Source organism: Xenopus laevis, chromosome 7S (genome assembly GCF_017654675.1).
Source record: "Xenopus laevis strain J_2021 chromosome 7S, Xenopus_laevis_v10.1, whole genome shotgun sequence".
Taxonomy (NCBI): Eukaryota; Metazoa; Chordata; class Amphibia; order Anura; family Pipidae; genus Xenopus; species Xenopus laevis.
The window spans coordinates 53,917,681-54,061,859 of NC_054384.1; the positions used below are offsets into that span (position 1 = coordinate 53,917,681).

General features: G+C 38.4%; 3 protein-coding genes and 1 long non-coding RNA gene across 17 annotated transcripts; 2 read left to right on the plus strand and 2 right to left on the minus strand.

The window, feature by feature from the left end:
- Nucleotides 1-22,476: 22,476 nt before the first annotated feature.
- On the minus strand, nt 22,477-36,166 carry kiaa2013.S (KIAA2013 S homeolog). Of its 3 annotated transcripts, none has more exons than XM_018227696.2 (4): nt 36,149-36,166; nt 31,845-32,822; nt 27,692-28,545; nt 22,477-22,685 (listed from the first exon to the last, which is right to left on the minus strand). In XM_018227696.2, the coding sequence occupies exons 2-4, from the start codon at nt 32,815-32,817 to the stop codon at nt 22,668-22,670; spliced, it is 1,845 nt and encodes a 614-aa protein (XP_018083185.1). In that variant the 5' UTR covers nt 32,818-32,822; nt 36,149-36,166; the 3' UTR covers nt 22,477-22,667.
- Nucleotides 36,167-36,731: 565 nt separating this feature from the next.
- plod1.S (procollagen-lysine, 2-oxoglutarate 5-dioxygenase 1 S homeolog) lies at nt 36,732-84,596 on the plus strand. 4 transcript variants are annotated; one of them, XM_041571263.1, is made up of 19 exons: nt 36,732-37,214; nt 46,616-46,710; nt 48,208-48,320; nt 51,195-51,358; nt 52,247-52,359; nt 52,701-52,764; nt 53,104-53,201; nt 54,537-54,638; nt 56,417-56,548; nt 69,654-69,775; nt 72,887-72,991; nt 73,427-73,552; nt 74,379-74,520; nt 75,967-76,080; nt 77,973-78,038; nt 78,484-78,588; nt 80,843-80,989; nt 82,884-83,009; nt 83,932-84,596. In XM_041571263.1, exons 1-19 carry the CDS (start codon nt 36,935-36,937, stop codon nt 84,085-84,087), a joined length of 2,370 nt encoding a protein of 789 aa, XP_041427197.1. In that variant the 5' UTR covers nt 36,732-36,934; the 3' UTR covers nt 84,088-84,596. The 4 variants fall into 4 exon arrangements, with proteins under 4 accessions (XP_041427197.1, XP_018083181.1, XP_041427198.1 ...); XM_018227692.2 differs by lacking the exon at nt 36,732-37,214 and adding an exon at nt 44,968-45,380; XM_018227693.2 differs by lacking the exon at nt 36,732-37,214 and adding an exon at nt 49,803-49,973 and having other exon boundaries at nt 46,623-46,710.
- Nucleotides 84,597-89,911: 5,315 nt separating this feature from the next.
- LOC108697553 lies at nt 89,912-96,722 on the minus strand. Of its 4 annotated transcripts, XR_005963025.1 has the most exons (5): nt 95,917-96,722; nt 94,468-94,546; nt 94,057-94,123; nt 93,323-93,446; nt 89,912-91,384 (listed from the first exon to the last, which is right to left on the minus strand). It is a non-coding gene; the product is annotated as an uncharacterized LOC108697553 (long non-coding RNA). The 4 variants fall into 4 exon arrangements; XR_005963026.1 differs by lacking the exon at nt 94,057-94,123 and having other exon boundaries at nt 95,917-96,721; XR_001932448.2 differs by having other exon boundaries at nt 94,468-96,721.
- A 325-nt stretch (nt 96,723-97,047) lies between these two features.
- On the plus strand, nt 97,048-114,819 carry mfn2.S (mitofusin 2 S homeolog). Of its 6 annotated transcripts, XM_018227688.2 has the most exons (20): nt 97,649-97,678; nt 97,785-97,841; nt 100,048-100,170; nt 100,369-100,547; nt 101,250-101,385; nt 102,167-102,329; nt 103,505-103,629; nt 103,749-103,857; nt 103,938-104,045; nt 105,714-105,867; nt 108,178-108,245; nt 108,342-108,463; nt 109,707-109,833; nt 110,260-110,364; nt 110,449-110,551; nt 111,490-111,710; nt 112,359-112,514; nt 112,616-112,812; nt 113,008-113,142; nt 114,402-114,819. In XM_018227688.2, the coding sequence occupies exons 3-20, from the start codon at nt 100,127-100,129 to the stop codon at nt 114,466-114,468; spliced, it is 2,319 nt and encodes a 772-aa protein (XP_018083177.1). In that variant the 5' UTR covers nt 97,649-97,678; nt 97,785-97,841; nt 100,048-100,126; the 3' UTR covers nt 114,469-114,819. The 6 variants fall into 6 exon arrangements, with proteins under 6 accessions (XP_018083175.1, XP_018083176.1, XP_018083178.1 ...); XM_018227687.2 differs by having other exon boundaries at nt 97,596-97,841; XM_018227690.2 differs by lacking the exon at nt 100,048-100,170 and having other exon boundaries at nt 97,617-97,678.
- Nucleotides 114,820-144,179: the final 29,360 nt, after the last annotated feature.

A 144,179-nucleotide genomic window follows, 5' to 3' on the forward strand; every position in this document is an offset into this window, starting at 1 on the left:
CAAGTTCTTCTCTTCCTCCCGTGTACCAAGCCTTTTCCGATGTCTTTGATAAAAATTCCGCTGAGACTCTCCCACCTCATCGTCCCTATGATTGTCCCATCGAACTGTTACCCGGCTCAATGCCTCCCCGAGGTCGCACTTATCCACTTTCCCCCTCCGAAACTTCGGCTATGAAGTCTTACATCCAAGAAAATCTTCAAAGAGGTTTTATTCGTCCTTCTACTTCCCCTTCTGGAGCAGGGTTCTTCTTTGTTGAGAAGAAAGACGGTAGTTTGCGGCCATGCATCGATTACAGGGGGTTAAATAAGATCACCGTAAAGAACAGATACCCTCTTCCTCTCATCTCTGAACTTTTTGATCAAATCAAGGGGGCTAGTGTCTTTTCTAAGCTGGATTTACGTGGGGCCTACAACCTTATTCGGATCCATGAGGGAGATGAATGGAAGACCGCTTTCAATACTCGTGATGGCCATTACGAGTATCTCGTCATGCCTTTTGGTCTTTGCAATGCTCCTGCGGTCTTCCAGGAATTAGTCAACGACGTTTTTCGTGACCTTTTGGGACTGTGTGTGGTCGTGTACTTAGACGACATTCTTATTTTTTCCAAAAACCTTTCTGATCATCGTTGCCATGTGCGGGAGGTTCTTTCCAGGTTGAGGAAAAACAATCTCTTTGCCAAGATGGAAAAATGTACCTTCGAAGTTTCTTCCATTCCTTTTCTTGGCTACATCATTTCTCCTCAAGGTTTCAAGATGGATCCCGCCAAAGTTTCTGCAATTTTGGATTGGCCTCTTCCTACCAGCATCAAGGCAGTTCAGAGGTTTATTGGCTTCGCCAATTATTATAGACAATTTATCAAAAACTTTTCTTCCAAGATTCATCCAATTCTCGCCCTGATCCGTAAAGGGAATAAACCTCAACTCTGGCCCCCTCTAGCTCTCGAAGCCTTCAAGATCCTCAAGGAAGCCTTTTCTTCTGCTCCAATTCTCAGACACCCTGAACCCCTACAACCCTTCTTCATTGAAGTCGATGTAGGAGCTGGAGCAGTTCTGTCTCAAAGATCTTCTTCTGACGGTAAACTCCACCCTTGTGCCTTTTTCTCCAAAAAAAATTCTTCTCCTGAGCAGAACTACGACGTTGGCAATCGGGAGCTACTTGCCGTTAAGCTGGCCTTGGAGGAATGGAGACATTTGCTTGAAGGTTCATCTATTCCGGTGACAATCTTTACCGACCACAAGAACCTTGAATTTATTCAATCCCTCAAGCGCCTCAATCCCCGACAAGCCAGGTGGGCACTTTTCTTTTCTCGTTTTAATTTTATTATCACCTTTCGTCCTGGCTCCAGAAACAAGAAGGCTGATGCTCTGTCCAGAAGCTTTGCTCCTGAAGATTCCTGCCCCGAAGACCCTGTACCCATTGTGCCTTCTACCAAGATTATTGCTGCCCTGTTTCCCTCCTGTGCCTCCCAGTTACTTTCTGCTCAATCTTCAGCTCCTGTGGAGACTCCTCTGGGCGTTGCCTTTGTGCCTCCAGAATTTCGTCATGCCATCCTTTCCCAGTCTCACAGTTCCAAACAGGCCGGTCATCCTGGGATTGAGAAGACAACAGAGCTCTTGTCTCGTTTGGTCTGGTGGCCGACCCTAAGGAAAGATGTCAAAGACTTTGTTTCTTCCTGCTCCATTTGTGCTGTTTCCAAGTCCGGTCATTCCCCCCCCAAGGGGTTACTCTTGCCACTTCCCATTCCATCTCGACCTTGGACTCACTTGGCGATGGATTTTATTGTCGATCTTCCTGTTTCATCTGGTCACACTGTCATCTGGGTGGTGATCGACAGATTCAGCAAGATGGCTCATTTCACGCCTCTGCGAAAACTGCCTTCTGCTCCTGAACTTTCTGAACTTTTCGTCAAACATATTTTTCGTCTCCATGGCTTTCCTGCTGAGATTGTGTCTGACCGGGGTTCCCAGTTTGTTTCCAAGTTCTGGAGATCCCTTTGCAAAGCTCTTAACATTTCCCTTCAATTATCTTCTGCCTACCACCCACAGTCTAATGGAGCCGCAGAACGAGTCAATCAGGCCTTGGAACAGTTTCTTTGTTGTCATGTGTCCCTGTGCCAGGATGACTGGTCGGATCTTCTTCCCTGGGCTGAATTTGCTCACAACAACGCTCTGCATTCTTCTTCTCTGAAGTCTCCCTTCTTCTGTGTTTATGGTCTCAATCCTTTGGCGTTCTCCCAGGATCTTCTTCTTACCAATGTCCCTGCAGCCAATGACCAAGCGGCTCACATGTTGGCTATTTGGCATGCTACCGCGGCTAACTTAGAGAAGAGTTCCCTGGTGCAGAAAAGGTTTGCTGATAAAAGAAGGATTTCTTCCCCTCCATATACCCCTGGTGATAAAGTTTTCTTTCCACTCGCAACATTCGTCTCAAGATTCCTACACCCAAGCTTGGTCCTAAATTCATCGGTCCCTTCCCTATCATCGAAATCATCAACCCTGTAGCTGTTCGTCTTCAACTTCCTCCTGAGCTACGGATACCCAATGTTTTTCATGTTTCCCTGCTTAAACCTGCTATGTCTTGTCCCTCTTCTTCTTCCTCTCCAGCTCCTATTTTGGTTGACGATCATCAAGAATTCGAAGTCAAGAGAATCTTGGACTCTCGTATTTCTAGGGGCATCCTTCAATATCTTATTGAGTGGAAGGGGTTCGGTCCAGAGGAGTGTTCTTGGGTGAGGAGTTCAGACGTACACGCACCTGTCCTGATTCGTAAGTTCCACAGACTCTTTCCTTCTTCCCCTAGCCTCGGTGGTCCTGAGGCCCCCCCTAAGGAGGGGGGTACTGTAACGGAAAGCAAGGAACTTACCCCACGGGACGTCCAAGATGGCGACCTCCTGCTCCACCATGCGGTTCTTCCTGGTCGCAATATGGCCGCGTCAGAAACGTGTCGCCCCAGGATTGGTCGCCGGCGACGGAATGGACGCCGGCGTCAGAATGTGCGTCAGCGTCAGGACGTCAACGTGAGGACGCCGGCGTCAGCGTCATGACGTCACGGCGTCAAGTTTTGGCGCCAACTTTGGACTATTTAGTCTCATTTTCCCTTTGTGTCCTTGCCCAATTATAGGTCTATTTCGTATAGTTCCTGGGTGTGATTCTGCTATTACTGATTATCTGTGTACCGATTTCTTGCCTGTTTAAACGATTCTGATCCTTGCCGCCTGTATTGACCATTTGCCTGCTTACGACTATTCTTCTGATAAATCCTTTTGTACCGCGAACTTGGTGTTGTGTCTCCTCCTTGGTCCTCACTACCACTGAGCCTTCGGGCCGTGACAGTTTATCATTGTTTATCCTGTGTACCGACCTTGCCTGAACTCTCGTCTTTGAACCTCGTCTGCCTGAACTGATTCTACTGCCTGATTACGACTATTCTACTGCCTACTCCTTCTGTACTGCGAACTCGGACTTTGTTACCTCCTCCTTGGTCCTTACTACCTCGGGGCCCTCGGGCCTTACATGAGCACATTTTTGCTTGCAAATCTTTTAAACACTCATCTGGAAGAGTGCCTAGGTACACGTTGCACGTTGTTATAAAATAGCTTTCCACATTCTGAATTTCATCTTCCATTTGTTTTTGCCAGCAGACAAACCTGTGTGAATTCCAGCTCTCAGTTGCAGCCTTTCATTTGGTAAATGAGGAATAATCACTTGGCGAACTGCTGCCACCAAGTCAAGGGACATTTTTGCTATTTCATCGGCATGTTTGTTGTCATTTCTCTCTGGTAAGCCGCTAACTACCATATAGGCATCTCCAATAGTTTCCACCTGTATTAAAATACAGTAGAAACAATGTTTGATTATCCATATTAAGTCCATGTGCAGTAAAGTGAATAAGCCAGATTTTATCTTAAAGTTCTACTACTACTGTCTACTGTGCATATGCATTAGCCAAGAAGGAAGAAGCAAAGAAGATTTGATTGCAATGTGGTGCTCATATTGATGTACCCTGGGCTAGTATGGTTCCTGCTAACAGGAGCACTGGCCCGGGGTAGCAGGTAAGCTATTAAAACTAGATAAAAGCTAGTATTATACTAATGTATATGTGAGAAAGTTAAATGTTTCCTCATCAATAGGGTTGCCTCCATTAAAAGATCTGTTATAGAGTAAATCAGAGTTTGGAGGCACATAATTAAGTGAATACACCATACACCAATCAATAATCACACAGCTTTTTCAGAAGATGTATGGCAAGCTTAAAAGTAAAATATTATTTATTTTTACTCCAATGCTATTGAAGCTGGCCAGTTTCAGTCCATGAAGTAGTCAAGGAAGTTGTCAGGAGAAAGAAAGAAGGCTGATGTTCTTCTAGTTAGGAGAAAAGTTATCTGAGGTTTTTTATGCTTTTCCTAATCAGAAGAACATCAGACCAGCCTTCTTTGATTCTCATGACAACTTCCTTGACTACTTCATGGTAAGAAACTGAGCAGTAGGTTGTGCTGTTGTAACAAAATTCATTCATATTAAAAGTACAGATATCCTTAATAATGTAAAATGTGAAAATATTTTTAGAATAGCACTCTCATCAATTTTACATTCACTGGTACTTCACAACATTGTAACTTCAGAATTAACTGTAATACATCGCTCATCTTGCAAGGTCTTTGTGAAAATGAAAATAAAATACAGCTAATGTTTCAGGTGAATATTCTAACATACCTTGTAGACATTGTAAGACTCTATTCTACTATCAAAGCAGACATATAGACTATTGAGCATTTCCACCACCTGTAGAGGAGTACACGATGCAGAAATCAAAGTGAAGCCCACAATATCTGAGAAGAATATGGTAACCTTTTGGCAGAAAGAGAACAGAAGTGTCATAATTTTTAGTGTTTGTAGAAATATACTTATGTAGCAAATTTACTAAATATGATGAAAAACTACTTTTAATACTGTATTCAAGAGAATTTATTTTCTCCCCATGTCACCTTATGATTTTGCAGGCTCCAAAAAATCAAATGAAAGATGTTAGGAAGAGTCTCACACAGTAAGATGAAGTAAATGATTAATACATAATGAAATATATTAAGAGTATAAAGAGAAGGAACATTTTAAAAAATGGTTTTATAACCAGTAGAAGCAAGATTTTTTGACCACACCTACTTTGAGGCCACACTCCTAAATACCATGACCATTTTACCAAAAAATGACCCTGACATGACGGTATAATTACTACAGAAAATGCTAATTATAAAACCAGCACATAATCCCCAGCTTTGCCAGTAACCTCTGTATAAATGGCCAAGGAGCACTCCGTTAATCCCAGACAAGCCAGTAAGATCACTGAAAAAGGCCTATGAGCACTCCATTAACACTAGACATTTCAGTAAATTTACTGAAAAATGGACAATAAGCTCTACAGTAACTCCACACATGCCAGCAAGAGCGCAGAGTACAAGGCTTGAAATTAATTTACTTCCTTGGCAAATGTAATAGCAGTCAAGAAAAGAGATTTGAATGACAGATGCTTAGGGGCATATTTATCAAAGTTCGAGTTATAGATTTTTTTTAACCTCAAATGAACTCGAAACTCGAATTGTATCTTATTTAAGAAAAAACTCTAACGTCCAAAACGCAAACGAATATTACCGACCTGAAAACTCAAATCGAATTAGATTAAACTCAGATTGTTTTTTATCCCCAAAAAAACTCAGGAAGGCTATTCACATATTTAAATTTGTCACTGAACCTCTGCATTGACTTCTTCATGAACTCAGCAGGTTTTAGGTGGCATACTATCAAATTTGAGTTGTTCCCAGTGTCAAGGTATGATAAATCTCGAATTCAAATTTGAGTTTGGATTATTTCCAACTCGAATTTATGAGTTTTGACCAAAAATCTAACTCGAAAATTCGAATTTACAATTCCAACCTTAATAAATCTGCCTCTCGAAGGGCTCAAATAGAAAAGCAAACAATGTTTCTCTAAAACAATATTCAAAACTCTGTGGACAAGGTTCCTAAACTGTAGACCTTAAAGAGATACTGAAACCAGAAATTAAATAATTTTTACATCTATCATAGTATTGGCTGTGTTTGCTACTTATAATTTTGCCATAAAGTACTTGATCAAAGCTTTTACATTACCCATCTGACTCCCCGTGCTCGTCTATGAGGGGGCTGCCATATTTGTGCGGCAGGAGTCCGTTAGCATTAGAAACTTTAAAGGGATCCTGTCATCGGAAAACATGTTTCTTTCAAAACGCATCAGTTAATAGTGCTACTCCAGCAGATTTCTGCACTGAAATCCATTTCTCAAAAGAGCAAACAGATTTTTTTATATTCAATTTTGAAATCTGACATGGGGCTAGACATTTTGTCAATTTCCCAGCTGCCCCTGGTCATGTGACTTGTGCCTTCACTTTAGGAGAGAAATGCTTTCTGGCAGGCTGCTATTTTTCCTTCTCAATGTAACTGAATGTGTCTCAGTGAGACATGGGTTTTTACTATTGAGTGTTGTTCTCAGATCTACCAGGCAGCTGTTATCTTGTGTTAGGGAGCTGCTATCTGGTTACCTTCCCATTGTTCTTTTGTTTGGCTGCTGGGGGGGGGAAAGAGAGGGGGTGACATCACTCCAACTTGCAGTACAGCAGTAAAGAGTGATTGAAGTGTATCAGAGCACAAGTCACATGACTTGGGGCAGCTGGGAAATTGACAATATGTCTAGCCCCATGTCAGATTTCAAAATTGAATTTAAAAAAATCTGTTTGTTCTTTTGAGAAATGGATTTCTGTGCAGAATTCTGCTGGAGCAGCCCTATTAACTGATTCAGTTTGAAAAAAATGTTTTTTCCCATGACAGTATCGCTTTAACTGACAGGGTGAGATGGGAAGGATGGGACAGTCAGGTTGGCAAAGCAGTAAGGTTTAAGAACATCAACAAAAATCATTTACAAAAACAGACCTATCCGCAAAAAACGATCAACATGACCTATAGGTAACTTTTAATGTACATTCATATTTTAAAAAGTCATTTTTAGCGTCTGTATCACTTTAACGTTAGCGCAGTTCTGATAGATTTTTTTCTTTCTTTCTTACTGTAATGCTTTGACAAGTGCAGATGAAAATGGAATACCCTCCAATAGGCACCAATCCTTAACGATATCTGGTGGACTAACTTCTCTTGATATAAACGGTATATGATGTGGGGAAGAACCAATAATCTCCCCATCTCATCTGAATTAGCAGAAAGAACCAACTCCTTTTTGGCCAGCCCATATTAAGAAATTTGCACCAAAATCACAGTTCACAGTAAAGAGGACAGTATCTTAGAATGGAAATCTGTCTTGGATGAAATGGAGACTAAATGTATAGCCATGGACACCCACAGAAAATTCTGAAGAGATGTTAGAGGAAGTAATCTCATACTGTAAGTAAAAAATGTTTCTAATCAGATAAAAGACTGTCATGTGGTTTTAATAGTCTGTCTAGACACATCACAAAGATGGTTTGTAAACATTGGCATTTTTTGCATGTTGGATTCCCTGGGGTGGCAGCGCTTCAGAAACCACCAATGAGCACTACGCAAAATCACTAAGAGATAGACTAGGTAAAGCTAGGTACATTATGTGCATAAAAAATGTCCCTGTCTGGCATACAGATATTGTAATAGTTGCTTAAAAGGGGATATAGTGTACCATCCTCACAAGGGTACTGCTATTAAAATATTAACTCATGTTCTATATTCCACCTATGGGAGACAGCCTTTCTGATTCCCAAGCAGTATATGAGTGTCACACACAAACCTGACAGCAGTATTCTAATTCCAGTTTCTGTTGATCTTAGAAGAACAGTTTTCTCCCTGCTAAACGCATTCTTTTTTAACGTGGATTCGTATTGGACAACATACACAGTTTCCACTTTCACCACTGTGAAAATGCTTAATCAAACTTCTTTGGGTGCCAAAATTATTGACACCCCAGACTTACTAATAGTAGCACACCCTTCAGAAAAAATAACTGAAATCAAGTGCTGTTTATAGTCTACGTATATGAATGAGCTTTTAACACCTCTGTAATGACAATTTGAACCATTGCCACAGTTTTCCCAGATTTCATAGAAGCCTTCCCACAATGGCTGTTTTCTTTTTTACAAACGCTTTATGGGATTTAGATTGTGACTTATTGCTGGCCACTTCAGAACAGGTCAATATTTTCTTTTAACCATTTCTGAGGGCATTTGAAGTATGGTTTGGACTATTTTCCTGTTATCTGTGATGGAGACCCAGCTATTTGACATTGTGTACAATAATTTGTTCTACAATGTCTTGGAAATCTCTTAATTTCATGATGACATCCATTGACTCTAAGCACCCAGATCCAGGAACTTCAAAGCCTCAGAAAACATGAAAACAGAAAACTTCTTTCATGTTTTCCTGTATAGTTACACCACTTACTCTGGATTATTTCTTCTTCTCCCCTGTGGGTGTTTCTGCTGTCATTTGCAAGTGTTTCACCCTGACACATTTAACCATATTGGGAACACCATAGTCAGAGCATAGGGAGACAGTTCATCTGTTATATTCAGCCATCATGGTAATTGGTGCTAGTGCATCTAGCTGCCCTAGCTGTATTAAAAGGGGCATTGATTCACGGCAGGAAGGGGTCATTCTTCCACTTTATAGAACACTGGTAAGGCCCCATCTAGAATATGCTGTACAGTTGTGGTCTCCATCTCTCAAAAAGGACATTATTGTATTAGAGATGGTCAAGAGAAGGGCAACTGAGCTGGTAAAAGGTATGGAAAATCTATCTATGAAGAAAGACTGGCCAAATTGGGGATGTTCACACTGGAGAAGAGGCGTTTAAGGGGTGATATAATAACTATGTATAAATATATAAGGGGATCATATAATAATCTCTCTAATGCTTTATTTACCAGTAGGTCTTTCCAGTTGACACAAGGTCACCCATAAGAAAAAAAGAGTTTCCGCCTAAATTTTCGGAAGGGTTTTTTTGTACTCATGTGCTTTGAAGATGTGCAATTCTCTCCCTGAATCAGTTGTACAGGCCGATACATTAGATAGCTTTAAGAAGTGGTTGAATGGATCTTTAGCAAGTGACGGAATACAGGGTTATGAAATATAGCTCATAGTACAAGTTGATCCAGGGACTAGTCCGATTTTTGGAGTCAGGAAGGAATTTTTCCCCCTCTGAGGCAAATTGGAGAGGCTTCCTCTGGATCAACTGGCTGTTAGGTAGGTTAAAAAAAAATAGTTAAAAGGTTGAACTTGAAGGACGAGTGTCTTTTTTCAACCTAACTTACTATGTTACTATTCCCTGCTGGAGCAAGAAATACAGCCTGATTTATGAAAAATCGCCTTTTTCCATAATTCCCAAATAATAAGATCTGATACTACTCTTTTCCATAGCCATTGCACAAAAAAGAAAATAAACTGAAAAGACCTCCATGAAGATATTTAGGGGCAAATTCCCTAACCAGCGAAAATTCGCCAGTGACGGCTTCGCAACCATCGCAACACTTTGCCAGGCGCATATTCACTAGGACAACGCCAATTCCCCGAAGTGCGAAGTTGCGTCCAGGGAGCAGAACTCTGGCGAATTTTCACTAGCGGTACTTCGGCAATCAAAGCGAAGATGTGCTAGCGTTGCCCAAAAGAAAATCGGCAAAGTTTTGAAATGTTGTTCGCTAGCGTTAGTCAATTCGCCATTTAGGGAATCTGCCCCTTAGTGTTTAACTGTCTGTGCAAGAGAAGCTTGAATAAGCAAGTCCCCCGCCTAGCCAGGTACTGAGATACTGACACCAGAAATTGAACCCTTTTATGCATCTACCATAAAATTTACTTTGCATGCTTTTTTATAATTTTGCCATAAAGTATTTGCCCAATGCTTTTATATTACCTGTCTGACTCCCTGTTATCATCTATGAGGGGGCTGACATATTTGTGCAGCAGGAGTCCGTTAGCATTAGAAACTTTAACCGACAGGCTGAGATGGGAGAGTCAGGTTGGCAAAACTGTCAGGTTTTTGAACTTCAACTAACAATTACTTACAAAAACAAACCTCTCAGCAAAAATCAAAATGACCTATAGGTAACTTTTAATGTACATTCATATTTTAAAAAGCAGTTTTTTAGTGTCAGTATCACTTTAACAGCTTTCTGTAAACAGTTGGTATTCCCCAAACTGTACTGTTCCGTATCAGATTTATATTAAAGACAGTCAGTCTAACTGCAGTCTGACCAAAGTCTGTCATGTAAACAAACAATTTAAGGAACTGGTTTTAAAGGGCTCACATAAATAATATAATATAAAATCAGTCAGTAACCTACTCAATCACTTATATGTGGCGAGGGTGGAGTTGGTTCAGACAGTTTTGTGATCTATGAACACAATGGCTATTGATAGGGTTTGGTAGTTGTAGTTCAGCATAGAATGGAAGCCATTGATGCTCATGTTTGAATAAGAAGACCTCATATCAACTGTAATCCTTGTGAAAAATCTATGCAGTATAAAACTAATCTAAAATAATCTGTGCAGCCTTTAAGAGAACGGTTCTCATTAAAGGTGTTGACAAGACTAGTTCTTTACTGGTACCATTTAATAAAAAAATGCCACTGCTGATTTGTAGTACAAAATACTTTATAAAGTAGAAGAGTGTATTGCTCTCACAGAATAAAATACTATTAAATATTTTTTCACTTTCACAAAAATACCTTCTTTTTCTATTTGCCTTTAATATCCAAGTATAACTAAGGTAAAATATTGTATCTTTTGGAGCTTTCAGACAAACACAATGTTTTTTGCATTATGATCACTAGCCTTAACAAACTCTAAGCTTTCACATACCGTTCTGGGTACATCTGGTCCCAAAGGCAATCAGCAGGCATATAAAATATCGTTCCTGCCTGGCTAATTCTACCTTTTTTAATCAATGGATGTCTTTCATTTAGAAGAGCAGCAATTATATTAGAATGAATTCTTTATATTCACAGTGGGTTTTTAGATGCAATTGCTTAATTACTGGCAATTACACAACAACAGATTCCATAAATAAACTGTAGTGCTATACAAATAACTTTAAGTGTGGCAGTGTATCAAAGGTATCCAGTGAGAGAAAAGTGTGCAATTATCTAAAGATCTGAACGAATTCATTAACTGGACTTTATTGTTTTTTAAATGGATTTTTTTCGATTCAGATGTTTGCGTTTCTTCTTTCATTGTTCCATCTGTGAAGATAATAAACAGTTTTTTTCATAGAAGTTACTACTTAATATTTAAATTCAGGGTTAGGCTGGCATGAGATCGGATCTGTAAATGTGAATGTAATACTTTCTGTTGCCAGTTAAAACTACATGAAAAGTACCAGCTGCAATTTTTTGCAACTGTGGCCAGTTTTAAGAGAAGTTTCCTTTCCCAGTTATGAAAAAAACAGGATACAATATTTAGTTATTAAGATTATATGGCGAATATGTTAAATTAACTAAAAAGCCATTTATGTGATGCATAGGAGCATTGGGAGCGCTGTAGAATGTGTATATTTCATACATTTTAAGGGTGCTAGAGACTGCATTGGGGACTATGTGAATTACAACAGTGGGAACTGGGAACTATTATAATGATTTAGTTTTATAGCTCTAAAATATTCCGCTAACCTTTACAAAAATGATGCATCATTCTACATCATTCACATCATGCTACTTGCAATATAAGGTTCCTTTTTTTGCATACGCACACACTTGGGTCAATTTTATCAGGAGTCAATGAACCTGTCTGTATATTTGTGAAAGAAAAAATCTGTAACTGTATGATTTTAAGGAAAGGGGCCGTTAGATTAATTGACATGACCTTTGTGTGTGGGGCAATGGTGATGCAGAGGTTACTGAGCAAGTAAAACATTGGTATACATATATGCAACATATACAGTATGTTATATCTTTGAATAATGGTGACTATGACAATCAATACCAAGCACTTAACTAATTTACAGTAGAAAGATCACGGAATTTCGACAGTGAAGCCTTCGGCAATGACATTGGTTGCATTAGTTGTTTCAGCATAATGTCTAAACCCCCCATCAAAAACCATACAAACTTCACAGACAAATTTACTTACTTGGTCATAACTTTCAGCCTCAACATGCTTGTGTTTCCTTAATTGTTTTGCCACTAACTTAGGTAACATCTGGTGGAGAAGATCTTCAGCCAGTCTTCTCTCTTTTTTAAGGTCTTCTGTCCTTTCTTTAAGGTTAATGGCATAATTCTGTATCCACTCCGTCATCTGTTTAAATGACACTAGGACAAGTGGATACATAAAGCAAGCTACGGTAAAGAGAGAGATTTTAAGGCTGATTGTGGATAGAATTTCTTTTGATTTATCCCTGAGCCTTTCATTGGCATTTCTATGCAGACACTCCTGTACATAATTCAAGTCAGTAGTCAGAGCTGGATTACAAAGCATAGACGTCTGGCCAGCAAATAAGGGGAGAAGAGAAATGTTCTCATATTTTGTCAGGTAGACTGATAGGTTATTATTATCTTTCCAACATCTGTACAATGTATCAGAAGTAAAAAGAGCAATATTTAGATTGGTAATAATTTGATGCAAAATAATCTGAAGATCTGCAGAAGGCAAACGTACAAAATTCCTCCTTTTGTTTATAGCCTCTTTTGCCCTTACCAGAAGATGTAGAGACAACACATCATCCCAAACAGGATTTTCCTTAGATACTTGTAAATCTTTATCCAGGTTGCTGAATTCATCTAAAATTTCAGCTATTACTGGGGAAAAGATGTCGTTATATTCTGTTATGTTGTCTAACCTCCGTATCACTTTGTCTGCAAATAATCTGCATGAATAACTGACAGTGGTTTCCTCACACCTGATGTCATAATTATATATTTCCTGTGTTCCATTACAGAACAACACTACCTTTTCCATTATTACATTTACTTTGGCGGTGGAATTTAGGCTGTCAAGACAACAGTGCTTTCGCTGTTCTTGAAGGAAATCTACGAATCTCATAGCTAAAACATTAGTACAGGATGAAAGTCTTTGTATCGCTGCCTCTGTGTTCCACCATTCTTTCATACAGTTGCTCAGTCCAATGGAGAAGGATCCAAGGAGGGTGACCAGGGATACCAAACAGGCTGCCAATATTCTTCTTACAGTACGGTTGCTTCCAAGCTTGGAGGGTGGGCAGCAGCTACAACACAAAATAAAGCATGCAAAAGTAAGATCTCTAATAAGCCATAACATTAGTTAAACAAACAGTCATATTAGTCTTGTTAAAGAGGTGTGCAGCTCATCAACCTTCCATATCAGTGAGTATCTACCCAAATGTTGTTGGCCTAAAATTCCCAGCATAATCCAACATAATATTAAGGGTTAAAGGATTTTGAGGACCAAAGTTCACCAAACATAAAGAATGGATTCTTAGAAACACCTTTTTTTCCAACTGCTACTGGGTCACTTAAAGGGGACCTGCCACAGAAACATAAAAAGCTGTAATAAAAGTAATTTTCAAATTATACTGTACATGAAATCCAAATTATTATTTTTTTTTATTAAAATACCCATACCTGTTATAAACTCTATGCCTTAGGCATAGAGGTGGGACAGGCAATAACTGTCACTTGCCATTCTGCATACATTCACTGCATTCTCTATATTCCCCCTCCCTCCTCCCCATCTAATTGCATAGCTTGTGCATGTGTATGAGCATCAGGTGCCCCATTCTGGTGCATAAACAAGATTTTGGCATTATTCAAAGCTTGCCTTAATAAGTGTCCACAAAATGGTGGCTGCCCACTTGATTTGATTGTATATTCCAAGACTAAAAGAAACAAGATTTAAATAATGTATATAGTGTTAGTGAAGTTTATTTTGCTTAACTAACATCAACATAATGGACTTTGGAATGATTTCTTAGGGTGGCAGGTCCCCTTTAATGCAAGAGACTCCTCCAATATTGCCTGTATATAGCTATCTCTTTTGTCTTTATTCTGTGTGATTGGAATGCATTTAACATTTGTTCTCTGTCCCAGACACCTAAATAGCACTATTTCTGTCCTCCTGATATTTCAATTAATGTAACATTGGCAAAAATAGTACAGAAGTTATATTTGAAAGATAACAGCAAAAAGACTGATTTGGTAACAAGGATTGTCTTCTTACATGTTACTTATTTTCTGCAGTTAATGGGCACAACGAGAGAGTCCCATGGAAAGACATCTATAAAATCAGTTGTGAAATTTCACTGAAAGCTGCAATGTTCCTGAAGTATATACAAACTTGTGGGTGCTTTGCTGTCTATACTACCAAATAGTTTTCTTTAGTACTTGCAATGCATTTTACATGCATTAATAGAAACCAGCATAGTCTATAATATCTACTTAGACTGTTAATTAGTCAAAGAGAAATTGCATAGCCTGGTTTTAAAATGTATTTCCTGGACATAGTTCTAATTTTGAGAAATATTTTTTTTTACTAAAGAATTTGGCAACCTTGATCTCGCCAAGTTTTGTGGGTTACCCCTATGTTTTTGGTAAATTGTGCAAAAACTTCAGTGCAAGCTATTTTACTGTATTTGTGTTGGAAATGTGTCACATTAGCTGGCACAAGTCCATATGCATCCTTGGACTTACCACCATGCCCAGGCTTGCTGTAATTCTAGGGGTTTCTAGTTTTGATGTGAGCATGCTATTCATGAAAGAAAGCTGGATGTATTTGGTAGCTGCCAATAGTATACACAAGTTGCAAGGAGTATTTATAGATTCAAGTACATATTGTAAATAGTACCAAAATGCAAATTGCAAGCCCTCTTGTGTCTTTAATAAAGAATCTATTTAGTGCGGACCAGAAAGCATGTAAACAACAACAGCAACTGTACTAGAGCAAGTTTCTAAAAATAAGAATACAGTTCACAAGAAGTACATGCCATTGCTGCCAGCACCACTAGCAAGCTGCACTCTGCTGACTCTACTGACTTGTCTGCCACTGGGCAACACAGACAAATGATGCTAAAAGGGTCATATACGTACTACATGTTTTGCCTATATAAAGTGTTAAGTCTTATAATTTTGCACTTGTTCAAATATCAATGAAACAACACTTTGCCCTTATAACGCTACTTAGTTTCCTTAAGAAATGTAGTATAATGGCAGCGTTTGACCTAGTTTCATGGTACGTGCTGGATTTGTTTCAATTCCAACAAGATATCAGATAATCAATCATCATAAAATTAAAAATGCTAGATCATAAAAAGTAAAATTAGTTAAGATTCTTTTTTTCCAACTAATAATGATTTGGGGTGTCTTGAGTGCCAACCAATATAATTATATTAGTTTAGGCTAGGGCAGAGTACACACATTAACAAATCAGCTGGTGTGCACAATAGAATCATGCTGCATATTTATGATTTAATAAAACTAGAGATCGATCTTCCAAAATGTGTACCAGATTCTATTTATCTTTACTGAGTGAGTTCTCTAGTAGCATTGGGACACCCTGCTTCAAATATACATGTACAGTGCCAGTTTCTGTGACATAATCACTGTAGATAAGGATAATAAAAAAGGATGCTCAACTTTAACTTCTGCAGTTGTTACTGGGCTATGTTTCCAAATACCCTCTCACAAATAAAAGCTATTGGGGCACGGCTTGTTGCTGTCGCAATACACCTAGAGGCCTGCTGGATGACTAAACCTGACTGATACTGTTTTCTTATACTCAGCTTACTTTTATAAAAGCATGAGACAGTGCCTAATTTCAGACATACGGACAATTCTAGAAACTTTTCTATAAAATTCTACAAAACAATACCACATTCTATTTTCTATCATTGTGCTCTGCATATTCTCTGAAGATTAGCCTGGCAATGTCATGACCATTTTATATATTATATTATAATAGAGGCCCAAAATTATATCAAAATAGGTGAACATTTTCACCAGTATAGTAACTCACAAAAAACAAACAACCTACTGACAAGTAGAATTATGAAAGTGGATATCTGATTGGGTTATTGTACTGGTGTCATTGTACAACCATGTTAACAAAAAGACTTTTAAAATAATAGGGTAATACTAACATGTTCATTTAATACAAAAATGTGCTGACTGTTTCAGTTTCTAACACAAAAGCCGTGCAATAAACTGGCATGTAATAAATACAGGGTGGATTTGTAGTGTTGTAATACACAGTAACATCCACAACACATTATGATTAATTAGCCTTCTCCCCATCTGTACTGTGTGTATGTGTGTGTCACAAAATGTGACTTTTTTTAGTGCTCCCAAATATTCTGAAATATATGGTGCTCAATGCTCATAAAATCACTGCATTCACTGTGGGACAAGTTAGAATTGCTACTGAATTATTTATATTAAAAATATGTTGACCGTCTGTACATTAGTGGAATTGCTTATTCCTTAGAAATATAGGTATGGGATACATTATCTGAAAACCCGTTATCCAGAGAGCTCTGAACTAAGGGATGGCCATCATAGAATCTACTTTAATCAAATAATTGACATTTTTAAAATGATTCCTACACTGTACACAATTATACTTCATTCTATACTTAGTTTCTGTTTAAAAGGTATATGTTCTGTATATTAACTTTGAAGACTATAGATATGATTTTACTTAGTACTGTTACTTTGGAAAATTATTTCTAGAGAATATGAATTATTTCCACAATATAATATTGACTTCTGGTACAAGTCTTGATAACATGTATCATTTTAAAGAGTAAATGCATTTTCAGACAAATGACTAGGGGATAGACACTGTACTCTGTACCCACCTGCGATTATCATAGATGCTCCCATGGCCTTCCTGCTCAACTTTCTTCTCTTTTCTGACCATTTTGCTGCGGATGATGGTAATCTTGCTCTTCAGAGAAGAAGAAGATAGGGCTGTGGGGGTGAATAATTCACTTTTTCCTATTCCCTGATTCTCAATCATGGTAAAGCAGTGTCCAGATCTGCCAACTGCCTGCCTCATTTAATAGGACAGATCAAGAGGAAGGGAGCCAGAGTCTCCACCCAGAATATATGGGACCCTAGCAGGGAACAGAATCCGTGTCTGTTTTTAATGAATTGTGCAAGGGACAGAATAGGGGAGGAGAAGCATAAAGTGTCACCATGCATGGGAGAGAAGAGGGAGGAATTAAAGGCTCAGAATGTAGAGGGTTGTCCCTTTTTATTATGGACTGAAGCTTTCAGTACAAATCCCAAATTGGAGGCACGGAGAAGAGCAGCTGAACAACAGGCTGAGGTCATGGCACCCATGTACAAAATATTGATTTGAATCTTAAATTATTTTATCATGTAACAAAGATGTCATAAAACTAAGCAAACTTTTCCTGAAACTATAATTATTCATTAACAAAGTTATTACAAAAAAAAATAAACGCAATACAAGCTAAAATGCACTGAAATGCATGTATAATACAATGCATGATTTGTCCTGCTTTAGGGTTGAACTACACAAATGTTTTTGGCGCGCTACGACGTGCTGCGATAAAAGGCCAGCATCAAATCAGATGCGACAGAAATAAGTTAAGAGATAGAAATGTCGGATGAAGTCGCAGAGTTTATCCGACGCGACACGACTCTCGGATGCAGATGCTGCACGCTGCATCTGTATCCGACAGTCGTGTCGCATCAGATAAACTCTGCGACACTTTTGCATTTAACTGCAGAGATGAACAACAAATAAGAAGTGTTGTGCCTGCATTGAATACAAAGAGTTAAAACAAATCTGCAGTTAGCATACTCAAATATAGCATTTCGTTCATTTAGAATTTCATGAAAAATATTGATGGCTAATAAATATGTACGCACCTATAACCACAAAGCAGGAGAGATAATTGTGCACTAGACTATCCTTTGAAGTTAATAATGATTGTCATTTGCCTCCCAAGCTTTAAAAGTACACCTGAGTCCAATTAAGCCAGAGCTCTGTATTGTAATACAGATGTATTTTATTGGCATTAAAATATACACATATTTAATATCCTTTGTCCACATGTTGCCTTGGCTGTATGCTGCTCTGCCGTTTACAATGATAATCTATTAAATAAACCACAAGTTAATCATTTAAGTCTATATTTCTTACAGTATATAATGATTGCTAAAGAGGATATCAGTTATTGTAACTCATATTGATGTAATATGAGGCACAGAGGTGTTTATTCACCTTAAACAAGTCATACTATGGATGCTCATGTCTATATCTGAGGTCACGACTAAGCTGACATTTTATATAAATGTGGTATGTCACCCTAATAGAAATGTCACTAGAATCATAGGGGTTGGGTTCAGGGCCACTATTAACATTAGGCCCCCTACAACAACATTTTCTGGCCCTCATCCACCCCATACCATATTAAAAAGGCCACACAGACATCAGAGCTAAAACAGTAAAAGCAATCCCAACACAAGTTATAAAAAGCCATGGGTGGTCAGGGCTTCCCTACAAGTTAAATTAATTGGTGGCCCCCCCCCACACAAACACAATTTTAAAAGAAAATTGGTGGCCAGGGTCCACCATCCACAAGTTAAAAAAAGCCATTGCTGGCCAGGGCACCCTTATAAATTAAAAAGATCATCATTGGTAATCTGCCCCCCCCCACAAGTTAAAAAAATCATTGGTGGTCAGGCCCCCCCCACACAAGTTATAAAAAGCCATTGGTGATGAGGGCCCCCCCTATAAGTTAAAAAAAAACATTGGTGTTCAGTGAAACTTACCTTGAAAGTTCTTCTTAATTCACCTCTTCTTCAACTCCATTTGTCATCTTTTAGCTACTTTCATAGGCTTTTGACGCTGCTTTGCAACTCATGGGGGCCCAGCTAATCCAGGAAGTGAAGCAAGGCCAAGCCCTCCTTAAAGTTTAAAAACTTTCAGGCCTACCTACAGCTGTACCCTCTGTGCTCCCCTGATGGCAGCCCTGGTTAGATATATAATGTTTCTAGCTGAATTTCTGGCACTTTTCCTATTTAAAGCAGTGTTGTATAGTGTATTGGTGTTTGTTCCTGAAAGTTGGACACCATAAATAATAATACCCTCTATTCAACCTGTTGAATATCTGTTTTTTTTATAGAAGCCTTATATAATTTCCTACTCTCCCAAACCCTCTCCCTTCTGCTTTGTTATCCTGTTATATAATCCATTTCCTTTCTCTTATCTTTTCAATTCTGTTGTCTGCACTTTTTATTTTTTTATTATCCTACTTACATACTTACCCAATAAATAAGATTGTAAAAATGCTTGCCAATTTTAAGTTTTGTTGCCTCACTTTTAGCGATCAAGTGAAAAACTAAAAAACACCAATTTAAGCTGGCCCAGAGGAAGAAATTATTTCCTGACTCCAAAATGCCAACTGATTCTGTTTCTATCTAATGTATTTGTCCGAGGTTATATAAGTTCAAAATCATTTTCATACCTTAAAGGAGAAGGAATACAATGGTGATGACAAAAGTTAAGCACCCCCAATGACTAATTTAACTTACCTGACACCCCAGGCCAGTGCCCCAATCAGCAGAAAACTGCACCAGCTGGGGGTTCTTCTAACGAGCACCACGGAGCGATAATCTTCCTGCTTCTTTGGTTTTTAAATTTCCCGGGGCAGACGCATGCGCAGTAGAGTGAAATAGCCGGCTTTTTCGGTAAAGTTTGGCTTTTCGCTCTGCTGCGCATATGCAGCCGCGAGATAACCTTGAAAAAGCAGGAAGAGGATCACTCACTGGTTGCTCTCTAGAAGAACCCTGGGCCGGTTTTCTGCTAATAGGAGCACCGGCCAGGGTGTCAGGTAGGTAAAAGTAATCACTTGGGGTGCCTGAATCTTGGCACCCCCAAGTAGAAAATGGTATTCCTTCTCCTTTAAGGTGGAACTTTTTTTCTGCTAATCTTAGGGGATGCTGTTCTGTCCTGTGAAATGTGTCCTCTGAATCTATTCAGAGGACAATAAAGCGTATTGAGCTTTCCTTAAAGAGGTTGTTGACCTTTGACTTAACTGTTAGTATGATATATGGAGTTAAGACGGCAACATGCAGTTGGTGTACATTATTAAATTATTCATGTTTTTTGTGTTATTTAGCTTTTTAGTCAGCAGCTCTCCAGTCTGCAATTTCAGCAATCTGGTTGCTAGAGTCCAAATAACCACAATAAATGTGTAGCATTGCAAAGTATTTGTTTTTAGATGGGGTTGGTGGCCCTAATTTGAAAGCTGGTCAGAAGAAAAAGGCAAATAATTATAAAAACTTACTATAACTCACACCATAATATTCCCAAGTTGGAGTACTGTAACTCACACCAATTTTGCTCTACATAATTGTTGTTGCAAGAATGGGGAAATCATTCAATACAACCTAGGAGATTTGTAAAATTGCTATTACTGTGATTTTAAGTGACCACCAGAATCATTTAAAAAAATTATATGTATTTATATTGTTATATGTTGGGTTCCTGGCTGGCCAGGTTTTAAATAGAAAATTATTAAAGCAAAATAAAATTCTTATACATTCAGCTTAATTTGGTCTCAAAATACACCATTAATCAAGGACCTTGGGGATTTAAGGTGTGTTCCAGACCAATTAGAGATTTTTCCTTAATGCCACATTACCTTAATTAATACCAACAGATAACTTATAGGTGAACGCCACTTTTAGAAGAAAAACTTGCTTTGACTAGAAGGAAATACATTTTAAATTATTTATATTGTGTAAGTTAAGAATAGTTGATGTTTTGCAGCATCGGGATCTCGATTACAACCTGGGCACTACCCTCAAGGAGGTTGTATGTTCCCTCTCTGTCTTCCTGGGTTTTCATCCACACTCCCAAAACATACTGGGACCGGTTATCCAGAATCTTTGGGACATAGGGATTTTTTGGATAAGGGGTCTCCATACTAAACAAACAAACATAAATTTAAGCCAATGGTCTTGTTTTGCCTCTTAATTACAATCAAGTAAAAAGTACTGTTTTATTATTATATAAAAAAGGAAATCATAACAAAAACAGAATTATTTGCTTAAAATTGAGTCTATGGGAGATTACCTTCCTATAATTCTGATCTTTCCTGATAATGGGTTTCCGGATAACGGATTCCATACCTGTATATATAAATTGATGATAGCTGTGGTGATAATTTCCCCACTCCCCTGCATTAGTCCAAAATATTTTGCCTGTGTTTAAATCTGTGCTACAATGAGAGACTTTATTAGGAAACACTCATGTATTATATAAGCCATGACCACCAACACTCAAATATAGGGTATGCATATGCAGTGATTACAAGGACACCCACAGGCTGATATACTGAGCATACAGTGATGCTGTAATACAGCTGCCTTAAAGGAATTGTTCAGTGTAAAAATAAAAACTGGGTAAATAGACTGTGCAAAATAAAAAAGTTTTCGATATAGTTAGTTAGCCAAAAGTGTAATCTATATAGGCTGGAGTGAGCGGATTTCTAACATAATAGCCAGAACGAAAATTCGCCTGGCGTTAGAGTGCGAAGCAAAGCTAGCGTCTATCTCAGGGGTGTCCACACTTTTAGCAATGAGGGCCAGATTTGGTGAAGCACCGCTCTCGCATACTTCTTTTGTTTACTGTACTGGCACATCAATACGTCTATTGACACCTTTAGCCCTAAAGAAGTATGCGAGAGCTTGGGGGGGGGGGCATATGGGTCATAACTGCTTTTGAATCTGAGCTGCATGCTGAGGATAAACTGCAAACTCATTGAACAGTTATGTCCCATGTGAACCCCCTTATAGTCCCTGACTAACTCAGAGTTAGAGAGTTGAAAAGCAGGAAGTTGTGTTATGTTCTGTTATCAGACATCCGCTCACTCCAGCCTTTATAGATTCACCCCAAAAAAATATTCCAAATCCTATTTATCACATTAGTCAAGCAAAATTAACTTTAATTACACTGTATAAATTATTTGAATTGTGTTTCCTTCGGTCTGGGATGTCCTAATTATAGCAAGTAGCCATTTTGTGGACACTGTTATTAAGGCAAGCCTTGCATCATCTCAGAATCTTGTTTGTGCACCAGAATGGGGGACCTGATGTCCGTTCCCATGCCCTGGTTACACAATTAAACGGTGAATGGGGGGGGGGGAATGTGGGGAGAGCAGTGACATCTAGGAAGTGCTGAATGGAAAGTGAAAGTAATTGCCAATATCTGATTGACAGTTGAGATTTTTAAATGTGTTTACAACAGCTATGAATGCTTGAATAAAAAATAGTATTTGGATTTCATGTGTAATTTGAAAAGGACTTATATTATACAGATTTTTATGTCTAGATGACAGGTCCACTTTAAAGAGATATTTAATTGAGCACACCTCAATAAGTAACAATAATATAAGGAATAACAGACAATTTCAAAACAAAACAGTCATGGCAGAAACAGATAAACTATAAACAAATAAATACCATTCGAGCCTATTTGAACAAAAAATATTTTATTCTTCAAAATATATTTTAATTGTTGTTTTCTATTCCTCCAACAGTACTACTTCTAAAACGAATGGTGAATTGCTAGTTTTTGTCCCAAGTACTAGAATACATTTGTTGCTGCAGTAGTTTTCTCACTCCAGGTTGCTTAATGATGAATCTTATCAGGGTCTCATGCTTTCTCAGACACTGGTATCTTCCTGTTTAATCAATAAAATATGTTGTTAATAAGAAACTTCTTTGCTAGGTTGTGTGCAAGTCTATATTGCTAGCATCATCACTCTACAAAAGGGAGCTGGATTTATATCTATTCATATGACGTCACAGTAGCTATAACTAAAATTGCAAAAAAAAAGATAGGAGATCCATCACAGAGAACAGATGCTGTAATTTGTATATACCCGAGAACTTGGGTAGAGTAGATAAGTATTTTTGGTTTTTACCTGCCAAATATAGTACAGGTATGGGACCCGTCATCTAGAATGCTCAGGACCAGGGGTTTCTGGATAATGGATCTTTCCATAATTTGGATCTTCGTACTTTAAGGGGCAGATTTATAAAAGGTTGAGGTGAATTTTTGATTTTAAAAAAAAAATATCTAATTTTGAGTTATTTTGTGTACCTCAACTAGGGAATAGTCCAAATTCGATTCGAATTTGAAAAAAACATGAAAATTCGAATATCGAATACTGTCTCTTTAAAAATTACACTTCGACCAATCGCCATCTATAATTTGCCGAATTGCTGTTTTAGCCTATGGGGGACTTCCTATTTGGAGTCATTTCCCCCCCCAAAAAAATCTAATTTTTTGGGGGGGGAAAAACTTTGATTAGAATTCGGCCAAATACGGACCTATTCACACGAAAATGGGCCTATTTGGCCCAAAAAAAACCTTCAATTTAATTTTGGTTGGTCTTTTTGAATTTGAATTAGAACTCAAAATTCGATCCTTGATAAATATGCCCCTAAATCTACTAGAAAATAATTTAAACGTTAAATAAACCTGATTGGCTGTTTTTGCTTCCAATAAAGATTTATTACATCTTAGTTTGGATCAAGTACAAGGTACTCTTTTATTATTACAGAGAAAGAGAAATCACTTTTAAAAATTTGGATTATTTGGATAACATGGAGTCTATGGGAGACGTCCATCCCGTAACAGGTTTCCGGATAACGTATCTCATACCTGTATATGAATTGACTTTAAACTGAATGTTATAGTCACCAAGGTTACCCTCCTTTACAGTTAGTTCATACAGGAACCCTTCCCATGTTTTGTGTATAGAAATAAGAGATAAATCGGGTAATGTAATAAAACACACTAAGTTTGCCCAGGCAGTAACGTAACTAGAGGGGGGCGGAACCTGGTGCGTGACTGCATTTTAGTGGCTCGCACCCCCTGCTCCCCCGGTAGTTCCTCCACTGAGCCCAGGAGCAGTAACCTATAGCAACCAATCAGCAGGTAGGACTTACTAGTCACCTGTTCAAAAGCAAACATCTTATTGGTTGCTATGGGTTACTGCTCCTTTGCAAACTTAGTGCCTTTTATTAGATATGGGGGAAAGAATTTTTATCAGAAATCACAGCAGTTGGGGGGATATGATTATACTGAAGTGTTTACCCTCAACAATTTCACAAAAAAATAATTCTTGGCCTAATATCCTTTAGCAACCTGATCTGGTAGCTTTCAAGACACTTCTGCTGAGGCATGTTCACTATTCTCACAATGCCCAAGGAAAACTAAACATTTGCCTCTATCCATTACCTATGTAATGTAGTTGCCCAATTCAGCAAGCCTTATGAGATACAGCTCCCCAAACACATTCACTTAGCTTTCAGTTTCCAGCAGCATGGCCTGTTTGCTTTACCAAAGCGTAAAGTACAGATACATATGTACATCAAGGGGCCCATTTGCCATACTGTGTGAAACAACCCCAGAAAGCTGATGTAAAAAACACAATGTTAAATGAATCAAGACTTTATGAAGGTGTATTTTTTATTTTACGCCAGATATGACGCTGTAATTTTACCTCACTTCAGACCTCGCATAATCCATTACAAATAATGAGGAAAAATTTAAGAAGCAAGCAAGTTACAGAGGGGGAAATGCAGAAAAAAACAGCTGTATGAATACCATTTTCCCATGTCTTTTTCAAACGGCTGCTTCATTTACACTGGATTTTTATGCAAGTGCTGAAAAACAATATACAGCTTGATAACTACACTGTTTTGTACACAGTGATGCTTGGTGATGTGCCCTGTCTTGTGTTGGTTTTTTTTTCTCAGCATGATAACTAGGCCCCCAATTGCATTGCATGTCATAAGGAAGCACATGGATCATGCAGATAGAACCTATTCGGTTGTTGTCTTATGTAATTTCAAAAACTTAATTTCTGCTGGGGGTGAAACATGCAGTTGCTTTTAACCATTAAATAAACATTAAATAAACCCAATATGATGGGTTTGGCACCAATATTGATTCATGTAGATTAGTTAGAATCAAGTCCAAGGCCCTGTTTTATTATCACAGAAACAAAAGGAAATCTTTTTTCTATGGGAGATGACCTTCCTGTAATTCATAACTTTCTGGATAACAGCTTTTTGGATAAGGGATCCTTTTTCTATAAAATCTTAACCCCCCCCAAAAAAATTCTGTTGTTATCAAACACTTATACATAATGCTAGATTTCACAGAGTCTTTAATATTCAAAGTTACATAACATAATTAATACACCTTGCTTTAGGAAATATTGATCAGAGTATAATAAATATTTCATACAGATCAGTATAATTTTTAGAATAAATAGATGATTGTGTGTTTACATCTCTCCAGATTAAATGGATAGACTGAATTGTGTTGATTTTATATTTTGTTGTGCTACTGGGATAAATGCAATATAGGGTGAATACTGTGAAGGGTTGTGGTTAATTTTTAGGATACATCAAATTTCTGATTACCTTTTTGGGACTCGTTCATCTCCGGGACGCTAGATGAAATGGAGATTAGCGATAATCATGACAACCCAGTAAACCGACTTTGGGAACATGAAAAGATGTAGCTATGTGTGAAAAATGCCAGGTGTGATGCCATGAGTGCTCTCTGGGAGAACCCACTGGATCACCTTTGTATACGGACTTGAACTTGTTATTTGATTACTTGGGTAATTTAGATGTTTAAATTATGGTATGTAACTTTGCACAGTAATCACACATAACATCAACAGCATAACACTGAAGTTGTAGCCATGGCTGCTGAAAAAAAAAATTTATGGAGCAAGGCTGCTTGACACTGAGCACTTAATCTGTATTGGAATTATATTTTATATTTATGTGAGTTGTATGTCTAATAATGCACTTATTGTTACTTATTATTGCAGTGACCCCTTGTTTGTTACTACTAATTTATTGTTTTGCTGTAAAGTGCTTTGCCCTCAAGGAGCGCTATACAAATAAAAATATACACACATACAAATAAAGACATAGGGAGGTAAATTAGAAGGTGAAGCGCATAGCTGGGGAATGAAAAGTTCAGATTTATGTATTTACAATAATTTTATTACAAAAGAAAAAATTGATAATTGAAAACGTGTTTAAAGGATACATTCTTTGCCTTTGAAAAAATTCAAAAAATGTATAGCAAGTTGCTGCTAAATTGTTGCAAAATCACATTAGCTGACAAAGCAAAAAGTCATTTATCACTACAAAAACATTTCCACAGAAATGCAAACTCAATTAAAAAAGAACCTTAAAGGGATACTGTCATGGGGGAAAAAAAAATTCAAAATGAATCAGTTAATAGTGCTGCTCCAGCAGAATTCTGCACTGAATCCATTTCTCAAAAGAGCAAACAGATTTTTTTATATTCAATTTTGAAATCAGACATGGGGCTAGACATATTGTCAATTTCCCAGCTGCCCCAAGTCATGTGACTTCAATCACTCTTTACTGCTGTACTGCAAGTTGGAGTGATATCACCCTCCCTCCCTTTTCCCCCCAGCAGCCAAACAAAAGAACAATGGGAAGGTAACCAGATAACAGCTCCCTAACACAAGATAACAGCTGCCTGGTAGATCTAAGAACAACACTCAATAGTAAAAACCCATGTCCCACTGAGACTCCTTCAGTTACATTGAGAAGGAAAAACAGCAGCCTGCCAGAAAGCATTTTTCTCCTAAAGTGCAGGCACAAGTCACATGACCAGGGGCAGCTGGGAAATTGACAAAATGTCTAGCCCCATGTCAGATTTCAAAATTGAATATAAAAAAATCTGTTGCTCTTTTGAGAAATGGATTTCAGTGCAGAATTCTGCTGGAGTAGCACTATTAACTGATGCGTTTTGAAAAAAACATGTTTTCCAATGACAGGATCCCTTTAAAAGTTGGTTTAGAACTTTACACTAGAATCAAATAAATAGAGGAGGGGAAAACAGTAGTAGTACTTCATTAAAGTATGATTCAAAAGCATAAACTTGCAGTAAGAACTGCCACTGTAATGGAGTATGTGACATTTCGTATTATATAAGAAGATGTAATTAATTTCCATACACTCATAAAAGGGCCACACCCTGAAATTACAAAACTCCTGTGCAAAGAGCCAAAATAAGACTTATCATTATTAACGTGGAAAAAAGCACAGCAAATTTTGTTTTTAGACCTGCTTTTCATAACATATTTAATATGTCTATCTAACACAAGTTGCCTAAAATTTCCTGAATTAATATGATAACAAGGGATTTTACGAATCCATTGATTTGATTGTTTACTAAACTGGTTTGTCTGCCATACACGTTAAATGATTAACAGCCTATTAATATGCAAAATATTGAGGCTGTCTATATAATTTAAAGTCTATAAATGCACTGAACATCAAAATTGTAACCTACTTTAAAAAGGTAATGAAAGAAATGACTAATTTGTGCTGAATACACTGACAGCTAAAAATACTCTTCAATACATTTAACAGCAGTTTTACAAACAAGTTTTGTGCTTTTCAATTAACAGTGCAGCTCTTTTTACATTTGAAAATCTTCCTAAAATGTTCACTTGTATTGCATGACACATTCTGTGGAAACTGAAAACCCATCACCACATGCACACACCAAGCAAAATTCCCAAGCAAACATTATATTTCCAAACCAGGCACAGCCATGATGAAGTACAGCTCTGTATTAGGCAACAGGAAGCTTGAGCTAGGATTAGAATTATACCTTACTCCTGAAGAGTGGCTTGGCACCTGGACCACAATACTCATTGTAGATAAGTTTAAACAAGAACAAATGGAACAGTGTGATAAGTGACGCCACGCTAAACCAAAACAAGAAAGGCAGCCCTCGATATTGCTTTGCCATATGTTCTTCATGTGCCAAAATTTCCTTCAGATGAAGGGTGTGTCTTAAGTCCTGAAGGTGTGTCAGATCTGTAGAAATATACAGCAGCGGGGTTAATGGCTGAGTTATGAGCACTGGAAATATGTGCCCCCGAACTTCAGAAGTCAATTCTACTGGTTCATTTAGACATCCTGCTTCACAGGCATAAAGTTTTACCAGTTTATCCTGAAATTTCACAGACACATGGAGAAAAGGCTTCTCATCTTGATCTAGCAGGACAGCAAGATTAATGAGGTCTTTGTTATAATGTATTCCACGAAGTGAGTAACTATTGTGGAGGACATGTGGGTCAGACTGAAACTGAAGGTGGTTCTCTGTAAACTGCAAGCCTCCAAAGCTCAGAAGCATACCCTGCATTAGTCCATGGGCACCAGCTGACACAAGACTTTTGCATCCTCTCTTTTGTAAAGTCAATTTCCATAAATCCCAGAGTTGCAAAAGTTGTGTAATACCACTAAGGCTACCAGGCCACAAATTCTCAGCATGCATGCTGGAATGACCAGTGAAACAGTGATCAGCATAATTCAGAAAGGATTCCATTTTCTCTCTCTCTTCATTACTTAAAGCGGGGTCCACCAAGGGTGCCAGAGAGCAGGAAAGCATGTAGTAAAGAGTAATGTTGATTGTATCTCTGGATGGGGTATGCAAGTCGGTAATCTTTTTCATCTCTATGCCTAGAATAAAAGAAGAATGTTATAAAGAAGTTAGTCCAATATCCCAAAACGTACTTAATAAATATGCAGTCTATAAAACAATAAAGACTTAAATGGAAAGTAGCTGTGTTTGTCAATGTTGTCAGTTATTATATTAAAAAAGTGACCAATGTTTACCTTATGTTCTATTCTGTCTAAATGCCACTACTGAATGCATTCTCTAGTCTGTCTACTCGGAGGCAAAAGGCTAAACGGAGACGAAACACTGAATGTGTGTGTGGGGGGGGGGGGGTTGCCTAACAACTTGTCACCTCCCAGTAATTTTACTCTTCCTTGTGCATTAATATGTCACTGCAAGTAACTTTTGTGGCCTCTAGCCTGCACTAATTATATAGCCCCCAGCATGTCCAAGGAGTCTAAAGACCTCTTTATATAATACAGTTTAAGCTATTCAACAGACACATGGTTATATTAAACTGATTGGCTCATTTAGCTAAAAGATTCCGAAAAATGTAATGATACCTGTGACTGCGGAATAAAAGAACTGGCACTCAGAGCTCGATGCATGCGGGCAAAGCCCTGCGTGTTTAATTACAATGTAACGTTTCTGACGAAGGGGCCCGCCCCCGAAACGTTACATTGTAATTAAACACGCAGGGCTTTGCCCGCATGCATCGAGCTCTGAGTGCCAGTTCTTCTTTTATTACACTTACTACAATTGGGGTTACCGATCCCTTCTGACTGTGCACCGGGCCAACTTATGCTGGAGAGGCCAGGGTGTGCTGGTGGGTTCTGGAATTTGGACCTGTGACTGCGGCACATCATTGTGTGAATCACTTAAGAAGTGAGATTTGCTTGGAATACACTTCAAATTACCTCAAACTGAGTTTTTTCAGAGAAAGAGCGGCTCATGAGCAACACGTTACTCACCAACCCCTTGGATGTTGCTCCTAGTGGCCTTAAAGCATGCGTTTATTTTTTGATTAAAGGGGTTGTTCACCTTTGAATTAAATAAGTATGATGTAGAGAGTGATGTTCTTAGACAAATTGAAGTTGGTTTTCATTTTTAATTATTTGTGTTTTTTCTAAATGATATAGCTTTTTATTCAGCAGCTCTCCAGTTTGCAATTTCAGCAATCTGGTTGCTATGGTCTACATTACCTGAGCAACCATGCACTGATCCGAATAAAACACTGAAATATGAATAGGAGAGGTCCTAAATAGAAAGAAGAGTAATAGAAAATAGCAAAAACATTTGTAGGCATTTGTGTTTAGATGGGGTCAGTGGCCCTCATTTGAAAGCTGGAATGAATCAGAATAAGAAGGAAATAATTAAAAACTATAAAAAAAAGAAATAGTGAAGATCAATTGAAAAATTGCTTAGAAATGGCCATTCCATAAACATACTAAAATGAAACCACCCCTTTCATGGCTACCAAATTGTCAATCACAGCACAGCACGAGCCAGGAAATGTTTCATGCTTGCATTGCCCAACTCTTTTTACATCTGAATGTTGCTCATGGGTAAAAAGGTATGGGGACCCCAGTAGTAGATACCTGCCTATTAAAATCAGGCAAGTGTCAATGTTGGATGAATCCCAGGCCAACCACTGCTGACAGGAGCACCTAACCTTTTGAGAGAGATAGCTCGATCTTGATTTCTGACCTTGGCTTCTGATTTTTTATTAAATCCTGCCTGCCGGCACAGAGGCCTTGCAGGCATTTTGAAGTAACAGTTATATCCAGTTTAGACCTGTCATGGCAACACACCAACAATGATGTGTTTTGTGTACATATGTTTATTCAACTGACATCACCCCCACATTCTCTACGCTAAAGTGGAATTGCCGTGTAAAGGTGACTTTTGAAAAACTACAAAGGACATTCTGTATAAAAGAGCTCAGTTTACAGTCTGTCAGAAGCATCTATGTATCTTTATATTTTTTACAGAAATACACATGCAAAAATGAAAACTTCAAATTTAAATAATCTTACTATATTGTATTGTTATGAATGTCTAAGTTGTCGAAGGTGTAAAACTGGGCAGCAAACTGGAAAATGAGGTTCAGTGTTGATAAATGCAAGGTTATGCACTTTGGCAAAAATAATATAAATGCAAGTTATACACTAAATGGCAGTGTGTTGGGAGTTTCCTTAAATGAGAAGGATCTAGGGGTTTTTGTAGATAACAAGTAGTCTAATTCTGGGCAGTGTCATTCTGTGGCTACTAAAGCAAATAAAGTTCTGTCTTGCATAAAAAAGGGTATTAACTCAAGGGATGAAAACACAATTATGCCTCTTTATAGGTCCCTGTGAGGCCTCAACTCCAGTCCTTAAGAGGGATATAAATAAGCTGGAGAGAGTGCAGAGACGTGCAACTAAATTGGTCAGAGGGATGAAAGACAAATTATGGGGGTAGACTGTCAAGGTTGGGAAAAAGGCGCTTGCGAGGGGACATGATTACACTTTACAAGTACATTAGAGGACAATATAGACAAATAGTAGGGGACCTTTTTACCCAATAAAGAGGATCACCGTACCAGAGGCCACCCCTTTAGACTAGAAGAAAAGAACTTTCATTTGAAGCATGTAGAGGGTTCTTCACAGTCAGGACAGTGAGGTTGTGGAAGCACTGCCGGGTGATGTTGTGATAGCTGATTCAGTTAAAATGGCTTGGATGATTTTTTGGACAGACATAATATCAAAGTCTATTGTGATACTAAGCGTAATGATTTCATTAAAAGTAGAGAGGGCTGTGTGTATGGAAGCTGGGTTTTCATTTGGAGGGGTTGAACTTGGACTTTATCTTCAACCCAATTTAACTATGTAACTATGTATAGATACATTTCAGTTAATTAATTTAGTATGCATAACAAAAGGGACCATAAAAGTAGTAAAAAGTAATACTAAATAGAAATGTAAAGGGAGTGATTTTATAACAGTCCAATATGCTATAAGGCCAATGGCACACCAGGCTATTTATCCACCTGCATATAAATAAATATATACAGTATTTTATAAATAAATGAAATATATAAATATTTTCTGAAAAAGAAATAGTTTTTATAGTACAATAACCCATGCCAATAATTTTTCTGAACATTTACAGAAATATAAAGTGGATATGAACTGTACTTATAAATAAGTTTGATTTTTTTTCTTTAATGCAGACAAAACAGTGACCTAGTATTAAAGGATGCCAAGATAGCTAAAACATGCTTTTGAAGAATGCTTTATTATTAAACGTATCTTTTATTAAGAAATCAGTAGAGGCATTGATCAATATAAAGCAAGAATATTTGCATAAAAATTCTTCTTACCTGATACAATCAAGTCTGACCAAATTTGTTGATGTTCGTGAAACAAGTCTTCCGTTTTCATGTGCATCAATTCAAACATTTCCTTCTTTGCATTTTCTCGTAATTCACTAAAGGTATCAGACAGCTTTGCAGGGTCTATTGGTTCAGAAGCATAAACAACAGAAAGTACAGTTTCGTCATGCTCTGATTTTGGACTTACTTGCAGTCTACTGGCTAACTTTTTGGTGGCAACCACAACTAAAATAATTTTGCCATCTTCAACAGATACCCTTCCAGAAGAAAGCAGGAATTGCTTTTCTTGAACCTTCTCCAGGCTGGTGGAAAATGTCTCCCCTGTAAGGGGTTTCTGGGATGAGATATCAAAAGTCACCACTCTGTCACTTGGATTTGTAATGTGAATATTTTGTACATACACATGTGGCCTGCTTCTATGTGCAAAATGATCTTCTCTCACTGTAACACAATCACGAGGTGAGTCAGAAGCTTCAACTTGCAGGCAACGAATGGTTCTTATCAAACCTTCTTTGAGGAAAATTGCAGTTGCATGAGTCTCTGCCAATGCGCCTACATTCTTAAATAAGGTCAAAGGAGAATAATTGGTCAGATGAAATAGTACTGACAATGAAGAGACCCAAAGGTTATTTTTACCAACATCCACAATGATCTGTCCATTGCCAACCATGGCTGGGCCTTGCAGTTTTATTTCTTCACCTGGAAAACTGACCATAACCACATCCCCCTTCTCTGCCAATGTTTTCCACTGCACGATCTGAGCCTGCAGACAAGCTCCAGAAACACCCCATTGCTTGCCTGAATACCAAAATGATCTGTAATGGGACCCTGAGAAAATATACCAGTAGATAATTACCAGGAATCCAGAAACTGCAAGGACTCTACGTGCCCAGCTGCTGGACAGTAGCCCTGGGAAAACTTTAATCCTCTGCTGAAGCCACATCTGGAAATTGGGCTTCATTGGTTCTGAAGGAATTAAAAATGAAAAAAGGTCAATTATAAAGAGCAATTTAATCAAATGCTCTTCTGTCCAGGGCCGGATTACCCACCAGGCAACCTAGACAACAGCCCATACCGCCCCGCCTTTTCCGAGAGTCACGATTTTCTTAACAAAGCCCGTTGTTCTGGATCACTGTTTAAAAGTCCAGCAGCACCGTTAAATTCTAGCTCCTAGGTTCCTTCCGGACAGCATATTCAGACATCACAAGTCTCATCTCGTGAGACTGTGACGTCGAATTACGTAAATTCGTGACGCTACACGTAGCTGCCTTGTGGAAGTGGCGAGTTAAAATTGAATACCTGTAGTCGCGGTCGTCTGATTAAAATTCTTTTTTCTCTGTTCGCCGATCCCAATATGTGACCAAACAATTATAAATTGGTTATCTGTCATCTTGTAGCCTCAACGTGTCAGAAGCTACTTGTCGCACAAATCGCTAGGGAAACGAGCCATAAGTTCCGATAACACAAACAAATATTGTTTGCAGCGACAATACAGAATGCCACAATACTAAGGCTTTATCTCGGTATTGCCTCTTTGGAATTGTAGCCTCTACACTATGTGACAAGTAACTCTTACATCGTTATTCTGCAAGATGTCAGATAACCCAGCGACAATACCAAGATAGCATAGCGTGTCATTTCCCTAATAAGTTGGTTTTCTCTACTCACTAAAACTAATATGCAATACCACACCAGCCATAAACACATAATAATTGTCGTTTACAATGAAGTGTTGCATGCACAATCGTAATTTGCTTCAGAAACTGTAGTATATGTTCTATAAACAAGCTGCTGTTTAGCCATGGGGGCAGCCATTCAAAGATGAAAAAGGAGAAAAGGCACAGGATACACAGCAGATAACAGATAAGCCATATAATAGTACAATGGGATTCTTCAGAACTTATCTGTTATCTACTGAGTATCCTTTGCTTGAATGGCTGTCCCCATGGCTACACAGCAGCTTGTTTATATAAACTATAGCAGTCTTTTTGAATCAAACACACCAGCTGTACCAGTGCAGTGTAAATACATTATATTGTCATGCTTTAATTTGTTGGCGTTACTGTTAAAACTAAATTAAAAATAATAATAAATAATTTTAAAATAAATCTAAACTTTAAATACCTAGTAGTAAACAGGTCTCACTTCTGCTGACATCACATCAGCAGTTGTAACCACTGGTTGGCTAAGAGTACTGTCAGTCAAGCTCCCAGAAAAAAAATATGTATTTAACCATTTGCTACACACAGCCAGCCTTCAAATTATTTGATTGCTATACTCAAAATGTAAAGGGGTCGTAAACCTTTAAATTAACTTTTAGTATGATGTTGATATTCACATTCTAAAATTATTTGCAATTGTTTTTTATTTTTTTGCAGTTCTCCAGTGTGGAATTTAATCTGGTGGCTAGGGTGCAGTTTATCATAGCAACCAAGCAGTAGTTTGAATGAACATACCATGTTTGGAGGAGAAATTACACTGCACATCATCCCAACAGTAATGTTTGGAGGTGGGAACATCATGGTCTGGGGCTGTTTTTCACCATATGGTACTGGCAGACTTCTTATAATTGAAGGGAGGATGAATTATTAACATTATTATTAACATTTATTTTAGGGATGCACTGAATCCAGGATTCATTCGGGAATCGGCGAGGATTCAGCCTTTTTCAGCAGGATTCAGCCGAATCCTCCTGTCCTGCCGAACCGAATCCTAATTTGCATATGCAAATTAGGGGCAGAAAAGGGAAATTACTTTTTGTCACAAAACAAGAAAGTAAAGAATGTTTTCCCCTTCCCACCTCTAATTTGCATATGCAAATTAGGATCCGGATTTGGTTCGATATTCGGCCGAATCCTTCGTGAAAGATTCTGGGGTTCGGCTGAATCCAAAATAGTGGATTCGGTGCATCCCTAATTTATTTATATAGCGCCAGCATATTTAGCAGCGGTGTAAAGTAAATGTGGTTATACAACTAAATAGCATTAATTACGTACATAGAACATATGGAGTTACATACATAACAAACAATACCGGTACAAAAGGTGAGTAAGGTCCTGTGCAAAATCTAAAGGGAAAGGAATAAGACACAAGGTGTGGGAGTGGGCAAGATCAGAATTATGTGAGTGAGAGATGTGGTACTGTATGTGGTATTGCATTGGTAGTTAAGCAGAGTGAAGGTAGGTTTCTCTAAAGAAGTGCTTTTAAGAGATCTTTAAAAAAGCAGAAAGGTTGGGAGAAAATCGTACAGAACGTGGGAGAGAATTCTAGAGGACAGGTGCAGCCCTTGCAAAGTCTTGAACGCGAGCATGTGAGGAGGTAATAAGCAGCAGGTCAGTAGAGGAGCGTAGTAAGCGGTTGGGTGAGTATCTAGAGATGAGTTCAGAGATGTAGGGTGGGGCAGAGTTATGAAGTGCTTTGAATGTCAGGGTCATTAATTTGAATTTTATTCTGAAAGGTAGTGAAAGCCAGTGCAGGGATTGGCAGAGTGGCATGGCAGAGAATATGCGTTGCTAAGGTTTATTAACCTAGCAGCAGTGTTAATTATGGACTGAAGAGGTGACAGTCTCTGGAGGGGAAGGCCAATTAAAAGAGAGTTACAGTAGTCTAGACATGATATGACAAGATAGTGAATAAATGGCAGCATCTTGGGTAATAAATTATCATATTTTGGATATTTTCCTGAGGTGGAAGCGACATGATTTAATAAGTGACTGGATATGAGGAGTGAAGGACAGGGCAGAATCTAGGATAACCCCAAGGGGGTTGATGGGGAGATGGGGTGATAGTGGAATTGTTAGCTATGATGGATACTTCCGGGATGTTACTGTGAAAAGAGTTGAGTAGCAGGTCAGTAGAGGAGCGTAGTAAGCGGTTGGGTGAGTTTATAGAGATGAGTTCAGAGATGTAGGGTGGGGCAGAGTTATGAGGTGCTTTGAAAGTCAGTGTCATTAATTTGAATTTGATTCTGAAAGGTAACGGAAGCCAGTGCAGGGATTGACAGCAGTGGCGTAACTACCGAGGAAGCAGGCCCCGTAGTTGCGTGGGGGCCCGGGGGTACAGGGGGCCCGGTGGGGGCCTGCTTCCTCAGTAGTAGTATGCACAATCAGCACGTACAATGTCGGGGTATGGTGCCGAGTGCTGACAATCCGGAACTCTGACGGGCTCCACAGAAAATGACTTTCTGCATATCCATACTCACACGGCACCCACAATGCTACCAGGCCCAGACTGACAATTGTCTATTTGGGCAAATGCCCGAAGGGCCGCTGTAGAAGTGAGCCGCTCCTCACCTGAAAAACAGCGCTGACTGCAGCAGAAGCTGTTTCGTGAATCCAGCGGTCTCTAGGACCGCTCCGCCGTCCTGTCTTCTATCGTGGCTCTGCCCCTCCCACTCCTCTCCTCCCGCTGCTGCTGTCTCCTGTGTGAGTGTCCCAGCTCAGTATGTAGTATGCAGTAGCGTTATTAAGGCCCTAGCAGTGGGGGGAAGTCCTGGTCCTGTCCTGTTCTGAAGGGGGGGGGGAGTCCTGTCCTGTCCTGTTCTGAAGGGGGGAGTCCTGTTCTGAAGGGGGGGGAGTCCTGTCCTGTTCTGAAGGTGGGTGGGGTAGTCCTGTCTTGTCCTGAAGGGGGGGGGGGGGGGGTATTCCTGTCCTGTCCTGTCCTGAAGGGGGTGGGGGGGAGTCCTGTCCTGTTCTGAAGGGGGGGAAGTCCTGTCCTGTTCTGAAGGGGGGTGGGGTAGTCCTGTCCTGTTCTGAAGGCGGGGTTCCTGTCCTGTCCTGAAGGGGGGGGAGTCCTGTCCTGTTCTGAAGGGGGGGAAGTCCTGTCCTGTTCTGAAGGGGGGTGGGGTAGTCCTGTCCTGTTCTGAAGGGGGGGAGTCATGTCCTGTTCTGAAGGGGGGGAAGTCCTGAATGGCCCAAGTCCACCTCCGCATTGCAGAGTCACCAGGTGGCTTCTTTACACCACTGCTCAGTGCCCTGCTAGTGACTCACAAACACCTATAATCTTCTAGCTCAGCCCAGGATACAAACATTGCGCGGGAAAAACAGGGCTTCACTCCTCATTATATATAATGTACCCCGATGTGTGCTGCCTGGCCCCACTCCTGCTGGGGACTTGTGCCTTTTGCCTCCTGCCTACCCCGTCACATGCCGCTTGGAGGTAGGGGTAACAGATGCTGCTTAGCTCAGGCTTTTACCAACTGCACAGCAAGGCCCCCGTTCCGGCAGATCCTACCGGGGACTGTCCCCCTTCACCCCGGACACAAGCCAAGTAACTCCCTAAAGCAAGAGCAACGGCCAGGATGGAGGGTGAGCAATAAGCGCTACGGGAACAAGCTATGTGGGTACTACAGGTGCCGAGGTGAGGGATTAATAGCAAGCTACTGGCATGATGATTTTTGTGTTTTGTGAGGCGGGGTCATTTGAGACATTGCATTTAATCCCATTAATTAAAAATTACACTATAGTGCTAATGTTGCGTTACTGTAATATAGGGATATTAGAAGTCACTGAGGGGTTGTTCTGTAACCATATACTGTAAAGGCACAAGGCTGAGTTATACAGGGAACTCTGAGTATCACTCATGTATTATAAGGGATAATGTACCCCCTACTGTAAATGATAAGGATATTAGAAGTCACTGAGGGGTTGTTCTGTGACCATATAAAGGCACAAGGCTGCAGGCTGAGTTATACAGGGAACTCTGAGTATCACTCATGTATTATAAGGGATAATGTACCCCCTACTGTAAATAATAAGGATATTAGAATCACTGAGGGGCACAAGATGGCAGAATCTTTAACATATTTTACATGAATTACACTTAAGTGAGAAAGGCAGCTTTTTATGCGCATAATTAACACTATCAGCATAGAAAGAATGAGGGCGGTAAGGATACAAATCACATTTATTGCACTGCCTTGTGGTTGTTTAACTCTTTCCTTGCCTTAATGTGCAAAGTTGTAATTGTATATGTAATTGCCACTTTGCCACCCTTCTATAGTTCTGGGCTATTTATATCTGAAATTGTGAGTGTGCCATCCTTCTATTAGTTCTGGGGATATTATACATTAAATTCTCCCAATATTTTGTGCAGAGGGGGCCCTGAAATTGTTTTTTGCAGGGGGGCCCTGGCATCCGAAGTTACGCCACTGATTGACAGAATGGCGAGGAGCGGTTGCTGAGGTGTATGAGCCTCGCAGCAGTGTTCATTATGGACTGGAGAGGTGACAGTCTCTGGAGGGAAAGGCCAGTTAAAAGAGAGTTACAATAGTCTAGACATAATATGACGAGAGAGTGAATAAGAATTTTGGCAGCATCGTATTTTGGATAGGGATGCACCGAATCCAGGATTCGGTTCGGGATTCGGCCAGGATTCGGCCTTTTTCAGCAGGATTCGGATTCGGCCGAATCCTTCTGCCTAGCCGAACCGAATCCTAATTTGCATATGCAAATTAGGGGCGGGAGGGAAATTGCATGACTTTTTGTCAGAAAACAAGGAAGTAAAAAATGTTTCCCCCTTACCACCCCTAATTTGCATATGCAAATTAGGGTTCGGATTCGGTTCGGTATTCGGCCGAATCTTTCACGAAGGATTCGGGGGTTCGGCCTAATCCAAAAAAGTGGATTCGGTGCATCCCTAATTTTGGATATGTTCCTTAGGTGGAAGTGACATGATTTAATAAGTGACTGGATATGAGGAGGGAATGACAGGGCAGAATCTAGGATAACCCCAAGGCACCGGGCCTGGGGAGAGGGGGTGATAGTGGAATTGTTAACTATGATGGATACTTCCGGGATGTTACTGGTGTTAGTTGGAGGAAAGAGAACCATTTCAGTTTTAGAGAGGTTTAATTGAAGGTAGCGTTGTGACATCCAAGTAGAGATAGCGGACAGCCAGGAGGAGACCCGAGTTAGGAGTTCGGGTTTGAGATCATGAGAAAAGAGATAGATCTGAGTGTCATCAGCATAGAGGAGGTAGTGGAAACCATGCGAGTTGATGAATGAAGAAATATTAATAAGAATCTGCAGCCATCTACTAGGATGCTGAAGATGAAACGAAAAAGAAAATAAAGCTACAAGACTGGCCCAGTCAATCACCTGACTTGAATTCAATTGAAAATCTATAGAAAAAAACTGAAGATAAAAGTTCATAGAAGAGGCCCCCCCAGAGTTCTTTGTATGTGTGGATTACTTGGGTTTTTACGGACATCTAGTGTAAATTTCATGCCAATGCTGAAATAGAAATATATTTACTGAGAAAAACGTTGACGTCTTCAATACTCATTTTCCCTGCTGTACTTATATATTTATTGTATACATGGTGAGATGTATAGATCCTGGCATATTTTTTTAAACATATCTGTATTACATGTATAAAAATAAATTGGAGAAATGAATTGTGCAAAATAATTTGGATAGACGCTTTTATTACTGCTATTTAAAGTGGTTGTTTACCTTTACACTAACTTTAAGTATGTTATAAAATGCCCTATTCTTAACAACTTTTCAGTTGGTCTTCATCTTTAATAGCTTCTGATGAAGTGGCAGGACGCCACGGACGCCACGAAATGCGTTAAGCGGGCAGCCAGGGTTCACTGCTGCTTTAATCTCTTTTATATGTTTGTTAAATAAAATTCTTATTTTTTAATACTTTTACTGGACTCTCACGGTGCTCCGCTGTTTTTTCTTCTTCATCTTTAATAGGGATGCACCGAATCCACTATTTTGGATGCGGCTGAACCCCCGAATCCATCTCAAAAGATTCGGCCGAATACCGAACCGAATTTGCATATGTAAATTAGGGGTGGGAAAGGGAAAACACTCTTTACTTCCTTGTTTTGTGACAAAAATATGCATATGCAAATTAGGATTCGGTTTGGCCGGGCAGAAGGATTCGGCCGAATCCTGCTGAAAAAGGCCGAATCCTGGATTCGGTGCATCCCTAATTTTTAATGTTATTTTATAAAATTTTTTTGTCTTATGCCTCTTTCCAGTCAGATGGGGGTCACTAACCCTGACAGCCAAAACACTATTGGTCTGGGAGGCTACAATTTTATTTATAATGTTTACTACTTTCTATTCAAACCCTTTCCTATTCATATTCCAGACTCTCATTCAAATTATTTGGAGCCTAGCAACCAGATTATGTAGTTGTACATCATACTAAAAGCAAATTTTAAGGTGAACAACCCCCTTTCAGGAACGCATATGATAGCAAGCAAATGTTTAAACAAAATAGTGGGCATCTCTGTGCTTTGCAAAATTTGCCCCAACATATGCCAACCTGTACATGGGTTGGTGGGAAGAAACCCGCATTTTTGGAGGCACAATGAACAACTTAAATTATATAAAATTCTATAAGAGATATGTGGATGACCTGCTCTTTATTTGGGGAGATACACAGATTGAGTTTAATAATTTTGTTGACAAAATAAATCAGAATGATTGTAATTTACGTTTCACAAGTGAATTTAGTCAGAACAAAATTAGTTTTCTCGATCTGGAGTTAACCCATAAAAGTAAGCATATAGTAAGTACAGTGTTTCGGAAAGAGACTGCAGGTAATACACTACTTAGAGCTGATTCATGCCACCCAAAACATGTTTTCAAAGCTATACCATTCGGACAATTTCAACGACTCCGACGAAATTGTAGTACGGATGAAGAGTTCGTTAGGAAATCGGTTGATTTGAAAAACCGTCTCCTTCAGAGAAACTATTCTTTTAATATTCTGGAATCGTCTTTTCTAAAAGCGTTTAGGATTGATCGAACGACCCTTTTGAATGATCATAAAAAAGTAAGAAATAAGGATAGTGATAACAACAAAATAAATGACAAACCTATGTTTATTACTTCCTTTAGCAGGCAATACCAGAAGATTAAAACAATCGTTAAGAAAAATTTACCCATTTTGTTCAATGATGTAAGTTTACACAATATTCTTAAGGATGGTTGTAAATTCGTCACACGACGAGCACCTACACTAGGTAACCTATTGGCACCTAGTGTTGTACCAGGTAAAGTAAAGGGAGAAACCTGGTTACAAACGAAAGGCACCTATAAATGTGGTGCCAATAGGTGCGTTACATGTGAAAGGATTTTTGTATCTAAGGAGTTTAAAAGTAACAGCACAGGCAAATCCTTTAAAATGAATCACTTCATAAACTGTAACACTAAGTTTGTTATTTATTTACTAAGTTGTTCAAAATGTGGCATACAATATGTCGGGTGTACTTCCAGAAATTTAAAAAATAGAATGAGGGAGCACATTAATCATATAACATCTCAGAGAAATTCCTCAGTAGTGTCGAGACATTTCCTCGAATGCGGCAATGGAGACATTAAATATCTGGATATTCAGGGTATAGAAAAAATTGAGCCTGCATATAGAGGAAAGAATTTAATGGAGAAACTTCTCCATAGAGAAGCTTTTTGGATTTTCACACTAGGGACTCGACAACCTACAGGTCTCAATTTTAGATTTGACATAGCCGGCCACGTTTAGGTTCCTGGGTACCCTGGTGCGAGTCCTTTTTCTGAATACTTTATCACTATTTTTTGAACATCTTATTTTTATATGTCTATTTGGTTAAAATTTCTAATTATTCCTTAAGTTCGTCTCATTCTTTATAACCACAAGTTTTTCAAACTGATTCTCTGAAAAGTTATTCTTAGCTGTATATATATATATTATGTTAGCAACTAAGATCGTTGCGTTTTTTAGCTTCAACTTTAACTTTGATCTACATTTTTTCCTTAGTTTTTCCTTAGTTTTTCCTTAGTTATCCTCGTTAAGTTGTTTTCCATCTGAGTAAAATTCAATAACCATATAGAACCGTACAGAGTTTTGGCTTAAAATGTTTGCCGAAAAATAAATAAGAGTTAACAAAAAGAATTTTAATTGATTAAATATGCTCTGAAATCCTATGGATCTATTATATATATTTAAGAAGAAAAGATTTAAGCGTGAAGCAATTCAATTTACTGGTTTTCAACAGAGCTGATTATTATACTATATCATTATATTATTATATATGTATTTCTCTTAGGTTCTATTTTATTTTTCTGATGAGCTTATTTTCAATAACATTTTTTCCTTATAATATAAAGATTTTAAGATTATTTGTTTAAAAACGGCATTTTAAGTTGCACTACAGCTTCGAAATAGTTAATATCAGGAGTTTTCAATGAATGTTAAACACCGGCTTTGATCGGATTACCAACGTATGATGATGTCATTTCCTTAAAACTCCTTTAAAAAGCCGTTAGAAGTTTCTGTGAAGTTATGCCTATGACTACGTATCGCTTAGATACGAAACGCGTCAGGATGCAATGGTTTTAATGTATTTGAAATAAAGCGATAATTTTTACTTACCACAAGAGGCTTCCGGAGTGCTTGCTGACCTTTTCCTAAACTCCACAAGTGCATACACCCTTAGCTACGGGTTCGGGGCGATGCACCCGGACCACTTGAGACGTCGGGTGAGTGCTTTTCCCTTATTTACTAGAGACTCTACACCGTAATCTTCATTTATGTGATTGACCTGGGGTTTTTACACCCAGGTCACTGCTGTTACCGGGTGAGATATTTCCCATTACTCATCCAGCGAATATATCTATTAGCAATTTGCAATTTGCATTAGGACTGTGCAGCTGTTATCTTTCCACTTGTTTGTAGTGCTTTGCAATGAGCCTTTTGGAGTGATGTTAAATTTAGGGATGCACCGAATCCAGGATTCGGCCAGGATTTGGTCTTTTTCAGCAGGATTTGGATTCGGCAGAATCCTACTGCCAGGCCAAACCGAATCCGAATCCTAATTTGCATATGCAAATTAGGGAGCGGGGAGGGAAATCGTATCACTTTTTGTCACAAAACAATGGAGTAAAGAATGTTTTCCCCTTCCCACCCCTAATTTGCATACGCAAATTAGAATTTGGATTCGGTTCGGTATTCGGCCGAATCTTTCGCGAAGGATTCGGGGGTTCGGCCGAATCCAAAATAGTGGATTCAGTGCATACCTAGTTAAATTTTCTGCATATTTCATTTTGTATATTTTTGATTTGTGTTATACTGTATATTTTTACTTTTCATTTTTACTGTTTTAGTATTTTTGCTTTTTGTGGGTGTTAATAAAAACATGATAAAAAAAAACAGCTTAGTGAACAGTGGGGATATTGAAAGAACTTTCTGGTTGCAACAAGTGCGTTTCGTTTTTTGTTTTCTATTAGTACTTTATCTCCCAAAGAATAAAAGAAAACACAAGCAGAATTTTCATCTATAATAAATCAAGTTGAGTATGGCACTATGATAACCGTTGAATACTTTAATTAATTAATTATTTGTCTCAGATGTGTCAGGCATATGCTATTATACTATCAATCAAATTCCACAAATACATCTGCTTGTTTTCTGTATATTAAGCAAATACTACTCATCCTACATAATGTACATACAGGGGTTTTCCTGTACATATACAGCAGCTGTACATATATATATGTCACTGCAGGGGTTGCTATTGACATGAACTGTCCTCTTTGTTATCTGTCAACTTGTATGCACTCTGCAAATATAGTAATTGTACTGTAATTACTATGTTATATACAAGGGGTGAGGTTTATCAGCATTCTAACCTTTAAAAAAAGTGGATTCTCCCAAACTGTGGGCTGTGATATGGGGCAGATTTACATAGGGTCGAATATCGAGGGTTAATTAACCCTTGATATTCGACTGCCAAATGTAAATCCTTCGACTCTGAATATCGAAGTCGAAGGATTTACCGCAAATAGTTCGATCAACGGATTTTAATCCATCGATCTAACGATTTTTCTTCGACCAAACAATTGATAGAAAGCCTATGGGGACCTTCCCCATAGGCTAAGATGGCACCTCGGTAGGTTTTAGGTGGCGAAGTAGGGGGTTGAAGTTTTTTTTTAAAGAGACAATACTTCGACTATCGAATGGTCGAATAGTCGAACGATTTTTAGTTCGAATCGTTCGATTTGAAGTCGAAGTCGTAGTCGAAGGTCGAAGTAGCCAATTCGATGGTCAAAGTAGCCAAAAAAATCATTCGAAATTCAAAGTTTTTTTTTTATTCTATTCCTTCACTTATGGGCCCCCAAGTGTTTCAGGCCTTGACCCAAGCGTTTTCCTGTTGCCTGTACTACATGGAGAAGATCAGAAGACTGTTCTGCTCACCCTTTTTATTAGATTTAGTATCCATTTCTGAATAGAAACAGGACAGAAGTGTGAGCAAAGAGAAAAAGGTAGCAAAGGGTGAAAAAGAAGGAAAAGTAGAGAAAACAGAACAGGAATATGAAGGGGAAAAGGAGAGTATCATTTTTAGATTGTAAGCTGTTTTTGGGCAGAATGTAAATCTGTATGTTTAATGTATACACCCATTTATTGTACAGAGCTATGAAATATGTATGTTGCATATGTAGTAAGTATGAAGTTTGTGTAGTCATTGTGCTTTTTCATATTGTATACTGTATTATCAAAGCGCACAAACACAAGTATAATTCTTCATCCTATGTTGGCTTCATTAAAATCCTCCAGTGTGTACAGTCTACTTCACTTGTATATAGGGTTGCCACCTGGCTGGTATTTTACCGGTAAAAATGATGCTTGATGCCAATGTTATTAATAGGAAAAAATATAAGACGGCCAGTATTTTTTTCCCGAATGTAGGGTTGCCACCTTTTCTGGAAAAAAAATACCAGCCTTCCTATATTTTCATGGTTTTTTCCTATAAATATCATTGACATCAAGCAACATTTTTACTGGCCAAGCCAGTAAAATACCAACCATGTGGCATGTAGGCAAGATGTGCCTAAGTGGCAAAATATAATTCATTCAAGGTTGTCTACGTTTAGCCTTTAGAAAAAGTATCAAATAGTATAAAAAAATGTTAACTTCGAGGTTAGCTCACTTTAGGGTTACGCATTTGTGCATTTATTTGAAGTTTTCCTGAAATGTGCTGGAAGCTGGCAATGTGTGAAGAAGCAGACCCCCCCCTCCATAGGGGCTTTATGCGCGCACCACACGTGTTGCACGTACTCACTGCACATCTGGCCCAGTGCGTAAAGCAGAGAGTGGCACAGACCTGTCCTGAGTGACGAATAACATAACGGGGCTGTAAGGGGAGAAATGGCTTCCACATCCAGGAAATATCAAATGGCACGCGTTGGACCTAGATTCTTCCAGATGACAAGCCTACTGGCAAACTTGTTTTGGGATGTTTAATTAACTATTCTCTAGTACATAACCAGTTAAAGAAAGACGCAGGAAGTTTATAGAGGGGGCACAAGCGCCGACCTATAAGAGGCGAACATTCACGCTGTGGGCGTTATCTCTCAGTGCCGGGGGTGTGGTCACAGCGTGGCAAAAATTTAGGGAGCTCGGGATTGCCTGGTATTGTAGAGAGAGATACTGAGGGAACTTGCGTAATGGGAGTGATGCTATTGCCTCTTCTCCTGTGGGTCCTGGTCATCCTGCCCCGCTGGGGGAACTGCGCTAACCCAGATGGTAAGGGACACAATTTGACAGAAGTCTGTAACTTGTTACCCAGCTATTGTAGTATCTCTGAATTCAGTTCCTATGATCATGTAGCAAATAGCGAAGTGATGTTTGGAGTGTTTACACTTGCAGCTTGCATGTTTGTCAGGAAGCAGGGAGAAAGCAGCCTGTGCCACACACACTCATCTTGAGCTGCACTGGGCAGTTTGCTTACCAGGTAATTTTGCTAGAAAACCACTGACTGACCGCATATGAGTCAACGAGGGTGATTTTTTGCAGTGTTCAAAGGACCCAAAATACATTTACACTTTTCTTTTAATTAAATCTCATATTTATTGATTCTTTTTATTTTCAAGTAGTAATGGAGCATTAATTTGCTTTAACAGTCCACTGGTATTCTTCTTGCAAGAAACAAACATGAATTAGCTTCCATTGACAACTTTTCTGTGTTAAGGTCAAGGAATAAATAAAAAACAAACAAACATGCTCAAAACAATAGGTACAAAGTATGTGAAGCACAAGTGTTATTTATTGCACTTCTGTTCAGACAGGTGGTATACTGCCCCTTTTTAACACCTTATATTATGTTGGAGCCAGTATGTGGCATACCGCAGACCACTGCTCTGTTATAAGGCCCTCATGGGACAGGTGTGATTGACTGTGGTGTGTGTATGCATTGATTATCCCATTTGATGTTGCCTCATATTGGTGTTTGCGGGAGGTTATTAGATGACCCAAAAGTGTCAGACAGAAGGTTCCCTCTCACATACACTAACATCTAGTTAATGAACCCTGCAGGTGATCGAATGTGTCTTTCTTTGTTTGTACCTAAAATACAGGTTTGGAAACACACATGGCCCTTGTGTTCTATCGTAGCTTAAACATGTATTCATGAGTACAATTTTCTCTATTGACTTTAAAGTAATACAAACATGTATCATGTATCATGATTAAAGGCAACTTTGGAGTTTTGACAGGAAAATGTCTTATCTCAGCTCATTTCAAAAGTGACTGGTAGGAAGATCCTCCTAATTGTCAAATTTGGCATTCTGTGAAGTAGAGGAAGCCCTAGTTCTCTGTATGGACAAGTGTTGCATGTAAAATTACATCTCAGGGCTACTTTCATGTGAAAAATCAGGTGCTGTGTTAATTCTGTAGTTAAATTGAACTTATCTGTTTTTGTAGCAACAGTACAAATAGTTTGAAATTAATGTATTAAAATGACTTTTTAAAAAATTTGATAGATGATAATCTTTTGGTCCTAACCGTTGCCACTGAGGAGACAGAAGGCTTAAGGCGTTTCCAAAGATCTGCGCACTCCTTTAACTACAAAGTGAAGGTATGTGGAATCCAAACATAAAAAATTTTTAGAAGCAGAGACAGAATGAGACTGGATTAGTTGATTAGTGGCAAAAATAACAGGCCTGGTTACACAATTTGTGATTTTTTTTTAGATTACCAAATAATTTTTGATATTAAACAAAATAGTTAATACCAACAATACAAAATAATAATCAGAACATCACAGTGCTATATGGAAGTGTTGGAAACTGTCATGTAATCATCAGTTTGTTGATCTGTGTATTAGAAGAATTAGTTGACAATAATGCATGATAATAACAAAGAAAAATATCCACTTAGGACAACACAGGTGGAACAGGCACTCTATCCAGACCCCACCAAGCTTCTTTGATTGTCTCCCATCTGCAGTTTCCATAAGCTTCCCACCTAAAGGAAAGTGTACATAAGTAGTTTTGGTAATCTGCAATAAACACTGGTTCATTAATCTGTTGATATAGACTTTTTTAGCAGTCTGGGAGCCATGAACATCTCTTAATTTACATTATATACCTGCTTTTGTGTACTAAATTGTTGTAATTCCTTACCTCTACAGATTTCCTTCAACGCTCTAGTGGAAGTTTTAAAACTTTTACCAATTTACATACTTTTACTTAATTACTAGTTACTTCCTTCTATTGCTGACTTAAAGAATAATAGGCCTTTATTTTTTTTCGTCTCTTTAAAATTACTCTAAACAGCCCCCCAGAATAACATAGCTTTCTCCCTTCATTTAGTTTTATTGTGTTTCTCTGTTGCAAGTAGCTGAACCAAAGCTTTTGTAACCACTTCCTTGTCTCGTGTGATGCTCCTCCCCCAAAATTCTTCCTCTCTCCAACAGTGAAGATCTCAAAAAAGGTGGGCATGCTCACTGCCTCTGCCCCAATGAAAATCATTCAGGTATGCACAGTAGACACCTCTTTGAGATCTTCACAGTCAGAGAGAGAAATAGAGCTTAGTGGGCGAAGCTACGCACTAGACTACTATGAAACGTTTAATACAGATTTCTGTTTCTGGAACCCAACTACTTTTTTTTGTTTGCCTTCCATTATAATTAGTAGAAATCTCAGTGTCCTTAAATAATATCTGCATTTTCTATAAACTATTGTGCTTTGTTGCATACTTGAGTAACTTCCTGTTGTCTTTAATGAAAATCCGCAAAATGTTTTGGTCTCATAAAATTCCGTTCTTGGAATTTATTGTATTGGAATTATTTGCATTAAATAGTTAGCCTGGACTCTTTTTCTTTCTTATAATATATTTTAATAACAAAAACCTTAAATGTAATATAATATCTTATATCCAAAAAAAAAAAACAATATACAGATACATTTTCATGAAGTATGATTCCCCTCTATCAGTTAGCATGTGTTTGATTGTCTAATTATTTTAAATGCTTTTTTTTTTTTTTTTTTAAAGCGTATCTCTAAAAAAAATAATTTTTTTATTTGAAAACATATTGTAATCGGCCACTACAGTCTGATTTATCTAATTGTAGGTTCTGGGACTAGGAGAAGAATGGCTTGGAGATGGACAAAAGATCCAGCTCATGAAGTTGGCTCTGGAGCCATATTCAGACAAAGAGGATCTAATTATCTTATTCACTGAAAGGTAATCTGTCCCTAGTGAAACAACAGGCTCCAGTTATTAGCTATCATTGTTGTAGCTTCAGTGTATTCATTACCTGTATTACATTTCCAAAAAAAAGAATTGCCATTTTTATCGTGCTCTAGTAAAACACAAAGGACATTGAACTCCACGGTTCAGTAAGATTTTTTGGTTTTGGAATTTTTATCTGGGATTTGTGGGCACCATTCAGAAACACACATTTTGTTTTTGAGATGTGTCCGTTGTCATCACCACTCATGGTAATGGTGATTAAAGGAATAGTTCAGTGTGAAAATAAAAACTGTGTAAATAGATAGGCTGTGCAAAATAAAAAATGTTTATAATATATAGTTAGTTAGCCAAAAATGTAATATATAAAGGCTGGAGTGAACAGATGTCTAATAAAACAGCCGGAATGCAACTTCCTGCTTTTCAGCTCTATAACTCTGAGTTAGTCAGCGACTTGAAGGGGAGCGACATGGTACATTTCTGTTCAGTGAGTTTGCAATTGATCCTCAGCATTCAGCTGAGATTAAAAAGCAACAGATATGACCCATGTGGCCCCCCTCAAGTCTCTGATTGGTTACTGCCTGGTAGCCAGGGTAACCAGTCAGTGTAAACCAAGAGAGCTGAAAAGCAGGAAGTAGTGATCTGACTGACTGACATTACATTTTTGGCTAACTAACTATATTAGAAACATTTTTTTATTTTGCACAGCCTATCTATTTACCCAGTTTTTATTTTTACACTGAACAATTTCTTTAAGGCATTTTTCCTGCAACCGTTCTATCTCAGTATAGAACTTTGCCTTGCCATAAAACATTGAAGCCATATATCCTTTAGAAGCCATATAATATATATAGTGAATAATGTACCCCCCTACTGTAATTTATAAAGATATTATAAGTCACCGAGGAGTTATGTGACCATATAAAAGCACGAGGCCGCAGGCCGAGTGCTTTTATACAGGTCACATAACTCCGAGGTGCTTATAATATGTTTATAAATTACAGTAGGGGGTACATTATTTATTATAATCTACAGTTTCTAAGTTCAATTTTTACATCTGTCTTCTTTGCTTTTTACAAAATGCATTACTTTTTTTGCTGTTGATTTTTTTCTTTCCCTGCATCCCTTTTGGTACCTGTATTACTTTTGCTTTCTGTAGTTTTGGAAGAGCCTGCTCTGTGTGATGACATTCTGCTACATCAGAGATGGGGGTGGCGGCAAGGGAAGGAGAGGGAGTGAGACTTGATATAGTGATGGGAGGGGGGAGCGAGACTTGTGATAGTGGATGGGAGAGGGAGCGAGTTTTGAGATGATTGATGTGAGGGGGAGCGAGACTTTTTCTATCTTTTTCTGTCTGCAATATGGTTAGAAATCGTAACTCCTGATTCCTTTCTGTGTTTGCTGTCTTTTTTTCTGCTGTTTTACTCTGTTCAAAATTACCTCACAACAGTTAAGTCAGTTATTCTCCTCACACAGGAAGTCACACCCCCTTCCCAGACATGTGATAGTTGGTGCGATGGGGAGCGAGATTTGAGATGATGGATGGCAGGGGGGAGCAAGACCTGCCATAGTGGACGGGAGGGTGAGCGAGAGTGGAGAGGAATCGTGTGAGGAAGGAAGCGAGACCATGCAGGGAGGCAGCTGCAGGTGACCTGGGAGGAAGGAAAGTGCAGCCGATAGATGGGAGGCAGTGAAACAGGTGGAGCGTGTTAAGTGCGGGCGAAGCAAGGAAGTGTGGCGCATGAAAGCCAAACTGCGGGAAACAGGGTAGAAGATAGAGCAGCAGCTACAAGTGCTGTCTCTTTAAGTTTATAAACGGCGCGTTCTGACACCAGAACGCACCGTTTATAAGGATATAATTTACAGTCTGGTCCCATAGGGAAATGACCAGACTGTAGATTATAAAGATATTATAAGTCACCGAGGAGTTATGAGACCATATAAAAGGTATATATGCAGGTCACATAACGCCGAGGTGACTTCTGATATCTTTATAAATTTCTAGTAGGGGGTATATTATGCCTTATAATCTACATTTTGTGCAGGGGTCGGCATCAAAATTTTGGGCACACCCACATCCGTTTTGGTGGAGCCGGCGTCCGTTTCGGATGTGCGGCGTCAAATTCCGACGCCTGTTATAAACTACGCGTTCTGACGTCAGAACACGCCGTTTATAAGGATATAATTTACAGTCTAGTCCCATAGGGAAATGACCAGATTGTAGATTATATTGTTGTACTGTACTTTCTTAACTAGATATTTAGAAATAATGAAAATAATTATTTGCACAATCCACACCAAGAACATATTGTATGTCTGCAATCAAACACTCATGCCTGCTCATACACAACTCTGTCATATAATTCCTGTAAAGATCAGAGCAACCTATTGTTGAAGACTGTGGTTACAAATTCAGTAGAGGTTTATAATTGCAGAAGACCATTGTAAGTTAGAGGAATTATTAATACTGCTATCACATTAAAAAATCACTGTATAGAATAAGTGAACAGCAGGGGAACGTTTCATAGTTCCATTACTTTAGGGCCACCACAGGTTAATCCAGTTGTCCAATATAAATACCTGCCTACCTAAGCTTTCAGTTACATGCAATCAGTTCTCCAAACCTCAGCAATGTTGTTCTTGCAAATACTTTTCAATTAATTGCTCAGAAAGTTCACTACAAAACCTACTGCTATATGAAACTTGTGACCTTTTTTTGTCTGGTAGCCACAAAAAGTCAGAAGGAATAAGCAGTCTGTTATATAAAGATTTCATACTTACTAAAAATGAATTGCTACTGTTAGCTGTATATATCAACTTTGTGTCTTTCGTAGGGGTTAATTTTTACATTTTTTTTTTTTTTTTAAGTTATGATGTGATTTTTGCATCTGGACACGGAGAACTCTTGAAAAAATTCAGACAAGCCAAGAGTAAGGTTGTTTTCTCAGCAGAATCTGTAGCTTACCCTGACCGACATTTAGAGTCAAAGTATCCTGTGGTTCGAGAGGGTAAACGGTACCTTGGATCTGGAGGTATGTTCCTAGTAAATTACAGCATCCTATGGTGGGTCCTTGATAACATGGGGTCAGAGTTCTCTACCTGTAGAAATATGCCTGATCCCATGCAGTTTCCGCTAATGTCAATGACAGGTGACATGGTGGAATAAAACCTGATACCCCACTGTGCCTTTAATTTTAGCCTCTTATGCATGTTAATGCTTGAAAATGCACTGTAAGATTCTGACAATGATTATAAGGCTTTCTTACTAATGGGAAGGCAGTGTTTAAAAATGGCAAAAGTCAGCAACAATCTGATATTTTTTTGCATTTTCAACACTACCGTCCTTGCTTCTTGAATTGCTGCAGGACCTTCTGTTTTATTTTGGAGCACAGAAACCTGCTGCCTGTGTTCAGCAGTGCTGGAGTAGCGGGGACAGTACATAGGCGTTCTCTGCAACCATCCTTAACTTGTGTAGTTTAGATGTACAAGTTAGTGAGTGGACGCACAATTGTATTTACTGCATGTCCTATATATAGCAAGTGTTAAGAACATGTATGGCATGTACTCAATAAAGCTGTGCTCTGCACTTCTTGCTGGAGCCAAAGTACTACCAGTCCCTGGACAGAAGTGTTCTGTGCATGAGCACTATGGTTCATGCTTTCATGTAAATCTGTTCTATCAATTTAGGGCACCCCTCCTGGTGCCACAATCTTTAATTTTTTAAGTTAATGCATAAAATGTACTGGAAGCTTTTGATAATAAAGCTTCTTCTTTTTTTTTTGTGGCACATTTGGATGCACATGTAGTTTATGTAAAATTATATTTTATTTTTTGTTTTTAAAAGTAAGGATTTGATAACATATATATAGATTCCTCCAGTATCTGGAAACAGTTGCTTATATTACATTTCCTGTCTACAGCATTTATAGGTTATGCTGCACATCTGTATAAGATGGTAGCGGACTGGGATGGAACAGATAAGAGCAGTGACCAGCTCTTTTATACAAAGCTCTTCCTAGATCCTGTTAAAAGGGTATGTAGGCATTCCTAACAATTTTGATTTCACTTTATATTTTCTTAAACAATATATGGAAACAGATATTTGGGGGGGAAGTACATTCTTTGTAATGATATATCACACCTCTTGCAAAATTGTGTTTTATAAGGAATAGCAGTTCTCTCTCATCCAAATGCTTGCAGTAAAATAGCATTCCACCTATGCAAGTGACACATTCACACCAAGGTTGCAGAAAGCAATGGTTACATCTGATATATACCCCATTACTACTTATTTTAAAAAATGCATTTTCTGTAGAAATTAAGCAAATCCATCCAAAAACTTTATTATTTTCCTTATTTTTTTTTTTTACAAAGGGAAAGATTAATATAACCCTAGATCACAGATGTCGGATTTTCCAGAATCTCTATGGATCTGCAGGTGAGAGAATTGTGTCTCATTATTAACGGTACATACATAAACTAGACAGTAAAAAGGTAATTTATGAACTCAGTGCAATTATTTTCCAGCTCTGCCTGTCACTCTTGTATCCGCCTGCTACTAAAACATCTCTCTAGGCAAGGACTTCATTAAAATATGGATGCATTCTGCTATTGACAGGACCGACATCCCTGAGAACCAGTTATTGCCCTGGGGCAAAAAATTAGTTAGGCCCAATATGGCCTTCAGTTTGGTTGGCCAAATTGTTTATTTGATGAAGTTGAGCAGGAATAGTTTTTTTACTGCCCTTTCATTTCAGTCTTGTCTTTATGGTTGCAGAGGATGTTGTCCTGAAGTTTGAGTATGGTCGTGTAAGAGCTAGAAACCTTGTATATGATACTCTTCCTGTCTTAATTCATGGAAATGGCCCAACAAAGGTAAGAAAAACTTAGGGAACGCCATTAATCTTTGCCTGTGAGATCTTTTTACTTGTACCATATTTATTGTTACATATTAGTAAGAATAATACTTTCCCCCAGGTTGTAGTTTTGTTTTCGGTTCATTTAATTTTTGAACCTGTACAATCAAATCACCCATCTATTGAGTGTGTGTTAGAGGCACTGAGTTAGGAATCATAGTTTTGATTCTGTTCATGGCAAACTTGTAATCATTTCTAAATTACATTTTGCAATTCTCAGGAGTTTATCATTTTTGAGAGAGGTTAGAGCAACAGTAACAACCTGAATAGCTGCAAGGATCATAATTTAGTGTTTGTTTAACCATGGAACTATCTTTAAAGTTAATAATGAGCATAAATGCATAAGCATATGTTTAGACCACTAAAAAATAAATGATTTTTATCTGCAAGATTATAAAAACGTGTGACTGTCTATTTTTGCAGATATCAACGCAGACTGTAATTAAATGGAGCATGATCAATTTTTATAACATTCAGCATTGATCTCTTTTTCCATGCGTAATTGAGTTGGTTTTAAAGGGGCCTGTACCCTTAACATTTCTCTACTTTTTTCCCTCTACTTAGTACAGGGAAATAACAGTCCTTGCATAGTTTTCTGTAGGGATGCACCGAATCCAGGATTCGGTTCGGGATTCGGCCAGGATTCTGCCTTTTTCAGCAGGATTCGGCCGAATCCTTCTGCCCAGCGAACTGAATCCGTATCCTAATTTGCATATGCAAATTAGGGACGGGGAGGGAAATTGCATGACTTTTTGTCACAAAACAAGGAAGTAAAAAAAGTTTTCTGCTTCCCACCCCTAATTTGCATATGCAAATTCGGATTTGGTTCGGTATTCGGCTGAATCTTTCGTGAAGGATTCGGGGTTAGGCCGAATCCAAAATGGTGGATTCGGTGCATCCCTAGTTTTCTGATATCTTGTCTGGACAGGCTTTGAAAAAAACCAAAAAACTTGTTCTTGTGATGGAATTATATTTATTGCCGTTCAGCTGGCTCATTTTAGCAGTGTCAGACCACACCTAAACTGCATGCTCATCTTACTTCTTTTTTTAGTGGCACAAGGGCTATAGAGAATATTGCAGTTTAGGCAAATTTAAACTAAATCTTAGTCAGTAACACAGACCTTAAAGTTATAAGCAACAAGTCCCCAAATTATAAAATCCAAGGACTGCTTTTTTCATTTTTATTTTACAAATCCACTCCTGTTGCTAAACCTTAAAACTACACATACAAAATGATTTGTACATATCTATTTCCTTGAGATGATAATTGTTCATGATTTTTTGTTTTGTGCAGCTTCATCTGAACTATCTCAGTAATTACATTCCCCGAGTATGGACTTTTGAGTCGGGTTGCAATGTCTGTGATGAGGGTCTGAGGAATTTGGATGGTCTAACGGTATGAAATGTTTAAACAACACAGCTTTTATTAACAAATGTTTGCACTGCAGATTTAAGAAACTTGAGATTTGAGTCATATCAGAATATACTGTAGTTAAGGTTATAAGGCTAATTTACAACTGCATAAAAGTAGGAAAATTTGCAAAAAAATTTCTTCCCCACAAAGTAACTGACGTTCTCCAAGTTTTAGAATTTTTAATTTTAGGACCATAGTAATAAACCCACTGGGGCAAATTTACTAAAGGGCGAAGTGACTAACGCGGGCGAAAATTCGTCAAAATAACAACTCTATTTTATTTTATTAAGGTTTCCCGGGCTTGTGTAGTGTAATGTATTTGCTGCAACATATACGTCCATTGAACTTTAACTTCCAGCCGTATGCAAATTAGGCAACGCTAGTGCAACTTCGCTTGGTGCAGTAGCGCTAGCGCAACTTCGCCAGCGTTCGTCGCTCTTGACGCAACTTCGGATTTTAGTGAATTAGCGTTGTCCTGGCAAATCTACGCCTGGCGAAGTGTTGCGCTGTGAGCGAACCCGTTGCTGGCGAATTTTCGGAGGTTAGTGAATTTGCCCCACTGTCTCCTCCAGTGCTCACACATTAAGCCCCATTTAGCAAAGGTTGAATTTCAAATTTATGTGAATTTTTTTAAATCTAATATACTCACAATTCGTCTGGGAGGTTATATAAGAAAAAAATGTCAATGTCTAATATTCGATCTAATGGTTCAGACCCGGAAATTCTATAGTACCTGTATAAGGAAATTAACATGTCCAAATGGCTCAGCCGTCCTTTGCCATTGACTTGTACATGAACTCGGCAGGTTTTAGCTGGCGAATATTTGAAATAGGACTGTTTCCATGATTGAGGTTTGATAAATCTCACATTCAAATTCACATTTGAATAGGGGGATTCACATTTGAAGGAGCTCCTCTGCTACATGGGTGTATGTTATCTACTCCCACACTGCTTTGCTTCTGTTTGATTTACATAATTTTGCTCCACAATCTTTCTTCCCCCCCTTTTCTCTTCTGGCTTCTGGCTGGTTTCACCTGCTACAACTTTGTAGGTCTGTGCTCTCCCCAATTTTTCCACAGGCTTCTTCTCATTTTGTTTGCTAGCCCCTGTCTTCTGCAGGTGATTTATTCTTCTATACATTGTGAAAACGTCAGTTTAACAGGTTGACATATTCTCTGTTCCTCAATACAGAACCTCTTTTGGCTTATTGACCCAATGTTCTGACCATCTTTTTTTCTATGTTCAAGAATGAATTGGTGTTTCTAAGACCCACATTGCAGAGTTCTTTCCATTATAAGTGAAAAAGGACAATATAGTCTTGCAGTTGCTCCCTCCATAGTTGAAACACCCTCAGTCCCAACTCCCAATGAATGGCAAACATCTATGAATTTACATGCAGTTTCTGTACCATTACAAGCAGATCATTGGCTCAAAGAAACTGTTTCTGATACAAGCCCAGAGGATGACATATTTCGTAAATCCATGTGCCACTGCACAGTGTCTAATTCAAGCATGTGTATTACCATTAATGATATTTGTTTGTGCATATCAACCAGCATGCACTGTTACTTTGCTGTAATCCTTATAAAGTTCAAATGATGCTTTGTATAAATCCTTCTATTCAGGCTGTAAGCTATACCAAGTCCTCAAGACTGAAATATATGAATTGATTTGGTTTTGTAGCAATTCTCACAGACTACCTTTTTTTGTTGGTGTAACCATTAATTTTACATTTTCCTTCTTGTTTGTTTTTCCTCAAGGTTGATACTCTTCCATTGGTAGTAATTGGCATTTACATTGAACAACCAACACCATTTGTCTCTGAGTTTTTTAAGCGTCTGAATAATTTAAATTATCCCAAAAACCGAATCCAGCTTTATATCAGCAATCATGTAAGTAAATTCCAACCTCTCATGACTCTAAATCAAGGTAATCAGGTTAGCATTATAATAGAAGAGGTGAAGTAGAGCACAAGTTAAATCATTATTAAATGTATTTATACGGTGTATTATACCTGCATTCAAATATGAAAAAATCGGTTGGTTTTTTGTACATATGTGTCAGCTACAATATTGATGTAAACCAATTTAAAGGAGAAATCAACCTGTTCTGAAAAAAACCCTTACCCCCCACCCCAGGTAGACCCCCCTCCCTCCTCCCCCCAGGCTAACTACCCCCCCCCCTTCCCGGGGAGATGCCCCATACTCCATACTTACCGCTCGCCGCAGATTCTTCCAGCGAAGTTCCACCCATCCTTCTTCGGCATCCTCTGTAAGCTGACTGCAAGATCGGTATTTCTGCGCATGCGCAGTTGGAGCAGTTTGCCGGTCTGCGCAAACTGCGCATGCGCAGAATTACACGGAAATTGCCGATCTCGGCAGTCATCTTAGTTGTTGCTTAGAAATGCCTCCTAAAAACCAGCTGTTCCCATATTCTGTATTTTTTTTTTTTTTTTTTTATAATTTTTTTATTTCTTTTTTGATATTTTTTTTTACTTTTAGTTTTTTTTATTTTCAACAGTTAATTACATACATTCCAGTACAGCAGCATGAAAAAATAGAATCTTAAAAGGAGCATCCCATTATACAATTGAACCCCAATCGGTTAAAATTCCCTTAAAGTGATATTGTTAATAAGTGTCTCTGTATACAGCCAGTATTGTTACAATTCACCATACCTATACATGATACCTGTGCATTATCAATTTAAAATACCTGTGTTGTTTTAAATTACTGTTGTGAATTTAACATATATTATTAATAAACTTATATCCTTCCATTTATTGGTTCTTCTTCCCCTTTAAAACCAGTGGCAATGCTAATAGTACTAAATAAGAAGGAAAATAATTGTTAATGCCAGTGAACAATAGTGCCAGTGCCAGTGCTAAAGTACCCACCAATTACTTGTAGTACTGCGGCGCATTACCCTTTTTGCTTGACCCATATTGGCGCCTTGTTGTTTAGTGCTCGTGAATTTACTCATGATTAACAAGTGAGAGTGTTCTTTAGGGATGTTGGTTCCCTATAAAAAAAAAAAAAAAAAAAAAAAAAACCCCCCCAACCCTAATTGTTCCTTCCAGAGCTCAGCTGTACCCAGTTAAAACTCACCCTCACTACATACAAAGATAAAAAGACAAACCCAGCGACCACACAGAAACATTTACAAAAGAAAAAAAAAAAAAAAAAACCCCCACAAAAATCCCCCAAAAAAGGGGGGAGGGAGGGAATTCACTTATCTCACTTTCATGTTTAGTATTCTATCGCATATCTTCTTATCACAATTATAAACAAATAAGATTCTCCCACCAATACAGGCCCAATCCGCATATTATTAGGAGTAGAACAATAGTAGAACAATAGTACCTTCTTTCGCCCTCACATAAAAAGCAATTGTTACCACCATAAATACACTATATTATGCCACCCCCTACCTTCTACCCATGTTATATGCTATCTCTTATATAGGTGCCTCCTCAACTGACATATTGTTTCCACTTCCTAAAAATTCCCCATCGGATTAATATCCAGCCACGATTCCCATATTCTCTCAAACTTCCCCATACACCCTCTAGCCAGATAAGTAAGTTTAATAGACGGAAGTATTTTATTAATTAAATTAACCCATTGAATGACAGTGGGACTATTTTTACCCATCCAGTTCATTATCACCAACTTTTTAGCATAGAACAGTATAACCCTCATAAGTGTTCTAGTTTTGCTTAAGGGTACAAGATCATCCACCAGTCCCAATAAACAAATTTCCGGGGAGTGCACCTGGGGAAACGCTAAATTATCAGCCAAATACTGTGACACATCCTTCCAAAACTGCTGCACTGGAGGACAATGCCACACCAGGTGCAGAAAAGATGCATCCAACTCCTGGCACCTTGGGCATCTGGCTTCCAATTCTCTACCCATTAACTGAAGCTTTTTAGGGGTTATATATAATTGATGGATAAATTTGTATTGGACCAGCCTGTCACGCAAAGAAATTAAATCACAATAAAGTGAGTCAATAGCCTCCTCCCACTGTTCCCCACTAAGAGCAGGAAGTACCTTTTCCCAACGCCTCTGGGCCCTACTAAATGGTGGAGGAATAGTACCTATGAGTATCTGATAAAGCCTAGAAATCAATTTATCCCTCTTTGGATCTCGAAGTATTACCTCTACTGGAGGAATATTGAACTTCACCTCCAGAGTATCAAACTGAGCTTTAAAGGCATGGCGTAGTTGGAGATATCTAAAAAACTGTAATTTTGGTTCTTTAAGTTTTATCTGCAATTGTTGAAAATTAGGGAATATTTGATTTGTCAAAATATCTCCCAAACATTTAAGACCCTTTGAATGCCAATAAACGACATCCTGAAGGGTCCCAAAGTGAGGCAGATTAGAATTCCTCCATAGTGGCAAAAAAGGAGAGATCAAAGGAGGCTTATGGCCAGTATATGCGCAAACAATCCGCCATGCTTTAAATGGAACAGATATTGTGGATGGATAATTATCATAATCACTTAACCGTCGATATGGTATATTTTTAAGTGCCTCCAAAGAGCCAACTGTGGAGGCCAGCAATAACAAACCAGGATCCTCCTCATCACTATGGAACCAACTATGAATATGGTAGAGTTGACTGGCCAAAAAGTAAAAACGTAAATGAGGTAAAGCCAAACCTCCGTTTTCGAGCGTAGCTGTTAGTGAGGTCCACGCAATACGTGGAGACTTATTAGCCCATATAAAAGGGAGTAAGATAGAGTTGATTTTACGAAAGTACCGCTCAGGGATCCATATAGGGGAATTATGCAATTTATATAATAATTTAGGCAAGTAAATCATTTTATACAGGTTGATTCTACCCCAAAGAGAAATAGGTAAACGAGACCAGACTCTAACTGCATTCCTAAATTGCTCTATGATTGGATTAATATTGTTTAAAATATACAAACTAGGGTCAACAGAAATGGTAATGCCCAAATATTTAAAACTATTAACCCATCTGAGGCCCTGGGGATTAATAGATTGAGTAGATATCTGATCCATAGGAAAAATAACAGACTTGGATTTATTTATAGTTAGCCCAGAATAGATGCCGAACCTCTCAATAATACTAATGGCCTCTTGCAAGGAAGGTCCCGAGTCTTCCAAGAATAGAAGCAAGTCGTCTGCATATAGGGCAACTTTATCCTCTAATGGACCATATTTAAATCCCACAACCTTTGGAGCCTGGCGAAGACAGGCAGCCAAAGGTTCAATTGCTATTGCAAATAAGAGTGGGGACAGTGGGCATCCTTGCCTAGTTCCCCTAGCCAGGGGAAAAAAGGAGGACACCATGCCATTGATTTTAATACATGCTGTAGGCTTAAGATACAGCATTTGAACCCATCTTAAAAAGCCCGGGCCGAATCCAAATTTCTTCATAACTGCCCACAAGTACTGCCATTCCACTGAATCAAATGCCTTATTAGCATCTAAAGACACAATAATCCTAGACCCAGCGTTTGTATGTTTAGTCTGAAGATGTGTAAACACCCTCCTCAAGTTAATAGCAGTAGATTTAGTAGGCATAAAGCCAGATTGATCCCTATGTATAATAGAAGGGACTATTTTAGCTAGTCTAGTGGCCAAAATTTTAGCAAGCACCTTAGCATCCATATTTATAAGTGATATTGGCCTATATGAGTCACACAACCCAGGGTCTTTACCCTCCTTTGCTATCAACACAATAACTGCCTCATAGAATGAAGGCGGGAGAGTCCCTCTTTCATAGGCATATATAAAGGTTTCGTGGAGATGTCTAACCAAGGGTTTCCCCTGTAATGTGTACCAAGCAGCCGGGAAACCATCCGGGCCCGGAGTCTTATTAGAAGGGAGAACCGATATAGCTTCCGCCACCTCATTTTCCAAGATAGGAGCATCCAAGTACTCCCTCTCTACCTGTGTAAGGCTAGGAAGGGTAATTGAATCCAGATAACAAGTTAGTTGGTCTTGTGAGTAATCAGCTTTTGTCCGATATAAGATCTCATAAAAATTTATAAAGACATTAAGTATATCCTCTGGGGCACTAACCATACTCCCTCCAGGATCCTGTATTTGTGCTATTAAAGTTTGTGAATCTCTGACTGAAGCCAGCCTTGCCAGTAGTTTACCCGCTTTATCACCTTGTTCAAATATTCCTTGATTAGCATATAATAAACGTTTACTAGTCAAATTAGTTTGTGCCAACTCTAAATCTCTTTGTGTCTGAACCAACACCTGATGAGTAGTCTCTGTAGGGGACTGACTATAAAACACATCTGCCTCTGTGAAGGCCATTTCCGCCTCAACAACCTCTGCTTTAGCCATTTTCTTAGCATTCGCTATACCACTAACCAATACCCCCCGTGCCACCACCTTGGATGCTTCCCACAGGATATCTGGGGAGGCCGTGCCCTGATTAATTCCCCAATAAGATATATATTCCTCTTGGGAGCGATCCCTAATCTGGGTATTTGAGAGCCATACTGGACACAGTCTCCAGTTGGCTCTAGGGCCCCGGTCCCCCACACGAAGCAAGATAACAAGAGGTGAGTGATCCGAAAATGCTCTAGGAAGATATTCAGCCGAAATAACTTGTTGTGCAAAATCAGCAGAGGCCAGGGCTAAGTCTATACGGGATAAAGAAGTGTGACTAGTAGAATGACAGGAATACTGCCTCTCACTCGGGTGCTTCCAACGCCAAAGTTCCATAAAACCAATATTATCTATCCATTGCTTCAGCCCCCGGCTATAACTGCTAGTTTGGCCCAACCTATCCAGCTGGGGATCAAGTGTAGCGTTAAAGTCTCCCAACAGACAAGTTGGAGCATTCGGAAAGGAGGCAATTACTGAATACACCCGTTCTAGTAGGGGTAAGGAAAATGGTGGCGGGCAATAAATATTAGCCAGCGTAAGGAGTTGATTAGCCAGCTTACAATGGAGTACTATATATCTACCATAAAAATCAACTCTGACCCCCATACATTCAAAAGCAACACCTTTCTTAATGAGTATAGAAACTCCTCTAGCATGGGTAGAAAAGGGAGCATGGTAGGCATGAGCCACCCACTGCTTCCTAAGCGAGAGAAGTTTCTGCCCCACCAAGTGTGTCTCTTGTAAAAAAAGAACCACCGGTTTATGCCTTTTGATGTAATCAAAGAGTCGGGCTCGTTTGTATTTACAGTTAAGTCCCCTGACGTTCCAGGAGACAATACTCAAGGAGGACTGCATACTGGTAAAAGTTGGACTGCATTATCAGGGTATAAATTGTTAAAAATTACCTTAATTGAGATAAGCGTATGTGAGGCACAGCATAACAAATACATACGAGATTCCTTCCCACATATACCCCTTACCCACCCTGCCCATCCCCAAACCCTGGGTGGACCTAAACCCATAACACAAAAAGCAATTTTCCCTACGGGGAGGAGCTCTATTTGCTCCTAGCAATGACCTATCGAGTTAACCAAGCCTTCTGTTAATAAAAATCAACCTTCCTATGTAACCCGTGCTCATAATTATTGAATTCCGAACCAGTCAATAAGTCCACCCATTCACTTATTCTATCCGCTCCCTCAGGATCTAATTAAGTGGAGATCTCCGGGGCCTACTCTCCAGCCACGCATTAGTCTCTTCTGGTGTTGAAAAGAAGTGCACTCTGTCACCATCCTGGACTCTCAGTCTGGCTGGGAACATCATTGCATATATCAGATTAACCTGTCGTAGACGTTTTTTAACATCTATAAATTTAAGCCTCTGCTTGCGTATTTCCATAGATAAATCCGGGTATATAGAGACTTTAGCGTTCTCATGGATAATTTCCTGTTTTTTACGGGCTTCCAGGAGAATTCTATCACGATCTCTATAGTTCAGTAGCCTGGCTATAAATGTCCGAGGTGTACCACCAGGAGGAGGAGGTCGGGCTGGGACTCTGTGGGCACGCTCCACTGTGAATGTTGGTGAAAAAATATTACTGCCAAATTTATCCTTGAGCCAAGTTTCCAAAAATATTTCAGGTGCACTACCCTCCACCCTTTCAGGCAAGCCCACAAGTCTTATATTGTTCCTGCGGAACCTGTTTTCAAGGTCATCTGCTTTCGCTTCCAAGATCCGAACTTTCTGTGCCATCTCCGAAAGATTATTTGGAATAGGAGTGATAATATCCTCCAATGTGCCAATCCGCTTCTCTGCCTCTGTTGTACGTTCCCTTATCTTTTGCACATCGTTCTTTAACAAGGCAAAGTCTGATTTAAGATCATCCATCTTTGCTATAGTCACAACATGGTTACTGTTCATAAGTGACATAAGCTCAGCAAGTGTTGGTTGGGCATGTTCTGTTATCTGCATGTCTGGGTTACTAACAGGAGAAGACATCCCAGAACTACAAGAGGGAGCCTCAGGGGATATAGGACACTGGCTTCCCTGGATGTTATCACTATGGGAAGGGTCCCTGGCATACTTGCCTAATTTCAATGCAGCCGAAGCACGGAAGCTCTTCCCCTTCTCCACTTGATCCGTGCTGCACCTGACACCCTGCTGCACGCTGCTAGGGGATCCTGTGTGAGATCCGGCGCCATCTTGGGCGTCCCCAGCCCTGACCACCGCACCAGTGCGCGAACCCGCTCCACGGTTTCTCCCCATGCAGGCAGCCGAGCCGAGTCCTGGCTCAAAGAAGTGTAGTTGCGCCGCTTCTCCTCCGCTGTTTGCCTAGCGGTTCTTCCAGGGTCACGGCAGGATTCTTGAGCACGGGCACGGAGCTACTACCTTACGCTTCCGTCCCGATCAACTTCCGGTCACGCCCCCCCCCATATTCTGTATTTTAAAATAGAATAGTAGTTTTAATAAAGAATTTATAATCCATTCAAACAAACCCTTTCACCTTAGAATAAAACAATGCATTTTGGAAGTCAAAAAGTAACACATCTTCATGTTTCAAAGGTGTATCTGCATACATTTAAAGGAAAACTATACCCCCCCAAACAATGTAGGTATTTCATAAAACAGCTCATATGTTAAACCCTGCTTCATGTAAATAAACCATTTTCATAATAATACACTTTTTTTTTTTTTAAAGGTTAATTTTTATTGAATTTTAACAACAGAAAATTAGAAGGAAGAAAAGCAAGTTAGAAAGGAAAGAAAGAAGGGGAAAGTGGGGAGAAGGGGATACGGCTGAAAAGGTATCTATCAATAGTTGTTCGAGGTGGCTGGCGACTCGAGCCAAGGGTTCCAAATATTCTCAAACTTCTTTGGGCATCCACGTGCTAAGTACGTGAGCTTGTACAGTTCCAGTTGCGAATTAACCAGTCCAATCCATCTACTCAGAGATGGTGGCGATGGGCCCATCCAGTGCAGGGCAACGACCTTCTTTGCGTAAAAGAGGAGCAACCTCATCAGGCATCTAGTGTTTACTCTAGGTATCACGGAGTCAAGGAGACCCAGAAGACAAGTAGCAGGGTTAAGTATCTGGGGGAGTTCCAGTTCGGTAGCCATGAAGTTCAAAATTGCCTTCCAAAATCTGAATATCACTGGGCAATCCCACATTAAATGTATGAAAGTAGCTACAGGAGCACCACATCTCAGACAGCTGGGTGAGGCTACTTTTCCCATAGTAAATAGTTTCTGAGGGGTGAGGTATGTTTGATGTACTATCTTAAACTGTATGAGCTTGTCTCTTACACTTACTAATGGGATATAGAGGTTGTCTATAATTTCTTCCCAATCATCTGGGTCGACATGAACCCACTACTCTCCCACTTATACTTCACCCTGGGTCGAGGATCATATCTATTGGAAATTAAGTGCCTATATGTAGTGGATAGGAGCTTGATCTTGGCGGGTTGAGAAATCAAAGTTTCCATCCCTGTGTATTGCAGGTGCTGAGGAGGGGTTGGGAATTGCGCGGAGCAGAGGTGGCGAATCTGGTTATAACGGAATTCGGACAGATCAGGCAGAGAGAGGGTCTGGCGAAAGCCAGGCAGCGTGCGAAGAGTTCCATCAGCGTATACTTGTGACAGCCGCTTTAGACCAAATTTAGTCCAGGTTCCCACCTCTGAGAATGTGGCTAAGTGTGGATAATTACTATTACCCCATAAAGGTGAATCTGGAGAAAGACTGGTATCTGCTTTAGTGATTTGCACAATTGCATCCCAGGCTCTCTTAGTGGCATCCATTACAGGTAACAAAGGGCCAAGATCCTTTCGAGTTCTATATAAAGCGTTGTGCAGGCTTTCCACAGAAGTAAGATAGAGTGCCTCTATTATGGATGCCGGGTTGTCAGCGTCAAACACTTTCCAACCGGCCGCGTGTGAGGCCTGGGAGGCAAGATAATAGAGTTCATAATTGGGAGAAGTCAGTCCCAGCTGACCGTGGGGAGCATTGAGAGTGGCTCTGGACAGAGTGGGTGTTTTGTTCCCCCAAATAAATTCAGATTGTGTTCGGTCTAAATCTTGCAAGGCTTTCTTGGGTATGTGGCAGGGGGTATTACTCAGTACATAAAGAAATTTAGGAAGAAAAATCATTTTGCATATATTTATTCTGCCTATTAGCGTGAGAGGGAGTTTGGTCCAGTGTGCAAGTGGTTCTTTAAATTTACGGAGTAAGGTGTGCAAATTATGCTGCAAAAATAATGTCGGATCTTTGTGCACCGTTATCCCTAGATACTTAAAATTGTCCGCCACCTTTAGGTTACAGTTTGCGGCCACCCCAGTTGGAAGCTGTCCATCAAGGGGAAATAGTATGGACTTGTCCCAATTAATTTGAAGGCCGGAGAATGTACCAAATTGTTTGACAATCCCAAGTACAGAGGTGAGCGATTCATGTGGGTCCGCTAAGTATAGGAGCGTATCATCTGCATACAATGAGACCTTCTCCTCAATTGTCTTGTAGAGGAATCCCCGTACCCCCCGAGATTGCCGAATTGCTATGGCCATAGGTTCAATTGCCAACGCAAATAGGAGCGGAGAGAGAGGGCACCCTTGGCGAGTACCTCTTGACAGGCGAAATGGTACGGAAGTAATGCCATTAACCCGGATGGATGCCTTGGGTTCACTGTACATCAGCCGAAGCCACTTTGTGAAGGAAGGGCCGAAACCCATTCTAGTTACTACCTCCCATAAGTAAGGCCACTCCACCGAGTCAAATGCCTTAGCCGTGTCCAATGAAACCACCAGCCTGGAACCCATATTTTCGTGTTTCAGTTGTAAATTAAGGAACAGTCTTCTCAGATTAAAGCTGGTTGATTTAGAAGGCATAAAGCCAGACTGATCAGGTTCCACCACTGTAGACACAACTTTGACAAGACGCTTAGCTAAAATTTTTGCAAGAATTTTAATTTCCATATTGAGTAATGAAATCGGCCTATAGGAGGAGCACAGTGTGAGGTCCTTCCCTAGTTTGGGGATGACCACAATCGTCGCATCTGAGAACGTTTTAGGGAGAGAGAAATTTTCAAAGGCATACATCAGGGTTTCATGCAATTTGGGGACTATCTCGCGTAAGTGAATACGGTACCATTCTATAACAAAGCCATCCGGGCCCGGGGATTTGCCGGAAGGGAAGGAAAGTATGGCTTCGGCAATCTCAAGAGGGGAAATCGGGGAATCCATGTACTTTGCTTGCTGAGGTGAGATATTCGGGATGGGAATCGCATTAAGATACTCGTGAAGGTCAGCATTAGAGTAGTGCGCAGTAGAAGTGTAAAGAGAGGAGTAAAATTTACTGAATTCTAAGGCTATCTCAGACGGGGAGGTCAGCATATCCCCCGTTGAGGAGAGTATCCTGGGGACAGCAGAAGTACCATTAGGAGGATTGGCTAGGAAAGCTAAAGGCTTACCATTTTTATCACCATATGCAAACGTAGTGCTGGTGGCGTGTAAAAGTTGCTTTTTAGTCAGCTCTAACCTATGCAAACTGAGGCGCCTAAGAGCAGCAGTGAATTCCCCATGCGTCTGTGGCGTGGGATTACCAATATATTCCGTTTCAAATTGGGTAGCTGCCATTTCAAGGTGGTGTAGGGTTTCCTTAGAAGTGTTCCTAGCTCTGGCCACTGCAGCCATTAGGGAACCTCGGGAGACTGCCTTAAAAGCCTCCCAGGTAGTTGAGGGATCCGCAGAGCCATAATTCACACTCCAATATTGTGTGACAGAATCAGCGGATTCCCCGACCACACTAGGGACCTTCAACCAGTATGGACTTAGCCTCCAAGTTCTATGTGAGGGGTCAGAGAGAAGGTCTAACGAAAGAAGCAAAGGGGCATGATCTGAGATTCCCCGTGGCAGATATCCAACCTCTCGAACTTTAGGGAGGAGGTCCGAAGAAAGCAGTGCAAGATCTATTCGAGAGAATGACTGATAGGTAGTAGAATAACAGGAGAATTGCCTGCGCTCGGGGTACTTCCAGCGCCATACATCCACCAAATTGTATGCCCGGGCCCAATCAGCAAGTTTAGAGGTAGTTACTGTAGGAGCGGACAGTCTATCCAACAGAGGGTTACAACAGTTGTTAAAGTCCCCCATGATACATACCGGGGCAGGGGGCAATTGCATCAATGTTTGATATAGGTCATGAAGTATTGTGTCTGCGAAGGGGGGAGGAATGTAAATGTTAGCTATGAGGATGGGAAACCCAGCTATAGCACACGCCAAAATTTGATATCTGCCCGATCTGTCCGAACGCACCTCCATAAGATCAAATGGGAAACCTTTCCTAACCAGGACCGAGGTGCCCCTAGCATAAGTGGAATATGTAGTATGATGAATATACGCAACCCACGGTTTCCGGAGAGCCAAGACCCGACTCCCAACTAAGTGGGTCTCCTGAAGTAAGAGAATGTGGGGGGTATAAGATTTAAGATAATTGAAAACTAATGCCCGCTTTACCTTATCGTTAAGACCCCGAACATTCCAAGATATTAACTTAACAGCAGCCATTTGGTGTTGTGTAAATGGGATGGGTACTCACACTAAGATGAATACATTTCAGGCTTCCGGACACCCTGCGACTCATCAGCCCGCCATATACATACATTGTTATCCAGCCGGGGAGGGAAAGAGAAGAAGGAAAGAAAGACTGAAATGAGGCAGAAAAGACATAGTTAAAACAACATTCACAAAAATAAAACCCCCACCCAACTGCCCCCCACCCTGCCCAACCCTCACAGTCTGGTGGGCTTAGGATCCCAAACATAAGATCAACTGGGGAGTTTGGTTGCCCTCGACAAGCTTGTTCCAAATCTTGTTGTGGCCAAAGAGCTTCCGTGGTGATAGGTCAACGGTTCATAGGATATTGAAATAAGCGGTGTTTTAGAACTGAAAGCTAACATGCAGTCCCAAGGAAAATATAGCACTGTGTGTATATGGAGCATGAGACGTCCAGTGCACAATAAGGTCCAAGGTTGGCGGAAGCGTCTAAGGAGAATTAATGGCAACACCTGCATGTGTCCAGGAAGTCCAGAGAAGGCACTGTGTCCGCCACTGAAATGGACACAGGACTGTAATCCACCTGTCCACATAGCACTGCCAAGACATATAGAGGTATTAACTTCCGAACAACATGAGATGAATACTTGAATAATACACTTTTTAGTAGTATGTGCCATTGGGTAATTATAAATAGAAAATTGGCATTTTAAAAATAAGGGCCGCCCTCTGGGATTGTAGGATTCACGGTGCCCACAAACATACCAAACAAACCGTACATGTTAGGTCACATGACCCGATTAACAGACAGAGTTGTGTCTTTTGCTTCTAAGCTTCTTCCTGTTAGAGCTGCAGTATTTCTGGTCAGGTGATCTCTGAGGCAGCACACATAGCACTAGTGCACACAGAGCACATAAACACTAGTGGAACTATAAAGCAATGTTCACTCTAAATTGGAACAAAGAATTTTGTGTGAAAACACAAAATTTTGTATTCTGACCAGAGCACAAAATATTTTTTTTGCGCATATAGTCAAGAAGGAATTAGAGGGGACATTGCTATAAAGGCATAAATAGGTTGATTGTGTACAGTAAATTAACGTTGTCTGCAGTTCCTCTTCACCTCCTCATCTGCCTTTGCAAAATTCACTGGAAGATATAGTGCATACTTAGATGACATTTTGAAAGCCCAGTCAACTAACCAACCAGTTTCCATAATACAGGTATGGGATCTTTTATCCGGAATGCTCAGGACGTGGGGCCTTTCCTTAATTTGGATCACCATACCATTTCAAGTCTACTAAAAAAACATTTTTTAAAACCTATAGAATTTTTTTTGCCTTCAGTAAGGATTCATTATCAAAATGACCAGATATCTGTGAAGCTTGTCAGAATGAGTGTGGCCATCTCACTTCCATATATGTATCTGTAGTTTTATGTATTAGTTTTATCTTAGAAACCTGCACAGTGGGTATTCCTTGATAACTGATATTGTGAATCAGTACTAGCAAGGCATTGTGAATAATTATCTCTACATACTTTATTATTTTCTTATTAGTTTACTCATACATATTTTTAATAGTTATGTTAAAAAGTATTATTTCTTTTGATCACTTATAATAGACCAAACCAATACTGATTTATACAATGTTGCTTGATTAAAAAAGTTTTGTACCAATACTCTGAATTGTTGTTTTTTTTACATAAATAGCTAGAATATTATTTTGGTATCATGCCATAATCCCAACTATATTCCCTTACTGATAAATCTGAAATTTGGTCTCTGTGCTGCTACAAGGGTCTGACGTTAAAACCAAACTTTTTTTGTATTCCCTGTTCTGGGAAAAAGTTTATTTCAAACCAGCATAAATATTTGTGGCAGCTGTGTTAAGAAAAATGCACATGTTGTATTGAAGTTGTTTGCATATTGTAGTCTGTAGAGGTTTTAGGGACTGAAATATTTCAGTCTAATCCAGTTCTACGTGCATGTTTGGAAGTAATTTCCTGTTCTTCACCATTGATGGAGACCATTAAAGTTGTATGAATGAGCTTTGTGTACTTTATGCACAGGAACCTCATCACCAGAAACGGGTAGAACATTTTCTGCAGGACCATGGTACACAATACAACTTTGTTAAAACTGTGGGGCCAGAGGAAAACTCAGACTTTGCTGATGCCCGTAATAAAGGAATGTAAGTACAAATACACATCTAATTTCTATAAAAAAACATTTCACCTGTTGTACAACATTGTAAAGCCTTATTAAATATGTATAATAATATGCATTGAATATAGACATCATGTAGTAGTTTGATATAAGTACTAATTCATATGTACTATTTAATATAATTATTATTGTCAATATCGGTCATTTCTCTCTTTGCTAGTATTTTCTACTAATTTTGATATTTAATTCAGTATTTCTTAATCAAAATGCTGTGATCATACAGAGAACCAAAGCAGAAAGGAACAAGTCTAAAAATGTTGTATCATATATCAATAGACAATCATAAATGAACATCAAAGTCACAAAAGCTGCTGCTTTTATGAATTTGGAGCATGGTTTAAAAACTACACAAATACAACTACTTAAAGGAGAAGGAAACCCTGTAGAGAAAAACCCGCAGTTAGCCTGGGGGGAGGAGGGTATGGGGTTTTTTTCTACAGGGTTTCCTTCTCCTTTAAAGGGGGCCTGTCATACAGACACAAAAAAGCTGTATAATTAATGCCATTTTCAAGTTAGACATGAAACCCAAATTCTTTTCTTTATTAAAACTCCCATACCTGTTATAAAAGGTTTTTCAAAATATTAATTGTCAATCATGTATTGCCTGCCCTGCCTCAATGCCTCACTTTCCATTCTGCACTTCCTATATATCACTGCACTTCTCTCATTCACCCTCCCACCTCGCCTATAATTGTGTAGTCTGTGCTTGGTCAGAGGCATTAGGTACCCCATTCTGGTGAATAGAGAGGATTTTTGGATGATACAAAATTTGCCTTATTAACAGTGTCCACAAAATTGTACCTGCCAGCTTACTGTGATTGTGTAATTCCAAAACTGAAGGAAACAAGATTTAAAGCGGACCTGTCACCTACACATAAAAAGCTGCATAATGAAAGTCCTTTGCAAAAACATGAAACACAAATTATTTATATCATTAAAACTTCCATACCTGTTATAAAGGTGTTTAAATATCTGAGCTGTCCATAAAAAATTAACTGCCCCTCCTCTATGCCTGAGGCATAGATGTGGGGCAGTCAATTACTTTCACTTTCCATTCAGCCCTTCCTACATGTCACTGCACTTCTAACATTGCCCCTTCCCTCCACATCCCTACAATTATGTAGGGCACTGTGTATGAGCATTAGGTTCCCTATTCTCATGCTTACACAAGATTTTGGGGTGATACACAATTTATCTTAATAACAGTGTCCACAAAATGGCTGCTGCTTGCTTGCTGTGATAGTATAATTCCAAGACTGAAGGAAACACAATTTAAATAATAAATATAGTCTAAGTAAAGTTTATTTTGCTCAACTAACATGATAGAAAATAATTTGGAATTGTTTCTTAGGCTGCCAGGTCCCCTTTAAATAATGTATATAGTGTAAGTATAGTTTAATTTGCTTGGCAAACATGATAGAAATAATGTGGAATTATTTCTAAAGGTGACAGGCCCTCTTTAAGACAATATGAAAACAATGTATATTTTTGGTGTGGTTAACACCATTTTGCTTGTGTTAACACCAAATTATATAAGAAACTATCTTTGGGAACCCCTCTCAGCCTGCATAATAATTTACTCCACTATCAAAAAAAAAGATAACAGTGGTATGTCTGTCATCTCCCAGGAACATCTGAGTACTGGGGTGTTTTCTGAACAAAGATTTTTAATGAAGCAGTATTCATTTGTATGAAATTTAAATCAAATGTGAAAATGGCTGTGCAAAAATTTGTAATTTTGCTAATTTGAATGCATGAAACTGCTCAATACTGATTACTGGCAACACCAAATTTGTTGGATTAACTCATTAGGCATTGAACTTCATAGGGAGGTGTGTCCAGTCATGAGAAAAGGTATTTAAGGTGGCCAATTGCAAGTTGTGCTTCTGTTTGACTCTCCTCTGAAGAGTGACAGCATGGGATCCTCAAAGCAAACTCTCAAAAGATCTGAAAAAAAAAAGATTGTTCAGTATCATAGTTTAGGGGAAGGCTACAAAAAGCTATCTCAGAGGTTTTAAACTGCCAGTAAGGAATGTAATCAGGAAATGGAAGGCCACGGGCACATTTGCTGTAGAACCCAGGTCTGGCAGGCCAAGAAAAATGTCTATGCCACAAACACAGTCGCTTGTTGTATGCAAAAACTCATTTAGACAAGCCACAGTCATTTTGGAACAAAGTGCTTTGGACTGATGAGACAAAAAATGTGTTTTTTTGGTCATAACAATGCACTTTGTATGGCGTAAGAAGAAATTCCAAGAATCTGCTATGGGGCTGTGTGGCTAGTTCAGTGACTGGGGCCCTTGTTAAAGTCGAGGGTTGGATGAATTTAACCGAATATCAACACATTTTTCAGGATAATGTTCAAGCATCAGTCAAAAAGTTGAAGTTACACAGGGGTTGGATATTCCAACAAGACAATGGCCACACACCGCAAAATCTACAAAAGCATTTATGCAGATGGAGAAGTACAATATTCTGGAATGGCTGTCACATTCCCCCGACTTGAATATCATCGAAAACTTATTGGATTATTTGAAGCAGGCTGTCCATGCTCAGTAGCCATCAAATTTAACTGAACTGGAGAGATTTTGTATGGACTAATGGTCAAAAATACAGCCATCCAAAATCCAGACATTCATCAAAGGTTTAGGAGTTGTCTAGAGACTGTTACATTTGCACAAGGAGGCTCAACTAAGTATTGATGTAATATCTCTATGCACCTGTCTAATTTTGTTATGATGCATATTGCATATTTTCTGTTAATCCAATAAACTTTATGTCACTGCTGAAAAATTACTGTTTCCATAAGGCATGTTATATATTAAAAGGAAGAGATTTGTGATTATGATTTTGAGGTATAATAATTCTAAATGTATTCTTTGTTCAGATTAGTGTCCTTTCTTATTGATGATTTGTTTGAATACATTAGAATGAGTCAACATGTTGCCTTACTTGTGTTGGTGGTAGGTCCCATAGATGTATCCATGTTTTAGAAGCAGTCCTAAAGCAAACTGAAAAAAGCTTCCTTTACTCTGCACTCTTTCTAGAATCTGTGACGTATGATCTTTACTTTTAGGGATATGTGCCGGCAAACTCCAGAGTGTGAATATTACTTCAGTATTGATGCCCCGGTAGTGCTGAAAAACACCAATGTTCTTCGGAGCCTCATAGAACAAAACAAGTATGTTAGAAATGTTTTATAGGATGTGAGTTGCAAAATCTTTACTGAGCTGAAGTGTTGAAGCTTAAATATTTATAACTGAGCTATTTGCCCTTTATTTTTTAATAAGTGTTCCGCAAAACATGGGTAGAGAATTACCTACATTTTAATTAATATAACTAATCAAAATAAACTGCTTTGTCTAGCAGGGTATGAAGATAAGTCATTTATAGCCATAAATAGAGCTCTGACCATTGTTGTAGTGTACTTACGTAGCATTTCAGAGAGTAACATATTTCAGACTTAGAAGTAACCAAGCAAGAATAACATTTTAAACACTTCTTTTCAGAATCAAGGTTAGTATCTAGTCTGATTGATATGCATGTGGACTATTAATTATTCTCATGATAACTTACAGTATTTGTTTTGTAACATTGTTTTTTTTTTTTATTATAGGTCTGTAATTGCCCCATTGGTGAGCCGAAATGCAAACTTGTGGTCAAACTTTTGGGGAGCCTTAAATTCCGATGGATATTATGCTCGATCTGAGGATTACATAGACGTTGTTCAGAGACAAAGAAAGTATGTGCAGTGTTTAACTTTATTCACATTTACTCTGTATTTTGTCAAATGTATGCATATGTTTATAGTCATGGGGTAACCATACTTCATATGATAGGCATTTATATTCCTTAGGGCCACTATACCGTTATTTTCTCCATAATCTTGCTCAATGGAAATATTAAGAACTGAATGTTATTTTTTAAGCTCCTGTGGATTTAGTGATAACTGTCAGGATAGACACAAGTTTCTTCTACAATGGGAAGGAGGGGGCATGGTATGTTCCTCACCCTATCATACAGGCCCATAATTGTCAGCTCCCTAGGTTTTCCCCTAGTCTATAATAAAACATAACATAAATCAGTAACTATATATGTATTTGTATGTATTACTTACATTTCTGTTGAATGCAAGATGGTGGCATAACATAGCTGAACAGCATGCATTTTAAAGGATAAGACAGAGAGAAGGCCATTGAGAGGATAGGAGAGTTGTACCTAGTATACAAGAGAAAAATGTGTTTGTCGATCTGTCTATCTGCCTATCTATCTATCTATCTATCTATCTATCTATCTATCTATCTATCTATCTATCTATCTATCTATCTATCTAATGTTTGCTGCATTGCACTTTTTTTGTTCTGTGCATGAATTGTGTCTGTAGTATCTCCTGTCACAAGGTGGCGTCAAATGTGTCTTGCTTTAGGATAACAAGATCATTTCACCAGTACCTTTTTTAATTTTGCATGTACATAATTTTGCATTTAGCAGGTCCTAAAACTTTCTTTAAAGTTCCGAGTTATCTAAAGTGAATTTCATTTATTGTTGTTGTTCTGTTTTTTTTTTAGTGGCGTCTGGAATGTCCCTTATATCTCCAGTGTTTATTTGGTGAAAGGAAGCATTCTAAGGTCTAAACTAAATCAGAATGACCTGTTCCACAGTGGTACCTTGGACTCTGACATGGCGTTCTGTCATAATGTCCGCCAACAGGTCTGTATTAGAGAAGGCAAACGTGTGTGTGTATATAGATTACAAAAATGTAACCCTAGCACTCCAACATATAGCCCCCTGGGAAAACCTGTTTTGCACAATTGAACTGTAACGCTAATTAAAGAGACACTTTTTAAGTAAAAAAAGTATTATCTTTGGGGGGAGAAAGACCATACCTGCTTTTATCTTTAATAATATATATATATATATATATATATATATATATATATATATATATATATATATATATATATATATATATATATATATATATAAAACCGTTTTGTAAAATATAAGGATATTCAAAGTCGCCATGACCATATAAAGGCATGAGGCAGAAGGCCAGGTGCATTTATACAGGTTGTGCAACTCCATGGTGACCTCTAAAATTCTTTTATCACAGAACAGGAGGCACGTTATTTTTTATAATAGAAAAGTGTCGACTAGTCATGTGACATCCCTAAGCACCATTTATAAGGATATCATTTACAGGATATGCATGGCTCTTGTGTTGTATGTGATGTTCTACTTGGTGATGGTAGTATGAAATCAGAAGGTAAAGGAAAGCTTAGATATCTCTTAGCAAATCTAATCACTTAACGCTTATCCTGAGCTGGTGCTTCTCCCCTTTAAAAAGCCCACTGGCCTGGGGTTCCTTCATGCACAGCTTGCCCATTGGCTTCCAGGTAACCCCTACACAAATTTAGATTAGGTGCATGTACAGAACAGAAATCCTGGGAAAAGTTCTTGCCATCTTGTGAAGGCATACTTGATTCACGTTTTGATTAAGTCTTAACTTGAATGTATAGTTTAGCTCTTTGAAATCAGATGACAAAGAAATTCTATGGTGAGAGGGAAGTATTGATACCAAGGCAGTCTTTCAAGAGCTTATACAACATATTTCACCATACTTGTTGCTCCATGTGGTATTACCTTCTCTCATTTTTAGTTTAGTTTTTGAATGATTAGCCTTCCTCTTTTGTCTATTCCCTGCCTTTGAATGGGGGTCGCTGACCTCGTCAGCTGCCACTACAATTTTGTTATTGTTACTTTTTATTACTTATCTATCTATTCAAGTTTTCTTAAATTCTCTCATTCAAACCACTGCCTAGTTCTAGAGTAAATGTGACTCATATTGTAAGATAGCTGCTGAAATTCCGAGCTGGATTTCTGCTGAGCAAAAAAACAAAATAATAGTAATAGTAACAAAAATAAAAACTGATTGCTAATTGCCTAAGATTAGCACTGTCTGCAGCATTCTTAAAGCTAATGTAAAGGTAAACTTCCCCTTAAATGGATTTTCTTTTATGCTATGTTTTGGCTCTACATCTGATATCATCTTGTCAAATCAAGCACAGAAGCTTGAGAATTCATTATAGGCTATACATTGTCTTTGTGCCTTCATGTATTTTAATGTTCTGACCACAAAGTGTCTTTTGGTTGCAGGGAGTCTTTATGTTTGTTACAAACAGACAGGAATTTGGCCACATCCTTTCCCTGAAGAATTACAAAACAACTCATCTACATAATGATCTTTGGGAGATTTTTGAAAATACAGAGGTAAGGTCATGAAGGATAAGTTGCAGGGATCTTATTTTATTTAGAGAAGGTTATTAATTGTATCTTGTCTTAAATGTATGTTATCTTGGGGATCTTACTTTTGGGACTATAATATTTCTTTGTTTTCAAAATTCTGCACAAATATAGTACAGTAGTTAAACTGCATTTATAAGATATATTATTAACCTTTACTTATATAGCAGCATCAAGGTTGAGATGCTTTACAGACATTTTCATTAATCCCTATCCCCCAAGGAGCTTACAAGTTCTGTATTATTTTATTAGTCATGCAACACACGTGCACTAGGGTTATTTACATAATGGGCCAGTCAATCTGCCTGGATGTTTTTGTAGAGTAAAAAGAATTTGAGCTACCTAGAGGAGACTCACACAGATACAAGGAGAACATAAAAACCTGATCAGAATGAATCAGCTCACCAAACTCTGTAGATAGCATTGCTATGTAAAGTTAAAGGACACCTCTCTTAAAATTGTTACCCCTACCTGAGGAGGAAATCATTTATATATAAAAAAAAAAACTTTAAAAAGTTCTGTACTGAGGAAATGGAGGGGCTTGTTTATATAGAGACTTGTATGCCTATTTAAATTAACTCTTCTCAGTACAAGGGAGTAAGAGGATGGTAATAATGATAAAATAAGACATTGGAGCTTTATAAGAAATTAAAGAAAATCTTTTTTAAATTATAGAAATTGATAGAAGCACGTTTTTTTACACAAAATCTGTTGAATATATTGACATTCACACACAGACACAAAAACATAATTTACTAAATATTCCCATGCATATAAACTCAGAGTTATAAGAGCAACTATTTGTTTTAATCAATGAATTGCCATTGGTTTTCAGTCAGTTTGTGTGGGCCAGTCAGGGCCGGATTTACATAACGGGTGCCCCTAAGGCAGCATTTTCATCATCGGGACCAGAGCAATTGGGAATGGCGCACAGAAAATTAAAAAAACTATTGTATCTCCTGCGCGTCCCCAGTGTTTTTGAACCAATGTGGGTGTGATTGGGCAGCATGCCACCCCCTAAAATCTTGCTGCCCTAGGCCCGGGCCTTGGTGGCCTCTCCACAAATCCGGGCCTGGGGCCAGTCTTGCGCACATGGGAAAAGTAGAGTCTATGGGGCAGATTTACTAAAGGGCAAATTGTCGGCAGCGACTGCTTCACCGGGCGCAAATTCTATACCACTACGCTAATTCATAAAAGTTGCGTCCTGGGTGCTGAACGCTGGTGGCTTTTCACTTCTTCAGTGTGAGCATTTCATAGCGAAGATTCACTAGCGTTCGTGTACATTAAAGTTGTATGGACGTCTTTATTAGAGAGTTGGTTCAAATGCTTGAAGTGGCCACTTTTTATTACAAATGTCCAAGGAACCTTAATAAAGACAAAAGAGATCATATAAGGCCCTAGACATGAGCCCACTGTAAAATGAATGTCCCATGGCCCTCAAATGTCTGGAGAAAAATGTTAACCCAAAAAAGTTTAATTCAGAACTTTTGCAGGCCATTCCGCTTAAAAAAAGGAAAAGTCGCCAGCGTTTTTTCAACTTTAATGTATTTTCGGCAGGCAGGATATGATGTAAGTGACGTAAGATTGAGGAAGATCTAACTTCATTTTAGCAGTTCGCCTGATCTGAGGTGGCAAAGTCAACTATGGTGAAAGAGGCAACATTCAGTAAAATCCGCAATTTAGTGAATTTGCGGAGCAATGACCATTCACCTGAGCAGAAAGTCGCCTGGCGATAAAGTGCGAATAAACGCTAGCGATGGTCTCTTTTGCTAGCGAATTGTTGTCTGCGCCTGTTGCTAACGTTAGCCACTTTAGCAAATCTGCCCCAATGTCTGTGATATCTGATTTTTATTTTCCAGGACTGGAAAGAAAAATATATTCATCATAATCATTCAGAAGCATTAAAAGGAAAATTAGTTGAAATGGTAAGTAAAAAGTGTGGTATTCAGTTGGATACAATCTATAAATATTGAGTATGTTATAGATTGTTCTAGTCTTACCAACTTTGTTGGTCTTCATTATTTGTCTTCCTCTTCTCCCCCTTTCCAGCTTGCATATTGTGGTCACTGACCCTGCAGCTGAAAACTATTGCTCTATGAGGCTATAACATTATTGTTACTTTTCATTATTTATTTTAATATTCAAGCCCTGTCTACATCATCCTAAAACTTAATTTAAGGGTGAACTTTCGCTTATAAAATGCATAAACCAAACACAGATGTTTTCTTAAAGGAATTGCTACCATGATGTAATCTTTCTGCTCCAATTTTTATTCTTAATAAATCTACATATAAGTTACTATTCCAGCATTTTTTATTTGGAAGATGGTAATATATAACTATAGGTGATGTTCTTAACTGTGTCTTGCAGCCCTGCCCAGATGTGTACTGGTTTCCAGTATTTACAGAGACAACCTGCAATGAGATAGTAGAAGAAATGGAGAGCTTTGGCAAGTGGTCAACTGGTAGTAACACGGTCAGAGGATACATATTATTTAATTCATCTATAGTCATAGATAGTCAGATTTGATTTGGCAGTTTGACTGATGCCATACTGCCCCACCATATGGTCATGCATGTCAACTCGTGTAGGATCAGCAGGCTGATTTGGGCACCCGTATGGCACTAGTTTTACGATGGAATATAAAGCCATTGTACTTTACATAGTTAATCTGCTGTGTAACATGTGCATTTTGTCATTTTCACTATCCACATGGTTACACAGCAGCATATTTATATAGTTCACTTTGCTCTCATCCACTTGAGTGTGTCTCTACATTGACAGGCACTGCATTGGCCTGGGTGCTGGAGTGGATTTCTATGCAAAAATCCAGTGCATGGCAACAGTACATTATATTTTAATTACTTTAAAGGAAAAGTAACACCAAAAAATGGAAGTGTTTTTAAAGTCAGCCAATGCCCAATGATAGACCTATATACAAAGAAACTATACCCCTGAACATTACAGGTTTCTATAAAAAATATATAGGATAAAACCGCCTATACCCCTGAACATTACAGGTTTCTATAAAAAATACATTGGATAAAACAGCCCATATGTAAAACACTGCTTCATTTAAATAAACCATTTTCATAAATACACTTTTTTAGTAGTATGTGCAACTGGATAATGCCAAATATTAAAGCTGTCGTTTTAAGTACTAAGGGCCACCCCGTGGCTCATACGATTCACTGTGCTCACATGCAAACCAATGACCATTGAGTGGACAGAGCCTCTGGGCTCATGGAAACCTTTAGACTATGGGCACACAGGCTGAAAGCTCCGGCTGTTGTCAGCCTGTGTATTTTTGCAGGCTGAGAGAAGCAGATCTTCTCAGTGCCCTGTTCCATTTATTTGAATCCAATCAGCCTGTGTGGTCCCACACAGGGCACCTGAAAGTAGCTGATGTCGGCTTCAGCTCCACTGTGTGTAAGCGCACACAGGCTGATCACATTCAAATAAATGGAGCAGGGGGGACACTGAGCAGATCCTCTCTTAGCCTGCAAAAAATATGCAGGCTGACAACAGCCGGAGCCTTCAGCCTGTGTGCCCATAGCCTTAAACAAGTTCTGATCAGCCAGGTTCTTGACAGTAAGAAGTATCTGGTGATCCTATAAACCTACTAGCAGATTAGATGTATACAGTAACAGCTCATTGAGCAATCAGGGATGTCTTGTAAACCAGTACTGAAGCCACAAGGTCTTAGCTTTTCATTCTCCTCCTTACCCCCAAAGCCTAAATATCCACTTTAGGAGGAAGAGAAATGATTTTATAGTGCTTTTCTCTCCTGAGACTCAACGCACTTTTTACAACAAGCAAGGCAGCCATTATAGGTGGAACATTAAAACACTTTCTCTCATTTCAGTTGGATTCAGATTGTTCACCAGAAATAAAGACTTTTTCCAATTTCTATTTGCGACCGTTTTTCTAATATTGTAGTGTAAAGTTTAATTTTTTTACCTTCTAAAGCAGCTCGGAGGGGGGGGGGATTGCCGACTCTTTAACTGTTCTAAATGTATACATTTAGTTGATACATTTGTTATATTTGTCCGTGCTTTGCAGAATCCCTGAGTTTCATTAAAGACAGCTGTTGATTGATAAAATAGTTGCTAATATTCTACAGATACTGCTGAGAAATGTATCAACTAATTGTAGCAAATTGTAACAGTTCAGAATCTGCTCCTGAATTTTGGAAAAACTGTAAAAAAACAAAGGATGGAACGCAATTGAAAAAAGTCTGTTTATGGTGAATTGAAAACAACTGAACTGAAAAAAGTGTTTGGATGATAAACAACCCCTTTAACGCAGGGATTAAGTGATTGGTCCAGGCACTGGCACAAGGAGTTGCCAGAGGGAAAAGAAACCAGGTCTCTAGCAAGAAATACCCCATCAAATGCTGATCAGTTTACCTCTAGACTAATTCCTCTCCTTTAAAAATCAAGCTTTAATCTGTGCTGCAAAACCATATGAGGCAACAAATGTGTAGATAGACAATAACATGAGGGCTTATAGTTATTTGTATATATAATGGCCACAAATTAGCTGCCTTTTAAATACAAAATATTCTGCCCTAAATACTGATATATGACATTTTATCAAATACACAGTTTGTATTACCTGTTATTTAAAAAAAAAAAAAACATAACCAATTAGGTGAGATACTTTATATAAAGTCTTTGCTGATTTTTATTTACCTTGTAAAATGTTATAACTGGCTCATTTATTTTAGGATCAAAGGCTCCAAGGTGGCTATGAAAATGTCCCTACAATAGACATTCACATGAACCAGATTGGCTATGAAAAAGAATGGCAAAAGATACTACTAGATTTTATTGCGCCATTAACTCAGAAAATGTTTCCAGGTTACTATACCATGGTAAGTATAGGTAGTTGCAGTTGACTACAGATTTCTGTTAATGTTCATTTTAGCATATTTAATAGCACAACATATGTAGGTCAGTAATACCTATAGTATTATACAATATTTAATCAAAATCAAATTACAGGTATGGGATCTGTTATCTGGAAACCCATTATCCAGAAAGTTCCGAATTACAGAAAGGTCATCTCTCGTAGATTCCATTATAATCAAATAATCCAAATTTTTTAAAAATATTTCCTTTTTCTCTGTAAAAAAGGCGAAACGCCGCAAATTCGCCCATCACTAAGCACCACAGGTACAGTGTTTTATAAGGCATCAACACAAACAGGGTTACAGTAAATATTAAACAGTGAGAATAAAGTGCAAATGTTTCGGTACACAGTTCTGAAGAGATACCTTCCCCAAAGAGTATAAAATTTATTCTGAGCTGCAATTACTCTACTTATTAATGGACATACCATGGCTAATGACCAAAGCTTAGGGGCACATTTACTAAGCTCGAGTGAAGGATTCGAAGTAAAAAAACATCGAATTTCGAAGTATTCTTTTGGGTACTTCGACCATCAAATAGGCTACTACGACCTTCGACTACGATTCGAACTAAAAATCGTTCAACCATTCCATAGTCGAAGTACTGTCTCTTTAAAGTTTAAATAGGCTACTATGACCTTCGACTACGATTCGAACTAAAAATCGTTCAACCATTCCATAGTCGAAGTACTGTCTCTTTAAAAAAAAAGTTTGACTACATATTTCGGTAGTTTAAACCTCCCGGGGTACAATGTTAGCCTATGGGGACCTTCCCCATTACTTTTCTATGGTTTTTTGATCGAAGCAAAATGGTTCGATCGATGGATTAAAACGATCGAACGATTTTTCCTTCGATCGTAGGATTTGCCCAAAATCCTTCGACTTCGATATTTGAAGGATATTACTTTGAGGGTCGAATTCGAGGGTTAACTAACCCTCGATATTCGACCCTTAGTAAATGTGCCCCTTAGTGTTGTTTATATTAGTGCTTTAAATAAGTCAGACCCAAAAATTGTATTGCGTAAGTCTAAATCAATTACATTGAGGTGGTGCACACAACTAGGGGCAGATTTATCAAGGGTCGAAGTGAATTAGAAGGAATTTTGGAAGTAAAAAAATTTGAAATTTGAAGTAATTTTTTAGATCCTTCGACCATCGAATAGGATACTACGACTTCGACTCGAAGTAAAATCGTTTGAATATTCGACCATTCGATAATTTAAGTACTGTCTCTTTAAAAAACTTTGACTTCGCCAAATTAAACCTGCCGAAGTGCTATGTTAGGCTATGGGGACCTTCTAGAGCATTTTTCTAAGTTTTTGGAAGTCGAAATCGCAAAATCGTTTGATCGATCGCTGAAATCCTTCGAATCGTTCGATCGTTCTTCGAACGATTTTACTTCGACCACAGGAGACCAAAATTCGATGAAGAAAACTTTGACTTCGATATTCAAAGTCAAAGTATTTCAATTCGATGGTCGAATTTCGAAGTATTTTTATCTTCGAAATTCGACCCTTGATAAATCTGCCCCCTACTGTTTCAAAAAGAAAATATCTGTTTTTTGTAGAATTGTAGGCAATTAAGTGTCCTTAATAATTTTAACACACTATAAATTCCTTTTAATGGAAATATGACTGCTGAAAATAAGGTGGTTGAATAAAATGTGGATTTTATACATATATTTTATGAAAACATAATTGTAGGTATTGTTCTCTGGTCTATTAGACTTCCATTCAGTTGCTGTATGTATAAATCATTTTAAATGTATAAAAAGCTGTCTCTGTATAGTGAAATGGGTTTTGGGAAATGGGTTGGGTGCAGCGTAATTGAATCTTATTGTACATATTTATTTTTACAGGCACAGTTTGACTTGGCTTTTGTTGTGCGATACAAACCAGATGAACAACCATTACTTGAGCCTCATCATGATGCCTCCACCTTTACTGTTAACATTGCTCTAAACAGTGTAGGACAAGATTATGAGGTCAGTAATTAAGTATATATGCCACTTTTTGCCTACATGTAGATTATGAAGCAATAACATTTTCTGATTGACTTTAAACCAATATTTTTTTCAGAATGAATTATTTAAAAGTGATTGAAACCTCAAAAATGTATTGACAAGACTTTCTCTGATAACTTTTTTCAATTTATGTTATGACATAGTTCATGGTGTGCTTAGCACATTGATTCTCTGTACCTTTGCATTTAAATGCCAGCTACTTTACTAAAGCATTTTCTGTTGACAGAAATAGTGACGCCTTAATGTAAAGCCTTGTTCTCCTTGATAGGGAGAAGGCCATGTTATGAAATATGGCAGGTACCACGTATATTTAAAAATGCAGAATGACAGAGAAGACATATTCCCTTTACTTATTTGTTTTCTGGGCAATAAATAGAATAAAATGTCAACCTAGCCCTGTAAAACTATCATTACTAAAGTTTTAAAGCGATTCTGTCATGATTTTTAGGATGTTTTTATTTCTAAATTACACTGTGTACATTGCAAATAATTCATTATACGATTTAAAATTGTATTCTTGAACCAATAAGAATATATCTAGCACCACATAATTTTAAAGCTAGATATTAAAAAGTCTGTTTGCTCTTTTGAAAAATTGATTTCAATGCACGATTCTGCTGTGTTAGTAACTGATGCATTTTGTAAAAAGAAAACAAAAAAATAAATAAAAATGTTTTCCTGTGATAGAATCCCTTTAAGTCTATTCTTCCTCCAAACAAGTAAAAGCAGTTCAGCTGTAATGAGCTGTTTTCATTCACTTTATTCCTTTTATTCCTTTTCTTCATTAGTATTAATTATAGTTTTCAAAAATAAAGTGTTATATAAGATACATGTTCAGAGATGTGCTTTTTACCTGGCTGCTAACTCTTATTTGGTTTTCTAGGGAGGTGGCTGCAGATTCCTCCGATACAATTGCTCTGTAAGAGCCCTAAGGAAAGGCTGGGCTTTGATGCACCCAGGACGACTGACTCACTACCATGAGGGACTGCGTGTAACTAAAGGAACAAGATACATTGTGGTTTCTTTTGTGGATCCTTAAGTGTCCCTTTCTTAGAAAATAACTTGTGACTTGACAAGGTCACTTTGACACAGTATTCAGTGAACTTAAGTGATAACATATTCAGAAAAGTCCAGTTTCAGAAGCTTCCATGTTGATATCTAGAACATTGTTCTTTTTAAGAGGCCTGTGTAAAAGAAAATGGACTAGAGTTGTTCAAACAAGTACTTGACAAATATAACTGTGAATCCAATGGTATTCAAAATCAGAACCTATACAACTGGTTATAGATGTGGATTTTACTACATTAAAAACATTTATTGTGCCTTATAGATTTAGATAGATTTCCACAACGCAGGTGTACTGTACTAACATTTCATATATATATATATATATATATATGTATGTGTGTGTGTGTGTTTCACTGTAAAGTGTTATTTATGATGATTTATTTAAACATTTGTGGTATCAGCTAAGATTCCAATTTCATTTTCTCTGTTGCCCCAAATGTAAAACGTTGCCATTTTAGAATAAACACAGTTCTGAGGTTATACGTGATTCCCAGTCTAAAACATTTTTCTGTATTCATCCATCATGGGATTGCTAAAACAGCATGTACATTTCTGAACACAATAAGGCAAGCAGTGTTTGTAACAAAAAATTTTCTTTTGGGTCTCATAAAACCCTTTCATTTTGCCACATGCAGCTGCTGGTCTAAGTGACTGACACTAAGGGGCACATTTACTTAGGGTCGAATATTGAGGGTTAATTAACCCTCGATATTCGACCATCGAAGTAAAATCATTCGAATATCGAAGGATTTACCGAATTTCCTACGATCAAAGGAAAAATCAGATTTTAATCCATCGATCGAACGATTTTCCTTCGATCAGAAAATTGTTAGGAAGCCTATGGGGACCTTTCCCATAGGCTAACATTGATGTTCGGTAGGTTTTAGGTGGTGAAGTACTTGCTCGAAGTTTTTTTTAAAGAGACAGTACTTCGACTATTGAATGGTGGAACGATTTTTAGTTCGAATCGTAGTCGAAGGTCGAAGTAGCCAAAAAAAAACATTCGAAATTCTAAGTTTTTTTTCTTCTATTCCTTCACTCGAGCTAAGTAAATGTGCCCCCTAAATCAATAGTGAGCAAATCTAGCAAAAACAAAAAAATATACATGCATCTATATTTTGCCTCTTGCATGCAGAGCTATTAAATGGTTGGGCATATGGCTAGTTTATTTGTTAGGACTATGAATGATAAAAGCTTGTCAAATAGGTGATTAAGTGTCCTTTTGTAGCACTTCAGATCTGATCTCTAACAGGGGACCTGGGAAAATTTTCATTGTAACATCAAGGTTCCCCACCAAATGAAGACTGGCCAATGAATGCTGGTTTGATTTATGTTTGAGATAATCACTTGGCTAACTTGACATTGATATTTAGGTTAGAAGCTGCTTCAGGTGAGTGTGCCTTGCTTATCAGCAGATCTGCTTTACCTGACCTAAATTAAAATAAGGGGCTCTGTTTTTAAGGTATTAATCTCATGTGTACATTTTTTTAAAGAGATAGGAAAGTACCACGTTGAGTTTATTGTAATAATATTTTATCCATGAAATTCTAAATACAGTGTATTGAAATTACTATTAATAGTAAAGTTTGTATATTATTTTATATTAAAGTTTTGAGCTTGTTGTTCCTGTATAGTGTTCCTTAGTCAATCAGGCCATATATACATCTGTGTTTTAGATATGCAAGAGTTAGGCTACTGCTACAGGTGTAGTTTTTTAACTTTTATGGGGGCCCCTGACCACCAATGGATTTTTAGTGTTCATGTTTTAGCACCCATGTTTATGTGGAATACCATTTAGGAGTGAGCATGTTTACCTTGCAACAGAAATCCACCAAGTACACATTACATATAATATTTCACATATTAATCTAAAAAATGCCGCTGTGACAGATACCCACCACCCAAATATCAAACACTAAAAAAGGGGTGAGTGGTTGGAGCAAATTAATAACACAATACAGCAGTAGGCTGTATAATGTCATTACTTAAAGGTTAAGTTATAATCTGAGTGAGGAGGCATGCATGCCATCAATTACCAGAGATATGAACTACAGCACAAATTTTCATTGGATGATTAAAGTCACTGCTGACAGTATTAAACTGCCACTGTGGGAGTTTTAGCAGCCATCCCAGGTCCACCCTGGCATTGGAAATATTCCATGTGCCCCTTTCAGCACTGTTACAAGAGAAGGCTGTAGTTGATTCTTAGTGGATAAAGCCCCAACAAAACAATAGTACCCCACTGGCACAGGAGATGACAATTCACTAGTGAAAGTGTACATCATTAATGAAGTTTTGCACCTTTTCGCCAGACGAATTTCGAACAGGTGAACGATTGTTACTTCGCAAATTCACTAAAGTGTGAATTTTCCATTACGTTACCCCTTTTGCCAGTTTCCTTTGCCAGCTTAGACCTGGCAGACTACCTCCTCAATCTTATGTCAGTGACATCATATCCTGTATGCCGAAATTTTCAACTTTTAAACATTATTTTTAACCATTTGAGGGGCATGTGGGCTCATGTCTAGGACATTAGAGATCTCTTTTGTCTTTATTTTGCTTCCTTGGACATTTTTAATAATAAGTGGGCATTTGCACCAACATAACTAATGAAGACATATATATATGGCCTATATGTACCTGCCCTATTCAAACTGAAAGAAGAGTAAGAGTACCAATGACGTTTCGCTAGGCAGACATAAACGTTCGTTGTGCTGACTTACATAGTCGATGAGTAGACAGCACCACGCATACTTTATTCTTAAAAGGGCTTAGTTAAGGACAGAAAACAGCAGCGACGTTTCAGGCTCACAATTGCCTTTTTTCAAGCTACTGGATGCAAATTAGTGAAAGCATTTTATATCTTCTATCACACCGCCATCTAGTGGCTAATCAAAATATCTAAGACACAGCTTGCATTCACTTTAAACAGTAATAAATATATACAGTGTTGCAACATCAATATGAAACATTGTGTCAAACAAGTCCATCTTGATAAGTCACTGGGACCTATCCATTGATACACCAATCCAAATGCCTGTAATGAAAAATATATAACAAAAAAACTCTTAAAATGCTATATACAATAAAATAATTTATCTAAAATTTAGAGAGACAAGAGATGAGATGTAGTTAGGTGCAGAGGAATGAAGGGATTTGAAGGTTATGAGGAGGAGTTTATAAGTTATTCTTTGTTTTATAGGAAGCCATGATAAGGACTTCAGCAGCGGAGGGGCCTGTACCCTTTTGGATGAGAGGAGGATAATTCTAGCAGCAGTGTTTAGTACAGACTGCAGAGGGGAGAGATGGGCGTTAGGAAGGCCAGTTAGTAGAAGGTTACAATGATCTAGTCTGGATAGGATGAGAGCATGCATGAGCGTCTTGGATGTATCAGGTGAAAGGAAGGGACGGATTTTGGCAATATTGCGTAAGACAAAGTGACAGGTTTTGACAGTGGTGTTAATATGATCAGAGAAGGAGAGAGAGGAGTCAAAGATTACCCCCAGACAGCAAGCTGAGTTGACAGGATTAATGAGCATTAATGAGAATGTGCCTAATGTTTGAATCCACATGGCTTCCCTTTTGAGTAGTTCTTTTAACCTATCCCCACATCGATGTAATATTGGGACCCTATCAACCATCTGATATTTTAGCTGCTGGACTCCATGTCCTTTCTCCACAAAATGGCAGGCTACGGCCTGTTCTATCTTTTTAGTTTTAATTGCGGACTTATGTTTGCGTATGCGGTCTTTAACCATGCAGGACGTTTGCCCCACTAATTTTTATCGAGGTACCTTTGTGTGAATGATAGATTACTTCACCAGGTTGGCAATTAGAGCAGCAATTACATATTAAACAAGGGAAAGTGCAGTTTTTTTATGGGTCTTAATAGCTGCTGTTTCCTTAATATCCCCTATGTCTTATCTAACCAGACACAAGCCCACTGTTTTGTTCTTTTTAAAGGCCATCATTTGTGGTGACTTAAATTCTTGTATATTCGGAATGCCATCTCTGAGTAGCCCCAATTGTTTCAGCATAATCTTAGTAATATGTGAGGACAGGGAATTGTACTTGTCCAGAAAAAATTAAGTTTAGTGGGAGCACTTACCAGACGCTGGACTCAAACGTGCTGCACACCCAGCCACCATCCCATGCGGTCAATTAGATTCCAAGGACCAGAAGAAAAAACAGCGGAGCACTGTATGAGTCCAGTAAAAGTATTAAAAAATGAAAATTTTATTTAATATGCATGTAAAAACAAGGGAATTGTACTTGGAAACAAACGTCAAGCGGCAATCCTCTTTAGGTTTAACTACGTCATTATGACTCCTTTCGGGGGCTTCCGCTTGAGCCCGCTGTTCCATTAGTAAAGATAATGGATACCCTCTCTCTTGGAATTTAGTGGTCATCTCATCCATTCTCTCCTTGAGGGTACATTGGTCGGGTACAATACGCTTTACCCGGGAAAATTGGGATTTAGATCATGATTTCTTAATCTCCAGCGTGAACATCCCAATTTTAGCCAGTCTTTCCTCATAGCTAATATTGTCCATACCTTTTACCAGCTTAGTTGCCTTTCTCTGTACCCTCTCTAATACAATAATGTCCTGTTTGAGTTTTGGAAACCAAAACTGTATGGCATATTCTAAATGGGGCCTTACAAGTGCTCTATACAGTGGAAGAATGACCCCCTCCTCCCGTGACTCTATGCCCCTTTTAATACAGCTCAAGACCTTATTTGCCCTTGATGCTGCTGACTGGCATTGCTTTCTACAGCCAAGTTTATCTTCTACAAGGACTCCAAGGTCCTTTTCCATTATGGATTTGCCTAGTGCAGTCCCATTAAGGGTATAAGTGGCTTGGATATTTTTACATCCCAGGTGCATGACTTTACATTTATCAACACTGAATCTCATTTGCCACTTAGCTGCCCAGATTGCCAGTTTGTCAAGATCGTGTTGCAAGGATGCCACATCCTGGATGGAATTAATTGGGCTGGATAGTTTTGAGTCATCTGCAAAAACTGATTACATTACTTACAACACCCTCCCCTATAAGTCATTAATGAAAAAGTTAAATAAAAGTGGACCTAATACCGAGCCCTGAGGGACCCCACTAAGAACCTTACTCCAAGTAGAGAATGTACCATTAACAACCACCCTCTGTACCCGATCCTGTAGCCAGTTTCCTATCCATGTGCAAACAACTTCATTTAGCCCAATAGACCTATAGTGATAGTAGTCAAATTTGTCTGACATGAACTATCCTTCATAAAGCCATGCTGATTGCTGCTAATAATGCCATTCACTAGGACACAATTTTGAATGTGATCCCTTAACAAGCCTTCAAATAATTTGCCCACCACAGATGTCAAGCTTACTGGCCTATAATTGCCAGGCTGAGATTGGAATAACATCAGTTTTTCTCCAATCCATAGGCACCACACCAGATGAAAGTGAATCTGAGAAAATCAGAAATAGGGGCTGGTCTAAAACTGAACTTAGCTCTCTTAGAACCCGGGGGTGTATGCCATCAGGCCCTGGAGCCTTGTTTACATTAATTTTTATTAAAGCTTTATGAATCAGATCCAGAGTCAGCCACTGACTAGATTGAGCTGAGCCATTAGTGCAGTTATAAAGTGAGCCTGGGAACTCACTCCTCTATTGTATACACTGAAGAAAAGAACTGATTTAACACATTTGCCTTTTCTGTGTCTGTTACAACCATACAGGTACCATTATTTAATGGAGCAGCACTCTCAACCTGCATCTTTTTAATATTAATATATTTAAAAAACTTTTTAGGGTTAGTTTTCACCTCCACCGCAATTAACTCATTTCCTTTCTTTGCCTTCCGGATTGCTGATTTACAACATTTATTGCAGCATTCGGCTGCCGAGATGCAACTTCGCAATTTAGTGAGTTAGCGTAGTGGTAGCGAATTTGCTCCTGATAAAGTTGAGTGAAGTTTGGCAAAGCCTTCCGAGGAGAAAATTCCCCTTTGGTGAATTTGCCCCATTGTGTGTAGCCTAGTTGTACCCTTTAGCAAGGCCTGTTCTTTGCTTGGGGAAACTTTGAACCTGGCTAAGACACCTCCAGGCAACTGCACAAGGTAAAGTGAGAATCTTAGGTAGGTCTTTCTAGTAAGTTTTAAAATTCAAAGATTTTTCCTGGAAAATCATCACTTTTGGAGCATGTTAAATATTGAACAATATTATGGCAATGGGATAGCAGGAAGAGATGATACCTGCAGTAGCAGTGGGATAACAACCTCTAGGAAGGAACTGTGGGATAGTAGATTTAGTAGGGAAAGAGGGAGCCTGTAATAACAGTGGGGTTAATAGCCTCTGGGAAGAGACTGTGAGGTAATAGTAGGATGGGATGTGCCTATAGTTGCAGTAGAGATAATAGCCTCTGTGAAGAGACTGTAGCTCTGAGATAGGTATAGTATGGAGAGACGGTATTTATAACAACAATAGCCTCTGTGAAAGGACTTTGGCTGTGGGATAGAAGGGAGTGATGGTGCCTGTAGTAGCAGTACTAATAATAGCCACTCGGAAGGGTATAGCAGTGAGGGATTTAGCCAAAAGTATGGATTGTTTTTTTTAAACTGACACTGCTTGTCAACATGAGATCATGGATGATAACCAATGAAATGCCTCCTTGTTGCAGTTAACAGCATTAACATTTAATTTCCCATGGTGCAGACAGGTACCAGATGTGACAGTGACCCAGACAGCCTTTTATTGAAGCAAGGAATATACAGTTACAAAGTGTAGGCCTAGCAGCAAAATCTTCACAAATTTGTGAAAATGTGTAAGAATGTATCACATACAATACTAACGTTCAAGGTTCAGTCTATTGACTGAACGATGCTGGGTGGGGAGCAGTCAAATATTTATGCAGGGGTGTCTAATTTATGCAAAATATTTGTACTAATGACATATTTATTATTATTACATACATTTTCTACTATAGGTTCTTTTATTGTCCCGTTGAGTTATTAACCACTGAAATGTCAGTTGGGGCTCAATAGTATGTGGGACTAGCACTGTTGACAGCATTGTTGTTTCACTTCTTGAGGGGCAGTCAATTGTTTCCATTGGTCTGGTGTGAAGTAGCAGTGATGAAGGCAGCTGTCTATTGAAGTTAGAATTATTTTGTGGGGGAACTTACCTTAGGCGTATTAAAGGGGAAACATTTTTTTCTATCACAGGTCTTACAAAGTGCATTCACAAAGGACAGACATGGGTCCCAGTAGGCAGAAATCTACATATGGATAGATTCATGTGTTAGCATGTATACAACAATATAAGTGGTGCAGTACATTACAGTATGAAGGTCAGTAGGAGAAAATAGACAAAACTATTTTAAATGTTGACTTCTACAAAAAATAATTAATCCCAAATTAATGTTATACGGTATATTCTCTGTATTCAGTCAAAGTGACAGTATACACTGCTTTTCAACATGAGATCATGGATAGGACTTGTGCTGAACATACATTTGGCATATTGTTTTAGTTAAGAAATATCTATGGTTTCTGTTATTTACAGTATGGCAGTAAACTATATACATTTAGATTAAATGAAAGTACATTGTTATCTACACATAGCTGGTGGTAGATTCCTGGAGGTACCAGTAGGAATACCAGCAATGTGATCCGGCTCAGACAGATTTAACTTCATGTGCCTACTGTGCGGGTGGCTGCGGGTACCCGATCTGCTGCAGTGGGGTGGGCTATAGTTGGGCATTCCAGGGCCAATTGAGAATAATCGAAGCTTCCAAATGCAAAAAAATGGTCTGTGTTATGTCACTTCTAAGCTTCAATCACTGCGGGGAGTGGGTCGGGTGGACATCCATGGGATTGAGAAGGCAGATAAGTGTGTCCAGGCTTAGGGAAATGTCTCTGTGAAACAGGTTGGGTGAGGTTTTAAAGGAGAACTAAATCCTAACAATGAATATAGTTAAAGGAACAGTTCAGTGTGAAAATAAAAACTGTGTAAATCGGCTGTGCAAAATAAAAAATGTTTCTAATCTAGTTAGTTAGCCAAAAATGTAATATATAAAGGCTGGAGTGAACAGATGTCTAATAAAACAGCCAGAATCCAAGTTCCTACTTTTCAGCTCTAACTCTGAGTTAGTCAGTGACTTGAAGGGGGGCCACATGGTACATTTCTATTCAGTGAGTTTACAATTGATCCTCAGCATTCAGCTCAGATTCAAAAGCAACAGATATGACCCATATGGCCCCCCCTCATGTCTGATTGGTTACTGCCTGGTAACCAGTCAGTGTAAACCAAGAGAGCTGAAAAACAGGAAGTAGTGTTCTGACTGACCTGTTATACATCAAATCACTCCAGCCTTTATACATTACATTTTTGCCTAACTAACTATATTAGAAACATTTTTTTTGCACAGTCTATCTATATACCCAGTTTTTATTTTTACACTGAACAATTCCTTTAAGATGCCTTATTATAAATACTGAACTTATTGCACCAGCTTAAAGTTTCTGCTTGTCAATAGCAGCAATGATTCAGGGCTTCAAACTTATCACAGAGGGGGCACCATCTTGAAAGGTGCCTGCGACACTCACATGCTCAGTGGGCTCTGAGCAGCTGTTGAGAAGCTAAGCTTAGGAGTCGTCACAAATTATCAAGCATAAAATGAGGGTTGGCTGTAATATAAGATGATGCTACAGGGCTGATTTTTAAATTCTGATGCTAGTTGCACTGGTTTCTGGGCTGCCATGTAGTAATGATCTGTAATCACTAATCATCCTTATAGTGTGACATTTCTATTCTATGTGTACTGTATATTGTGAGTGGGTCCCTAAGCTCAGTAAGTGACAGCAGCACAGAGCATGTGCAGTGAATCAGCAGAAAAGAATGATGGGGAGCTACTGGGGCATCTTTGAAGACACAGATCTTTATTGCTAAATGGCTGTAGTTGCCTTGGGCTGGCACAGAAGCACTAAACATAATGTACATTTCTAGCTACTTCTTCAGTTAAGCTTTAGTTCTCCTTTAAAAATACAACCCACGAGGTCTCTAGCTGGTGGAACCACATGCATAAACAGCTGAATGACAGCAAATATATAGATGGTAGCACAAGGGTATATTTCTAGGAACACAGGGACATTCCCATTTTTTTCTTAACGATCCAGAGTGTGTTATCAGTATGGATAGGAGGAGAGTAGCATACCAAAATTGAATCATTCAGGAGCACCTCATGTCCTGCTTGTCCCCTCCTCTTCCACTGGATGCACCCTTAGAGTGTACATGGAAAGTGCCAGCAGCAGTCACTTAAGTATTGAAGAGTGTAACACCTGAAGAAAGGAAAAGGGTCAGGTCATGAGAGATTTTCATGATTTTAAAAGGTACTTGAGCCAAAGGGTATAATAAACATAGCAATTCTTTTAAGTTATTTACTATCCATGGGACAATTTTAAAATGTATTATAAGGGTATATTATATACCCTTATAATACACAAAAGCCATGAATATCTTGTAAATTATATCCTTATAAACGGTGAGTTCTGATGTCATCAGTTATAAACGGTGAGTTCTGATGTCATTTCTGTCACATGACTTGCTGAAATGTGTGTATTATAATAAATAAAGTACCCCCAGTTGCAAAATATGAGGATATTAGAAGTTACCTCGGAGTTCCATGACCTGTATAAAAACACTCGGCCTTCGGCCTCGTGTTTTTATATGGTCATGAAACTCCTCGGTAACTTATAATATCCTTATATTTTACAAAAGGGGGTACTTTATTCACTATATAAATTACAAAATATAGGCAAAATAGGTGTATACCCTAGCAGACAAAATTTGCATGTATATATAGAAGTCCTGAGGGGAAAGGAGAAACAAAGCAACAGTTATAAATATGTGTCGGGGTTGTTAGACGTCCTAAACTTAGGTGGAATATACTCTGTAGTTCTGCCATGGGTTCTTGTCCCTCTTCTGTTCCACTGGAATATGAATAGGAAAGGCCTGCCTGAATAGAAAGTAGAGTAATAAAAAGTAGCATTAACAATAAATGTGTAGCCTTACAGTGCATTTGTTTTTAAGATGGGGGTCAAAGAGTCAAAAGAAGAAGGCAAATGATTCAAAAACTATAAATATAAAAATAATGAAGGTCAAGTGAAAAGTTGCTTAGAATTAGCCATTCTATAACATGCTAAAAGTTAACCTAAAGGTGAACCACCCCATTAAGTGCATACAGTTGCGGTAGTGAAGAGTCAGCATATTGCTCCTAGAAAAAATTCAACAGTTCTCCAGCACAGGTTACAAACTTTCCTCATGGGGTGCACACAGATTAATAAACCCAACTTCACATACCTGCCATATGTGGGAATGAAGGCAGTTGTATCTTCATGAAAATGGAGTGCTGCTACCTTTGTGATTTGTGCACTAGAAGCTAGGGCCGAAACAAACAAAAAATGCAAAATTAGGTGGAAAAATAAAATCTTTAAATAACTCTATAGGAGTTCCCAATTTGCAGAACATTTTTTTTCAATAATGCTTTATTTAATCCATCCCAGTAGGCATCCCTGCGGATATAGGTGCTGATGTAGTGACATATAGACATATGGTAGAGGTGGTACATATGCAAAATAAATCGAAGGGGAACTCTTCTGATAAAGAGGCCCACACAACACAGAAACCCCTAATATCACGGTTACCGGTTTCTTCAAAAAGTATGAATAAATGCCATTTTCTATGCTGCAATCCATCTGTTTAACAGTTCTCTTTCTGCATCATTTAAAATCCTGGCAGGGAAGGAGGGACTAAACACTAATGTTACAAATTGTAACAACTTCTTCACAGCTTACAACAGCACACAAGAACTACATAACCTACAATGAATTGCACAGTGATGTTCCATTCCTCATTGAAATCATGTTTGCAGGGAATTGTGGGGTTTGGATGCTGCAGGCTAAACAAAACTGGCTGTTGATACAAAGTAATAGTAGTCAGCCAGCTCAGCAATGTAGTCAGATGGATCAGCAGGAGAGTAGGGGCTAGGCTTAAGGACTGTTCCAAACCATTTAAAATCATGAAAAGACAAATATATCAGACTATCCGAACGCTAATTGAAATTAATAATGAAGAAAGATCTAGCTTCAAATGGACCACAGACATTCCAAATGTTACAACATCAGACATCTTTAAACAACATATGAACATCATGAAACTACTCCCAGCAAGTAGATATCAAGAAATGTCTCTCCAAATCCTTCATAATTCATATCTTACTCCAATTAGAAGACATAAAATGGGTAGTTTTTCCTCTGATAATGGTCTTAGATGCCGCTCCCCTAAAGCTGATCTATTACACAACCTATGGTCTTGCTCTAAATTACAAACCTTTTGGCATGAGGTGATTTCATATGGGCCGCAGATGGCTGGAAAACCACTCCAAATACAACTAGAATGGGCCCTATTTAGCGACACTACTTTATATACACAACTAAAAAAAGTAGGGAAAAATCTGATGGGAAGACTTGCTGCAGCAGCTAGGAAAACAATATTACAACATTGGTTAGACACTGAACCTCCATCCATAATGGTGCTGAAACAAAAATTACATAATATCTTTCAAATGGACTGGTTGGAAGCCTTAACCCGAAAAGAACAAAACTACAAAATTCTTTAACATGTGGGCAACATACATAGAATCTCTCCCACAACAAATCAGACACCTTAGAGTTTATACATTTAGATACACAACATGGTACGACCAAGAGACACTAAGAACACCCACTGGTTATGGAATCATCCCAATACCTCAGAAGGCTACAGCAAGACCGAGATCAAGATAATATATTCCCAGGAGTCATCAAACTAATAGATTACTGGCTTCTCATCATAGATAACTTTTTCATAGGGTCTTTAAGAGGATATCAGACGAGCTGAAAGTTAGACATGTTATAAAATGTTATTATATATTGTTGTTATAATCACATGAATCTTTTTCACTTACCTGTTTTCTGAAAAGATATGTAAATTTGAACCATAAAGAATTTCATGTCGTTACAAATAAATAAAAACAAGTTTTTTTTAAAAAAAAAATCATGAAAAGTCTGCATATTTTTTAATTTATAAATATTGCAAACTAGCTTGAAATTTTGTTTACTTTTCAAAAAGCTCAAGTTATGTTTGTGTGGAGTTCCCCTTTAAGTAAAAGATATGGAGGTGGATTCACCACTCTGTACAGTAATTTGTCATTTAATACGGTATTTTATGCCTTAATCTTATTTTAAATCTTTTCTAGGATTTATGTAAAACAATGGTGTATAGCTATGTAATAAAACTATGTAATACCTATGGTGATCACACACTGCCCAACTCCCTCTCCTCAGACATATCCCTAGGGCCCCCACATACACTGCTTCACCCCACAGTCAAATCAAGAACATGACACATGTCCACCACCTCCCCATTTAGGTATATCCCCCTAGGAGTCCATACCCCCGAACTGTGCCGTTTTTAGAGGGATAGTCCCTCTTTTGACAGCTCAACCTGCAGTCCCTTGTTTGTACTGGAAAGTCCCCTTTTTCTCTGCACTGAACTGGCAAAAAAAGAAACAATGTTTCTAACTTAATTGGCTTTTGGCAGAGAGCCCAGAACAGCTACAGCAGCAGATAAGATACTTTTGTTACAATTTCGAGATAAGCAAACAAGTAATAAACAGTATATATAAGTAAAGTATATAAACAATATAAGATAACAGGTCCATTGGGAAAAGTTAGACTCACAGCTTAAAGGGCAATTCACCTTCATTAGCATAACTGTAATAACTGAAAAAAAAATCAGAAATACGTTCAAACTTTTATAATCTGCCAAATTTTGTAAAATGAACATGGTAATTAGGGGGTGTGGCCACAAAAATGGCGCGTCAACTTTGTTGCCCCATTTTATTTCCAAAATTTTGGAGGTATGGGATTCCCTCACACTGCCCCAACTGCCCTAATACAAGTACCTAGGGACTGCTCCCACCATAAAACTCACAGCACACAACACACACTCACAACAACATGCCACCCCTAAAATATTGAGAACACACATTTTTTAAACAACTTGCTCAGTGGCATTATGTTACTGTGAAAGTTGCACTCCTACAGTTTGACGAGACCACGATACTGCTCTCCATGGCCTCCCGCTTCTGGTTTCAACATATTCTACGTAACAATGACGTTCCCGGAGGACAAATCGCCAATATGAACTAGAGCAATCCTACGTCTACTTTAGTACGGCCCTTACAGTTTGCAAAACACACTATGACGCCGTTACAATTCTTACTTCCTACCAATGAACTACAAATCCCAAAAATACTTAGTGGTATGGCTGCGGCTTTGTGCCGCCTCTCCTGTTTGACCTTTTTATGTCCCAGCGGAGTGACATCACTTGCTGGATTCTCCTGTTTCCTATGCTGTGAGCCAATCAGGGCTGGAGGGTGCGGCTTAGCGCAGTGCTTGGGTAGGAGCTTAGTGCAGACTCTTTCCTGTGCTGTACCCTTCAGTGGAGGCCTGGGTTCTGTTGGGGAGATGTGAGTGAGAACGGACCGTATGTGACCGTATGTGAGTGAGAACGGAGTGCAAAGCCGTATGCTTTTAGTGGCGTCCAATCCTGTCATTCTTTTCTTACTTTTATAGCCTAAGTCCGTCTGGATAGCATGCGGACCTAGTAGCTGCTGCAGCCTTGCCCTACAAGTAAGATATTTCTGCTGCTATTTGTGCTGTGCTTGTTAGCTGATGGGAGAAGGGCGCTTGGGGTCATGGTGGTTATTGTTTCCTCTGCTGAGCTTGTTAATCAGTCGTATAGAGAGTGTTGTGTGCAGGAGACCACTATGGTGTGCTGTCACTGTTGTCAACCTGCTAAGTAAATCTGTTAGGTACTAGTGTTATGCGGTTTACAGCCTTGTGTCAATTTCTCAGTGCAAGGCTGTCAAAGAACATACCATGAGTGATAGATATTGGCCAATTGTGTTATTTACTATAGTATAGCTGCAACCTGCACTGTAGCATAGAGCTCAATCAGAAATGTCCTTCATTGTTGTAAATGTGCTGGACCAGTCAACAGTTAAAGCCGTGGTTTACCTTTAAGTTCACATTTATTATATTATAGAATGGCAAATTCTAAGTAATTGGCCTACATTTTTGCTTTTTTATAGTTCTTAACGTATTTGCCTTTATTCTCCTGACTCTTTCAAATGGGGTCACTGACCCCCTGTAAAAAAACAAATTCTCTGTAAAACTACAAATGTATTGTTATTGCTACTTTTTTTTCTCATCTTTCTCATGTCCTCTCCAATCTGTATTCCAGTGTTTTATTTAATTCAATGCATGGTTTCTATGGTAATTTGGACCCTAGCAACCATATTCCAGTGTCTTATTCAAATCAATGCATGGTTGCTAGGGTAATTTGGACCCTAGTAACCATATTGACAAAATTGCTAGCTGGAGAGCCGCTGAATAAAAAGTTTATTAACTCATAAACCACAAATAAAAAAAAACAATTGCAAATTGTCAGAGAATATCATTCCCTACGTCATACTAAATGTTAATTTAAAGGTGAACAACCCCTATAATTCTTATTGGCTGCTATAAACCACTGGATAGTAGCATCTGTGTCTTCAACCTGGCACTCTCAATCCTTCTTTAGTATTTTACTGTCTTGTAATTTGAGTGTTGCCATAACTGCAGTTTCACCCCACCCACAAGAAATGTAATAATTAGAACTCACAATTATATGAGTATGAGCATTCACAATTATATGAGGATCACACGTGACACACAGCCTCTACATGTGGTTCTGCTGTTGCTAAAACTCCTAGCTCTTCTGTAGTAATGGCTGGAGGATACGAAGATTTAAAGTGCTATACATAATTTTGTCTGAATCAAAATGATATACGCTTTGGAAATTGCTAGCACTCTTTCATGGGCTAGTGAGGATGTGGGAAAATGCATGGTTATATGTTCCTTTACCTTTTTGTGTTCTTGACATCTGTTATTAGTAGGAGTAATTTTACACTAATGCATATGCACATGGTGTGATGCATGTCGGGCTTTCTAATCCATTGTTTCATTTAAGCCATGCACTAATATACACACAAGATGAGGCCAACATATATAAGAAATTGTAGTGTGTTCAAAGAATTTTGCCTGTAAATACATGATGGTGACCTTTCCAGTTCTCTGTGCACAGATAATAATAGAATGTGGAACCCATATGGAAATGACAGCACTAATGGGGATATTAGGGAGCAACTCTGACATGATAAATCTGTCAGTACAGCCCAACGATAGGGATTTCCAGATCCTGAATGTAAGATGACCATGAGGGGGCTTCAATATAAATGCACATGGTTACTCTGTTTTCTGTAGAGGGGTAACTTAACAAAAACACAATTAAAAAATTGAAGACCAATTGCAAAGTGCTTTTATTAATTTTACCTTTGCAAGTGCCCTTTATATTGATAGATTTTTGTATTGTCTGTGTAGGGTTAAAGGTCATAAACTGGACCAAATGCAGCTTTAATGGGTACAAAATCAAGTTTAGTTCTATTGGTCTGTCCTGTCTTGTCACATTCCTTCTTATTCTCTCTGTCTTTGAATCTAGTTTTTGATGGACTGAAGCACCAGAGTTGCAAGAAAGGCATTCTAAATTTACAACAATTCAGAGCAGCTAAATCTCTACTTTCCAGTGCCTGAAATGGGCTAGTTCTACTACATTCTATTTAGTTCTGTATTACAGCTAATGTAAAACAGAAAGAAAATGGAATTGTGAGTGCTGATACTACTTTACTACTTTTCTAAATGATCATTACAGTGTACATGGGTTTCACCAGTGGATAAAAGCCAGTGCCCTGCCTTTCACATCTTAGAAAATAGATCACATTGTACACATTTTTTTCAGGCTAACAACTTGGATGACATTTTTTGCTTTTGCTCATAATGCAGTCTTGCATACTGAACAGCTGTGCTAGTTAGACACCATGCCTACCTTGGTCATAGTGCAGGAGACTGAATGGAAAAGAAGGTACAGTGCTATCTTTAAAAATCATACTGACCATCTCCTATAACAAACATAAAAGTGTAAATTTTAATTTATAATCAAAATTTATAATTCTTTTATAAAATATCCCAGTAAGGCAGCCCTCATATAAGATCTACTTCTGTAGTGTGGCCTGTACCTCACAAAATCTGTTATATTAACAAGACTTTTGCTTCCTTGCAGCGCAATGTCCCTGTTGTTTTCCCGTCCAGCAATAAAAATCAACACAAAGAAAGACAAAAGATTCATGGCCGAAGTTACTGCTTCCCCTCTCAAGCACTTTGTTACTGCCAAGAAGAAAATCAATGGTATTTTTGACCAGCTTGGTGCCTACACCCAAGAGAGCTACAACTTTCTTGAAGGTAATTATTATTGCCAGTCAGCAGTGCCCCCTCCCATTTAGTTTGTGTTTATATGTGTTTCTAAATCTGTTTTTTTGATTTTTTTCCAATTCTTTCAATGTTGGGTTCCGTTGAATGAGATTTCTATTGAGTTTATAGTTTTGCAGTTAAGATGCCCTTTTGCAGGCAACCTTTATGTTGTTTTATCGATTAGCCTACAGGCTGACCAATCCAGGGCGTTTTGTCTCACGTGAACTGCAAAAATGCACTGAAAAAAATAATTTTTCTGCAGAATGAACAAATGGAGTAGTAAATAATTGAGGCTTCATCTGCTTGCAGTTCAGCTGAGAACCAAATACATGCATCATTTGGTCTTGTAATGCACAATTGAATTACTAACTCATAATATTTCTTACATTTTTGAACCACCGATTACATTGGGACTATATTGACCATTGCCTAGTTGTTTGAAAAAAACCTGTGGAGAGATTGCATGTTTCTAATGCTCTGATATGACTACAGTTTGTGTGCACTTAGTAACATAAAATATCCATTAAAATTGGGCTGTGCAATTTAAAAAGTTTCTTGATAATCTATCTAACTGATTAGAATATCCTCCCAAACAGTGGAACCTTTTATTTCTACCTAGAGTCAAAAGGTTATAGGATAGAATCTGCTTCGATCCCTATAGTGTTACATAACCGCTTTGGTCTGTCTCTACAGAAACATACAAGAATGCAGAGTTGGATCCAGTTGCCTCAGAAGAGCAGGTGCTTGAAGTTAAGTGCTATCTGACCAATGTTGCTGGCATCAGTGAAGTTTTAGCCCGAAGGCACATGAAAGTGGCTTTTTTTGGCAGGTAAGTTATTCCTTTATCTACCTCAGAACAACATACTGGTATGAGTAATTTCTTTTCAATGTGCATTTCACATTGATTCTTTGATTCCTGATATTACTTATAAAATCCAATTATATATGTTTAATAAAGCATAGGTATTTATTATTTTAAAAATATAAATAAATGCTGAAGTAAAGCAGGTTAGCAGATAGCATTTATAATCATAAATTAAGTCAAGATTGCTCCTGCATTTTCTCACGATTTTGCACTTTTTTTTTTAAAATGTTTTTATTTTGCATTTTTAAAACAACCAAACTAAACATTCATGGTTCCATAATTAGCATACAGGTCTCAGTGCAGCATGTACATACTCTTTAGTTACCCAGCTATTTCCCTAATTCTAGCTACCTCCTCCTCATGTGATGTGTTTATTTATGATTCTATATCTGTTACCCACTAGCAGCCAGAGCAATAGATATATATGATTATGTCGCTGCTAGTTTGACGTCTATAAGGCTATGGTTCTCTCTCTCTTACCTCTTGCGGCGTAGGTAAGTTGTATCAGGGGGAGTGTGACTTTTAATAGGTTCAGGCAGCCTTTAAATGTGGGGGGTTGGAGGGACATCCAATTCAGGAGGATACATTTGATAGCATAGAACAGTAGGGTCAATTTTGCACTTTTACTTGTATGTGGGATTACAAAGATTTCCTACTGAGAGGGTATTTTTGGGCACTCATGTTATATTGCTGTAACTCATGGACTTCAGTGGAATATAATGTGTTTTTTCCTGTTCCCTATCAGGACTAGCAATGGAAAAAGTAGTGTGATTAATGCAATGCTATGGGACAAAGTCCTTCCTTCTGGCATCGGGCACACTACCAACTGCTTTCTGCGAGTAGAAGGGGCAGATGGCAACGAAGCTTATCTACTTACTGATGGCTCAGAGGAGAAAAGGAGTGTAAAGGTAATACTTCTTTAAACATTATTACTTTAATAGTGCATTTTTTATTACAATAATCCATACGGTTATCTTTGAGAGTGGTCAAATCATATCTTGCCTGTGATGCAAGGTTTCGTTAAATGCAACTATTATATAGTTGTGTTTCCTGTCTAAACAGCTGTGGTTTGGACACAGTGCACCCCTGCAGCTTATGAACTTCTCTCTGTTTCAAGGTTCAACCTTACCTATTGCTTTGTGCAGGTGCATGCCCTGCCTCACTTATTAATGCATAGATGTAGAGAAAAACTGTAAATGGCAATGATGAAGGCCATACTGTTAGAAAGCTCGCAATTTTCTACTGTAAACCAGCAGTTTGTACAGCTGTAAAGGTTACAGAAATACAGCCTTCCATAGACGCCATACAGGTCCTATACCTGTATTTACTTAAATATATATTCCAATTTTGTAGGATTCTTTTATATGCCTCTTAATATGAAGTAAACAATCTGTTGCTTAAGTATTCAATTTGGGGGGTATAGTTTTAAGAATAAAAGGATGATTGCTCTTCCCTCTACATGGGGGACATGTAAATTGTAAGTTGTAAATTAAGGTGTTGGTGTTGTTCGTACCATTTGTACATGGAAATAGAACTGACTGATAGATCATGTACATAGTAGGTTGAATGGTAAATTCTGTGTTTGGACTAAAAGAATTAACTGATCAAAATGCTCTGTATTGGTTCGATTTTATATGATCCTTCACTAATGACTTGAACAATGGTATTCATCCTGGATCCTTGCAGGGAGACCCTCTCCCAACAAAATATATGTAATATAATCTGTAGAGAGTGTGGGTATGTACACTCTATAAGTAATAGACACTGTTAATCAAGATTCACCCATATTTGGGTAGCTATTAAATGTGAGATCACAAACTCGGAAATTAAAAATATACAGGCTACGTATACCTTTATTTGAAACGCAAGGCTACAAATATTAAATAATTTGATGTTGATATAGAGACTTGTCAGGAAAGACTTTTCCCTCAGGTAGCAAATTTGGGACAGCGTCAGTTTTTTTATTTTGCTTCCTCAGAATGAATGATGATAACTTAAGTACTTAAAAAAAACAATATAATTCTGAATAATGAAAGGAATATCTTATCTCTCTGCTTATCTACTGAACCTATTTTTTTTTCAGACTGTAAACCAGCTTGCCCATGCTCTGCATCAGGATGACCTACTGGATTCTGGCTCTTTGGTCAGTGTTATGTGGCCTAATTCTAAATGTCCTCTTTTAAAGGATGACCTTGTGTTGATGGACAGGTATGACTCCCAGGCTATAACCAAGTATATTTGGGAAATTGTGGATTTCAATAATGTCTTTAAATAAATGTATTTACTTAATAGTGCACCTCACCAATAGTATGGTAATTTGTTTGCAGCCCTGGCATTGATGTAACCACAGAGTTGGATAGCTGGATAGATAAGTTCTGCCTCGATGCTGACGTGTTTGTGTTGGTTGCAAACTCAGAGTCTACTTTAATGCAAACAGTAAGTGTTGCAATGCTGTTTAAGACTGCACTGTATTCTCTGTTCTATGAGGTCTTAAACTTGTATCCTTCTTTCCAAAGGAAAAGCAGTTTTTCCATAAGGTTAATGAGCGACTATCTCGACCAAATATCTTCATCCTGAACAATAGATGGGATGCTTCTGCCTCAGAGCCAGATTATATGGAAGAGGTAAATGTGGATACTTTTAGAATACACTTTCTAGTATACCATGAAACACTTTATTATATTGTAATGTTTTTAATTATTTATGACCGATTTCTATATCTGTACCGGATATATAAGTTATAACATATGTTCTGTATATGCAGAGTTTGCAGAAACTATTTAAAGACCTACTATTCATAAACAATATTGATTTATATTGTATTTTAAATGATATCGCATTTTTAGTGGCATAAGGGAATGGATACATTATATGTCCTTCCAGGCATGGGATTCTATCTTTATAGTCTTTACAGGAGTGATGGTTTTCCTGATGGTTATATCTTCCCAAATATAAACAGTATGGCAAGATATAAAATAAAGAGGATACTTTCATTATAAGCTGCAGTGTTGTATTTTAACTGATCAAATGGGAATACAAGACATTTAGCCATCAAAGAGGTGCCCAAAACTGCCCCTGCAAGGCCTCGTCTCTTGACTGGGAAAGGCCTGAGGGCACCAGTACTGGTGCTTTTCTGCCCACTAGTAATCAGAGTGTCGTTTTAGGAATATCCTTCGTTCAAAAAAAGTTAGCCAAGCCTATGGGGACCTTCCCCATAGGCTAACATTGAGTTCGGTAGCTTTTAGATGGCAAACTAGGGGGTCGAAGTTTTTTCTTAAAGAGACAGTACTTCGACTATCGAATGGTCGAACGATTATTAGTTCGATTCGAAGTCGTGGTCGAAGTAGCCCAAAAAACACTTCGAAATTCGAAGTTTTTTTACTTCGAATCCATCACTCGAAGTTAGTGAATCGGTCCCTAGGTGTTATGGGGTGTTTTTGCAGTGCCTCTTGAGCTCATAAAATGCTATTTTGACCTAAAGCATTGAAAATTATTCTTATCTAGTTAATAATTTCTGATCCACTGAAAGTCCCACTTAAAATGAGAATCCGTAACACTGCTTGCATGTTTCTCAGGTAGATCAAAGGATTTCAGCACAAAACAATAATTTCAGGGCCCACTGGAATTAATCCCGAAAATTGTTATTAGGAGACACTCACCAGTAGAAAGTGAGGGTTTGAGTGCCAAGCCCCCAAACCTACAGCCAAAGGAAGCAGATAAAATCAATTGTAAGAAAGTATGAGCAGGCATTCCACAAATTGACCATGTAGGCCATAAACAGTAAGCTAGTTTTAATACTGTAAATTACATACATAAGTCAAGCATATTATTTAATCAAAATTTCTCACAAATTACCTGTATGGTAAAGGGGTGTTAACTTTTTTTTACTTATTGAGTATTTTCAGAATACAGAACATATTAGACTGTTCATAAACTGTTAAATAAGGAAATAATCAAAGATTATTTTTTAGTATGTTATAGTATGGCTAAGTTTAAGCAACAGTTCAATAAGCCTTCATTTTTTATAGTGTTTTTTTTTTTATTTATTTTCCTGAAACTGCAAACTAGAGAGTTTCTGAATAAAAAAGTGAAATAACTAAAAAATAAATAATAATAAATACAAACCAATTGCAAATTGTCTCAAAATAGTTAATCTCTACATCCAATTAAATGTTAATTGAAAGGTGAACAAACCTTTTAAGCAAATGAACATATAAGTGGTTAAATAAAACACTGCAGTGGTACAAATTTAAGGAATAGTGATGTGGCTTGTCCTTTTTGCCAATTTTCAGGTACGTCGCCAGCACATGGAACGTTGCACCAGTTTTTTAGTGGATGAACTGGGAGTGCTTGACAGAACCCAAGCTGGAGATCGTATATTTTTTGTGTCAGCCAAAGAAGTTTTGAATGCCAGAATACAGAGAGCTCAGGGAATGCCTGAAGGAGGTATGTTGTAATAAAATCACAATTTATTTTTTTTAATCAGGAAAAGTAGTTGAAGACAATGCCCTTCTCTTAGATTCCTATTCTCTTTCAGTTCAACACATTAATTTTATCTCTTTTACCAGCCCTCTGTAATATAATATGTGGGTAAAGTTGCTGTACCGTGTTAGCCAGTAAAAATGTTACAGGGCAACCCTTTTGAAATAAAACAAATGTGATATAAAGGTGATACCTTTATTGGCTAACAAATATAATCATAGCAAGCTTTCAGAACATTTTAGTTCCTTTTTCAAGCTGTTGTAATATGTAATATGAAGCTGTGGTGTTCTCTGGTATATACACAACATTCAGCTCATAGGTCAAATGACCAACAAAAAGGAATATCAATCTATGTGTAAGGTGTCAAAGTCATTTACGAGGGGATCTGCAAGAGACAAACAGATAAGGTACAAGATAATGTGGGTCAAAGAGTCTGAGTATAAACTAGGGCTGAATTATTGGAGTGTAGAATCAAAGGAATTCCATATGATCTCTTAGTCGATATCCAGACATGTTGGTATTTCTGACCTGGTGCGATCTTTTCTTAGTCCACCAAATTAGCCAGAAATCCAAGCCGCAGGTTTAGTCCCTTCTTCAGAGAATTTCCATTAATTTGTATTCCCACACTTTTCTTTCATTATCTGTTTTAAAATTGCCCTTAAGAACCAAAATTCTTAAATCCTTTATGGAGTGATGAGGGCTATTGAAATGATTTCCTATTGGTGTGTCCAGTTTTTTATTGGTTATAGTGAATCGGTGGTGTGTATTTCTCTTTCTCAGACTTTGTCCAGTCTCTCCTATATATAGTCGCCCTGTTATGCATTAAGTGCATTGTATTAAGTACACCACATTGGAAGAAGAACAGTTGTAGTGACCATGGATCCTGTATTCCTCTAATGTGTCCGGAAATTGGTATTTTGTCTGAAGTCAGGATGTGTGGGCAGGTTTTGCATTGTTTTTTTGCCACAGGGGTATGTTCCATTTTTGGTGGGGTGTAATAAGGCACTTCTTGTTATTAGTGACTTTAGGTTGGGAGGCTGTCTGAATGCTAGGAGTGGTGGGTCTTGGAATATGCTTTTGAGCCTCTCATCCTTATGACGTGTACGTTGTAGATATCTGGCTATTTTAGTTGTTGATTGAATGTGACCACTAGGGGAACATGATTTATTTCAGGTTTTTGTTTATACTGTAGAAGGTGACTTCTGGGAATCCTGGTGGCTACATGAATGTATTGATCTACAATTATGGGGTTGTAGCCCCTGTTGATGAAGTGTGTTTTGAGGTGGTGGTTCCTTTCAGCGGTGTCCGAACATATATGATCGTAAAGCCTGACTGTAGATTATTGAGTGTTTAGTGTGGTCATAGTGAAAGCTGTCATACATTAGATATGATGGTTTGTCCGTTGGCTTTCGATATATGGTGGTTTGAATAGTATTTTCCCTGATGTGAATGGTTGTGTCCAGAAAGTGGATGTGAGTGGGGAGAGTAGCTCATTTTCAAATTTATAGTTGGATGAAAGCCTTGTTTGTGAAACTGAATAAGTTCTTGTTCAGTATCTGTCCACATTATGAATATGTCATCTATATATCGGAGGTATGTCAAAGGTTTGGTGTTGCAGGTGGATAGGAAGTCCTCTTCTAGTTTTGCCATGAAGAAGTTGGCATACTGGGCTACAAAGCGTGTACCCATACTGGTTGCCATCCGTTGCAGAAATGTGGAAACCAAGAGAGGTGCAAAGCAGGAAGTAGTATTCTGACTATTATGTTGCACATCCAGTCACTCCATCCTTTATAGATTACGTTTTTGGCTAAATAACTACATTAGCAACATGTATTTATCTATTTAGTTTTTTATTTTTATACTGAACAATACCTTTAATTGAATCCACAAAATGGCGCCTGCCTGTATGTTGCTCTAATTGTGGATTTAAAAAAATAAAGAAAGCTAGCTTTAAATAAAGTGTAAGTAAAGTTTATTTTCCTCAACTAACACAATAAAATAGGATTTGGAATTATTTCTTAGGATGACAGGTCCCCTTTAAATTCTTATTTCCTTTGTGGCAAACAGAAGTCCTTTTTTGCTTTATGGATGGTTTAGATATTAACTCGTTCCAGTTCACTGCCCCCAAAAGACAAACCAAAATGTAATACAGTTTATATGAAAATGTCTATGTATATGATTATGTGTATCTATTTACCCTCTTCCCCCTTAATGTTGTTCAGAGATTGATGTGATAATAGGGGAAAGCTAGTTTCACTGTTATCCTGTCTCTAGGTGGAGCTTTGGCTGAGGGCTTTCAAGCAAGAATGTTTGAATTCCAGAATTTTGAGAGACGATTTGAGGTAAGAAGAATTTGAGTTAGATATCGTTTGTTTATAATGGTGATAGTCTGTTTTTGTTGTTAATAGTTTTATGTTTGCACCCATCTGACTTTATAGGAGTGCATTTCACAGTCTGCTGTTAAGACCAAATTTGAGCAGCATACAAAGAGAGCCAAGCATATTGCTGAAGTTTTGCGACAAATAATGGAGTCTGTCCATGTTGCTGCTCAAGAGCAAAGGTAAAAATGGTCACCAATAAACACATCATTAACATAATTCAACAGGAAAGGATATGTAACAGTTGAATTGTGTGCGTTCAAAATAATTTGCACGTAAAAACCCATGTGTAGTTTAGTTAGGGGTTGGCGCAGAATCTGATAAGTAATGTTTACTTTAAAGGGGTTGTTCACCTTTAAATTAACTTTAGTATGATGTAGAGAGTGATATTCTGTGACAATTTGCAATTGGTTTTAAGTTATTTAGCTTTTTATTCAGCAGCTCTCCAGTTTGCATTTTCAGCAATGTGGTTGCTAGGGACCAAATTCTCCTAGCAACCATTCACTGATGTAAATAAGGGACTGAAATATGAATAGAAGAGGCCTGAGTAGAAAGATGAGTAATAAAAAGTATAAATAACAATAAATGTGTAGCCTTCATGTTTTTAGATTGCGTTAGTGACCCTCATATGAAAGCTGGAAAAAAATAGTTCAAAAACTATGGAAAATAAATAACGAAGACACATTGGAAAGTTGTTTAGAATTGGCCATTCTATAATATCCTAAAAGTTAACTTAGAGATTAACCAACCAGACACAGAAATAAAAAGCTGTAAAATAAAAGTCTGATTCAAATGAAACATGAATACCCTTATTGTTATTTTTTTTTTTAATTTAAACGTCCTCATTAAAAAAATATCAGCTGTCAATCATATTGCCTCCCCACCTCTATGCCTGAGGTGGGGAGTGCATGCACTTCCATACAGACAACTGTGGTTGGTTGGTATTGGTTACTGCACTCGGGCAAACTTTGTGCCTTTTTTACAGATTGGGATAAGGCTTTTCACATTTTGAACAATTATCCTCAGATATTTTACATTAAGACCAATGGTAGTCTGGTTGGTGCATCTGTTAGTAGCTGGTTGGAAAGGCCTGCAATGTATTTAACAAAAGTGTGAAGATTAGCACAAGCAAAGCAGAATAGACGGAACATTTTCCAGGTGTATACAAAATAGCAAAAAGTAAAGTGACAAAAAATAACAGCGTTATTTGCCATTATACAAAAAAATTGAACTATAGAACCTATTAATGATTATGGTGTCCTTTTTGCATGTCACAATGCTTTGTAGCTGCAGATACTTTCCTTAATGTAAAATGTTATTTTTGTGGCCAGCCTTAATACTTAATACAAAACTGTTTTGTTCTCAAGTGCATGAAAGTTACACTTTCACAAATGCCTTTATATGAATTGTCACTTTTTTTAACAGATGCTTGTGTTTGGAAAAACGTGAGGAGTTCAGGGATCGTTTGGAATTTATTGAGAAACAATTGGAGCTTCTGACAGAGGATTACAAATATAAAATCAAACTGATCACTGATGAGGTGGAAAGACAGGTAAGAGCACAGAACTTTCAAAATTACACTCTGAAACAGCCAGCTTGATTACGTCGAACTTGAACTTATTTATGACCCGTTAACCATGACACAAGTAGAAATAAAATAAACTGACTACCTGTAAACACTACTTTTAGTGTATAGTTATATAATAGTGTATTATATAACGACGATTAAGCTTGTCACCAATTCATTAATCTTGTCTTGATGAGTGGACTCATGCCTGCTTATCACACAATGGGCCACATTTTTTTTAATGTGAAAAACATATCTCCCGGTTTATTTCGTGAAAATTTTATAGACATTTATGGTCAAATTAAAATGATTTTTGTGCATGTAAAGTCTAAAAATGAGAAGGAATGTGAAAGAACATCCATTAAGCTAACTAGACAATGAGCAAGTTATATCTTTGTAATTATCTTTTAGGTTTCCAATGCAATGGCTGAAGAGATTCGGCGACTTTCTGTATTGGTAGATGAGTTTCAGTTGGATTTTCACCCTTCTCCAGTGGTCCTCAAAGCCTACAGAAATGTAAGTAATCGCCAATTAAAGTAATATATTGCCTTCTTCCATTAGCATCTGCTTAATTGTAGGTTTCCTCTTGCTTTCTCATAGGAACTTCATAGGCACATTGAAGAAGGTCTTGGAAGGAACTTGTCAGATCGTTGCTCCAGTGTGATTTCTGTTTCACTGCAAACCACTCAGCAGGAGATGATAGGTTTGATAATTTTTAGTTGTCCAATACTGAGTGACAGGCAAACTTTGGTCAGTGCAATGGGCGCATTTTTTTTTTCAGATGAAACTAAGAGTAACTGTTGGTGAAAGATATATTCTTATGAATGATATAATCCTTTCATTATTATGTATGGTTCACCTTCAGAGTTGGGCACCGCCAAACCTTCAGACTTTCACAATTCGTAAATAGGACTCTGGAGAACCAATTGCCCAGTGGCCCTTCCTCAGGTGCTTATACAAATACTGTGGGTAACCCAAAATCCTTTTAAGATCATCAAAAACAAACAAGAGTGCCCATTCCCATGTGGCTAGACACATTCATGTACATTGTAACAAAATTCCCTTACAGAGTACTGCCATCTTCTGGCCTACTCCAATATTGCACCAAAGATACAGTACTGTTACACATTTCAGTATTCATAATGCAGTATAAATTACAGTTGTAGGTAGTCTATTACCTTTTAAGTAAAAGAGTCCATGCTGTATTGTAAACAAGCTGCAAGGACCAAAGAATGTATTACAATTTACAAAAAACACTTGAAGCTTAGTGCATCGTTTAGTCCTTATGGTTCCAGTGTATTCAATGCATCAATCCATTTGGCCTCACGTTGGAGTAACAGTCTCTTCCTATCCACACCCCTACTTGGAGCAGGGACCTCCTCCAGCACTTGCCATCTTAAGCTAGCACTATTGTGCTTATTCTCATCCAGAAACAACACAATTTTGCAAAATTGTAACAGTTTAGAGTCTGCATCTGAATTACTGAGCTGCCAGACTGAAACACCAGATACAGGAACATTCACCTTTAAACTTAGATTTTGGAAAAAAAAATGTAAAAAATAAATAATGGAAAGTAATTGAAAAAAGTCTTTATTTCTGGGGAACAATCTTAAAACAACTTTTTTGATTCTTTTCCTGTAGAAGGAATGATGCCTCTCCTGCCACCTACTGCAAGAACCCAAACAGATTCATTGGTTCCTCGACAATGCTTTAATCTCAGCTATGACTTGAGCTGTGATAAATTATGTGCAGATTTTCAGGAAGATGTGGAATTTCACTTTTCTCTGGGCTGGACAATGCTAGTGAACAGATTCTTAGGGCCCAAAAATGGACGACGAGCTTTGATGGCCTACAATGATCAGGTATATATCAAATTGTAATTTTTTTTTAATTAGAATTGGAAGGGTTGCTGACCTTAAAATTAAAGTGTATGGCATGTAGAGAACCCTAAAAGAGTGCATATGAACTAACATGGCTTTCAGCTACTACAACATATTTACTGCATTTTATATAAAACTTATACATTTAAATGTCAGGGGTTTGTACTGTGTGCATACTAATCTCCTTGTACAGGTATGGGATCCACTATCCAGAATCATGTTATCCAGAAAGCTCAGAATTACAAGTTGGGCATCTCCCATACACTCCATTTTATGCAAATAATTTAGATTTTTAAAAATGATCTCCTCTTTCTCTGTAGTAAACAGTACCTTGTAACTAGGATCTAGTGGAAGAAAGATTGTGAATTTTATAGTTTGTGCCAGTGTGCATTGTATGTAATAAACTTCTTACTGAAAAGGTTATGTTTGCTCCAAAAGATTACAACACCTTAAAGCACTTCTTAAAAGTGTGCAATGCGCAATTAAAATCCACAGTGCAATAAGGAAGAATATTACATTGGGAAATGCAAATTTATATTCTTATTTGTGCAAATTGCTTTTCTCTTTGTGATTTTTATTACATTTCCCTCTTAGTGTTTTATTTCCTTTCCTAAATATTTGTTTTTTCAGGTACCTCGTGTAATGCCTTTAACCCCAGTAAACCCCAGCATGCCACCAATGCCACAAGGCTCGATGACTCAAGAAGAACTTATGGTTTCCATGGTAACTGGACTGGCTTCTTTAACGTCTCGTACTTCCATGGGAATACTTGTGGTAGGAGGAGTAGTAAGTAATCTCTCTATTATGTTTTTCACAATGCTTATATACTATTTTGAACTACTGTTAATGAAACTGTGAATTCATCCATTTTGTTTTTACTTTTACAGGTTTGGAAAGCAGTGGGGTGGAGACTCATTGCTCTCTCATTTGGCCTCTATGGACTACTTTATGTATATGAGCGCCTTACTTGGACAAATAAAGCAAAAGAAAGGGCCTTCAAACGACAGTTTGTGGACTATGCTGCAGAGAAACTGCAGCTAATTGTCAGCTACACTGGTTCCAATTGCAGCCACCAAGTTCAACAGTAAGTTTCCCAGTAATTGTGTTATACGATCATTTGAAGCTTTATATTGTCTCTGCTTTAGGAATCAAAGCAATCTCTATATGCATTTTAATTTTAATTTACACACTTTAACATTCTGTTAGATGATGGACAATATTGAAAAATTTAATTCTAGGTAAAATATGTATTTCTAATATTTTTTCTCTTTTTGGACAGAGAGCTCTCCAGTACATTTGCTCACTTGTGCCAGCAAGTAGATGTAACAAGGGAAAATCTGGAACTAGATATTAATGTTCTGAATAAAAAGATTGAAATCCTGGACAGTCTACAGAGTAAAGCAAAACTCCTAAGGTACTCTATCGTTTTGCAAGATTTTCGTGGGATTTAGCTCTGCCTGTAATTTCTTTTTTTTACTTGTAATATTAAAAAAAGCTTAAATTTTTCTTCTAATCAGTCTAAAGTTATGTAGAAAATGAGCAAGTTTAGATTGGTGGTCATATATCAGCAACAAACTTCCCTAACCATTCTATAAAGGGAATTCATATTGTTTCACATTTTTAAGAACTAAAAATGAAAACACTGGGGGGGTGCCAAAATGTTGGGCACCAGTGATTAAAATCGCTTACTTGATGCCCTGGGCCAGTGCTCATGTTTGTTAAGCTGCGCTGACTAGGGTTTTTTTTGCAGAAGACCTTGTCGCCTTCTTCTTAACTTCTTCCATCTTTTCGTTCCAATTCAGGCATGCACATGCGCAGTAGAGTTAAATTTGAACTTAAAAACAAAAGCTGCCTTTTCCACTCTAGTACGCATGTCTGTGCCCAGAGAAATAAAGAGAGAAGAAGAAACACTGCAGTGAAGAAATACCCCAAGTAGGGTAAGAAATTACAATCACTGGGGGTGCATAACATTTTGGCACCCCCAGTGCTTGTGACATTTCTCCTTTTAACCGCTTTCTATACTCAAAGCCGTTAATAAGATATTTATAAATCTCTCATCCCATCACCTTAAAGGAACTGTTTAGTGTAAAAATAAAAACTGGGCAATAGTATGAGCAAAATAATAAATGTTTTTAATATAGTTAGTTAGCCAAAAATGGAATGTATAAAGGCTGAAGTGAGAGAATGTCTAACAGAACAGAACTTCCTGCTTTGCAGCTCTCTAACTCTGAGTTAGTCAGCAACTTGAATGGGGGCCACATGGGATATAACTGTTCAGTGAGTTTGCAATTGATCCTTAGCATGCAGCTCAGATTCAAAAGCAACATGTATGACCCATGTGCCCCCCCCTCAACTGCCTGGTAACCAATCAGTGGAGACCAAGAGAGCTGCAAAGCAGGAAGTAGTGTTTTGGCTATTATGTTAGTCACTCCAGCTTTTACACATTACATTTTTGCTAGCTAATTTCATTGCTAAAAAACTACCTCAAGGTGGCATTAATTGCTTCTTGTTAAAATAAACAAGACCTGGTATTTCTGCCTGTAACATTTTCCTCTATAAACTCCAGATCAGAGATTGGGATTTTGAATAGTAAAAACAGTAGATTATGCATGCATATGACTGTCATACCCTTTTTTTTCAGTGGGCTGTTATTTTTTCTTATCTCCTCTCCAGGAATAAAGCCGGCTGGCTGGACAGTGAGCTTAATATGTTTACACACCAGTACCTACAACAGAGTTGATATTGTAATTACAACACCACAGAAGACAAAAAAATCCTTTTCACATACCCTGTAAAGACTGCAGTGTAAAGTATTTTTTTCTGTATTTGATATTGGATGTTTCCCAACTACAGTTAATTTCACATGGGCTTTAAGGAAAAATATGTTTTAAGATCATTGCCATTTCTTAACTCTTTCCTGGTTCGTGTATTTTTCTGCTGTATGTTTCCAAAAGCTGCAGTGTGTTAAGGTGGAGATGAGTCCAAGAAGGCATGTGGGTTATCATTTTGTTCCTCTGCATCTGCCATATAAACGCTAATCATTTGCAACAGAGTATTTCAAAGCAAGTACAGAATTAAACCTGTGCAATATGTGAGAAATGTGGTGATTCATCCCTCGTTCTGTCAGCTTAGAAGGTACCTTGCTGGGTAACGGGTTTGGATTTATAAAGTATCATTGGGATACTGTTATATTATTTCCAGATGATATTGCAATGTTTTATTTGCAGTTTCAATCGGTTACTTCCGTGATTACTTTTTATTAATGAATTGGCTCAGCAAACTTGAGCATAAAACAAATTTTGGCATTTTTGGAGCACTTTGTTCCCTGATAAATCCTGTTCCCGTCTGCTTACCAGCATTTAAGTGAATACTTTTATGCCATAATAGGAAAGCTTAGCATAATTTTAGTACAGTTCCTACCAGTTTCATTCATCCAGTTTATTTGTGCATTATGTAAATGCATGTGCTTGTGGGTGGATGAATACTTATAAAACTCATACATGTATACATGTTGCATTGCTATCTCAGAAAAATCTGGTGGTAGAGTTGTTAGGGTTTGTTAGACAATTTATTTTGCTGCAGTGAAACCTTTGTCCAGGGCAACACAGAACCAGTATACAGTAGTTTTGTTAATGTATTTTTAATTCTGTGAGAACTGGCATACAGTAATTTAATACATATTAAGCATGTCTGCATTTGTTTTCTGGCCAGCATAAAAAGGACTAAACTAAAATGTGTGTGTCAAAAACTCCACAGGCTGACGGCACTTCTGGATATGTTTATTGGGAAAAACTGCTGTAAACCGCCTTCCCAATAAACATATCCAGAAGTGCCGTCAGCCTGTGGAGTTTTTGATATACTTACAGGGGGGACACTGCTGATTGAGCACCTGGTTGAAGGGAAGATCGGTGAGCTGGAGCGGTCTTTTTTGGTTTTTTCATTCACTTAAATGTGTGTATGTGAAAGGAGTGTGTGTTGATATTTATGGATGGTTAGTGCGCATTGCACAGTAGCATCCAGTATTTCTAAATTTGTCTACATTACCAAACAAAGTACAATCTATAGGTGGCAAAACATAGGCATTTTGATCAGTTTGGCAAACAATTAGTTCATCCTGAAGGTTTGTTCTAGCTCCAAATACACCCACTAACAATTGCCTGACTAGAATATATTTTGGATTAAATGTGTAGTTATTTGGTCAGTGACCACATAGTCTTTGGTTATTTTTATATTCTGCATTGGGATTGTGAAAATATTCAAGCAGCTCCACACAAATGCATTCTAATGTGTAGCACAACAGAACATGGATCCAGTTAGCTGGATCTTATCTTGTAGCCAACTTAAAACAGATATACATAATAAAACATCATGCCGACATTGAGCAGACACAACAGCTGTAAATGCTAAATCCAGAAAATTGCAAATCCCTGGGAGCATTAATTAAGAACAATTTACGTGGTACTTTCATAATAATCAAGTCCTTGAAGTACCAGAACTTGTGAGTTAAAGGAGAAGGAAACCCTAAAAATGAATAGGACTAAAAACACCATGTTTTATATACTGAACATATTGCACCAGCCAAAAGTTTCAGCTTCTCAATAGCAGCAATGATCCAGGACTTTGAACTTGTCACAGGGGGTCACCATCTTGGAAAGTGTCTGTGACACTCACATGCTCAGTGGGCTCTGAGCAGCTGTTGAGAAGCTAAGCTTAGGAGTTATCACAAATTATCCAGCAGAAAATGAGGTTGGTCTGTCATACAAGGTGAAAATTCTGATTCTAGATGCACTGGTTTATGAGCTGCCATATAGTAATTATCCATATTAATTACTAATCAGCCTTATACTGTGACATTTCTATACATATTTTGAGTCGGTCCCTAAGCTCAGTAAGTGACAGCAGCACAGAGCATGTGCAGTGAATCAGCAGAAAAGAAGATGCGGAGCTACTGGGGCATCTTTGGAGACACAGATCTTTACTGCTAAAGGACTGTGGTTGTGTGGGGTTGGTACAGAAGCCCAAAACATAACGTACAACATTTCTAGCTTACTTCTTTAGTTTAACTTTTCTTGTCCTTTAAAGGGGTTGTTCACCTTCAAACACTTTTCCAGTTCAGTTGGTTTCTGATAGTTCACCAGAAATAAAGACTTTTTCCAATTATTTTCTATTTGTGACCATTTTTCTAATATTGAAGTGTAAAGTTTAATTTTTCACCTTCTAAATCAGCTCTGGGAGGGGGGTTGCCAACTCTTTAACTGTTCTAAACTGCACATTTAGTTCATACATTTCTTATATTTAGCCCTGCTGAACAGAATCCCTGAGGTTCATTGAAGGCAGCTGTTAGATTGATACAATAGTTGCTAATATACTACTGACAAATGTCAGTAGTATATGTCAACTAAATGTAGCAAATTGTAACAGTTCAGAATGTTCCTGGATCACTGAGCTGTCAGACTGAAACTCTAGTGACAGTAATATTCATATTTAAATTTTGGGAAAATGGTAAAAAATAAAAGACGGAAAGCAATTGAAAAAACTTGTTGTTTATGGTGAACAATCTGAAAACAACTGAACTGAAAAAAAGGAGTTTGGAAGCTGACTGAACAACCTCTTTAATTGTAGGGTCATGCTTTCCTTAAAAGGTCTCATCTGTAAACCTTATAAATTGCTTATGCCTTTGTGATAAGAATCCACCTTACAGTCAGGGTACAGGTGCAGAGGTTATGCTGATCATTGGTGATCAGATGTTAAAAATGGCTAGGTTAAGTACTGATGTGTTGATGTAAAGTTTGATGGAAAAATAGACATTTCCCTTCTCTGCTAGATGGAGGCACTATGTCCTCCTGTGCCTTATCTGTTTTTGAAATCTACTTCCAGTGATCTTTTATTTATTTCCTTTGACATGATTCTGTTAAAAAAATATATATAAAAACAAGAGGCTACATTTCCTCTCCAATCTTTTCGGTATAAATATGGTGCCTGAACGCACTTCCAAAATCAGATCTTTGTGTACTTGTTCCTAGAGTTAACAGGTATGGAGGAAATACATTTAAAATGTATAAATTTAAATAAAACCCCACTGTGGTAGTTTGGGAAAAAACTTCTGTATTAAAATAATGGCTACTGTAAATGCACTTAATGCTAATGATCTGAACATTTATTGTGCCAGAGCACTAGTATATTTGCTGTTTAGTATCTGTTTGGCTGTCTGCATAATTTTGCTCTGTTATTCATCTTTCCTGTTTGCTAAGAAGCAGATCATTCATACTTGAAAGAGGCAAATGAACAATCTTTAAAATCTCTTTTGCTAATTAAAATGCACTTTATTTTATAGATCATCATAGTACGTAACTTATTGTTTTTGTTACCGAGCATATGTGAAATTGACTTGCAGTATTTTGTCCTCTGTATTTAATCTTATGTAATGTAATATTAACAAAATATAACATGCATGTCTTCTGTGCCATTTCAAAATAAAAAAATATTCTGAACACCATTGTTTTTATTCTGAATTAAGTATTTAAAGAAGCAAATACAATACTTTTTCAGATTTTTTTATTTTTTAAAATATATATTTAATATATAGTTTTTTAAATAAAATTTTATATTGGTTATATATTTTCAAATTGCCATACAAACACTGCATTGTGGACAGCAGATGCTAATGGTATGGCTTGTTCACATTCAGAAAGTCTATTCAATATGATACCTTATTAGAGGATTTTAATTATATTTAAATAATTATGAGCATTGTGTATTTTATGTCATTTGTAGCACTGTACTGATACATAAAAAATGCCCTGGTGTATAAGTCCTAACCCAAGCTGTGGTAATGACCAGCTACTAGAAGCATCATATTTCCAACACTCTCTGTCTTGCCCTGCTGCTAGAAATGATAAAAAGCTGTTATTTGTACATAAAAAAGGAGTAAGATTGGTAGCGCACAGTTTGCCTTTAACAAAAAACTAGGTGTCAGTGCCACACTTTGGCAAACATGTAAGTTCCAAGCAAATTTGTAGAAGCCGCGCACCTCACAAAAACTCTTTTTTCCTGGTGCCCAGTGATAGAGGAATCAGCCACCTCCCGTCCAAGTTAAGAAGAAATTCACTGGCACACAGGAGTTGCAATAGCAGGGCAAGCGTGTCCCCGAAATGATGCACCACTGCACTAATAAACCGCAAAGGCTTGCCCTGCTATTGCAACTCCTGTGTGCTATGTCAAGGCCCCGAATCCTACACATCCTATTGGCATTCTAATTAATTAGAGTTGCCATGTCATCTGTCATGCACCATATGCGTACATGCACATACGTGTACCTGCACATACGTGTACCCTACATGTAACACATATACATGTATGCACTTAATTGCAAAGAAACCATATATAAATATGATCCAGAAACACCACCACCTTCTATGGGCCCGAGATGGGTTGAGATGATGTGCAAAACGATACTGTGTTCTGATGATTTACAACTTGTATTTTTTTTTTAAATCAAGTGCTTTTACGCAGCTCATGGAACACGGAGTTAAAAGGGGGGGTTCACCTTTAATATAACTTTTAGTATATTATAGAATGGCCAATTTTAATCAACTTTTCAGTTGGTCTTCATTGGTATGTTTTTGTAGTTTTTGAATTATTTGCCTTTTTCTTCTGACTCTTACCAGCTTTCAAATGGGGGTCACCGACCCCATCTAAATATCATATTCTACAAAAATATTGTTATTCCTACTTTTTATTACCGTACTCATCTATTCAGCCATCTTCTATTCATATTCCAGTCTCTTATGCAAATTTGGACCCTTGCAACTATATTGCTGAAATTGAAAGCTGGAGAGCTGCTGAATAAAAAGCTAAATAAATTAAAAAACACAAATGATAGAAAATTAAAATCAATTGTAAATTGTCTCAGAATATCACTCTACATCACACTAAAAGTTAACTCAAAGGTGAACAACCTCTTTAACTTCTAATATCTTTATTATTTTACGACAGAGGTACATTATGTATTATGATACACATGTTTGTGAGTCATGTGATTACATCACTATGCACCAATGATAACACTGTTGACAACACTAAGCAGCATCTATATAGTGGATTATGTACCCCCTACTATAATTTATAAGGATATTTTAAATCACAGAGGAGTTACATGACTGTATCAAAGCACAAGGCTGCAGGCCAACGTGTCATTATACATTTTTTTTTAAAAAATTATATTTTAAACAAATTTTAGGAGTGCATTATTCGTTATTATACAGTTAAATGTATATAGGATAGCCAAGAGCTTTCTCTCTGCTGCAGAACAATGGCTGGTACAGATGTTGCATAGGGTATGATTTTCCAGAGCTTTTTTATTTATTTTTTTTTACAAAATAATAATTGGCTATGTTGTGCTTTTAGATAAGTGTCAGGCAGTTTGCAAGGGGAGAAAGTTTTAGACGGGATTTCCATAAATTCTAAACAGCATGTTGTTAATAGTGTAGGAGAGCACTGTTTATAAAAATATCATTTACAGTTTGGTACCATAGAGAAATGAGATAAGGCTATAATTTACAGGATATTATTGTGTGTAATATTATACATTCAGTGTTTTGAGGGCATCAGTGTAAAATCAGGAGAAATGTAAAATCATCAAAATATATTATGTTATATAAAGTGGGATAGTTACATAGTTACATAGTTAAATTGGGTTGAAAAAAGACAAAGTCCATCAAGTTCAACCCCTCCAAATGAAAACCCAGCATCCATACACACACCCATCCCTACTGTTAATTAAATTCTATATACCCATACCTATACTAACTATAGAGCTTAGTATCAGAATAGCCTTTGATATTATGTCTGTCCAAAAAATCATCCAAGCCATTCTTAAAGGCATTAACTGAATCAGCCATCACAACATCACCCGGCAGTGCATTCCACAACCTCACTGTCCTGAATGTGAAGAACCACCTACGTTGCTTCAAATGAAAATTCTTTTCTTCTAGTCTAAAGGGGTGGCCTCTGGTTCGGTGATCCACTTTATGGGTAAAAAGGTCCCCTGCTATTTGTCTATAATGTCCTCTAATGTACTTGTAAAGTGTAATCATGTCCCCTCGCAAGTGCCTTTTTTCCAGAGAAAACAACCCCAACCTTGACAGTCTACCCTCATAATTTAAATCTTCCATCCCTCTAACCAGTTTGGTTGCACGTCTCTGCACTCTCTCCAGCTCATTTATATCCCTCTTCAGGACTGGAGTCAACAACTGCACTGCATACTCCAGATGAGGCCTTACCAGTGACCTATAAAGAGGCATAATTATGTTTTCATCCCTTGAGTTAATGCCCTTTTTTATGCAAGACAGAACTTTATTTGCTTTAGTAGCCACAGAATGACACTGCCCAGAATTAGACAACGTGTTATCTACAAAAACCCCTAGATCCTTCTCATTTAAGGAAACTCCCAACACACTGCCATTTAGTGTATAACTTGCATTTATATTATTTTTGCCAAAGTGCATAACCTTGCATTTATTAACATTGAACCTCATTCTCCAGTTTGCTGCCCAGTTTTACAATTTAGACAAATCACTCTGCAAAGTGGCAGCATCCTCCATGGAACCTATAGTTCTGCACAATTTAGTATCATCTGCACAAAATAGAAACAGTACTTTCAATGCCCACCTCCAGGTCATTAATAAACAAGTTGAAAAGCAAGGGACCTAGTACAGAGCCCTGCGGAACTCCACTAACAACACTGGTCCAATTAGAAAATGTTCCATTTACCATCACTCTTTGTAGTGTATATTTTAGCCAGTTCTCTATCCAGGTACAAATACTATGTTCCAGGCCAACATTCCTTATTTTAACCAGTAACTTTTGTGTGGCACTGTATCAAATGCTTTAGCAAAGTCTAAGTAAATCACATCCACTGCCATCCCAGAATCGAGGTCTCTACTTACCTTCTCATAAAAAGAAATTAAGTTAATCTGGCAAGATCTATTATGCATAAAACCATGCTGGCACAAACTCATAGTATTATGATTTGCTATGAAGTCCAGTATCTTATCCTTTATTAACCCTTCGAAAAGCTTTCCTACCACTGACGTCAGACTAACTGGCCTATAGTTTTGAGGCTGAGAACGGGATCCTTTTTTGAAAAGAGGCACCGCATTAGCAATTCGCCAGTCTCTCGGCACTATGCCAGATCTCAATGAATCCTGAAAAATTAAGTAAAGAGGTTTGGCAATCACAGAGCTAAGCTCGCTAATTACCCTGGGATGAATACCATCTGGCCCCGGACCTTTGTTAATCTTAACATGTTCTAGCCTCATGTGTGAACCATGCATCATTAGTTGTATTACTAGAATTGGTACTATTAAGAAGGAAACCTTCACTTACTGGTTCCTCATTTGTGTAGACAGATGAAAAATATGAGTTCAGAATCTGCGCTTTTATTTTGTTTTCATCAACCAGCTGACCCCCCTCTGATAGTAAGGGTCCTACCCCTTCCTGCTTAATTTTTTTTTACTATTAACATATTTAAAAAATAATTTTGGATTTTTTTACTGCTTGCTGCAATATCCTTTTCTATATCAGTTTTAGCTTGCCTTATATCTTCTTTGCATGATTTATTGGCCTCCTTGTACCTTATAAATGATTCGGCTGTCCCAGCTAACTTGAAAGCCTTAAAAGCACTTCTTTTCTTACCCACCTCAACACCAACGCTTCTATTGAACCAAAAAGGTTTTGCTTTGCAACGACGTTCCTTGCTTACAAGTGGAATATACTGACAAGTATATTTATTAAGCAGCATTTTAAAGACTTCCCATTTTTGTTCTGTGTTTAACCCTGAGAAAAGCATTTCCCACTTAATATGTTGCAGAGATGCCTTTATACTGTCAAAGTTTGCACGTCTGAAATTTAGTGTTATAGTTACTCCCTTATAGAATTGCTTCTGCAACAGAATCTCAAAGGAGACCATGTTATGATCACTATTCCCTAAATGCTCACCCACACAAATGTTAGAGATGAGTTCAGTATTATTAGTTATTACAAGGTCCAAAAGAGAGTTATACCTAGTAGGTTCTTGAACGAGCTGGAATAAAAAGTTGTCATTCAGCATATTTACAAACCTACTAGCTTTTTCTGTCTTAGCAACCCCATTACCCCAGTCAATGTCTGGATAATTGAAGTCACCCATAGCAACAACTTGACCCAGCTGTGAAGCCGCTTGTATCTGCAAGAGTAGCTGGGCCTCCTTCCATTGAGGTGCAAACCGTCACGACTGTATAGGTTGTACCCCAAGGAAAAATCAGGCTAGTGCTCTAGGAACCCAAACCCTTCCTTCCTACACCAAGACTTGAGCCACGCATTTAGCTCCCTAAACTCCCGCTGTTTTCCTAAGCTTGCACATGGCAAGGGCAAAATTTAATTGGAAGACCTTTCCTTGATCTTAGAGCCTAGATCCCTGAAATCACTCTTTAAGGTCTTCCATCTACCATTTATTTTGTCATTAGTACCGATATGCACTAAGACAGCTGGGTCATGCCCAGCCCCACCCAATAATTTGTCTATCCGATCAACCACAAGCCGAACCCTGGCACCAGGTAGAAAGCAAACTGTTCGGTTGTAGCGATCCGGACGACAAATTACCCTATCCACTTTCCTAATAATTGAGTCCCCTACAACCACAATCTGCTTAGGCCTGACTCTACTCTACTCCCCACCACTACTAGAGAAACTGGTCTCCCGGCTGTTAGAGAGATCAGCCCCATCTAGAATTGCTAATCCAGAGTCCATACTCCCATCATCTTCACACAATCTGGCAAATTTGTTGCGATGTATAAGCTCCGGATCAGCCTCCATTTTCCTTTTGCCCACCTTAGATTTTCTAACTGTCACCCAGTTAGCTGCCTCAACATTGCAGAAAAACAGTGGACATGAGGGTTAACTTAAAATTAGGGTACGTACAATCGAGGTTTTACTGTACACACACACTACACTCTGTTTTGCTGCAGCTACTTTTTTAATTCCCTGATAACATGGCATGCAATTAAAATTATTTAGGTGCAAATACAACAGTAATATGGAGGTTATTTATTTTTTGTTAAACAATATAGCAACGTCACAGCCAGACAGAGCTGGGGAATTGTAAGATGTGCTGAAACAAAAATTGCAAATAGGAACTGTTTTCTTTTTTCCATTTAAGACTTTGGATCACCTCGCTAGTCGCTACACAACTGTACTGTTGCAATTTATAACATGTAATAAAGACCAAAATAATGCTTATTGAAAAAAAAGAAATGCTGCATTGCCAGCTTGAGAATTATGTGTACGGTACTCCATTACAACGCAGGAGAAGCCGCAGTTTCAACTCAACGACGAGATTTAAAAATGCAATGAAGACACTGTGCTGTTCTTAAGGTGTCCATTATCCGTTTCGTGAAAGCCCAAGACAAAGTAAGGTTTAACTGTACCAGCCTAATTGTGAATTTTGGGGCAGATGCTATCTTTATAGTAAGAGCCGTGCATAGGTCCACTTCAAATACTACATGTAAATTAGAAACATGCACAGCTTCTTACTTAAAACATTTATTTGTGCATTTTAACCACAGCAAAATTTCCTATTAACACATTCAAAAAGATACAACACATCCTCTGATGAAGCGCCCAATAGCGCGAATTGCATCAGGAGGGAGTGGCTAACACAAGGTAGGCAGACTGGGTGGGGGAGACTCTGCACTGTGGTGTGTTTTTGAATGTGTTAATATGAAATTTTATATTATATTCTATTATTTATACATATTTATGGAAATGAGTTATTTAAAAAGTATGGAAGCTTCTACAGGCTCTATATTGACGACCTGTTTTTCATGAACAGGGATGGCAAGCGAGCTAGAAAGGTATGTAGGCAGCCTCAATGTCCTGCCAGTGAGGTTGGTGCTAAACTACAACTCACAGCTAATTAACTTCCTGGATGTCCAAATTTACAAGCACCAAGGGGGATTACAAACACGCAGAAGATGGACGCGTAGAACTTCGCTTGAAGAATCTGCGGCAAGGGGTAAGTATGGAGTATGAGAATCTCCCGGGGGGGGTAGTTAGCCTGGGGGGCGGAGGTATGTCTACCAGGGGTGGGGGGTAGGGGTTTTTTCCCCACAGGTTGGTTTCTCCTTTAACTTGAGGTTTCTAACTAAACATAAGCAGAGTTTCATCTGTATCTATTTCACTACACAGGAAAAGTATATACAAAGTATCAGAATACAATGTGAACATTCTCCAAGATCTGTACGTAACATGTTTTTAATGTTTCATTGTTTCAGTGAAGGAACAAAGTAACCTTTTTTTTGTATATTCACATACACGGAAAGAAAGTGCACAGAGGCACAATGCTGACATGTGATGGTGGAAAAATGGAATGACACTTTGCATATAAACCAAAGAGACTTTTTTTAAAGCAAACAACTGTATATGGACTTATGATGTCATGTTGGCACCAAAATTCCCTGGTGGGGGTGGGTATTTAAACCTTTATGCATTATGTACACACTATCCTTGAGAAAGGTCCCCAGGTGGGACCGAAACGTCAGATACAATGATGTGTTACCATAAAAAAAAACACTTCATTCACTACTACAATGAGTATGCTAATCCGTTATATATATAATATAAATGTCACATTATAAGGCTGATTAGTAGTTAATATTATATAATTACTAAAAGGCAGCACAGAAACCAGCATCAGAATTTAATAGTCAGCGAAGAGCCCCTAGTCTGGCAAGTGTTACTTCAGTGAAAAGTGGGCGCTCTCTGAAGTCAAAGCTCTTTGCGCATGCGCGCCCTTGGCTGAGCATGGTTGCATACGTGCGTCCTCAGTGCGCCCTGTTGCGCACGCGTGTCTTAGGTTGCACACTGCTGTGGCGGGGGCCGAAGTGTCCGGCCCGGCACTATAGAACACAGTTTTATGCTCCCTTCATTGCCTAAAATCCATAATGGTATTGGACACAAGAGGAGACAAGGAAAATTAAATGCAAGTCAGTTCAGAGAATATGAGGCTGAAAACCAGTCAAAAATTAATAATTTTTTTTGGCGAGCCGTTTTATACTTTATACTATAAAGGCACAAACTACACTAAAATATTCCAGCACACTCCTAAAAGGGACACTACCCGCACAAGCGCATATCAGAAATCAGAAAAATCAGAAATCAGAAAAAGGCTTCTTCATTACAGGGCTTTCTCTCGTCTCTGTAATACACTGTACTTCATTATTTAGTGTTTTAATAGAACAGCCTCTTTTTTCTGCTTCCCTTGATTGCTGTGAACAATGAAATGATAGCTGGAAATAGAGGTAGCAGCACACGGAAGGTCTGAAATGTACAATAGTAATTACGGGTCAATAAAACTGGTTTATACGTGTGTTTTGGCACAGTAGGAGGGGGTTGTTGCTATTTCCAATGGCTGGATATCTATTAGCACCAAAAAAGGTAAGTTTGGGGCAATATGATGGAATTGTGGCTCGTGCTGGCACAGGTACAAATTAAGGGCAATATGATGGATTTTTTTGGCTGCCGCTGGCATAGGTACAGATTGGGGGTAACAATATGATGCATATTTTGGCTTATGCTGACACAGGTACAGAATGGGGGCAATCAAAGGGATTGACTGTCATTGGCACAGGTACAAATGGGGGCAATATGGTAGGTGCTGGCATAGTTACATGGGGCAACATGATGGCTGCTGGCACAGGTGCAGGGGGCAATATGAATGGTAAGGTGGAAAATTGTAATGCAGGACCTGGTGGGGGCACTGATTGAAGATCTTGCCTAGGGTGCCAAAATACCTTGGCCCGGCCCTGAGACCACTATGGGAGACACTCCTGCTAATAAATCACTCCCCATGTTACAGATACACTATCATTGAATATAGAAAATATAAATCCGGCCCTGAGACCACTATGGGAGACACTCCTGCTAATAAATCACTCCCCATGTTACAGATACACTATCATTGAATATAGAAAATATAAATATATAAATTAACAGAGTGGCAATTTCATGTATTCCTCCAGAACATAGAATATAAGGATGGCACAGAGATTATTTTATGTGTAAATACCCCCAAAAGGCATATAAGGATTTATATATATATATATATATATATATATATATATATATATATATATATATATATATCATATAAATGGTGAGTACTGATGTCATCAGTTATAAACGGTGAGTAGTAATGTAATTTCTGTCACATGACTCACTGAAACTTGTGTATTATAATAAATAAATGTTGCAAAATATGAGGATATAGAAGTTACCTCGGAGTTCCATGACCGTATAAAAACACTCAGCCTTCGGACCCATGTTTTAATATGGTCATGAAACTCCTCTGTAACTTAAAATATCCTTATAATTTATATATATATCTTATACCTAAAAACAGCACAGGCCTGGGGAAAAAAACATTTACATGTTGTCATCATCCCTGGTGAACTTGGTTTGTCTTGTCCTTTTAATTAACAGCAGCAGCACACATTTATGATTTTGTTTATGAGAAATTTCTAGAGAATGTATTCATCTCATATAATAGTTTCCAATATTTCAAACATTTCAATAAACTCCCTTCCAGACTGTTACTATTAATATTAAATAATAAAATAATGTAATGTTTAGGGCCCCCCTCCCCCACATTATGAGAAAATTGGTGGCCAGGGCCCCTTAAACGTCCATGCCTTCCCGAAGTCAGCAGCTCTCAGAAAGATGGGGGCCCGGCTAATCAAGTAAGTGTGGCGTGGCCGGGCCCCCCTTACCCTTGGGGCCCCCGACAACTCTCCCCCTGTCCCCCCCTGATGGCTGCCCTGCATATGGTATTAATTTAAAAACCCGAAAACGACAAAATATCATCAACTATACATGTATATTTAATCAACCAGTCCTGCATGTCACTCCCCAATGCTGATCACCCATCATTTTGTGGCACATAGTACTTTTGTTCTGTTAGATTTTTTTAAAAAAAATTTTAAGACATCATTTTCTGTAAGATGCATACTTAGTGATATTTTTCTCTGTTACTGGCCATATGTATTTCACATGCATCAAGTGTTTGCAAACTGAGTCATTAAAATCATTCATGTAATGGCTTCATCTAGGTATTCGTTGAAACATTTATGTATGTTGAAATTTCAAAGAAAGGAATGACATATCTTGGTAAGACTTTTTTTCCATAATGAGAAGGTGAGATTTACAGGGACATACGTAACTCAGTGGTATTTGCTCTTCTTATGGGCAGCACCCTGCTTGTGTAGCTTGCCTCGGGTGCACGGTAAATAGTTCAGATGTTTCACAAAAAAGACCAGCAACACCGAGATAACTTAAAATCTTTCAAAGTTAAAAGTGTATTCAAATTTGCATGAACAGCAATATTCATGCCAATTTGAATATACTCTTAACTTTGATTCACAAGATATATTGGAGTGGCTGGTCTTTTTTTGTGAAATTTATATATATTAATATAGGTTTCTTTCACTAAAACGCTTGGTGTCTGTAAGTAGGTCAAATATTTATGTTTACCAAAAAACTTGCAATATCTTGCACAACAGCTACAGTGGAAACAAACAAGAAGTTAGTGGACCCCTTAGGTTAATGCTCCCCCTGGTTGATTTTCAGCTCGAACACTGGCCAATAAGCTGCCAACTTTGTCTGTTGGCAATTTTTCATCAGCTTGTGTATAGTCACCTTTAGTGGTGTTGCCTTACAGCAGAATTGCCCAAGAGGTGAATTTGTGACCATTAAACCATACATGGGTAGTTGCGCTCGTTATGTGAGATTAATGATTCTTGATTCCACAGGAATTTTAAGCCTGTCAAACCATCATCTGGCTGATTTTCAGCCCAAACACTGGCCAATAAGCTGCCACCTTTTTCTGTTGGCAATTTTGTATGGCCATCTTTAGTGGTGTTGCCATACAGCAGAATTGCCCAAGAAGTGAATTTGTGACCATTAAACCACAGCAGCACAGCATTGTACCCAGACATGTAGAAAGGATGCAGACTAATTTTCTTGGGATGTAAAAGCTACTGAAGTGGCAGATATCAGGTGAAAGCAAGAATCCTAAGAGGGCAATAGGATTTTAATAAAATGATGGAGATTAGGGGGATGATTAAACTATTATTAATTTTGTCCCAGGGCCTATGTGTATCTAGTTATGCAGCTACAATTTAAATACATACATAGGATAGTGGTGGTCCAAGAACAATCCTTAATCCTTATTATGATTATGTTTTTAAGGAAATTCTTGAAATGGTGAATGAGAAACTACTTTGTACTAATTGAGAATTTGTCATGCAATTATTAGAACAAATAACTTACTGGTTTGAGGATTATACAGCGCTCTTTACACTTTTTTTTTTTTTTTTTAAATATGAAACGAATTCAGAAAATAGTAAGAAATACTAAGCAACGCCTTCTGGGCTAACAGTTATCTTGATCACATTTACAAAAGCCAAATTCTTACAGGCTGTAAAGTGAGAGCAACAGCAGAAATGAGATCATTTGTAGCCTATCTCGTAGTTTCTGAATGAGTTTAGCTTTAGCTTGCTAATTATTTACTGAGACACTAGAAGCTCTGTGTCACACTTGTCTGAGGGAGACAAAGCATAACACAGGGGCTTTTAAACAACAAATAAAAGGAAAACGCCAAAAAAGGAGGGAAGGGTTGCATTATTCCTATGAATACAACTGAAAGAAATCAATTTTGGGCTGAACTCCTCGAAGGTGCAGATGTGAAGAAGCTTTTGCTCTGTGATGCTAAAAGGATGGAGATGGAGCTTATGCTATTTGGTTGTGTGGATTAAAATATTAATTTTAAGTACCAAAAAACTCGCTTCAACGTAATTCGGAGTGCTTTTGCATAAAATATTTTTCTCTATTCCTGAGATCTGCTTTTTTTTGCAATGGGCATCACCACGGCTTTTCCGTTTGTCATCCTGATAACCCTAACAGTTTGGTCTCTACAGGTGAGTAGACTCTGTCTCAGATAAGCAACAGTTACATAAAGATTATGTATTTTACTGTTAGACTTGGTGCAAGATGGTTTCCATGATGCTTTGTTTTCTGCACAAGGGGCTTTCTTTCTAACTCAGAGTCAGTTGGGGGGGCTTATTTTATTAGTCAACCTAGCAAGATAGAGCACTGAAGAATTTCCAGAGATTGCATTTATACTGTGGGTGGTTGTAAACTTGTCATTCTGAAACTGTTATATTTTATTTTACATAATATCATTAACAATATTAAATGAATGCAAATGTGCTTCCATTATGGTAACATTTTCTTAAATCAGGTTAAGTATGGTCTCGTTACTTGGAACTGTGTCTCTGGAAAATACATTTGTTAGCCTTTTAAAGACTGTTAGCAGCTGAAGCCCTTTTTCATTTTTGCAAAAGAATACAGGATATTACAATATTGTCATCTTGTTGTTTTTTCTGTTTTCTATTGTTGAGATTGTCACAGCTCCTATTCAGCTTCACCAACTCCTAAATCCCCAGTGGCATAAATATAGAGATAGCAGACTCTACCCAGCACACATCCTGGCACTCCCAATTGCTGTCCCCACACCCAGTATTCACAAAACTGGGCTCTTTCAGAATAGATCGGCATGTACTTATGCAAGTACCTTTGTGAATACAATTTTGATGGATGGAAAAGCAGAAATAAAAAAAGTATTTTCTGCAAATGGAAAGCATCTAGTATAATATACAACAAATAACAAAACACAATAACCAATTTACTTGTGTAGAGTTTTGAGGTATTGGTCTGGAGAAGTTTTTGGAGAATTGTCAAACTCTTCTTAATTGCATATGTAGTAATGGAAGTTGCAACAAGTAATATTATTATAGTATCATGGCAAAATATGTCAGTTTTTTACACTGTGGCTATTGTGAAACCTATGAAGTAAACTTTCAGTAAGATGTACATTGTTTGCCTGATAATGATGGCAAACACAATGGAGAATCCCATATGCTGAGCATTGTTTCCATATTGATAGATTTTTTTCTTGAAATGCTGAATTCCTGGTGATTACTGTGCTCAGTGTCGGACTGGGGCACCTGGGGCCCACCAGAGAACCTGATCTGAAGGGCCCCTCGATACTCACGAGAGCCTACAAGGGGAAAAAAAGGAAACACATACCAAAATGAACATTTTTCTTTCCCTGATAACGTCAGGGTCCAATCTGCCTGCCTGTCATTGAATAACTTTTTTTTCACACCAAACAGTCTTACTTACACCAAGCAACTGAATGATTTCACAATTGTGCAAAAAGAATATGTTATATTTAAAAACACAGAACTGTAATTTGATGATGCAAAAAATCAGTAGCAAGCATGCAATTGCCCAAATAAATGTATATTTAATATATACAAGTTTCGGCATAAACGGATTGCATTAATAAATAAACATACATTGTAAGCTCATTGGGGCAGAGACTTGTGGGAATGTGATAGGGACCTTAGATTGTAAGCTCATTGGGGCAGAGACTTGTGGGAATGTGATAGGGACCTTAGATTGTAAGCTCCAATGGGGCAGGTAATGATGGGAATGTGATAGGGCCTTCTGATAGTAAGTTCCATTGGGGCAGAGACTTGTGGGAAAGTGATAGGGACCTTAGATTGTAAGCTCCAAAGGGGCAGGGAGTGATGGGATTGTGATAGGGCCTTCTGATAGTAAGCTCCACTGGGGAAGGGACTAGTAGGAATGTGATAGGGACCTTAGATTGTAAGCTCACTGAGGCAGGAACGGATGTGAATAAGATGGGGACTTTAGATTGTAAGCTCAATGGGCAGGGACTGATGAAAAGGTGATAACACCTGGTATGCAAAATCCACACAACTGAAGCTTGAAAAGCAGCCCATGTGCAAATAAAGTAAGAAAACTACACATATTTTTTAAACACCAGTACTCCGTAAGCTTTATGAATTGCATTCAATTTAATTAAGTGATAATTAATTGATTAAAAATTCATGTTATACTGCATTAATCAAGTAAAAAAATCATTGAGAATTAAATTTATTTTATCATTTTTATTTTAAGCATTCCCACCCAAGTCCCAGTAAAATAATTCATATCACAGCTTCAACCAGAGATAGACAGTTAAAGCAACTACTGGAAAAGATTGGAGAATGGAGATGGTCAGCTTATGGGTGTAATTAAGGCCAACATAATTCATAGACCTTGCCCCCCCCAGGGTGATTAAGGCCGACATAGTCCATGTGTGTCCCTTCAACCCCCCCCCCTAAATCTTTTGCTCACCAGCACTGTCTGTAGCTAGGCTGGCAGAGGAGACAGGGAGAAGAGAAGACTACAATAATCACTAATCACTTATCGTTATCAGCACAAGTTACTTGCCCAGGCAGCGAAAACGAATGCAGCCAGCCAGGATCCACCCCCCACCGCACCAGCAGTACCGATCCACCTCCCTCTCTGACGCGTCACGCACCTCTCTCTTCCCCCACGTGAAGGATGCCAGCCAGTCCGTGTAACATCATCAGGCACAGACGGCCCATTGAACTGCGCACTGTCGCACATCAAAATCATATGCAGGCGCATCGCACGACACAACGCCCCGGAGCACGGGCACAGCAGAGGGTCTCAGGGAGCAGCTTTGCTTCTTTGGTACTAGTAGCCAGCCCAGGTGGAGTACCGGCAGCGCTGACGCTGAGGGGCCCATTGCTGTAGAAATAGTAAATGCAAAACTAGAGCGCAAAACCGGAGCGCTGGCAAAAAATAGATATTAGAGTGTGGTCGGACTCGTGGGGGCCCACAAGGACTGGGGCCCACCGGGATTTTTCCCGGTGTCCCGGTGGGCCAGTCCGACACTGACTGTGCTGAAAAAACGTAGGAGTTCCCTGATAATGCTTAATGGACAATTGAAATCCAACAAATAATTAGATATAACTAATATGCATGCTACATCAAACATTCTGAAGCCGGTCCCTTGGTAGAGTTTTCAAAGGTGCTCCCTTGCAGTTTTAGTGTCCTGCTTGTTCAAATAATGGCATTTTTTATGCTCTCCCTTCAGTTTGTTAGTGAGTTTCTTGGATAAACCAATTACATCTCTCTTCAAATAAATCCATCCTATGTCAATGTTTGACAACATGTTATACAGTATGTTTCACATTTTAATAATCTGGATTGCAATTTAGATCAATATAACAGGTGCCCCCGTCATTATATGTTTAGAAGCAAACAGATAAAAGTACTATGCTGCAGGGCTCATGGTAAATAGATCAGCTCTAAAGCACACTGCAGACAAAATTGACTCCACAGACGTTACTACAGGGGGGATCACAAGTGCACCAGGGTCTAGTGAGAAAATTAGCTCTTTAAGCTTTTTGTCATTGCGCCTCAAATATCTTTATCATTTTATCATTATACAATTAGACATCATTTTAAAAGCTGTCTCTTGCACAGCACTTGCTGCATGGAACATGAAAAGCAATAAAATTCATCAGAAACGACAAAACCACATTTCAACTAAAATGTCAGCTCCAACCGAATCCAGTGTAAGAGTAAAGTTTAATATCAAAGAATTTTCACAGGCAGTATTCTGGTTACTGTGGTTTAGGGTTTTATGACTACTGGTGAAACAGTAGATAGACCTAGGGAAATAATGATGACTTAATTCAGTACCAACATAAAGTTAAATGACTTGTGGTAACCATGACATTTTATGAGATTGGTATTAACATATAAGATCTTCAACAAAATATCAGAGCTAGACATAACGCTTATCAACAATTTAAAATCATTTTTACTTTTAAATTATCCTCACATCTCCAAAAACATATTAGAATATTGCACATGGGCCAATGTACCCTACCAGGCGCAAAAAGGGAAATCTTTGATTCTTTTCTGTTGCTGTGACTTATTTGTGCATGCCACAAATTAATAGGGTAAGAATTTCTCCCTCTGTCGTTGTAAAATGTTTTAAAGAAAAACGGATGATTTATTTCACCCGTTTTTAGTGTTGCCAGTGTGTAAAGCCATCTTTTTCCAATTCAAAAAATACTTTGATATCAGTTCATCTTAATCCAATTTCATTTTAAGGCTTAAAAGAGAACTAAAGCTTGAAGGGACAGTAACACCATAAAGTGAACATTTTCAAAGCGATTCTGTTATTATTTTTATGGTGTAGTTTTTATTTCTAAATTACACTGTTTACACTGCAAATGAGTGAAATAATTGTAAAATTTAATTCCTGAACCAGCAAGTGTATTTTTTTTAATTTATAATATTGGTGTATAAGCAGCCATCTCAGGTCATTTTGCCTGGTCATGTACTTTGATAAAGAGCCTGCACTTTAGGATGGAACTGCTTTCTGGCAGGCTGTTGTTTCTTCAACTCAATGTAACTGAATGTGTCTCAGTGGGACTTGGCTTTTTACTGTTGAGTGCTGTTCTTAGATCTACCAGGGAGCTGTTATCTTGTATCAGGGAGCTGCTATCTGGTTACCTTCCCATTGTTCTGTTGTTAAACTGCTGGGGGGAAAGGGAGGGGGGTTGATATCACTCCAACTTGCTGTACAGCAGTAAGAGTTTATCAGAGCACAAGTCACATGACTGGGGGCAGCTGGGAAACTGACAATATGTCTAACCCTATGTCAGATTTCAAAATTAAATATAAAAAAATTTGTTTGCTCTTTTGAGAAACAGATATCAGTGCAGAATTCACTATTAACTGATGCGTTTTGAAAAAAAAACATGTTTTCCCATGACAGTATCCCTTTAAAGAAATTAATTTATAATGCACTGTTGGCTTGCACTGGAAAAAATGTGTTTTCTACAGAAAGACTTCTATAGTTTATATAAATAAACTGCTCTGTAGCCATGGGCATAGCCATTCTAAGCTGAAAAAGCGCAGGTTTATATAACATACAATCGATAAGCTCTGTAGAATACAATGGGAACTTTTTTGTTATCTACAATGTAACTTGTGCCTTTTCTCCTTTTTTCAAACTGAATGGCAGCCCCCATGGCTGCACAGCAGCTTGTTGATATAAACTATTGAAGTTTTTCTGAAGCAAACACACCAGTTTTAGCAGTGCAGGACAACAGTAAAACACTTTTATTTGTTGGTGTTACTGTTCCTTTAACTAAAGAAGTAGGCCAACCGCAACCCTTTAACAGGCCACTATTAGAAATCACGGGGCCCTGTACAACAACATTTTTGGGGCCCCCAGGGCCCCACCCACCAGCCCCACCCCAGCCCCCCAGCCCCACCCCAGCCCCCAAGCCCCTGCCCACTTCACACAACAGTTAAAAGACCACACAGACATCAGTGTTAAAAAGGTAACCCCCCCACACACAAGTTATAAAAAGCTAGTGATGGTCAGGGACCCCTTATAAGTGGTTATAAACTGCGGTGCCAGGGCCCCTCTTAAAAGTTTTTTAAAAAAATTGGTGGTCAGGGCCCCCCTACAAGTTAAAAAAAACATTGGCGCCAGGGCCCCCCTTACAAGTAAAAAAAAAATTGGTGCCAGGGCCCCCCTTAGAAGTTAAAAAAAAATTGGGGCCCCAAAGAATATTTTTTAAAAAACATTGGTGCCAGGGCCCCCCTTAAAAGTTTTTTTTATAAAATTGGTGGTCAGGGCCCCCCTACAAGTTAAAAAAAAAACATTGGCGCCAGGGCCCCCTTACAAGTAAAAAAAAAAAAACATTGCTGCCAGGGCCCCCCTTACAAAGTTAAAAGAATTGGGGCCCCAAAGAATATTTTTTAAAAAAGCATTGGCGCCAGGGCCCCCCTTATAAATTAAAAGAAAGCATTGGTGCCAGGGCCCCCCTTATTCCTCAGAGAATATTTTTTTAAAAAAAAACTTTAGAGTATTAAAATAATACATTGGTGGCCAGGGGATTAAAAAAGAAAAACACAAATTGGTGTTCAGTAGAATTGAACTCATGGCTTCAGGACTTCAACTTTGCATCCTTTCATGACTTTGGGTCTTTTCGATGCTTCAGGACTTCAACTTTGCATCCTTTCATGACTTTGGGTCTTTTCGATGCTTCAGGACTTCAACTTTGCATCCTTTCATGACTTTGGGTCTTTTCGATGCTTCAGGACTTCAATTTTGGCTGTTTTCGTGACTTCGGGTCTTTTCGCCGCTTTGGGAGTTCGGCTGTTTTCGTGGCTTTGGGTCTTTTTCCCGCTTAGGGACTGTTTGTCTTTTCGGCAGTTCCGCATTTCGGCTGTTCGGGACTTCGGAAATGGCCGCACGGGTTCGGTGCTGTCAAGGGCCCGGGACACTTGTACCCCCTGTCCCCCCCTGATGGCGGCCCTGCCCTTTAACAGGGAAAATCTGTGCCTCCAAAATTGCCCCAGTAGCTCCCCATCTTCTTTTCTGCTGATTCACCGCACATGCTCTGTGCTGCTGTCACTTACTGAGCTTAGGGACCCACTCGCAATATACAGTACACATAGAATATAAATGTCACAATATAGGGTTGATTTGTAATTAATACTGATAATTATTACATGGCAGCAAATAAACCAGCATAAGAATTTAATAATTAGCCTTATAGCATCAGCTTATGTTCCAGGACAACCTTGTTTTCTGCTTGATAATTTGCCCACTGAGCATGTTAGTGTTGCATACACTTTCCAAGAAGATGACAAGTTTGATGTCCTATATAATTGCTGCTACTGAGTGGCTGAAACATTAGGATTATACAATAAGTTCAGTATATAAAATATGGCATTTTTAAGCATATTCATTTTTAGGGTTTATTTATTTATTTTTTAATAGCAGATATGCTCTTAGATTAAGGTTACTAGATCTTGTAAGAAATAAGGAACACTTCTAGAAAAAGAAAAAGCCCTTACTGTATATAAATGCAATCATTATAAATTCAATTTATTAGAAGTGTGACTGAAATGATCTGGTAACCTTTTGTTAAGCATTGTTTGTTATCTGCAGAGTATGAGATTGTGCTTAATTGTGTGGGTGTTCTGCCTCTGTTTTTTCCAAGGAAAGAACAGTACACACTGAAACATGATGATGTTTATTTTGCTTTAAATTCTAAGCTTATCTCACGCACACATACAGAAAGGGGACACTCATCCAGACAGTCCCTGGATGCAGGATATAGCCTACCAAATGTGTTTCCACCTTCACTGAGGTTGTTGTCATGATATGTATAATAGCTATTAAACAGGGCCATTTTGCAGAACCAGGTGTAAACTGTTCTTTTATATACTCATACTGGAATATGGGAATAACATGAGTGGTTTCATGAACACTGCAAATTATTTGAACTTGTATGGGAAGCTCTGTATATCAAATATTTAAACCTTCATCCCAATAAGAACATGAGGTGTTTTTTTTTAAGAATGGCCTAATGTCTCAATACAATATGACGGCATTCCTCAAGCTCACAATCTATATATGTCTATTGTGTTTTAGCCACATGTTGACTAATTAATAATCAGAATGTTATTTGTCATTTGCCTTTAAAAAAAATAAGTTAATAGTTATTCACATAATGTGGTGTCAAAACATGTAATATAAAATTACTTCATGTGCCATAAACTTGACTCTTTCTACTGTGCAAACTAAAGAAAAATGAAATCTCTTATTGGGCTGTATGGTATTAAAAGAACAGTTCATTGTAAAAATAAAAACTGGGTAAATAGATAGAATGCAAAATAAAAAATGTACCTGTTAGCCAAAAATGTAATCTATAAACGCTGGAATGACTTAAAGGGGGGGGGGGTCACATGGGACATAAGGGTAAGGACACATGAGGAGATTCAGGGAGATTTTGTCGCCTGGCTACTAATCGCCTCGTCTTTTGAGCAACTATCTCCCTGAACTGCCTCAGCGTTTTTCCCCATAGGCTACAATGAAAAGTTGCCTGCGCTAATGCACACACGGCGATGCGTTTTCAATAGTTGCCCAAAGTTGCCTCAGTAGGCAATTTCAGGCAACTATTGAAAACGCATCGCCGTGTGTGCATTAACGCAGGCAACTTTTCATTGTAGCCTATGGGGAAAAACGCTGAGGCAGTTCAGGGAGATAGTTGCTCAAAAGACGAGGCGATTAGTAGCCAGGCGACAAAATCTCCCTGAATCTCCTCGTGTGTCCTTACCCTAACTGTGAGTCTGCAATTGATCTTTGACATGAAGGTCAGATTCAAAAGCAAACAGTAATGACCCCTGTGGTCCCCCCTCAAGTCACTGATTGGTAACTGTTTGGTAACCAATCAGTAGAAACCAAGAGGGAAGTAGTGTTCTGTTATGTTAGAAATCCAATCCAATCTCTAGCCTTTATAAATTACATTTTTGGCTAACTAACTATATTGGAAAAATTTTTTTATTTTGCACATTTACCCAGTTTTTATTTTTATACTGAACAATTCATTTAAGAAAAGTAAGATTAAAGCTAATGATAAAGCTAGAATTAGAATGCAGAATATAAAATACAATAGTTATTGCACATGCAATATTTCCCTTTTAAAATAGGGCCTAAGTTTGCCAAGTTATACAGCCCGAAAACCTAAAATTGTATTCACCTCTTCCATTTTTCCATCTGGAATTTTATAAAATTAACACGTTTCACTAAAAATGTAACCCAAAGTCACGTTTAATCACCTCCCCTTTACTGGCTATTATAGCAGTTGTAAGTTTACACAGCATGGCATCTGCCCTATTGTTGGTCCTGTCTCAGGTTATTTATATATGATTTGTGTCTCTTTTACTGCTGTCATATTTGCTAAACAATCTTGTGCATTCTAAATGTGCTAGTTTTCAGTTTGTGTGATACTATGCCAAACTTACAGTAACAAGTTCATGTTCCAGACACATTGCTCATTTCAAGAAATATCATTAGCTCAGTTTTTCAGAAATGATCGCTTTCATCTCCAAAGACCACTTACAGGATGAGTGCTCAATCAAACTACGACCTTACAGGCAGAACGTGATGGTTTCTAGAATTCACTATATAGATATGTGTGCTGGTCATTTGGAGTACAGAATTCTACCAGGCTGCTTGGAAACAGCTCTTCTGATAATATAATCTGCATATTTTCTCACTAACTATGTTGATTACAAAACTCTGAAAACCACAGAAAACTTTCTAAACATGTAACCCCTCACACGTTTCACAAAAAAGTAACATGCAGCTGCAAAAGAGATTCAGTTAAATAATTTATACAAAACGGGATTAAAAATGTGTAGAAATACATATTTGTTTGCTTGGATCACACTGCTTTAGCTCTGCAGCATTAATAGACATGGAGCTGAACTTCCTGTTTAAAACAGTACTGGGGTTATAAAAAAAGAATGAGAATGAATGCTAGCACACATTTCTGCCTTTAAAAATAAATGTTTCCAAAACGGAGGTGTGTGGATGTGGGGTTTCCAGTGCAAGTTTTCCCCAGGGCCTATGGGGTTGTACTTATGCCACTGCATGTAATTCTTACTTCATGGAAGAAACACCACAGTATGTATATACATAGAGCAGTGTCGGACTGGCCCACCGGGACACCGGGAAAAATCCCGGTGGGCCCCAGTCCTTGTGGGCCCCCACGAGTCCGACCACACTCTAATATCTATTTTTTGCCAGCGCTCCGGTTTTGCGCTCTAGTTTTGCATTTACTATTTCTACAGCAATGGGCCCCTCAGCGTCAGCGCTGCCGGTACTCCACCTGGGCTGGCTACTAGTACCAAAGAAGCAAAGCTGCTCCCTGAGACCCTCTGCTGTGCCCGTGCTCCGGGGCGTTGTGTCGTGCGATGCGCCTGCATATGATTTTGATGTGCGACAGTGCGCAGTTCAATGGGCCGTCTGTGCCTGATGATGTTACACGGACTGGCTGGCATCCTTCACGTGGGGGAAGAGAGAGGTGCGTGACGCGTCAGAGAGGGAGGTGGATCGGTACTGCTGGTGCGGTGGGGGGTGGATCCTGGCTGGCTGCATTCGTTTTCGCTGCCTGGGCAAGTAACTTGTGCTGATAACGATAAGTGATTAGTGATTATTGTAGTCTTCTCTTCTCCCTGTCTCCTCTGCCAGCCTAGCTACAGACAGTGCTGGTGAGCAAAAGATTTAGGGGGGGGGGGTTGAAGGGACACACATGGACTATGTCGGCCTTAATCACCCTGGGGGGGGCAAGGTCTATGAATTATGTTGGCCTTAATTACACCCATAAGCTGACCATCTCCATTCTCCAATCTTTTCCAGTAGTTGCTTTAACTGTCTATCTCTGGTTGAAGCTGTGATATGAATTATTTTACTGGGACTTGGGTGGGAATGCTTAAAATAAAAATGATAAAATAAATTTAATTCTCAATGATTTTTTTACTTGATTAATGCAGTATAACATGAATTTTTAATCAATTAATTATCACTTAATTAAATTGAATGCAATTCATAAAGCTTACGGAGTACTGGTGTTTAAAAAATATGTGTAGTTTTCTTACTTTATTTGCACATGGGCTGCTTTTCAAGCTTCAGTTGTGTGGATTTTGCATACCAGGTGTTATCACCTTTTCATCAGTCCCTGCCCATTGAGCTTACAATCTAAAGTCCCCATCTTATTCACATCCGTTCCTGCCTCAGTGAGCTTACAATCTAAGGTCCCTATCACATTCCTACTAGTCCCTTCCCCAGTGGAGCTTACTATCAGAAGGCCCTATCACAATCCCATCACTCCCTGCCCCTTTGGAGCTTACAATCTAAGGTCCCTATCACTTTCCCACAAGTCTCTGCCCCAATGGAACTTACTATCAGAAGGCCCTATCACATTCCCATCATTACCTGCCCCATTGGAGCTTACAATCTAAGGTCCCTATCACATTCCCACAAGTCTCTGCCCCAATGAGCTTACAATCTAAGGTCCCTATCACATTCCCACAAGTCTCTGCCCCAATGAGCTTACAATGTATGTTTATTTATTAATGCAATCCGTTTATGCCGAAACTTGTATATATTAAATATACATTTATTTGGGCAATTGCATGCTTGCTACTGATTTTTTGCATCATCAAATTACAGTTCTGTGTTTTTAAATATAACATATTCTTTTTGCACAATTGTGAAATCATTCAGTTGCTTGGTGTAAGTAAGACTGTTTGGTGTGAAAAAAAAGTTATTCAATGACAGGCAGGCAGATTGGACCCTGACGTTATCAGGGAAAGAAAAATGTTCATTTTGGTATGTGTTTCCTTTTTTTCCCCTTGTAGGCTCTCGTGAGTATCGAGGGGCCCTTCAGATCAGGTTCTCTGGTGGGCCCCAGGTGCCCCAGTCCGACACTGACATAGAGAACTTCTTCCACTGTTATTTTAGATGAGCACCTCACCTCAGTCAGAACTCCTGCAGTCAGCCCATAACTAATTTGGTAAGATTCAAACAAAAATAAAGATGACATGTGCAATCCACAGTGGAGTGCATGGCCATCTTTAATTTTTCCCTGGCGGTACAGCCAAGTTGGGGAATAAGTAGCTTTGTTGGCCCTTGACTCTGGTACCTGGTGGGCTACGGGTACCATAGTCCAACATTGCCTGTAGGAGTAGAAAACAGACACCTGTGGGAGAAATTAAATGTGCTCCTGTTGAGTTTGTGTACACTTTGGTGCAGTCCTTCCTGCTTTACATGGGTGTTTTTGGATTTTCTTTTACTTAAGTCAGCAGAATGAACAGATTGCATAAGAATACAACTGACAATAAACAAATATGCAATTGACTCTGTAATGGAGGCCTAAGCAAGCCCTTGAAGGTTTTCAGATGATGGGATTTGCCACCAAAGCAAACAAAAAAAAAAAAACACGAGGACACCCTTAGAATTGTGGGTGAATTTGGAGCTGATTTCATCACTTGATACTATAGCATAGTGATTTCACTGACATTTCCATACATGATTATTCCATAAGGGTGGTTAGCCTGAAGACTAAAAAAGTCCAGTGTACATGACCATATGTACTATTTGTAATGGGTAAGACAGTTGGAAATATCAAATTATTCTCTGAATAGATTTACTTTGAAAACACTGACACATATAAGTGTTTCTATTAGTTTTATGTTGAGAACACAATATGGCATCAGAATACCAAAGAATGGTACCACAAATTACTACCCACTCTAGTTAATGTAAACATCTCCTAGCTTTTTGCTCAGTTTAAGGATGTGAGGATAGCCATAGTAAATGAATTAGAGCAATGGTACTTTGGGAAGAGTTTAGCATTTTGCATACTGTTTTTTTTAGTACCATCAAAACTTTCTGAACAGGTCCCTTTGGGAACTGGCTCTCCAGACAGGGGACGGGGCCATGACGTAATGGGGGCAGGGCTGTGGCACGCCTGGGACAGGGTTGACACGTCAGTGGCAGGGCGATGCCATAGTGATTAGGGAATCCTGCCTGGTTTTCCTAATTTGAAAACCAGGCAGGCAGCTTTGACCTGGACAAAAAAACGGGCTGTCCAGGTCAAAACTGGACAGGTGGCAACCCTACTCAACATGTTTGGACTTATAAAAATATGGTGCTTAGGGTGATGGCACACTTGTGAGGCAATTTGGGCGACTTCATAAAAATTAAGCAACATGTATGTTTTCCCAATGGTGATTTCCATTATTGCTAGTGGAAAAGCATTTGCAGAAGATTAGGTGTCCATTGTAGAGGAGTTTGATCTTGAGCGGCTAATCTCCTTGTTGTCCAGTATCCTTAACGGTGGTGACAAGCGAGGCTACTAAGGCTACAAATTGCCTCTTCTTTGGGCGACTAATCTCCCCTATATGTCTTTCCGCCGGCTAGAATGTAAATCGCCGGCAGGATGGCACTCGGAACACTCACGAGGAAACTTCGGGCGACTTCAGAAAGCTGAATCGATTTGAGTGCCATCCCGCTGGCGATTTACATTCAACTGGCAGGAAGGCAATTAGGGGAGATTAGTCGCCGAAGAAGAGGCAATTTGTCGCTGGGTGACTAATGTCCCCCCGTAGCCTCATCTGCCACCACCCTAAATGCTCAAAATCTTATGTGCCCTTGTTCTTAGAAGCTGAATAAAGGCATTATCATATTTTATTTGTGCCTATATCAGCCATTTTTTTTACAGTACATTTAATATCACAATTATTGCAGAAGTACATTCTATGTTAAACTTGAGAAGTACCTCTCTGGGGGAGAGAGTTTGATGAGAGTTTATGTTATCAGCTGTCTTTAACATGTTCAGTTATAGCATGGACAAATTAAAAAATGTCACACTAACCTCTTCTCATTTTTCTATTGTGGAATTTAGTTTCCCTATAATAAATAAAACAAAATATTGGTAATTATTTATTAATTTCAACCTATGCTTGATTAAGCTCAGTAGTTCTTAGCCTGTGGGCCACACTGACACCACAAGGCCATGGTGACATTTAGGGGCAGATTCACTAAGGGTCGAATTTCGAAGTTAAAAATACTTCGAAATTCGACCCTCGAATTGAAATCCTTCGACTTCGAATATCGAAGTCGAAGGATTTAGCGCTAATCCTGCGATCGATCGATCGAAGGATTTTCCGTTCGATCGAACGATTAAATCGTTCGAATCGAACGATTCGAACGATTTTAATTCAACGATCGAAGGAAAATCCTTCGATCAAAAAAAGATTAGCAAACCTATGGGGACCTTCCCCATAGGCTAACATTGACTTCGGTAGGTTTTACCTGCCGAAGTAGGGGGTCGAAGTTTTTTTTAAAGGGCAAGTACTTCGACTATCGAATGGTCGAATAGTCGAACGATTTTTCGTTCGATTCGTTCGATTTTGTTCGAATTCGAACGAATTTAACCAATTCGATGGTCGAAGTACCAAAAAAATACTTCGAAATTCGAAGTATTTTTCATTCGAATCCTTCACTCGAGTTTAGTGAATCGGCCCCTTATTGTTTATGACACAATAGGTCAGGTGTGGTTTTCGCACCCAGGTTCAAGGTTCTGTAACATATACTGTATAGGTTCCAGCCCCATGAACAGTGTCGGACTGGCCCGACGGGACACCGGGAAAAAACCCGGTGGGCCCCGACCCTCGTGGGCCCCCGTCGGGCCAGGCCCCCTTCCCTGATGCTTGTTTTTTGAAAAAAGAAGGGATCTACGTTGATGCGCAGTGTGCGCATGTGCGCCGATGGAGCGCCGTGTGCGTACACACACAGAGGCGGCACCGTGTGCGCATGCGCACTGAGGGGGCGCCGCAAGGCGCTTTGCAGTAGGGGGATCGGGGGGCCTGTAAAGGGGGCCCTGGACTGGAGTCCAGGTGGGCCCCGGGCCCCCCAGTCCAACCCTGCCCATGAATATGTCTTGGGTTTATGATCCACATATGTGTGTGTGACTAATTGTTAATTTCAATGGGATCTGTTTTCAGTAAATGTACTTCACTATATATTCTCTTGGTTTGTTTGAAATGTAAGCCATTTCAGACTGAATGTGTTCTGTGTCTTGGGAGTGC

Coding starts and splice junctions, on each gene's coding strand:
- kiaa2013.S (XM_018227696.2), bottom strand. CDS start 32,817: ATGAAGCCCAATTTCCAGATGTGGCTTCAGCAGAGGATTAAAGTTTTC. Junction 28,546..31,844: donor GTCAGACTTGATTGTATCAG/GTAAGAAGAATT, acceptor CTTTTATTCTAG/GCATAGAGATGAAAAAGATT.
- plod1.S (XM_041571263.1), top strand. CDS start 36,935: ATGTGTGCTGCCTGGCCCCACTCCTGCTGGGGACTTGTGCCTTTTGCC. Junction 53,202..54,536: donor ATGGAAATGGCCCAACAAAG/GTAAGAAAAACT, acceptor TGTTTTGTGCAG/CTTCATCTGAACTATCTCAG. Junction 83,010..83,931: donor GTGTAGGACAAGATTATGAG/GTCAGTAATTAA, acceptor TTGGTTTTCTAG/GGAGGTGGCTGCAGATTCCT.
- mfn2.S (XM_018227686.2), top strand. CDS start 97,410: ATGACGCCGTTACAATTCTTACTTCCTACCAATGAACTACAAATCCCA. Junction 100,548..101,249: donor GAGCTACAACTTTCTTGAAG/GTAATTATTATT, acceptor CTGTCTCTACAG/AAACATACAAGAATGCAGAG. Junction 108,246..108,341: donor ATTTTGAGAGACGATTTGAG/GTAAGAAGAATT, acceptor CTGACTTTATAG/GAGTGCATTTCACAGTCTGC.